The sequence below is a fragment of the Oreochromis aureus genome, linkage group 4, assembly GCF_013358895.1.
Source record: "Oreochromis aureus strain Israel breed Guangdong linkage group 4, ZZ_aureus, whole genome shotgun sequence".
NCBI classification, from domain to species: domain Eukaryota; kingdom Metazoa; phylum Chordata; class Actinopteri; order Cichliformes; family Cichlidae; genus Oreochromis; species Oreochromis aureus.
In genome coordinates, this window is record NC_052945.1 from 28,792,816 (window position 1) to 28,932,742 (window position 139,927).

General features: G+C 42.5%; 9 protein-coding genes, 1 long non-coding RNA gene and 1 other non-coding gene across 17 annotated transcripts; 4 read left to right on the plus strand and 7 right to left on the minus strand.

Moving 5' to 3' along the window:
* Nucleotides 1-14,258: 14,258 nt before the first annotated feature.
* LOC116326869 (protein Hook homolog 2) lies at nt 14,259-33,101 on the plus strand. Of its 2 annotated transcripts, XM_031748304.2 has the most exons (23): nt 14,259-14,463; nt 16,604-16,686; nt 17,165-17,237; nt 17,373-17,423; nt 17,511-17,643; nt 20,090-20,157; nt 20,481-20,546; nt 20,678-20,758; nt 24,642-24,808; nt 25,042-25,182; nt 26,074-26,275; nt 26,426-26,536; nt 27,001-27,088; nt 28,438-28,504; nt 28,860-28,997; nt 29,705-29,792; nt 30,231-30,236; nt 30,420-30,454; nt 30,553-30,635; nt 30,720-30,823; nt 31,009-31,110; nt 31,198-31,269; nt 31,377-33,101. In XM_031748304.2, exons 1-23 carry the CDS (start codon nt 14,419-14,421, stop codon nt 31,503-31,505), a joined length of 2,133 nt encoding a protein of 710 aa, XP_031604164.2. In that variant the 5' UTR covers nt 14,259-14,418; the 3' UTR covers nt 31,506-33,101. The 2 variants fall into 2 exon arrangements, with proteins under 2 accessions (XP_031604164.2, XP_039467106.1); XM_039611172.1 differs by lacking the exon at nt 30,231-30,236.
* A 1,194-nt stretch (nt 33,102-34,295) lies between these two features.
* On the plus strand, nt 34,296-36,275 carry trir (telomerase RNA component interacting RNase). The gene is made up of 3 exons (XM_031748336.2): nt 34,296-35,158; nt 35,529-35,600; nt 35,675-36,275. The coding sequence occupies exons 1-3, from the start codon at nt 34,865-34,867 to the stop codon at nt 35,780-35,782; spliced, it is 474 nt and encodes a 157-aa protein (XP_031604196.1). The 5' UTR covers nt 34,296-34,864; the 3' UTR covers nt 35,783-36,275.
* A 1,117-nt stretch (nt 36,276-37,392) lies between these two features.
* On the minus strand, nt 37,393-51,551 carry ubn2b (ubinuclein 2b). Of its 2 annotated transcripts, XM_031748306.2 has the most exons (17): nt 50,098-51,551; nt 49,375-49,503; nt 47,425-47,526; nt 46,847-46,978; nt 46,623-46,729; nt 45,625-46,114; nt 45,405-45,475; nt 45,185-45,314; nt 44,081-44,187; nt 43,889-43,999; nt 43,057-43,200; nt 42,840-42,890; nt 42,713-42,755; nt 40,405-41,691; nt 38,818-39,025; nt 38,258-38,326; nt 37,393-37,999 (listed from the first exon to the last, which is right to left on the minus strand). In XM_031748306.2, exons 1-17 carry the CDS (start codon nt 50,407-50,409, stop codon nt 37,953-37,955), a joined length of 3,540 nt encoding a protein of 1,179 aa, XP_031604166.2. In that variant the 5' UTR covers nt 50,410-51,551; the 3' UTR covers nt 37,393-37,952. The 2 variants fall into 2 exon arrangements, with proteins under 2 accessions (XP_031604166.2, XP_031604168.2); XM_031748308.2 differs by lacking the exon at nt 38,258-38,326 and having other exon boundaries at nt 50,098-51,549.
* Nucleotides 51,552-54,669: 3,118 nt separating this feature from the next.
* On the minus strand, nt 54,670-57,447 carry rpsa (ribosomal protein SA). Its single transcript, XM_031748316.2, has 8 exons — nt 57,356-57,447; nt 56,407-56,577; nt 56,177-56,295; nt 55,692-55,937; nt 55,299-55,427; nt 55,027-55,189; nt 54,902-54,937; nt 54,670-54,810 (listed from the first exon to the last, which is right to left on the minus strand). The coding sequence occupies exons 2-8, from the start codon at nt 56,537-56,539 to the stop codon at nt 54,713-54,715; spliced, it is 924 nt and encodes a 307-aa protein (XP_031604176.2). The 5' UTR covers nt 56,540-56,577; nt 57,356-57,447; the 3' UTR covers nt 54,670-54,712.
* LOC116326934 lies at nt 56,004-56,142 on the minus strand. Its single transcript, XR_004199962.1, has one exon. It is a non-coding gene; the product is annotated as a small nucleolar RNA SNORA62/SNORA6 family (small nucleolar RNA).
* A 1,694-nt stretch (nt 57,448-59,141) lies between the features above and the next one.
* On the minus strand, nt 59,142-64,488 carry LOC116326888 (mitochondrial glycine transporter A-like). 2 transcript variants are annotated; one of them, XM_031748325.2, is made up of 8 exons: nt 64,261-64,488; nt 62,751-62,860; nt 62,148-62,272; nt 61,867-61,951; nt 61,570-61,749; nt 60,640-60,808; nt 60,368-60,528; nt 59,142-60,250 (listed from the first exon to the last, which is right to left on the minus strand). In XM_031748325.2, the coding sequence occupies exons 2-8, from the start codon at nt 62,763-62,765 to the stop codon at nt 60,128-60,130; spliced, it is 858 nt and encodes a 285-aa protein (XP_031604185.1). In that variant the 5' UTR covers nt 62,766-62,860; nt 64,261-64,488; the 3' UTR covers nt 59,142-60,127. The 2 variants fall into 2 exon arrangements, with proteins under 2 accessions (XP_031604185.1, XP_031604184.1); XM_031748324.2 differs by having other exon boundaries at nt 62,751-62,944.
* A 758-nt stretch (nt 64,489-65,246) lies between these two features.
* On the minus strand, nt 65,247-94,484 carry LOC116326863 (myosin-9-like). Of its 2 annotated transcripts, XM_039610966.1 has the most exons (41): nt 94,255-94,484; nt 83,453-83,784; nt 81,465-81,621; nt 80,423-80,450; nt 80,236-80,329; nt 79,615-79,635; nt 78,357-78,449; nt 78,201-78,264; nt 77,981-78,079; nt 77,675-77,818; nt 77,475-77,570; nt 77,118-77,389; nt 76,738-76,911; nt 76,482-76,655; nt 76,271-76,385; nt 74,977-75,164; nt 74,506-74,627; nt 74,341-74,410; nt 74,088-74,248; nt 73,843-73,951; nt 73,603-73,734; nt 73,045-73,251; nt 72,814-72,951; nt 72,576-72,699; nt 72,292-72,463; nt 71,964-72,176; nt 71,718-71,862; nt 71,432-71,638; nt 71,166-71,270; nt 70,539-70,691; nt 70,141-70,389; nt 69,831-70,043; nt 69,523-69,735; nt 68,979-69,140; nt 68,766-68,894; nt 68,583-68,671; nt 68,361-68,484; nt 68,036-68,244; nt 67,735-67,843; nt 67,325-67,497; nt 65,247-66,872 (listed from the first exon to the last, which is right to left on the minus strand). In XM_039610966.1, exons 2-41 carry the CDS (start codon nt 83,777-83,779, stop codon nt 66,755-66,757), a joined length of 5,892 nt encoding a protein of 1,963 aa, XP_039466900.1. In that variant the 5' UTR covers nt 83,780-83,784; nt 94,255-94,484; the 3' UTR covers nt 65,247-66,754. The 2 variants fall into 2 exon arrangements, with proteins under 2 accessions (XP_039466900.1, XP_039466901.1); XM_039610967.1 differs by lacking the exon at nt 79,615-79,635.
* An 8,347-nt stretch (nt 94,485-102,831) lies between these two features.
* Nucleotides 102,832-108,920, minus strand: txn2 (thioredoxin 2). Its single transcript, XM_031748305.2, has 4 exons — nt 108,799-108,920; nt 105,947-106,224; nt 103,817-103,940; nt 102,832-103,687 (listed from the first exon to the last, which is right to left on the minus strand). Exons 2-4 carry the CDS (start codon nt 106,222-106,224, stop codon nt 103,571-103,573), a joined length of 519 nt encoding a protein of 172 aa, XP_031604165.1. The 5' UTR covers nt 108,799-108,920; the 3' UTR covers nt 102,832-103,570.
* Nucleotides 108,921-110,501: 1,581 nt separating this feature from the next.
* On the plus strand, nt 110,502-112,005 carry LOC120439959. Of its 3 annotated transcripts, none has more exons than XR_005612875.1 (4): nt 110,502-110,785; nt 111,310-111,369; nt 111,463-111,553; nt 111,720-112,005. It is a non-coding gene; the product is annotated as an uncharacterized LOC120439959 (long non-coding RNA). The 3 variants fall into 3 exon arrangements; XR_005612876.1 differs by having other exon boundaries at nt 110,502-110,780; XR_005612877.1 differs by lacking the exon at nt 110,502-110,785 and adding an exon at nt 111,121-111,143.
* Nucleotides 112,006-123,388: 11,383 nt separating this feature from the next.
* Nucleotides 123,389-132,055, plus strand: si:ch211-106h11.3 (CCN family member 1). Its single transcript, XM_031748354.2, has 5 exons — nt 123,389-123,681; nt 124,977-125,190; nt 125,861-126,304; nt 126,771-126,949; nt 129,619-132,055. The coding sequence occupies exons 1-5, from the start codon at nt 123,631-123,633 to the stop codon at nt 129,922-129,924; spliced, it is 1,194 nt and encodes a 397-aa protein (XP_031604214.1). The 5' UTR covers nt 123,389-123,630; the 3' UTR covers nt 129,925-132,055.
* A 552-nt stretch (nt 132,056-132,607) lies between these two features.
* Nucleotides 132,608-139,103, minus strand: ddx39ab (DEAD (Asp-Glu-Ala-Asp) box polypeptide 39Ab). Its single transcript, XM_031748319.2, has 10 exons — nt 138,960-139,103; nt 137,880-138,096; nt 137,410-137,537; nt 134,855-135,131; nt 134,612-134,730; nt 134,345-134,476; nt 134,079-134,188; nt 133,735-133,879; nt 133,451-133,598; nt 132,608-133,117 (listed from the first exon to the last, which is right to left on the minus strand). Exons 2-10 carry the CDS (start codon nt 138,085-138,087, stop codon nt 133,101-133,103), a joined length of 1,284 nt encoding a protein of 427 aa, XP_031604179.1. The 5' UTR covers nt 138,088-138,096; nt 138,960-139,103; the 3' UTR covers nt 132,608-133,100.
* Nucleotides 139,104-139,927: the final 824 nt, after the last annotated feature.

Consider the following 139,927-nt stretch of genomic DNA (forward strand, 5'->3'; position numbering starts at 1 on the left):
ACGAACCCCAGGTAGAAACATTAAGCTTTGGGCTGTTTTTCTGTAAAGACAGGATGACATCACCACATTGAGAAGCCAAGGACAGGGGCATTTACACAGAATCTCTGGAATCTTCACCCATAATACTGAACAACACTGTAGATGGATCTTCCACCATGACAATGACGCAAAACATATCGCCAAGGCAACAATGGAGTGGCTAAATAGGAAGCACATTAAGGCTACTGAGTGGCCTATCCAGCCTCCAGACCTTAATCCCAATAGAAAATCTATGGAAGGAACTGAAACTTTTAGTTCTCATGCAACAGTCAACAAACCTCTAAATCTCTAGAGGATTAGAGAGTTTCTGTAAAGAGAAGTGGGCCAAAATCACTCCTGTGTGCAATTCTGTCGACCAATTACAAGAAAAAAATGTATGGATGGGGGATGATATTCTGTCTCCCTCCATTAAAATGAAACTACCATAAAAACAAGAGACTGTTCATCTCTTTGTAAGTGAGCCAATTTACAAATTCAACAGGGGATTAAATGATTATTTCCTCCACTGTATAGCAAGTATATCCATACTATAAAGTACAGAAATATGTATGAATGTCATCAGCTCTACTGTGTACTTTCATTGTACCCATCACTAGAGCACACGTCAACAACTGGACATGGAGCAGTTTAACACACAAGTCAACAAATGCAGCAAGTATGTCAACCAGCTTGAGAAGGGCCTGCCACGTAACAATATAGTTCCCTGTCTGAAGAACAAGGTGGATGTGATGATGCACAGAGTGGGTAGAAAAAAGTGTTATGAAATATCTGATCTGTTTTGTGGCACAGATAATGTTGTCAGCAGTCTCTTTAAAATTATACCACATTAAAATATGGGCTGAAAGTAATTCATTATTTTTGTGGTATTTATGTGTTCTTTCTTTAGCTGCCTGTGATCGCTGATCTTCGTAACCCATGTCTGAAAGCAAAACATTGGAAGATCTTGGAGTCTTTGGTGGGGACTTCCCTCAATGTGGATAAACTTACCATAGCTGGTTTAGAGGAGCTCAGTATGTTTTCATATGGCAAAGAGATGCACGAGGTAAAATGTATATACTTTGAGATCTGCTTGTTCTGCTTAGGAGACTCTGGGTACTACTGACTGAGTACACAACACATCCTAATACATAATAAAAGTTACAGATTGATTAGAGGTCCAAAATCATATTTATCAGGTCATCATTAAATTGCAACTAGAGTTATTAAAATGCAAACTCCTTAGGAAAAAAAAAACACAATAACACAATAAATAACTTTTAGGTTTCAGGACAAGCTTCAGGAGAGGCTTCAGTGGAGACCACATCTCAAAGGTATGTGAATTATATATAAATATTTATACAGATATTAGATCTCAGTAAAAGTACTACAATAAAAATTACATTTACATTTCTCTCTATTTAATATTCTATCCCCCCATTTTATACCCAAATGTGAGTCAAAGTCACTCCAATGTTACTTGATTTCAGAGAAAAAAAGAAGATAATCTATTCGTGTAAAAGGAAAGACACAGTTAGCTACATGTGATTAATCATCGGTGTGACATCAGATCAGATTTGCTGGATGTAGGTGTTGGGCGTGGCTCGACACGCCAGGGTGCGAGGGCCCTCTCAACACTGCTTGCAGCTTTAATTGTGTTTGTAATTCAGCTGTAATGCTGTAACTTCTAATATCTTGCCCATATGTTTCCATGAGCTGGGCTAAAGATCCAGCTGAATTTTCACCTCGTTAACACCTCTTAAGCCTTTGCACTAAAATCTTTGCAAAGACAGATTTTATGGCCAACCACTGAGACTTCAATACTAAACAAACAGGTAGTATAAGACAGTATTACCAAGAAAGCAATTTTGCCTTCGTCTGTAATTGGAATATTGAATTTTAATTTGATTCGCTGTACATCAGGTGCAGGCACCAAGTACTGAAAATTAAGGTGCTTTCAATTTAACATTTTCATCTGGGTAATTTATGTGGATGCTTGTGCCATGCATGTCTGTGCATGTGTGCGTGCAGCCTAATTTGTTGCTTTGCTTGTATGACTGAATCCGCTCAGCTGTGGAGGAGGAAGGACAAAGCTTGGGGGATAAGCTTTCCTTCTTCTCTGCTCCCCCCTCCCCCAGTTCTCCTTCTCTCTTAGCAGTGATGAGGTTTACAGTGGAGTTACAGTCAGCCCATACGCAGCAGTGTTGATTGCGGTGGACAGGTCCAGTAAACATCGCCTGCGTGATGCTGAGTCAAGTGAATTGTCACTGTGGGTGAAGAGCCAGGGCTTCACTCAAGCCGCACTTGTTGACAACCTCTAACTCTCTGCCCTCGAAGGCCGGCTGTGTAATTTAGGCTGGCAGGGCAGGGCATCAATTAAGTTAGGCTGGCTGCAGAACACAGAGTGAGGGACAGAAGGGTGAGGATCGTTTGGGCGTGTTTGCTGGGAGTGTGCGCAGCAGAAGAATAGGGAAGTTGTGCAAGGTCGAAGGTGTGGTTGACATTTTTGGCGTGCGTTCACAACCCATTAGGATCTGGTCTCACACCCAGCAAACGGTCAAGAATCGTGGTTTTTGAGATCAGTGCTAATAAAGTTCTTATTTATTGTGGTCAATACTAAAACGGTGCTAACATGCAATTTAAAATATTTGTTGTTCCTGCTGTCTGTACTGCAAGTGGAGTGCATAACTTGATCTGCAACTAAGCAGTCTGCAAATTGAAGGATCACCACTTGATTTGAGCATTAAATTCAGTCAATTATGCTGTCACTTAAACTAAAATTGCATTCATTCTGTTTTATTTTTTTCAGGAAATGATGGAGAGGAGAAACAACTTTTGGTGCACGAGAGGGTGTCTGAGCGTTTGTTGTTTTTGTTTTATTTAAAGAAATTAAAAAATGTAAGCCTGGTCTTACAAAGCATTCGATCCAAACACAAATAAACCTGACTACCTTGGCAATAACTTCTCTAATTCTCTGGATTATTGACACTGATCGTCAACTTTACTGGCAAAACAGGACTTATAGCAGGCGCAGTCTTGTTAACCACACACCCTTCCAATGTCAGTCCACCCAGCCTCCACCTGCATGACCGCTCCACCGAGTGCACATGCAGCATCCCTGTAGGACACATTATTTTGCTTAAGGGTGTGTGAATTATGTTTGTAAAAAGCAAACAGGGTGTAGGAAAGGCTTGGCTGGTGTCAAAGAGGTGAAGAGTACTGCACGTTCTGCTATTGTTACAGTTCATCGTGGGTACATGAGGTGTGTTGGCAGGTTTGTGATCATGTGATGGGAGGAGCAGGCTTAAGAAGTGTTCCTCTAACCTGTTATTAGTCCAGGATGGTTATTATTGCACTTACGACCGCAAAATAACACCGTATTCAAACTCCTTTTAGCCACACTCCAAGATGGAATAATAGCTGTTTTTATATAGAACACATCTGATGACAGCAATATGATGTTGGTCCTTGTAAGCAGTGAAATAGACGTGCAAATTTGCTGGCCTAAAAATCTGTGTATAAGAACAGCTGATGTTTAAAAGTGAGCAAAGCAGCTGTCGTCTGTAATTGAAACAGTAACGCAACACAGACTTTGACAAATACAACAACAGGGACTCATCACAGCTACAAGTGTATATTTCCAACAGAGCTCAAAACCAAACTCAGACTATACGGTCATTTATTTTTATCCATGCTAGTACTATGAATGAATGAAATCCCATGAAATGGTGTATTGCCATTTGTGTTCCCCAGAGGATGAACCATAATGACTTTGGTACCTTCCTAGCTTTAACACTTCTGCCTGGACAGACTGACTTTTTGCCTTTCTAACCTTCCATTTTATACATTTTGGCTATTCTAAAGTGTCAAAACACTTGCAGGACTTATGACTTGTCAGTCATAAGTCCTGCAGTTTTGCAGTCAGATCCCACTTTTATACTGTCTATGGTTCTAACTAGCAAATATTAGCATGCTAATGCTACAATTTATAGATAGCAAACGCACTGCATGTTGATTCACAACAGTGTTAGCATTTTGGCCAATGCAATGTTGGTTTTATGGTGTAAGAACAGATCATATGCAGAAGAGCTGAAGCCTTTGTTTGCAAGCTGTATTCATAAATGTATTTATGTGTCTTCAGAGACTCAGATGGCTGCAAATTAGTGCTAAGTAAGTAAAAACTACATTTTTAAACCAAATCTAGACAAGCACATCTTATTTACTGTATACCAGGCCATATTATCTATTATTTATTAAATCATTTCATTAAAAAACACAAAATGCAACAAATAGTGTAATACAAATAATGTAGCAAGGTAAGGCTTAATAGACAGCAGCTAGCTACAGCTGCTGGTGTTTATCACTCGGGCTGTCATCTTTTAGTAAAAACCAAACAAGTGCTTAAAAAAATCCCCTTATATTTTTATTATAGGGGAAATTATCTACAGAGGCTAAATCAACTTTTGGTTTTTAAAAACACATAAGTTACAAAGTTGAAGTTGGGTATTTTAATGTGGTGGTTTATGGGGACTTTAAAGGAGAAGGAGGAAGAGGAGGGAAGGTGTTAGGCACTTTTGCAATGGCTTCATTTTTCAGGTTGCCACTGGGGTAAAGATCACACCTGCTAAAGCCACGGAACATTTTCATTGTAATAGTGAGAATATCAACATCTGTCTATGTCTGTGAGCTCACAGAGCTGGAGGTCCACAACTGCACCCAGTATGTTTTAGTGTGTGCTAATATTAGTGCTAGTATTAGCATTTAGACAGATTTTAGGAACCCACTATCGGTTTCTGCTGGTTTCGATGGAGTGCAAGTTGCTGTCTCATCCTTCAAGTGCATTGTGAACTTGCAAACAATGGAACCAGGTCTCACGTTGCCCAGGAGGAGCTGCGCACCTGATCCCCTCCAGGGGATTGGCCCTAATCACAAGGACACATGGAGGGACTCTCCCTGTGAGGAGGCACTTGTTGCCAGTCCACTATGACTCACTCGCGCTGGCCATGTGCTGCCTGTTTGTGTGTGTGTGCGTATGTGTGTGCGAGGGAGAGGATGAGGCTTGGAAACAGAAAGCGAGACTGAGAGAGGGACTTTTCAGAAACACAAGCAGGGAGTAAATCAAAAATTAATAGCACAGGCAGAGCAAAAGCAAGCAGAGCACACCTGTTTTACAGATACAGTGCAGGACTGTGAAGGGTCTGTGCTACCACACCACAGCTAATGCCTCCTCCTCCTCCTCCTCGGACTCTAGCTTGACGGTTACAGCGGGGCAAACTTGAAAAGAGCAGAGTGGGGTTGCAGTCCCTGCAGTTGTAATGAGTCATGTTAACATTCAAGTGTGGAGGTCATTTTAGAGGCTGTTGCATAACATGAGTGAAAATTAGCTGCTTTTAAGTGGCACCAGCATAACAATCACTCAATCACCTGAGAGCTTAGCTGACAAGCTGTGTATTTTGGAGAAATGTGTTATTTCAAAAGTGGCTTATCAAAGCAGACACATTTTAATGGTTCAACAGCCAGGGTTTATTCCCATGCAAGTGTTTCGAAATCTACACTCCCTACCGTGCTCCTGAGGCGAGTCTATTATTGACTAGCTGCCTTTACCTAAGACATAAATCTGTGGTTAAAGAGCGAGGGAGGAGACAGCTGATAAAGCAGGGAGGGATATAAATCTCTCTTTTTTCCTTCTCTCTCTCTCCTCCAATTTTACATGTCCTGGCAGCACGTACCTATATGGGTGACCTCATGTCTAGAGAGGGGCTTTTCTAATCAAACTCTGCACACCCTCTGTTATATCCGAGGCCTGTCCATCTGTGTTCCGCGGTTTTGTTGTTTTCCTCTCCATGTAGCACCTGGAAAAGCTGCAGGGGAAATCAAGTGCTGCCAACACATTCCAACACATTCCTGCTCTAAATGCCTGGGCACAGCCGCAAATTGCTGGCATTCTCTGATTTAAAGGTGCAGCAGTTTTCTTTGTCTTCCCTTACACCATACAACGTGTTCCCATGTAGGCGTGAGCGTTCACAATTTATCGGTAACTTAATGGCTAATGTATGACATGGAAGTGTATCCCAAATGTCAGGTCCTTATAATCACCTTCACTTTATTATTTACAACACATGTGACACTTCCAGTTGTAATTTTACATTTTTTCCTTATGTACAAGGTCTTGAATAATCAGACCCTATATTATCTTAGATACCGCATATCACATCAGTAAAGCAGAAAACTAGAATGGGAGATAGAGCCTTCTGCTTTCAGGCCACAATTCTGTACAACCAGCTTCCAGTTTGAATTTGGGAGACAGACATCCTCTCTGCTTTTAAGTTTAGGCTTAAAACTTTCCTTTTGGATGAAGCTTGTAGTTGGAGCGTGACCATGAACCCTCACTTGGTTGCAATGCAATAGACCGAGGCTGCTGGGGGGTTTCCCATGATGCACGGAGTTTTTCTTCTTCACTCACCTTTTTCACTCTCTGTGTTTATACACCACTCTGCAATTAATCGTTAGTTATTAACAATCTCTGGCTTTCTTCAACAGTCTGTCTTTTGTCCTGCCTCCCTCCAGTTACCCCAAACTGGTCACAGCAGATGGCTGCCCCCTCCCTGAGCCTGGTTCTGTCTGAGGTTTCTTCCTGTTAAAAGGGAGTTTTTCCTTCCCATTGTTGCCAAGCGCTTGCTCATAGGGGGTCATCTGATTTTTGGGGTTTTCTCCCTAATGTACAGTGGCTTGCAAAAGTATTCGGCCCCCTTGAACTTTTCCACATTTTGTCACATTACAGCCACAAACATGAATCAATTTTATTGGAATTCCAGGTGAAAGACCAATACAAAGTGGTGTACACGTGAGAAGTGGAACCAAAATCATACATGATTCCAAACATTTTTTACAAATAAATAACTGAAAAGTGGGGTGTGCGTAATTATTCAGCCCCCTTTGGTCTGAGTGCAGTCAGCTGCCCATAGACACAGCCTGATGAGTGCTAATGACTAAATAGAGTGCAACTGTGTGTAATCTAATGTCAGTACAAATACAGCTGGTCTGTGACGGCCTCAGAGGTTGTCTAAGAGAATATTGGGAGCAACAACACCATGAAGTCCAAAGAACACACCAGACAGGTCAGAGATTGAATTATTGAGAAATTTAAAGCAGGCTTAGGCTACAAAAAGATTTCCCAAGCCTTGAACATCCCACGGAGCACTGTTCAAGCCATCATTCAGAAATGGAAGGAGTATGGCACAACTGTAAACCTACCAAGACAAGGCCGTCCACGTAAACTCACAGGCCGAACAAGGAGAGCGCTGATCAGAAATGCAGCCAAGAGGCCCATGGTGACTCTGGACGAGCTGCAGAGATCTACAGCTCAGGTGGGGGAATCTGTCCATAGGACAACTATTAGTCGTGCACTGCACAAAGCTGGCCTTTATGGAAGAGTGGCAAGAAGAAAGCCATTGTTAACAGAAAACCATAAGAAGTCCCGTTTGCAGTTTGCCACAAGCCATGTGGGGGACACAGCAAACATGTGGAAGAAGGTGCTCTGGTCAGATGAGACCAAATGGAACTTTTGGCCAAAATGCAAAACGCTATGTGTGGCGGAAAACTAACACTGCACATCACTCTGAACACACCATCCCCACTGTCAAATATGGTGGTGGCAGACTGGGGCGGAGGTTCACCTTCCAGCAGGACAACGACCCTAAACATAAAGCCACGGCAACAATGGAATGGTTTAAAACAAAACATATCCATGTGTTAGAATGGCCCAGTCAAAGTCCAGATCTAAATCCAATCAAGAATCTGTGGCAAGATCTGAAAACTGCTGTTCACAAACGCTGTCCATCTAATCTGACTGAGCTGGAGCTGTTTTGCAAAGAAGAATGGGCAAGGATTTGAGTCTCTAGATGTGCAAAGCTGGTAGAGACATACCCTAAAAGACTGGCAGCTGTAATAGCAGCAAAAGGTGGTTCTACAAAGTATTGACTCAGGGGGCTGAATAATTAAGCACACCCCACTATGCAGTTATTTATTTGTAAAAAATGTTTGGAATCATGTATGATTTTCGTTCCACTTCTCACGTGTACATCACTTTGTATTGGTCTTTCACCTGGAATTCCAATAAAATTGATTCATGTTTGTGGCTGTAATGTGACAAAATGTGGAAAAGTTCAAGGGGGCCGAATACTTTTGCAAGCCACTGTATAATGAATTCTCTTTACATTTTAAGCACCTTGATACAAGTAAAATCGAATGTAAGTGAATTAAATGGAATGCAGCTTTTCCACAAATATTTGAATCTCAGTATAGTACACCCTTTTGTTTATTTTATATGATGAGTTTTTTAATCTCAGCTGTCAAAAAACTGTCAAAAATTGTTTTGTCTTTGTTATTCCTTAGCATTTCTGAACATAAGAAAACCATCAGAAAGAGCCCAAGCTTTATTTCAGCTGGACATGGGGTTTACCGTCAATGAGTCATCGGCACTAAGCCTGTAAGGTTGTTATTAACTGGGGAAGAGAGGAAGGAGAATTTCTTGGAAAAAAAGGCCTATTTGATATAAGGAGAGTATTGGGACTACTCTGGGGGATTAATTAAAGGAATGTTGCTGTTTTTTTATGGATACAGAAGGGTATCTGATGATAGAAAGGTATTTGTACTCCTTATGGATGTGCATATACACTCAGAGGCCACTTTGTTCAACTGCTCATTAGCATAAATGTGTAATCATTCAATCGCTTTGCAGCAACACAATGTGGCATCCTCTAAACAATCTGCTGAAGTTCAAAGTGAGCATCTGAATGGGAAAGAAAGGTCATTTAAGTGACTTTGAATATGGTGTGGCTGTTTCTCTAGGTGGGCTGATCTGAGTATTTCAAAATAACTGCTGATCTGCTGGGATTTTCCCACACAACCATCTCCAGGGTTTATAGAGAATGGTTTGAAAAAGAGAAAATATCCTCTGAGCAACAGTTCTCTGGGTGAAAATGCGTTATTGGTGCCAGAGATCAGAGGAGAATGGCCAGATAGGAAGGCAACAGTAACTTAAACAACCCTCATTACAACCAGTCCATGCAGAAGCATCTCTAAAACCACAATACCTCAAGCCTTCAAACACATGGGCTACAGCAGCAGAAGACCACATCTGATGCCACTCTTGTCAGCTAAGAAAAGGAAACTGAGACTATGATTTGCACAGTCGCAGTAAAATTGAACAATAGAAGGTTGCAAAAATGTTGTCTGGTCTGATGAGTCTCGATTATCTCAAACTGGTTTCTTGAGCAATCGCCAGATCTCAATCCAGTAGAGCGTCTTTGAGATTTGATGAAACAGGAGATTCACATCATGTATGTGCAGCCAAAAATCAGCACCAGCTTTGTTATGCCACGTGTTAATATGGACTAAAATCTCTGAGGAATATTTGCATTAATGAGACAAAACAGTATTTCTTCATATGTCAAAAATATATTTTTACTACTACAGTGATTCCTGTTCTAAGACTTAACTGTAAGAACTTATTATTTGCAGGTGGTAAACTATTTAACCATGTTTTTGGTTATGACAGAGATGTGCCATATATTTCATTATGATGTATATTTTTTGTTCCTGTTTTTTCATTATTGATTGTCAATTGGCTGATTAGACTCCTCATCTGGTTGTTTACCACTAGCAGGGTCCTGGTTTTGATTTGTTGGGGGTCACACCCACAAATGTCTGTTTCTGCTGCTATGCAACAATAAATTTCCTATACACGGTTTAATTATGTTCTGCTGCTGATTTGGTGATAAATGTGCTATTGTAGAGAACTGCTGAACAGAGTAGGTTTAGGGGCTTTAGAAATGCGTATTTTGTTAACCTGAATATGAAAATATTTTTTTCACATATTTGCATTTTAACTATTTAGATTCAAGATAAACTTTTCCACACACATTGTGCACTCTGAGTTTTAAGCACTGGCGCTTTATTTGCAGTGCTAAATTAAGTTGGACATGTTGTCAGTTGAATTTGGAAAATAACCTTCTCGTGCAAAGTCTCCCCACACACACACACACACACACACACGTACACGTATACATCATTCTGAACGAAACAGGCCAAAGATCAAACCATCAAACAATAAGCAATAACTGACAGCGGAAATATGAAACAACTGTTGTTTCGATCTGCAATTCATAAGAAATTGAGATAACTGTCTTAGCAACGTCGTAAATTGTTTAATCATGCACTTTAAGACCTTTTTTTTTCTTTTTCTTTTTTTTAAAAGAGGAACTATCCTCATTTTTTTTTCCAAACAACAAAACCACAAACTTCAAAAAAAGAAATAATTACTCAATCTTAGCTGCTGGTCCTCCCACCTCCACCCTCCCAGTTCCCCCCAGAGGGAAGCAAGTGCGTCAGTGGAGGGTTGGAAAAGAAGAGAAGTAAAGCCTTTTGACTTTCAGGAAGGAAACACATCTGGGGAATAAGGAAAGAGAGAACGGGTGAAAAGAGGAATTAGCATGGAGGAAGAGCAGCTGGCCAAAAATAGTCAGCCTCTGTTTGAGCCTTGCTTTGCCAGAGCCCCTACCACACCTCCTGCCACTTAAGCATTAGTCAGCCCTGACCGATCCTTCAGTGGGTGACTAACTTCTCCACTGAACCCCCCTCAAGTCATGGACTGCACTTCCTCCCAGGTGTCTTAATCCAGCCCAGGGTTGCTCAACTTGAGACCCCCAGTCCTGTCTTTTTTGTCCTCTCCTCTTCTTCCTTTGAAGTAAAAACACAAGTGCGCTTACAGGACTCTACTGAAGGGTGTGTGGGACTGGAGATACAGATCACTGTGGGCGGCCGGGGAATAAGGTAAACAGTGATGAAAACCAGTGACATGATGCTTTACAAAATACATAAACAAAACCAAACCATGAAAAACTGAGATAACAGGAGTTAATATGATTGAGATATAAGTTATTTTAAGAGAAGCCAAGGGAAGGGAATGAGTAAACATGTGCATTCCTCTGGACAGAAACCCATCTATAAAAACAGGAACTCTGGTCAAGCAAATATGGTAAAGCCAGATGTAAGGCGGTGTTGTGACCAGACTGGTTTTGGATGGGAAGGACCGGATGTTTGACAGACATTTCATCTCGTCGCAGGTGTTCAAGTAGCACGGTGGAATTATTACACAGTAACTCGCTAGGTTTGCCAAAGCAAACAGGAAGCAGTGGCAGAGTTTCGCTGTGATTGGTCACTTAAGTTTGATTTGTGACTATGACAAACAATGCAGGAAGGAGACGGAAAGGGACTGGGTGAATTTCAGAGTACCAAGGAAAGGGTGTACGTGAGTGACAGCATGGTAATGATACCAGAAGGAGACTTCAGACAGAAAGTGCTTATGAACCATTAGAAACAATCATGACATTCCCACTCTCTAGCAAACAAAAACAGAGGAATATCTGTACACATTCCCAAAGGCTGGATGAAAAGTCAACAGTCTATATATAAAGAATTGAGCTACCATTATCCTGCTATTTTAAAATATGAGCGTTCATTACTTAGAAAGCATGTATCATTGGATACATTTTGTTTTAGAGCAGTCATGCAGCGTGAATTGTAGGCTGTGGTGTTGCCAGTTGGGCAACAAGCTGTTCTCTATGGCTATTTGTCAACTAGAGCCATCCAGTGGTGCTTTGAGGTAATCTGAATAGTGCAAAAAGAAATCATCAGGGCTTTCAGCAGAGACCAGAGATGGGCAGTAACGCGTTACTTGTAACGCGTTACTGTAATCTGATTACTTTTTTCAAGTAACGAGTAATGTAAGGGATTACTATTGCAAAAACGGTAATTAGATTACCGTTACTTTCACGTAGGAACGCTGCGTTACTGCGTTACTAAAACCGTGATTTTTTGCGAGAATGTCTCATGACAGTGACGTAAGCGAGTGCGACGTTCGTGACAACAGCTGTCTGCAGATCATAATATATCGAGTGCGGGACAGAGTGTAGCATGCAGCGTTTAAAGCGTGGAAGTACTGACCTTATTTTGAGTTTGATTCCATAAAAGTGACAAAAACATTAGTGTCCGTTGTGCGTGGAAGAAAACTTCTTTTACAGCAAAAACCCCTAAACTTCCAAGCAAGCACCGAGTGCGCTACGACGTAATGTGAAATTCACAGAGAAACTCGCGGATTCTTCCACTGACCGCTGCAGCACCTGCACCAGAGTAAACCTCCTCCGCCTACCCCAGTCCTGCTTTACAGGTGAAAATAGAGCAACAGGACCGCTAGTCTTTGATTTTATTTATTTTCTGCTGTGTTTTACTTGCATCTATTTGAAAGAGTGAGTGTAAACACAAAAAAATATTTTATTTTATGTGCTGGAATGTGCAGAAAATAGGTTTAAATGTTAAACAAATTTCTTCCAGTCAGAGAATGTTGCATATAATTTAATTTTTGCTTGATGCATAAAGTTAAAAGATTAAAACTAATAAAACAAGTTTTAAAAAGAGACTTTTCCATTTGATTACATTTTGTATGATGAATTATGCAGAAAAAGTAGAATTGGGCTGAAAGATCTATCGCTTTATCACCTATTCAGGTTGTAAATCGTGTTTTTAAAAAGTAACTAAGTAACTAAGTAACTAAGTAATTGATTACTTTTGAAAATAAGTAATCAGTAAAGTAACGGGATTACTTTTTGGGGGAAGTAATCAGTAATTAGTAACTGATTACTTTTTTCAAGTAACTTGACCAACACTGGCAGAGACGCTGGACAGCCACTGCTGGAATTGTTTTTTAATGAAATGCAGCAGTTAACAATGAATAAACTAGCTGTTGCTAGTAAAATATGCCAATGAATTGCTAATTAGTACACCAGATAACTTCACATTACAGGTAAACTTGTTTACGAGTGGATACAAGTACTAAAGTTTCAGCATTACATCCTAAGACAAAGTCAACAAGACTTGGCCTCGTCTGACCATGTAAAAGTTGACTTTAGAAGTCTGAAGTTAACCAGGAGCTTCTTTGTACCATAACAGTAATAGTACATTTCTGTGGTTGTCAATGTGGATGGACCCACATATTTGATTTGGCACATAGGATGCCCTTCCTCATAGAACCCTCCCATTTATCTGGTCTCAGGGCCAGCACTAGGAGTATATTAGCTTTTCTTGAATTGGGGATCTTTCACATGTAAGACCAATGTGTTAACTTACAGAAGTAGTAGGAGATGTAGTGCTTTTGTATCAGCTTCAGTCCTTGGATGGACTCCTGCCACCCATCCTCACTTCTAAACAAACTCTTTGCCTTGGCTTTTAAAAGCTGCTTGCCAACAGCAGTAGCCATAGCTGGGATGCACTGGTTGGATCACAAGTTAAACTAGTTGAGAGTAAAGCACTAAGACTCTGGGGTCTATGTATTAGACGAAAGAACATAGTTATGTTGATTATATGGGACAACTAATTTATTTATATAGTTAAATAGCAGTGCCTGAAATTACAAGGCGTGCTAGCATGTGAGTGCCAAGCAAAGGATAAAGAGGCGTCATGGAAAGGATCTGAAGACATTGTGGCCATCTACGGCCCTAAATTTTAAATTTGAGATCCCTTCTATAGCAGTTTGATGGCATCCAACACAGTTTTCCATGTGCTGGAAGTGGAAAGCAATTGAAAATGGAAGTGGTTAATGGAATTTCTGAAATTAAAAGCTCAAGAAGGACAAACACATTTTGGTGCTTGTAAATAAAATAATTCAAATAATATGCATAAATAGTTATTTCTAAAAATGCATTCTTGCCCTTAAATGCTTGTGAATCTCAGTCCAAGTAGTAAAGGGGTGATCTCTTTCTATCTTTAAAATGTTTCAGAGATAGCTTTCATGTTAAGATACACACTATTATCAGAAAGAAAGGAGAAAACGCTCAAAAAGGTAAACATTTAGAAAAATAGAAGTTTGGTAATATAGAAAACAGAAAACAGTGTAAAAAAAATCAACGAAGTAAATCTAAATGGAAAGCATAATAAGTAAATTCTAACAAATTAAGTAAGTTTGAAGGTACTCGTATGCATCCCCCGGCAGAATAAAGGGTAAATAAATTACACTCGGAGATGGTCAGCATTTAAGCAACATCATTATGGCAGATTAAAAGAAAAACAGCGTATTATCGCGATAATTACTATTTTTGACTGCGACCAGACAAGATGACCCAAAGCATAATCCATCGCCTTGGAAACGCTCTAATACGGAAGCTCGCGAGGCCCATAGGAGCCGAAACGCGAAGGTTGTCAGGAGCAGCAGGAGGAGGCCACGGCTGGACAGTGTCTGACGTGGAAAGTGTCAGCACTGAGTAAGAAACTTCGGGCCAAAACAAGCCTCGAGAACAAAATCCCCACAGTTCTCTGTAAGCTCCTGCGAGTTTCACAGAGGACAGCACAATGAGTCTGGATAAGGCGAAGCTGTGTGATTCACTGTTAACCTGGGTAAGTTTGACAGAGGCGACATTTTCGAGCAAGGCTAACCGCCGGCTAAGAGGTGTCAGCAGGTGTTAGCAAATGTGGAGAATTACGGCTTTACCTTTGGAAGTTGTGTGTTCACATAAACGATAAGTGGCATCTTTACCGACTTGGTCAATTAAACGCTTGGTGTTTTAAGTTGTAAGCTAACTGTCGCTAGCCAGCCGAGCTAATTGGCTTGGTGAACACATTGGAAGTTTGCTCCCGGTGGTCTGCTTTATCTGTTATCCATGTTAGCAAACTGACTGCGTTGTCAGCAAATTAACTGCCAGAAAAACAAACCCAAATAGCTTAGTGTAAGCTGAGAGGCCTAAGGAGTAATGTTAGGCTATCCAACACAGCCACGTTATTTTCAAAGCTCAGAGCAAATCCACCTGTTTGGCTCCTTTCTACAAAGAGGTGTGAAGACTTGGACTGAACTAAGACACCAACTAATAATAGCATGCTAAGTAGGGCTGTAATCCCCCATTGCTGCTTAGTATTTTTTTTTTTTTTTTTAATTTAAGTTATGTTTAGAAAGATTGAGCGGCTTTACACAAAATCCCCATATACATAAATCCCCCTTCTTTCTTTAAATTTTGGTTCCAAGGAGCCAGGCTTTCTTGGAAGTTTTTAAAAATGATCTTGAGCAATTGTTCTTTAGACTTTCTGAAGGTCTTTCAAAGTGTCTTTTAACATCAGCTACTCTTTTACTCATTGTCCAGTCCAGTCCTCATATCTGACCATTCTCAAAGGAATGTTTTTGTGTTTTTAAGCCACTCAACACTGACCTATGAATTATTCAAGCATAAAAAGACACCCAATCCAACAGATGAGCTAGTGTTGTCTACACAGACATCATAGAGAACCAGTTTTAAATTGTATCTTTAGGCTTTACTAGCAGCAATATAACTTGTTCCTCTTCCCAATGATAACACAGGTTGACAGGCATAAAATGGTATTTATATAAATAAGGTGATTCACAAAGAGCTGTTGGCTGAAAACTTGTCACATCTCAGCATGGCGTGCAGTGTGTCCTTAAAAAAAAAATGTAAGGAAACTGAACAGGTCACGGATGAAAGACGTACCAAGGCTCAAAGACTATATAAAGCAGAGGAGCAGAATATAAAATTGTGGCCTTAAGCAATAGGAAAAATTAGATGCATCAAGCTCCTCAGTTGACCCATCTACTGTTTACTGATCAGAAATGGTCTCAGTGGAAATGTGAAGGTCAAGAAGCCAGTCTTAAGGGAAGAAGGCAAGGACAGAAGGCTGAGCTATGCCAAAGTGCATAAGAACTGAATTTAAAATGGGTGGTAACAGATCTGGTGGAGTGATGAATCCAAATTTGAAAATTTTGTTCAGATTTAGGCTGCTCTATAGAGGAGGTCAGGAGAGAGTACAACAGTGAGACTCTACAGCCATCTGTAAAACACAGGGAAGGCTCTGTATGGTATGGTGCTAGCTTTCAATCAATATTTTTGGGATCTTTTCAAAATTGATGGAACTATGAATGCAGAAAAGTGTAATACCATCTGGGAACCATCTAATTGGCAATCATTTTATTTATCAGTATGACAGTGATCTCAAACACCCTGGCAATGCAATGAAAGCATACCCAAATGGAAAAACACACAATACAACACCATCAGTCATGGATTGGCTTCCCCAGAGTCCAATCACCAAGCATTATTAAAGCACTGTGAAATCATCTTGAACAGAACAAAAGGCAGAATGTCCTTCAGGAGGAATGGAGAAGTGTTCCTGAAGACTACTTAAAGAAATTAGAAAAAAGTTGTCTAATAAAGTTCAGGCTATGTTGAAGAATAAATGTGGTCATACCAAATATGTATTTTCAAGTTTGTTAGAATTGTACAAATCACGTTTTCCCTTTTTTACATTTATGTTTGTCGATGTTTCAATAAATCACTGCACCTATTTCCCATTTTCCTAATGATTCAAGATTTTTGCGCAGTGCTGTTTATAATGGGGATATTGCATTCATTTATTTAACATAGTAATGTTTTCACCCTAGTTTAGTTCAATGTAATGTTGCTGTACATTAAATGTCAAAACATTGAAAGGTTTCTTTCTTTAATGACCAACTCTTTAATGTCTTCACTCTCAGTTACAGACATTTCAGGTGCCATCATGCAACAGCAAGCATGACCTGACAAGCGGAGTGGCCATTGCACACGTACTGCACAGAATGTAAGCACAAGCAGTATGTCCCCAGTGTTGTTTCGACTAACTGCACAATTGTCTTCATTCAGAACTTACTCACTGAAATTTGCTTATCTGTATAATTTTTGATTGCCATTTAGTCCATTATCTATGCAAAATGTAGCCAGTTAAACAGTAAATGTTACCCAGACACAACCCTGAATACCTCAGGCATCGGTGTGATTTTGTTTTTAAATGAATAAGGTGACCTGTGCAGGCTTAATCACATCAGCCAATTATTGGAAAATACACATTTGGAAAACTGATTTTTAATCAACCTATTTTAGCTGTAGCTGCTTCTTTATCATTATTCCCATGCTGTGTAGCTTTTAATGAATAGTTTTACTCTGTCATTGTCCCTGAAGGGACAGAAGCACAGGGTCTCACTGCCCTGTGGTCTTGTGTTATTAATCTCAGTGTCCAGAGATGTGTCGTCGTTACAATTCTCTTGTGCTCTCATTAACAGAGACCCTTCTTGGTTTAATGAGACATGGCTAGGCAGGATCAAGGAGGAGAGCGGGGCCAACTGGCGCCTCAAGGTAATTTGTGAAACAGCATGATATGACAGAACACCCTGTAGTTATCTAGAATGACTAAAATCAAAGATCTTTTTTTAAATTCTTCTGCTTGATTAATGAAAGTGTTACGATTGCAACCCTGTTTCACTCTTTCAGGTCAGCAACTTGAAAAAGATTCTGAAAAGCATGATGGAATATTATCACGATGTAAGAAACTTTTGCTGATTTGCACCTTCATTTTTCATGCGCTGCTTGACTCGAGCCTAACGTCTCACTTTTCTGTTCCGTGAACAGGTGCTCGGTCACCAGGTGTCTGATGAGCATATGCCAGACGTGAACCTGATAGGAGAGATGGGAGATGTCACAGAACTGGGAAAGCTGGTACAGCTCGTGTTGGGTTGTGCAGTCAGCTGCGAGAAGAAACAAGGTAGGCCTGTACACAAGTACATTTCTCCTGCTTTCATTTAGAAATAAATGCCTCATATTCACTGCTGAGAAGATATTTGTCAGCATGAAAACACAAAAACGCAATTCAGTGATCTCAAGTCATTTACAAATGCTCACATGGAGGGCATACAAGGTTTTCTTGTTTCATTTTCCAACTTTATTTGGACAAGAGCTCTATTTAGCAGCTGGCCACTCACTTTATACCCAACTGCTAGCAAAGCATAATATGACATGACATATTATCATGGTGGCCAGATGGCCTTGTTTTCCTCCTCCATCCTTGAATAGACACTTTTGCTGGATTTTTTTTTAAAAATATTTTTTTGCAAATGTTTAAAAAAATGGACTGACCTCTTGCCAACATAAACATTCATTAGGGGATTAGGAGCAACATTAGGAGACGTGGCTTCTGGTTGACTGCTATATATGGCAAATGTGCTGAAGCACAAGATTAAAAGGTGCTAGAATCAGCATTCTTGTTATTATAGTAAATATATTTTATTCTGCTGAGTGGTAGAAGCAAAGATGATGTCTCACACTTGTGGGTTTGCTTTTTAATAGCTGGGGAAGGCAATGACTAAACTGCTATGAGATCTAGAAGAAGGGAGGGGGAAATAAATTTTTCAAATGTGGAAATGAATTGCTGCGCAACTATAATTGGCACAGAGTGTGCAAGTGTGAGCACCTCCTGAAAGTTTTCTGGTCTGGATTCAGATGTGTGTTAACAAAATACCACAGTCTTTCCAGTGTGAACATCCTATCAAATTCATCCCAAGGACAGACCGTTCAGCACTCAGAGAAACAGTAAATAACCCAAGAGCTACATCTCAGACTCTACAGAACTCAGTCAACATGTTAAATGTTGATGTTCAAGACAGCGCAATGAGAGAAAGACTGAAGGAGTATGGCTTGTTTGCAAGGGTTGCAGCAGAGAGCCTCCTCCATCTAAAAAGAACATAGCAACACAGCTCCAGGTTTCCAAAGCTGCATCTGAACAAGCCATAACAATGTCCTTTGGACAGATGAGACCAAAGTGGAAATGTTTGGCTATAATGCACAACACCACATTTGGCGAATAGCAACAACAGCCTCTCACAACCGCCTCATACCAGCTGTTAGCACGTGTTTTACAGCCACAAGACGTGGTTAACTCAGTCATTGAGCTGACCATGAACTCCTCTGTATACCAAAATATTCTAGAGTCAAATGTGAAGCTGTTTGACAGCTAAAGCTTAGCTGAAATTAGGTCATGCAACAGGACTCTGATCCCAGACAATCTACAACAGAACGACTGAAAAAGGCAAAAAAAAAAAAAAAAAAAATCAAGGTGCTGCAATGATCCAAAGTCCAGAGTTCAACCTGATTGAAATTCTGTGGCAGGACCTTAAGAGCTGTGCATAAACTCAATGAACTGAAGCAACACTGTAAAGTAGGACAAAATTCCTCCACAGTGATGTGAGAGAGTGAGAAAGTCATACCAGAACTGATTGCTTCAAATTATTGATGTTAAAGGCTATTCAAGCTACTGCAGGATGGATTGTATTAAGTGTTTGGCATAGACTGCTGCATAGAGTACTAACATAAGAAGACTCATTTAATCATACATGCATATACTGCAGGGCAAATTCTAGATCTGTCCTTGATCCAACACAGCTGATTTAAATGGCTAAATGACCTCCTCATCATGTCTTAAAGTTCTCCAGAGGCCTGGTAATGAACTAATCATTTGATTCAGGTGTGTTGACCCAGGGTGACATCTAAAACCTGCAGGACACCGGCCCTCGAGGCCTGGAGTTCCCAACCCCTGGTATACTGGATAGTTGGCTTAAGGTGGTTCATTAGTTATCAACTTTCCTTTGAAAATAATAATTTTTTGTTACTCATTTCACAAATGGCAGAATGATCGACCCATCCAGATATGCACTCTTTTTACTTCCTTCCTGAGTTCTTCCTGTGAAATAAGCAGTGTTGGACAATTTGCATCTTGCATACAGAAATACACATTTATTAAATTGGTGATAACGAGGGAGACATGTTGGCATTCTCAAAAAAAACCCTCAAAATCTAATCTGGATTCATTCATGCTTAGTGGTGGGAATTTTCACCACTGGGCGAGGTATGCGGTGCTCTTTTTCTTCTTTGGAGAGGTAAATGTTGGTGGCTTGACACAGAAAAAGTTGGAACAGTTGTTTTGCTCTCAGTTATGGCCTGATCATTACAAATTGATAATTTGTGGACAAGCTGTTTTCCCGTTACTGATAACAGCTCATGAGACAAAAAATGATCAGGTCAGTTTCATAGAAAATTGACTGTAAAGCTGAGTCGATTTTTACAGCAGCGGTTTGACTTTCATGGGTGCGTGCGTGTGTGTTAATCTGTATTTGGCTGAGACTTCACTGGTCTTTGTTGTCTTCTCCTAAACGCAGAGCAAATCCAGCAGATAATGACACTCGAGGAATCTGTCCAGCATGTTGTGATGACTGCCATTCAGGAAGTGAGTGAGCCTCTTTTCCTTTCCTCTTGGTTTACCCTGATTTGCATTAATCCAATTCTTAGTCACGGTTAATTCAAAATCAAAGAAGTCTGGATAAACATAAGACTAAAGAGCATCCCACAGACCCCTACTCTGTGCTATTTACAAAGATGCGTTTAGTGTTTATCAGCACCAAAGGGACTGTTAAAAACCTGGATCATCTTCCGGGGTTTTTACCAAACAAGGCTATTCAAAGAACCAGATAAATCTGCCTTTGGCAAAAGACTGTTATTTTATTTTCCCTGTGGTTGCATTCATTGACTCACTTTCCTGTTTTGTTTTAGCTCTTATCAAAGGAGCCGTCATCTGAACCGGGAAGCCCAGAGACCTACGGGGATTTTGACTATCAGGTAAAAACCCACAACATATTCATTCCTCTACTTGTTTTTTACTTAGATTTGCTACATCCTCTGTTTGTGTTTACTCCCCACTGCTTTGATCAGTGTCAAATATCCTCTGTCTGCACATCTTTTATTTGCAGTCCAGGAAGTATTATTTTCTGAGTGAGGAGGCAGACGAGAAGGACGACCTGAGCCAGCGCTGTCGAGACCTTGAACATCAGGTTGGTTTACTAAACATGGTTTTGATCATACTTGGCAAACATTTCCTAAGACTTTAAAGATATAATCCTAAGATTTCACTTCAGGTCAATTTGGCAATCAAGTCGGTGGAAACTGAAGAGAAACTCTTTGAGCACACATTGGTTCAACAAATGGTTTTGTTGCACAAGCGTCATCTGATTAAGGCCAGTGTTTTTCACACAAGACACAGTAGAATTACAGCAGTATGTCAGCAGTGCTGGCAAGTTTAAGGTGGATGTTCTGTGCCACCCTGCTAAAAGTGCTTTAAATCTATCATTTTGGTCCTTCACGTCTTTTTCCTGTGAGTACTTGAGTATAAATTCCACTTTTGTTTAGTGGAACTCGTTTAACAGGATTTGGAACAATAAGCATGATTGAGTACAGATGTCCGCTATAAAAACACTGAGACAAAAACCATACAGTTAAGCCCATAATTATTCATACCCCTGGCAAATTTTGACTTAAAGTTACTTTTATTCAACTAGCAAGTTATTTTTTGACTGGAAATGACACAGGCGTCTCACAAAAGATAATAAGATGATGTACAAGACGCATCATTGTGGAAAAAAATATTTCTCAGCTTTTATTTACATTTGAGCAGAAGGTATCATGTCCAGAATTATTCATACCCTTTACAAACTGTCACAGTCTCTGGGAAAATCCAAAGTTCCATACCATTCCAAATAGTCAAAGCTGTTCTAAAGCATCCTAATTACCCTGATTAATTGGAAATAGCTGTTTTGATCAACTCAACAGGTGAAAAACAGCAGCTCTCTGCAGGTGGTCTGTGGACAGTCATGGCTAAGACAAAGGAACTCAGTGAGGACCTGCAGCTGTGCATTGTGGCTGCTCACAAGTGAGGAATTGGCTACAAGGCCATATCCAAATGTTTTCAAGTTCCAGTGGCTACAGTGCAAAGTATTATTAAAAATACAAGATGTTCCGCACTGTGGAAAATCTCAGAGGACGTTGTCGGAAGCCAAAAGTGAAACCTGTGCTGGCCAGGAGGATAGTGAGAGAGGTGAAAAAGAATCCAAGGATCACCACCAAGGCCATTCTGGTGAATCTGGGCTCTGCTGGTGGCAATGTCTCAAGGCAGACAGTCCAACGGACACTGTTGGGTTCCACGGATGCAGACCAAGGAAAACGCCACTTCTCCAGGCACTTCTAAGGCATGCAAAAGCTCATTTGGCCTTTGCAAATGCTCATCTGGACAAAGAAGAAGGTTTCTGGTCTTCAGTGTTATGGTCAGATGAAACAAAAATTGAATTATTTGGTCACAATGATGTTGCCTTCATTTGGCATAAAAATGGAGAAGCCTTCAACCCAAAGAACACCATCCCCACTGTCAAACATGGTGGTGGGAACCTAATGCTTTTGGGGTGTTTTTTAGCCAATGGACCATGGAACCTAATCACAGTAAACAGCACCATGAAAAAAGAGCAATACATGAAGATTCTCAACAACAACATCAGGCAGTCTGCAGAAAAACTTGGCCTTGGGAACCAGTGGACATTTTAGCACGACAATGACCCAAAACATACAGCAAACGTGGTGAAGAAATGGTTAGCAGACAACAACATTAACGTTTTGCAGTGGCCTAGCCAGAGTCCTGACTTGAATCCAATTGAGAATCTGTGGAGGGAGCTAAAGATCAGGGTGATGGCAAGAAGACCCTCCAACCTGAAAGATTTGGAGCTCATTGCTAAAGATGAATGGGCAAAAATGCCTGTGGAGACATGCAAAAAGCTGGTCTGCAATTATAGGAAGCGTTTGATTGCTGTAATAGCCAATAAAGGCTTTTTTCTATTGATTATTGAGAAGGGTATGAATAATTCTGGACATGATAGTTTTTGCTAAAATATAAATAAAACCTGAGAAATATTTTTTTCCACAATGATGCCTCTTGTACATCGTGTTATTATCTTTGGGGAGACACCTGTGTCATTTCTGCTCAAAAAAGAACTTGCTTGTTGAACAAAAGTAACTTTAAGTCAAAATTCGGCAGGGGTATGAATAATTATGGGCTTAACTGTATAACACTAATGTTGCAGTCCACCTATACATGTTGGCCTATATTTATTGGTTAAATTTGATGGGTGTACCAAGTTTGTATGGTTCCCACCTTGGCCGGAGGGGTGTACTATAAAGCAAGATTATTGGATTATTCAGGTTAAAATCAGCGTTTTTAGTGTCATGAAAGTGGCTCCCTTTTCACCCTACTTCATGATGATATATTTACTACGTTGCATGCTTGTGATGATATAGAGTTTGTAATATGAACAGTAATGTGTTTAATCGTAGTAGTAGAAGTAGTATAACATGGCATGTCAGACAAGAGAAAGTGTGGCTTAACAAAGAAAGCTGATTGTCACTTTCTGGGGTTTTAGGTTTAGGCTTGAACAGAAAGCCGGGCTATATTTGACTTGCCTCATAGGACACCCCTCAGTTCTCACTTGTAAATAAGATTTTGATCTCAGTGTGTAAAAATATAAAGAGTGGATAGCAGAATAGGTATTGCTGGGGAGAAATGGTTTGATTGCATGGAAATCTTGAGGATTATAACTTTAAGATGCGTCTCGGGTTTGTTTTATCAATCTTTGAGCTGTTGACTTAGAAATATGAAAAAAATAACGCCATTTCATCTCTGCCTACCAGATTTACAGACTCTCAGAGGTCTAGTTTTGCTGGGTTTTTTTGTTTTTTTTGTTTTTAGAGAAGCATGTTGTGTGTCTGTGCCTGCAACTTTTGTGCTCTGGCCTTTTATTGATTAGCCAGCCAAAGGCTTTGTTTGTGTTCCCTTGACTTGTTTTTGCACCACTGAATGTGAGCGGACTAATTCAGACTTTTTTTTTCTTTTTTTTTAAAAAAGAGGATCCCAGTCGATAGTTGCATAACATCAAGATAAAACTGACACGTTGCCTTGGGATGGAGCAGTAGCCAACTATAATTTGTACTGCTCCCAGCCCACCTGTTTGTTTACTTACTCAGCCCACGCGTTAGGGATTAGTCATTTGTGTTGTTTTGAAAGCTATTTACTGTTACTGGTTTGGTGCTAAAGCATGCAATCTGTCCTTAAAGTTCAGTGTAGGGTTTTGCTGTATTCAGACTGGAAAGATATCCTGCAGGTAAGTATGCGCTCCCCTCTCTTAATATTGGAATGCAAGCTTGTTTAACTATGAGCGCCGTTCAGTCTGACACAAACATTTAAAAGTAATGCAGCTCTAAACTACAGCTGGCCCTTTCCTCAAACCAACCACCGTCATTGCCCTGGATTTAGATCTTTTCTCCTGCCTACTATTAATGTTACACATGTATTACTTACGGTCCTCAATGAGCTCTGCATACTCATCTGCTCATATCATGAGGATCTGCTTTGAACCCTGGGGGTAAAGCTAACAACTGCACTACTGAGAATGTTCCATCTGCTTGAGATCATTGCACACCAGCTGACTAACACACATTTTACAAAAGAGCTTGCGATATTACAGCAAAGCATGTGTTTAAGGTCCTCTTTGCACTGAAAGTGGTGAGTTATCGCTATTTATCTTGTTTTCCTTCCTGAATCTGTCGTGTCCTTGCACTGTGTTTTGTTTTTTTTTGGGTTTTTTTGTTTGTTTGTTTGTTTGGTTTTTTTGTATATATTTGTGGAAAGAGTCTGTTTTTTTTTTTTTGCTTCTTTTTGTTATGCTTCAATCAGGACCTTTCCTCTATTTTGTCTCCTTGTCCTGTTTTTCCACCCCTTTTTAAAGCTGTAGCTCACCTTCCATCTCTTCTCTCTCAGCAGTCCACTGCACACTCAGTCTTTACACCTCTTTTTGCAATGTTTGTGCTCTGTTTCTCTCTCCCACCCCCCTCCGACAGCTGTCAGTGGCTCTGGAGGAGAAGATGTCCCTGCAGGCAGAGACACGCTCCCTGAAAGAGAAGCTCAGCCTCAGCGAATCTCTGGATGCCTCCACCACTGCCATCACTGGCAAGAAGCTGCTGCTGCTGCAGAGTCAGATGGAGCAGCTTCAGGAGGAAAACTACAGGTACAAGTGGTACATAAGTACTTAGGAAAACAACACTGGGTTTATAATGAGTGTCTAAGTCATTAACTCTTTAAAAAGATGTAGTAGTAGTGGTAGTGTAAAATTTCAGCCCTTGTTCATAACATATGAGTCAAATTTATAAAGACATGCAAATCAGATGCCGTTGAGTCAGCTGTTCCTTCGAGTGTCTTTCAAAGAGCCCATCCAGTTATATAAACCACTGTATATCTCAGACTGGAGAACGGCAGAGACGACATGCGTGTGCGGGCAGAGATACTGGAGCGCGAGGTGGCCGAGCTGCAGCTACGGAACGAAGAGCTGACCAGCCTGGCGCAGGAGGCCCAGGCCCTCAAAGATGAGATGGACATCCTCAGGTGAGAGCAGCTCAAACAGATCGAGTTCAGTTCATCATGAAAATGTAAACAAGCCAGTTATACAATGGTTATTATGTAAGGAGTGGTGCAGGCCTTTTTGCAAGCTCACAAGTTTGTAGTGAAAGAAACTGCAGAAAGTTGCGCTTTGTGGGCGTTTGGTCACATGGACACTTAAGTGTTTGTGTTCATGCTTTGCAGGTTTTTTGGAATGCATTACATTCACAGTTTACAAGTGTTTTACATATAAAGGTTTTCCATGTGTCAAAACGGGAAATTGTAAACATTGGCTAACAACGTCTGCTGAGCTACTACTTCAGGAACTGTGAATAAAACAACTGCTAAAGCCAACAATCAAATAAAAGCAAATATTGTATGTGTAGTACAGGATGCAATGCTCCTTTTATTATACAAGGATTGTTCTAAATATATTTGCTTCTGTCCAACAAATTCAGTGTTTCCTACTGTTTGAGTAGTAGTTGCAAAAAACAGTGGATGAGTTGAGGTTTCTTGGCATATTTGAAGATTGATCTCTGTTGAAGACGCAAAAACTTCAAACAGGTTTGATCCTGTGTCCAAAAGTATCGAGACACAAACTAATACATTGTTGATAAACTTTCAATATCAAGAATGTTGATAATGGCGAGGCTTTTCCTTTAAGTAGTAGTGCAAACTGATAATAGATGAACTCACAGAAGCAACCCCCATGCTGCCCACACACAGATGTCCATTCAGCTCCTCTCTCTGACATCTGTGTTGATAATACAAATTTTCATGCATTGACACCGGCTTGCGTCAGAGTACACATCTACATGGACGCATTGTGTTAAGTATAACTCATATTCCTCTGCCGGTACTCAATACCTCCCACGCTCTCCTTTCCTTCCCCCTCAGGCACTCGTCTGACCGGGTGAACCAGCTCGAGGCGATGGTGGAGACGTACAAGAGGAAGCTGGAGGACCTGGGAGACCTGCGCAGGCAGGTGCGCCTCCTGGAAGAGCGCAACACCGTGTACATGCAGCGCACGTGCGAGCTGGAGGAGGAGCTTCGCAGGGCCAACGCTGTCCGCAGTCAGCTGGACACCTACAAGAGACAGGCAAGCTGTGTTTGTGCCTGTCCCTGTGTTGGGAAATCCAAGTGATGTGAAACACATTCTGGCTCATACATGTGTTTGGAAACCCTTTTCATTTATTTATTTATTTTAAAATAGAGCACTCTGGCTGACTGTATGCTCTCTGACGTGCAGGCTCATGAGCTTCACACCAAGCACTCAGCAGAGGCCATGAAAGCTGAGAAGTGGCAGTTTGAGTACAAGAACCTTCACGACAAGTACGACGCACTGCTGAAGGAGAAAGAAGTGAGTCAGAGAGCATTTTCGAGAAATAAAAAACAGTTTTTATATGGGGGGAAATGTGCACATCGTCTACAGAGTGTATTTGTACACTGAGGCCCTCTCATTTCCCTCTCGGTCTAGTAATAGTTTTGATTTCAGTGATGACAAATGATGTATAGACTGGCGTTTGTTGTGATCATTACAGAACCCACTTCCCTACATGGAGAATTGTTGCCTGGCACATACTGTACTATTCTTCAGCGGACTCCCACATCCTGTGTCAATTCTAGTAGCTTCTGCAGTCAAGGAGTGATTAATTTTCTCGCTTACTTGTGGGTGTAATTAGGAAACGTGCTAATATGACGTGGATACTTGCATTTGCTCCGTCTCTGTCTGGACTGCATCGCATCCAAGTCCAGATATAGAAAACCTGACGCTACATGGATCTTAAGGCCACTTAAGATGTTTTGCTGTGCTTTGTTTTTCAGCGTCTGATCGCAGAAAGAGACACACTGCGGGAGACAAACGATGAGCTCAGGTGTGCACAAGTCCAGCAGAGGTATCTCAGTGGAGCAGGTGAGTTGAAAGCATAGGTATGGCTAGAAAGCACCTAAAAGAATGGGCTTTACTGAGAAATATGTCGCACACTGTGGAAAAAAAAAATAAATAAATAAAACGTAAGGAAACATGGAAGTTGGACCCCCTTCTTCCTTCAGAACAGCCTTTAATCTCCATGGCGCAGATTCAAGAAAGTGTTGGAAACATTCCTCAGAGATTTGATCTGATAGCATCACACAGCTACTGCAGATTTGTCAGCTGCACATCCATGATGTTAATCTCCCGTTCCACCAAATCCTGAAGGTGCTCTAGATCTGGTGACTGTGGACACTACTTAAGTACAGTAAACTCGGTGTTTAAGAATGGTGTGTCATCCTGCTGTAAGCAGCCGTCAGAAGATGGTCACACTGTGGTCATAAAGGGGTGGACATGGTCAGTGAGACACGAGGAGACTACACAGATCACGCCTAATTAAACTAAAATCACTTTTCTTTCCCATTCAGATGTTCAGTCTTGACCACATCTACATACATAGATGCTTTTCGTTGCTGTCATGTTATTGGCTGATTAGATATTTTTGTAAATGAGCAGTTGAACAGGTGTACCTAATAAAGTGGCTGGTGAGTGTAATTGTAATACTAAAGAGTGTAACTTTTTTGTGTGTGTTGTTTGTTTTTTTGTTTGGGGAATTGTAAACATTTACAGTGAAAAAAGTTCTCAGGCTGAAATTTTTAGTAAACTTAGACAAGTGTCCAGCTGACAGTGTGCGAGTCCCCCATCCAGATGCAGTCAGAGGTTGAGAGGTCGTCATCCTCTGCACTGCTTACTAGAAAAGAAGCCAAGAACCTTCTCTAAAGAGTGATTCAGCTCCACGGCCATAATTCAATTTAATACAGTTTTATTTCTCTGTCACAGCAACAGTCGCCTCGAAGTGCTTTATATCCTAAGATCAAGACCCTACGATAATACATAGAAGACGTCAAACAAACCCCCAGGAAACGTTCCTTCCTCATACCCGTATTAATTTTTAGATTTTTTTGAGCTCCTCATTTTATTCTATTAATCGATTTAAATGTAGTTCAGTTCTATTTAATTTGGGATCTTCAGTGTGATTTTTTTTTTTTTTTTTTTTTTTTTTTTTATGCAACTATTTTATTTTAAGGGGGGGGTTTGTTTGTTTGTTTTTCCCATTGTTGTTTTTGCTGTTTCACTTTATCAAACTGATTTGTTTTAGGTTGTTTGGGGTTGGGGTATTTTGTTTGTTTGTTTGTTTTTAATTTTTTTGGGGGGGGGGGGGGGTAACAGGAATTACTCGACCTTTTTCAATGATTTGTTTATCTTACCTCAGACTGTCTTTCTCTCTGCAGGAGGCTTGTGTGGCAGCGGTGACACGGTTGAAAACCTGGCTGCAGAGATCATGCCAACTGAGATCAAGTATGTCTGTTTGCACATTTCAATGTTTTCTTTTGTTTTGTTTGGTGTTTTTTAACCATAAAAAGAAGCGCGTTTTGTTTTAAGTCTACACAAACATGCCTCGGTGTAACTTTCACTCACGTACTCACTCGTGCCATGTGTACATTCTTGCTAACACAACCACAAAAGTTTATTTTTAGAAACTGGACGTTGTGTGCCAAATGGCGACACATGGCGCGTTTGGCCTGGGCGTTGGTGGATAGAAGTTTCGTTCATGCTTCCATTTGCAGCCGCCATTCTCTAACCCATTTTATCCCCACCCCTCTTTTTCGCTTCACCTCCTGTTGCCCCACTCTTATCATTGCGGCTTTGACAGGGAGACAGTTGTTCGCCTCCAAAGTGAAAACAAGATGCTGTGCGTCCAGGAGGAGACCTACCGACAGAAACTTGTGGAAGTTCAGGCTGAGCTGGAGGAGGCTCAACGCAGCAAGAATGGGCTAGAAACTCAGAACAGGTAGGGGGGGGTGTGTGTGTGTGTGTGTGTGTGTGTGTGCGTGTGTGTGTACTCTTCTTTCAGCAGTGTTAAGTAACCAGTCTGCTTCTAGGCCACCATACTGTGCGTTCCTGGACATTAAGCTGGTTGTTTGGCTGATAGGAGGAGTGATATCTGCCTAAATGTCAACTCACCCTCTGGACTGTGTGTTCAACTGAGCTGTGTGGGCTGGACTGGAGGACAGACAAGCAGAAAGCCAGATTGTCCCTCGACTCAGTGTTTGTGTGTGTGTGTGTTTACATGCCTATGGGCATGTGGACATGTGGGTGGACTGTGTGTGTGTACGTTTGTGTGTGTGTCCATTGCAACACCAGGCCCAGGGTGTGGGAAGCATCCTCAGCAACAGTACCAGGAGGAGAGGAGTGGAGTGAGCATGCTCAGTAGAGCAGAGCAGTGAATGGCCAGGCGGCACAGTCGGTGCCTGCAGCAGATGTACAAGGACCCACATGATACTTTGCAAACATCTTCCACCCACAGTAGCAGCAGCTTAATAACTTTGTGTTGCATCTTTCACGTCTTTTACCATCTGCCTCTCTATAAACCCTTTTCCTTCTCTAGTCATGCCCCCTCCCCCACACACCTCCCTCCTTTTGTTTTTTTTCCTCCTTCTCTTCCCAACCTTTCCTCTTATCCTTACCCCGTGTTTCCCTTGTTTTCCTCTTTCCAAGGCTGAACCAGCAGCAGATCTCAGAGCTGCGTTCTCAGGTCGAGGAGCTCCAGAAAGCACTCCAGGAGCAGGACAGCAAGAACGAGGACGTGAGTGGAAAGACCGGTTTGCTTCTCATCTGCCCACTTCTGCTATTACATAACTCAACACAGTCAAGCTGACAGAATATTGGCAGCATATACACAGTGTGCAACTGACTTTTTTTTTCCCTTATCAGTTTTACCTGGAAGGAGTGAAATATAAGACACGTGATTAAATTCTAACCAATAAAGCCATTTATTATGTATATGCTCAAGTCATTAAAGGGTTTTAGCTGGCATGGTATTTAAATGGCACACTGAGTATATTGAAAAAATTAGTTCTGAAATCACTCTGCCTTTGAGGACCGCATTGTTTGTTCTCCTACTTTTGATACATGTTGTGTGGGAATTTAACCCGTGTTTGCTGTGGTGATTCACCGGTAACGCCTGCCCCTCTGTGTCTGTCTCTCTCCGCCTGCCCCCACCGATCAACTCTGCCAAAATCAGGCCATCGTAAGTACGGCCCGCCCTCTCTCCAACTGGCCTATGATTTGACTCTGTGACAGCTTGACTTTCACAGCTTATAGTGTGTGTGTGTGTGTGTGTGTGTGTGTGTGTGTGTGTGTGTGTGTTTAAATGTGCCATTTTAAAAGTACAATGGGTTTTAAGTTTCTTTCTTTTTCTTCTTCTTTCAAGTCGTCCTTATTGAAGAAAAAGCTTGAGGAGCACCTGTGAGTATTATTTTTCTCCTGCTTACTGATGTCTGTCTGCCTTCTGTGCTGCAAACAAAAGTGAACTCACACAAGTGTCGATGTGTGGACTGTTCCAGGGAGAAGCTCCACGAGGCCCAGTCAGACCTGCAAAAGAAAAAAGAGGTCATTGATGACCTAGAGCCCAAAGTGGACAGCAACAGTAAGAAATGTCATGTAGATGGTATTCAAAAGAAATTCAGGCTTGTTCCTTTGCTAAACGCGAATTTGTTTTTCTTTCTACTAGTGGCCAAGAAGATTGATGAACTCCAGGAGATCCTGCGGAAGAAGGACGAGGACATGAAGCAGATGGAGCAGCGATACAAACGCTACGTGGAGAAGGCGAGAACGGTCAGTGGTTATAGGAGTACCCCACCTTTTATTTCACACTGCTTAAAGACTTCTGCATTTTAAATATCAGAAAAATTAAAGGGAAACGCGTGCAGTTTTTTGTTTTTCAAAGTCATACATTTTAAGCATCTCTCATGACAAAATGATGTTCTCAGCTCTTTAAACGAATATCTTTTTGTGTGCAGGTGATCAAAACCCTGGATCCTAAGCAGCAGCCAGTGACTCCTGACGTTCAGGCCCTGAAAAACCAGCTGACAGAGAAGGAGAGAAGAATCCAGCATCTGGAGGTATGAACCTCTAACTCTGAGACAAATGTGCTTCCACCAGCGCTGTAAATCCCACCAATGCATGATGATGGTGTTCCTTTTATACAGCATGATTATGAGAAGAGCAGGGCCAGACACGACCAGGAGGAGAAACTCATCATCAGTGCCTGGTACAAGATGGTGAGCGAGCGTGCAAATACACAAAAGCTCAAACAGGAACTACATCCACACCACCCAATCCCTCACTCCTTCATCTTTCTCTTTCCTCCGCCCTCTTCACCTGTCAGGGAATGGCACTGCATCAGAAAGTGTCTGGTGAGCGGCTGGGTTCCTCCAACCAGGCCATGTCCTTCCTCGCCCAGCAGAGACAACTAATCAACGCAAGGAGGGGCCTGACACGACACCACCCGAGATGAGACACTGAGGCGTGACAGTTACCCTCAAATGAAAAGCAAAGTGCACACAAGGTGATCCATGTGAACTCTGAGTGTCTTTTGCCTTTTTATGCCTTCACTGGGATCACTGCGCCTCAGTGTTTGTCACGCTGCTGCTGCCCCCTGCTGGCTCTTACTGATATGAGAAGATTTCTTTTCTCCGTTGGGCTCCAGAGCAGAAGCTCTCTGCTCTGTTAAAAAGTAGGAGTTATAGGCCTTAAGAAGAGGCAACCTCACCTTTTAAGGTGACTTTTATTTCCCCTGTAGCCTCTTGGACTCACTACTTTTTTTTTTTTTCTTTTTTTTTCTTGAACATTTATTTAAAATCCTTTTTTAATTTTTTTATGTTACACAGTGAAACAGAACTGGAACAAGTTTTGTCAGGTGCCAGTTTAAATGTGATAGATGATGAAGAAGTTTCACTACTCCGAGTGCTACAGAACAAAAGCTGCACAAGCTGTCCTCATACCTCCACTACAGATCGTCACGTTCACTACATCTTGGGTTTTATGTGTTTGCTGATGATTTTTCTTCTTGTAGCGTTTTATTTTTAGTTTAAGTTTGAAGTACCTTTGGAAAAAAATGTAAAAATCAAGCGGGTGTGTAACAGCTTTAGTCTAGATTTCTTCTGTATTCACTTTGAATGCTTTCTTTTTTTTTCCTTCTCAGCCTTAAATCTGAAACATGTCTTCTGTAAATATTTTCACAATGTACACCAAAGCACTTTCTCTCTAGAAGGGTGGGTTTGTTCAGTGCCTCGCAAAAGTCTCCCATGCTAGCCCTTTATTAGATGAGACTGAACACTGACATGTTTGCAGCGCCAACACTGTTTCTGTCACACTACAGGTACGTGCCCGTGTCTGGTGATATGACTTTTGTGTATTTTATTTTATTTTTTTTTTTTCTCTGTTGCCTCTAAAAAAAATTTTTTTTTTAATTCCTATCCATAAGACCTCCCCCATCAGGGGGTCTGATTGTGGGTCGGACCTAACTGCACTCTCCACTTTAAACACAAAAACTGGAAAACACTATGCGAGAGTCTCTAATCATAAAAACACTAAAAAATATATAAAACTGAGTCAGCTGATGTCCTGTTTGCTGCTGCTAGGTGTTGTTCACGGTTGAGCTGGAAGGAAACATGTTCTTCAATGCGCTGGAATTTTTCCTGTGACAGGAAATCGACAGCAGATTAAAAAGCCTGAGGCACATTTATCAGACACTACGTCTGCCTTTCTTTACAACCGCTGATCAAGTTGTTTTTGTGCGTCCCATATCAGAGCTGCTGTCCTGTGACTTGTACTTGCCTCTAACAGTTTGTGCTATGATCTACGAAGACCAGAGTCCTGCGGTTGTGTAAACACTTTTTATTTTTTTGTTCTACTGATGTTTTTTTTTTTTTTTTTTTTTTAAAGTTGGTTTTTATGGCGTAAAATTATTGCTCCACATATGCATGGTATGAAAGGTTGCATCATGAAATGGTCTACTAGATTATACCATATGTACTTGACACAGGGTTATATTATTTGTAGTCCTCTGTTCTACTTTTTGCACTACAAATAAATGGGATCTTAAGTTAAAGATGGCATTTTGTGTTCTTTTCAGTGCATTCAAAGGCACACTTTCACAGTCCCTTCTGATTTAGACTCACCCGGAGAGGTCTGAGAAAGCACGCCAACCCAGGTTTTATCACTGTGGGCCCTTGTTGTGGGTAGACTTTCATTCCGTCACAGTCCTAAAGGCCAAACCGATTAGTCAAACTTCTCACATCCTTTGTGCAACTGTCAAAACGATGAAGGCATTGTTTATCCGTCACACCACTTTTCCACAAGCACATCTCAACGGATTAAAGAGAGGTGGCACATTCAAACATGATGAACAACAGCACAATGCAATAGAATGGCATGTTGGGGGGGGCGCTGTAGGATTCACCTGAGATTTGTTAAGTCTGTTTGTTACATAGTACTATAAGTCACTATCATGAACCACTCCTGATTTCTTTATATTTTTCTGGGAAAATGGGAGCAGCTTAAACATTAGGGATTAAAAACAGTTTCTACAATTAAACTTGAAAGTCAGTTTGTATGACTGTTTTTATTCTTTAACACACCCTCAAGTCTAAGGTAAGATAGCCACCCACTGAGACCATTTCTCATGAGGCTTCAGTGAACTCAGATCCTGTGTTAGGTCTTCACTATTTTATTTTATTTATTTATTGGTTAAAGCCTGCCACGTTGTCTTTTGTCCACCACATGTCCAGCTTCCACCCTCCATCCATTTTCTTCCACTTATCCTTATTAGGGTTGCGGCTGGGTAGTGCTGGAGCCTATCCCAGCTACCATAGGAAGAGAGTTCACCCTGCACAGGCCCCAATTTCCTCCTTGGAATCAACACAAAAACAAATAAGGGGTGGCTCAAGACTTTTGCACAGGACTGAAGCTTGAAATAAGCTTGCATAATGTGAAATGATCAGCTTGACCTTTTAATACAAGTGTAAGTTAAATCGATTAATGACAGTGCTCCCAACAGTCCTAATCAATATCTAAAAATAATAAATACAGTGATGTTTTATTTTAAGGGGTAGAGCATAGAGTATCCTTTACGCCACTGTCATAGTGAAGGACAGAGTTCATGTTCGGCTGTTTGAACGGGGTGTATTAAATTGTACCGTGACAACTGAAGCAGACCGGAGAGCCAGCCGTTTCCAGCCAACAACCGTCTGTTATGTAATTTTTAGTATCAGTTTCACTTCCGGCACAGCAGGAGGCGCTACACAGCTGCCACGTGATGTCACCAGAGAAAATGAAACATGGCGGAAAGAAGGTGACGGTTTGTGAGAGTTGGCGATAACTGTTAGTAAAAATTTTGACCCTTCTTGTCTTTGTCGCAGGTGTTTGAACCTTTAGGTGAGCCGCAGCTGTATTCTTATACCTTAATACGTTCCGCACATGAAGTGGGAGGTCGTAGTTGAGTTTGTTCGTCTGCAGAGGCCTTACCGAACCGGGCATTAGCTGTTAGCCACGTTAGCAGCTAAACCAGCGCCTGCTTTTGTTTTTGTCGGGGCCCGGGGATTGTGTGCTAGAGGGCTGACATTTTTAAAGCCTTTTGGCTTTTGTTTTTTTTTTTACACTTCACCTTATTTTTCAAAGACCATATCCCCACACTGGACTGTGCAGCTGATCTATTTCTAAACAGAGTTTAGGTTTTCGTATTGCACTGCGGGTGGGGTCCAGCTCGTCTTGGGGCGTGCTGGCAGTGCTCTCCGCAAAGGCCAACCACACAACAAAGCCATACGTGTTACGCAGCTAACACACAGCGGGACTGTGTCTGCTTGCCCAGGAACTATGGATCCAAAACGCGCACACGACAAACCTCAAACGAGCGGTGGCGGCAGCAGCGAGGACTCCAGCTGCGGGAGCCCCGCGTCCCCCTCGAGCAGCCCCGCACAGCCATCGAGCAAACCCATGATGCCTGGGGGCAACGTGTTCGCTAACGACGGCAGCTTCATGGAGCTGTTCAAGAAGAAGATGGAAGAGGAGAGGAGGAAAAAGGAGATGCAGCAAACAGGTGGAGATGCCAGAGCCACCGAGCAAGGACAGACACCAGTGGAAAAGAAGGCCCCTCCCGTGACGAGCTTTGTAAGGGGTTTAGCAGTTGTAAGATGAGATAGCAGTAGTTCCACTCACAGCCAAAGTGAAGCCCTATGCACTGATACAACAGGCTTACTGGCACCATAGTTATTACTCTAATGGCTGACATGTCATTTTTATGAGTGTTTCATACATATGCCGGTGATTGTATTATCCCTAAGATATTTCAGTAAAATCACCCACAGTGATGGTGTAAAACAAACGGTAGCTTAGTAAAGTGTAGGGATGATCCTCACTGATGGTTTCGCTGGTGGCGCGAGACTAAGTGTAGACCTTCTGCTCTGGTGTAGTCTCCTTCATTGGCAGTCCACGTGCAAGAGCTCGTATAACGGTTTCAGTCTTCTATCCCCTAACCCAGGTGGGGAAGCGCCGAGGCGGTGTGTTCCTAAAGACCGGCATTGTTGCGAAGAAGCAGAAACAAGACACAGAAGTAAGTGGGATGGAAGGTGGCAATATTGATTGTGTTGTTCCCACAGGTGATAACCTCTGCCTCCTCCCCTGCAGGCTGAGCCAGGCAAGAGCGATGCTTGGTCTAAGTACATGGCTGAGGTGAAAAAGTACAAAGCCCACCAGTGTGGCGACGACGACAAAACCAGGCCTCTGGTCAAGTAGGCTCCAGGAGGTGGAAATGAAGTGCTTTGCTGGTGGGGGGGGGGACTACCTGGGACAACCTCAACGAGGGCCTGCCAATCCTCGCCTCCTGTACTATCAGTTCGAGTTGCACTTCATTTTTACATCGTTCACAAACTGCTTAGATTTACCCACCCCCTTTTTTTAAATTGTTTTTGTCATGCTTGTTACTTGTTGGACTCTGTTCATTTGAGTTGATGTCAAAAAATGTTTCAGACACTTGAACATTTATTATTGTTGAGGACCTTTTGCATTTTTCATGTCTGGTTTATTTGGGGTTTCATTAAGGACTAAGTTGATTTAATAGCTAGATCAAGGGTTCAATTAAATCTACACTGCCTATAATTGTGTCATGTTGTGTTTTGACATTCTCATAAATACCACTGTATAGGCATCTGAGGAGCAGAGACTGTATGTAAAAGATGGCGGCTGTTTGCAGGTCTGAAAAGAGAAGGCAATGTTGAAATATTTTAAACCTGCATTCTTTCTTGACTCTGCTTACAAAATCAGGTCTGATTGTATTTGCTTGTTAAGGATCCAGGGACACAGTTTCTGGGCTTTTGCCGTTTCTACCATATAGCAGTATTTTGCCATATTATTAGCCCTAATCAGGTAGCAAGTGTTTAAACAGAGTTTGAGAAAAGTCCTGTGTTCCAGACACCACATACAGTCACTCCTGTGCTGAGTAAGATTGCAGTGTGAACACGAGGCTTAAGGTCAGGCCTTTTTTAAAATTTTCTTTTATTACAGGTAATCCAAATTGTGTGGCAATATACAAATAGCTAGCCTTGTAATTTCAATTAGGTGGGGTTATCTCAGGCATTGTTTTGACTGAAGTTTGTTTTTGGTATCATCTTTTCGCTAAATGGCTTTTGCCACAATATGTACTTTCATCTGACATGTTCTCTCTACTAATGCATTTACATTACCACACCTGTAGCGATCCATCATTCATCTATCGATCATTGTATCTCAATTGGACCAATTTCCCTAACCCTTCCAGACACTTTGCTATTTACTTTTTTCTTTATGCCCAAAATTACAGCTGTGTTGTATTTTTTTATTTTTAAGATAACTCCATTCACTGCACAGTATATAATTTGTGTTTCCTAGCTAGCTCACATTCAGACTCCACCAAACCTAATCTGTGGATGTCTGGACATTAAACCTGGGAGAGACGCCACATTAATCATTCTATTGGAGGCAATAAAAATAGCTAATGATGCTAACAGAGAGTTAGAGATCTGGGAAAACGAAATCAATTCTAATGATGTCCGCAAACACTTTGATTAGTTTATGGGCTCACTCTCTACTTCAGTCATACAGGATAAAACATGTTTATTTCACAAAGGATGGTCCCCATTAAAGCCAGAGCAGTGGATAAAGTAGGTACACTGACACTGCACAAGTCTGCATTGTTTTCAGCTTCCAGTCAGATCCACCCCTCATTTGTCACACCTGAACACCAAGATGGTAATGGCCAAAAATGCTGTTTTATGTCCAGCTTTTATATACAGTCTATGGTCCAGGGGTAAACATGTTCTAGAAGCTTCAGCTTCATTTGACTTTCATGATGCAGCTTGAATGAGTCATTTGAAGAGAAAGATTTTAATTAAAAGTCCGTTTGAGTTCTATACAGGAACAAATTTATCCAGGAATTCAAGTACAATTAAAACATGTACAGCTCTCTCTTAAAAAAAAGAAAAAAAAAAGCTCAAATTCAACAATTTGTTTACATTTCTTACAGGTATCAGTGATAATTACATTATGATAAAAACAGCACCAAGTAGACACACTGACCATGCATCAGAAAGGGAGCCATACAAAAGGCACACAGTCCCAGCAAGCGCGCGCGCACACACACACACCTCAATCAACTATAAATCCCATTCATTCATTCCTCCCTGTCCACAGTGATATAGGTCTATTGTGTAAACATTGGCAAACTGCATTTGCCATTTTTTTAACAGCTCAAAGATTTAAAAGTTGTCATTGTTTTAAAAAGGTCATTTTTAACTGGTAGTTGTGGATAGTTGAGCTGATCTTAAAAGCAAAAGTCTGTCATTCAGACCCCTGTTATGTGCGGTCTGTGCGTCCCGGCTGTCCCAACGTTTCCTCGTTTGATTGGACTGCATCAGCTGGGTCCGCTGGATCATAGAGTCTTCCTCTTAACATCACCTCCCTGGCTTTGACTGACATCTAGACAGGAACAGCACAGTGTTTGAAATGTCAACAAAAACATTACAAAGGGGGGAGGAAAAAAATGGCTTCTTTTTTTTTTAAAGTAAGGCATGCTGCCACCAACAGATGAGAACAGGACCAGACAGAAAATAAATAAATAAAAAGAGGAGGAGGGGGGGGACAACCTGAGACAGAGAACATCAGACACTTGAAAGGAAAGGCAGAAGAGCAAAGGAGCAGGCTTTTGAGGTGGAGGGAGCGAGGGTCAGATTTTACCTGAGAAAGCGAGCTGCAAGTGAGGAGGCAGAGCAACCTGAGACCCTGACTGGAGGCTCTTATACAGATCTGAGGAGACAGGACAGGGCGACAAGAAACGAAGAGGGAGAAGATGGGAGGAACAAGTACCAACGGAACGGGGAGGTCAGAGAGACGTGTGAGAAGAAGGAGCAGGAGGAGAAAGGAGGGGATAAAGGCAGAAGTGTGAGGCCAAATGTGAGACAGGAGAGGAAGCATGATGTAATACAGAATTGATGGGGGGGAGCAAACAAAAATGCAATGTCTTACATTAATTACAAAGCTTACATTTAGACACAAAACATGGTGATAAATGAGAACGCAGTACAACACAAAACAAGGCCTACACAGGAAACACCCACACAAAAGCAGACACACACCCCAACAGCCTCACACACACAGTGCTTGCATGATGTCATATTGTAAAGAAAGCAATGCTATTAGTTAAATCTGCAGCTGCCATCAATGTCAGAGTTGCACCTGGTGCGTAATCTAAGCCCCCCCAGTACAATGAGCGCTTGTGACCTGTGTGCATCACTCACTCTGCGTCAGGGTGGAGAACGGCGGGTTGCTACTGGCTGCAGAGCTGCTGGGTGCCGTGTTGGAGCCTGCTGCACCCAGCGAAGGCAGGTTTAACAGTGAAGGGAACTGGAAGGGCAGGGACACAGGCACCAGCCCCCCCAGCATCCCAAAACCGAGCGGAAGAGACGAGGCTGAGCTGAGCAGATTGCTGCTTCCTGCCGCGGAGACCTGAGCAGAAAAACAGGTTAGGAGTGTTTAACAACAGGAAGAAAGTGGTTTCATTCAACAGATTCAGGGTTGAAAAATCCACCTGCTGAGCTCTGTACATGTGCTGCAGACAGTGTATCCACTCACTATTCACAGAGCTTCACTTGGTCCACATTGTGTCATGTTACAGCCTTATTCCAAAATGATTAAATCATTTTTTCACCTTAAAATTCTTCACATAATGACAAGTGAAAAAATGCTGGTAGTAGCCAGTGGAACCCCTCAGCCTGCTGGTAGATACATATGGTATCAATTTCAAAATCCTACCTCGCCTTGTTCTCAAGTTATTGCGTTCACAAGCTTATCAGGAAAACTTGACATCTGACCTTTAGGTCGAGGTCACTGAGACTTTTTAGTAGAAACATCTGTCGTATCAATTTGAAAATCCTAAGTGACTTCCTTGGCAAGTGATCACATTCACAAGATTTTCAGAAAACTTGACCTTTAGGTCGAGGCCACTGAGATTCTTTTAGTAGATACACCTATGGTATCGATTTGAAATTCTTGCATCGCTTCGTTCTCGTGAATTCCAAGGAATCGCCTCTAGAGCTCTGATTACATCGAGGCACAGATCTGGGGAAGGGTACAGAAAAAATGTTTGCAGCATTTAAGGTCTCAGTGAGCACAGTGGCCTCCATCATCTGTAAATGGAATCTGGGGAATCAGGGTAGAAGGACCTTAGTAATGTGACAAAGAACCCAAAGGTCACTATGACTGAGCTCTGTGGAGGAAGAAGAAACTTCCAGAAGGACAACCATTTCTGCATCATTACAACAATCAGGCCTGATTGTTGTAATGCGAACACCAACCCTCAGTTAAAGGCATGACAGGCCACATGATGTTTGCCAAAATCCACCTAAAGAGTCTCAGACCATGAGGAACAAAATTCTCTGGTCTCGTGAAACAAAGATTTAACACTTTGGTCTGAATGCCAAGCATCATGTCTGGAGGAAACCACGACCTCAGCCAAGATAACAAAGAGGGGTTTCAAGATCACTGTGTGTCCTTGAGTGGGCCAGCCAGAGACCAAACTTGAACATGACTGAACATCTCTGGATCTGAAGATGAGCGTTGCTGCACAGCCATTTAATCTGAAGACACTTGAGAGGTTCTGCAAAGAAGGATAATAAGAAATTGCCCCAAAATAGGTGTGCCAAGCTTGTAGCGTCATTCTCAAAAAGACTTGAGGCTGTAATTGCTGCTTGTTATTATGCTATACTGTATGCAGAGGTAAAATATGAAACTAATTCATTTTCGAATAAGGCATGTGAAGCACTGTGAATACTTTCCAAATGTTCATCCTACATGTTTCCTTATGTGGCCATACTGGTACTACAAACCTGTGGCAGCTGAGAAGAGACGGATGACATTGGGACAGATGTGACTGGCTTGGCGCCCTGAGGTGTCCCGCCCCCGGACCTCTGGCGCTGACCTTGATTGGCAGAGGCCGTCGTGGGGGAGGCACTGGATCCTGAATGCTTGCTTATGGATGAGGTGTTAATAAGGCTGGTGTTGGTGCTGCTGCTGTTGCTGTTGGGGGTCTTCTGGCTGCCTGAAGGAGTGTAACTGCCTTGCCCCGGCTTGTTCACTCCTCCTTGGGCACCTGAGAACTGCGGGCGGAAACCTGCTGGGCTTTTGTTAGGGTACTGGTGTAGGGACGGGGTTGCCTGAGACCTGGGACTTTGAGAAATGGAAGCTGAGGATGAGGTGGCAACGGTGACGATGGGGTTGGGTGTGCGGGGAGTGAGTTTGACGATGGGTGGGATGCTGCTGTGGGTGGACTTGGTGAGAGTGGCGTGCATAGGGGTGATGAAGTTAGACTGTGGTTGTGGCTGTGCCTGTACGCTGGGGAGTGTTTGTGAGAGGGAGGTGGAGGATTTACTCTGGGGGGTCTGGGGCAGGTGAGGTGTCTGAAATGTTTTCTGGACTGTGACTGAGGGCGATGAGAGGGTGTGTAGCCGAGGTGATGTGATGATCAGAGTGTCAACACTGTTGGCTTTGTTATTATTGCTGCCTTTGAGGAGCCCAGAAGGGGCAGTGGAGACCCCGGTCTTTGATCCTGGTGCCACTAGTGGAGACGCAGTGGGCGGTGGACGTGGTTTAGGTGGAGACACTGAGGCAGGCATGTTGGCTTTAGTCACACCCACACTCAAAGGTCTCTGCGTGTTCAAAAGTAAATGTCTGTGCGCCTGCGCAGTGCCCTTAACAACCCCCATGCCATCCACCCTGACCGAGGGCAGAGGAGAGGACATGACAGAGGGAGACCGAGACAAAGAGGTGGAGGAGGACGAAGAGGTAGAGATGTAGTGAGGTGCTTTGGAGCTGTTGGGAGTGCTGACAGAGTTCTTTTTCTGCTGCTGGATGACCGGTGAGGCGTGGAGGCTGGAGGGGGTGGTGACCGTCTTGGGTTTATCTGGGGACGGGGGGCTGTCCCCCTGGGCCAGGCCCTTAGCTGCATTGCCAAGGATGGCCAAGGCCTGAGAGATGGAGTCCAGAGAGGGAGTTTCATCGAGGGAATCGAGACATATGGGCTCAGACGGCGACTGAGGCGGACGCGTGGCGACCTGGGCAGCAGGGGAGGGAGCGGCACCTGCTGAGGGTGTGGTGTGACGAACCCACACAGCCTCCTGGAAAAAACAGAGGACACAAATAAACTTTCAGCGACATTTAAGAGCACCGCCATGTTTCTTCAAGTTAATCTGAAATCATCATTCAAATACTAGGAATAGCAGGTGAAAAACAGCAACAGTATCACAATATTCTGCATGCCGATACTGCATCAATACACAAACCCAAATATTTATATTTTATCAAACACATTAAAATATTAAATACATTAAAATACAAGAGGGCTCATTTCACGCATCATGAGATAACGTTAGCCGAGCACCATGAGAGAACTTTAACCTTATTGACAAAGTTTCACTTTGACGACATAATTTGCATAACTTGTGTTTTTCACAATTTACTGTGCAGAGTTTCTGCTCCTAAACTGCAGCACATAAAACAACTTCCAGCTGCCTAACAGTTTCTAATGAGAACAAATTTGGAAACCTTACAAAGAATAGAGGTGTCAAACATAAGGCCCGGGGGCCAGAGTTGACCCAGCAAAGATTCAAATCTGGTGCACCGGGCAGAGCAGGGCATGTCGACTTTTAACTTTATTTTAATAAGTTTTACAGTTTTTCCTGTTGATCAATCCTCCTCCGTGGCTATTCATGCTATACCAAAGTAACATCCCTCAAAGTAATTAGATAATAGCAGGACAGTCTGGGTAGTTCACTACCAGAACCCTTTTTGCAATTTTACATTTATTTCTTGTAAATTAGGTCCAAAGAGTCGTGCTGACAGATTTCTTTGGTTTCCCATAGCTGCATTTCTTTATCATGTAGAAAAACTAAGAAGTATGGTTGAAACTATGCTTCTTTTTCTCATTTCAAGTTATCTCAGAGAGTTATATTAGTCACTAAACTTCTTTACACTGACAAAAAGGAGTGTTTCACTGGTCCAGCCCACTTTAGATCAAAGTGGGATAGTGTAAAATATGTAAAATGTGTGCAGTCACCCCTTCTATAATCAAGAGCCCTTCCATTACAAAGTCACCCCACTGACAGATGGATTGCAGATTGACTTGAAAGTTCAACTAACCTTTGGCTTGGCTTTGGGAGCAGGGAGCATCTTCTTCTTTGCTCTGGAACAAAATAAAATTAATAAGTGAGTTATTAGAACAAATCAGTGATGAGAAAACAGGTGAATAATAAGGTCAAAAACGTACGTGTAGCCAGTGAGATGACCGTGAGCCATGATGCTTTCTTTGAACAGCATCCTGCAGATGGGGAAATACAGAAATATGAATACAACAAGCACTAATATTAGGGAATTACTTCTTCATTAATTTTCTATTTAAGCCATGATTGAAAACATACGAGAAAGCTAGCCGCTATTATAATCACTGGACAACCACAGAAATCGCATTAGCTGCAGTCACACACCTGGCCTGCATCCACCCCTTAGGCCAGAGGGGTTTGACTTCAGTCTCCATGAAGGCTTTGAGGTATTCTTCCAGAGACAGCGTGTTCTTGCCTTCACGCTCGTAGCAGGTTAGCTTCACCCGCACCAAGTTACACAGCAGTGACCTGGAAGGCAAACAGCATTAAGTTAACCTCTGATCTTGAGGTTGTCTGAGATTTTTAGTAATTACATCTATATTATCAATTTGAAATTCCTAGGTTGCTTAGTTCTCAAGTTATCGTATTCACAAACCTTGATCTCCACGTCACCCACCCACCTGGCAAGGTGACGACAATACAATATACCATAAAGGGCTGATGGGTAAAAACTGGGGAGGATCTTTTAAAATGAAAAGCCACATCACGTTCATTTTACAGTAATTTTTGTTAAAATTAAATAAAAGATTTTTTGCATGTACTGCAATGTATTCACACACCACTGGGTGTGTGAAACACTACACAGTGTCACACTTGATGACTGCCTGCAGCTTTCCCTCTCCAGTAGCTTCTGGAAACACTGGGCTGGACCTGGCTGAACAAACACCTCGCATGATCGACGAACATGGCTTTTCATATGCAAACTGTGCAGATCCAACTACCAGATGTGTCTTGATATATGATCAATGATGGCTGGTTTTTGTGTCCTGGAGTTTCCAGAGGTGTGGGATCACAGCAGATGCTCTCGATATGGATAAAGCGCCCTAGATCTCAGCTTTATATAACTCAGAGGTACCAGAATGCACTGCACTGCTGATTAAAGCAAACAAGTAAGAGTGGAAAGGATGGATCCTGTGAACACAGAGAGGAAACTGACCTGAGTCTGTCATCCCACACAAACTTCTTCCGAGGCCCTATCACCCTCTTCCCTGGCTTCTCCTCATCGTCATCCTCCGAGCCATTTTTCTCTCCCTCCTCAGACTGCTGCCTGTGAGCAGAGAAACAAACATTTCAGATCAAGGGAAAAAGGTATGTGAGCTCAGAGTAAGAGCCGAGGGCGAGTCCTTACTTTGCCACTTTGGCGATGCAGTCCATGTTGTATCGAGCGATCTGCTCTGGCATCACACTGCACACCGCCAACTTCAGCTTCAGCAGGGGCGTCCGTAGTCGGTCATCCTGGACAGCGAGAGAAATCAACACTCATAAAGGACAATACAGAAATGAATAATGGACACAGACACAAAAACAACAGCTTTTGCACAAATGCAGCAGTTGCCTCATAACAGGTTTAGCCCAGTTTTTTTGACTGTTGTCAGTCCTGTGTGGGCACACCCAATCGGGGGATAAGTGTGGGTTTGCACTGCCTACACAGCCCCGCAGTTCACCCACAGCTATCCATTGTGGGTGCATATGGGCATGTTTGCTGAGTGTGCTGAGGAGAGCATCATAGCAACACAGATGCTAAATGTACTGCTGTGGAGGTCAACAGCAAAACATATTCTGGCCAACAAAAAACAAGTCAGGGCCTTAAGCTGCTGTCGGTCTGCTCTTTGTGAATGAACTGAAGCGGCTCTCTTAAAAAGTTTTAGATGGGACCACCATGTTAGCATCTAGCAGGGTTAATGTCACTAACGTAAGGTAATGTAATGCTTTGATCGCATGCACATAGGTCAGAGCTCTGGGGAGAATGTTATTCTGAACTGAAGAAAGTCTAAGAGCTGATTTAGAACAAAATGAGTAGTACTGGGTGTGTGTTACTCTGCGTTTGGGCTTCAGTAGAGTTAAACTCAGTTAGCTTTTTGCTCGATTTGCTGCTGTCCTACTCTCTGCACTCACTTATATCGCATTTTGATACAGCCAAATTCACACTAAATCTGTCTTTGTGAATGAATGATTAAGCAGTTGTCAACATTGGGGAGGAAAAACTCCCTTTTAACAGGAAGATACCTCAGGCAGAACCAGTCACTCATATAACTCTTTTCCTGAAAGAGTCAGCTGTTCCAGTCTGACTTAAAGCCACAGACACTGAGACTGGTAGAAATGGTGCTCATATATCTGCACTAAGTGGAAGGACATGGGACCTTTAAGTGATGTCAAATGCAAATCGTAGACCTCTTGGGATCCCTTTTTACCAAAACTAATTCTAACAGTAAGAACACTTGCTTCCACACACCTGTATGTTGAGACTGAGCTTCTTAAGTCGTTTGAGCAGAGCGTCTTTATTGCAGGGCACAAAGGCCTCCAGGTGAGAGTAGACAGCTGAACGCACCTCTGTGGGCTGCTCCTGAACCTGCAGCTCGATGCTGACACACACAGAGACAAACACAAATTTACATTTAATTGATTTTACACAAATTAATCCGCACCAATTCAAAATTAGGAAATGTACTCACTCCAGCAGGATGTTATTCATGTCCAGTGTGAAGAATTTCTTTCTGCCCTCTTCATCAAACAGACGGGACGCCTGTGACAAACAGACATCGCAGCAGTGAATAGGATTGGTTATGTAGGCAGTCTACTTCACATATAATTTACACTCTTACTAACAATTATTTAATTAAAAATAAATAAATAAATAAATAATATGAGCTGGTAGAAGGCTCAAGTTCATACCGCCCTCAGGTCTTCGATGCGTTTCGCGAGTGGGTCTGGAAGTCCGCAGGGCAGAGGAGGAGGGGTAATCACGCTGCTCTGCACCGCCCGGCTACCTCCCATTTTGTGTCCCATCCCAAAGGAGCCGTTCTCTCCCTGAGCCGGGCTGGAAGGCTGAGGCGAGTCCAGCATCCCAAAGTCCAGGTCACCCATCATGTCCTGCAGCAAGTCGTTGTTGGCCGAGCCGAGCAGCGACATCACAGCAGGGTCTGCGGAAAGGTCAGCCATGTTGCAGTCGTTGCTGCCGGCGGCCTTGGGATGGGTGTTCAGGAGCGCACTGTTGGTGTTCGGCACTTTGGGGCTGGGTCGCGGCAGACCGGCGGCGGCCATGTTCTTCTTGCGCATCTCCTCCTTCTCCCTGGTAAAGCGTCGCAGCATGTTGGCCAGGTGCAGGGAATCCTTCATCAGCTTCTTCCTCTTCTTCTTTTCTGGCCGGTTTAAAGCTGAAACGCTGCCGTGACCAAAGAAGCACAGAGAATAAAGAAATTTAAGGCACAGCGTAGGGATAAGGTCTGTGGTTACAGCTGTGTTTTTCTGACATCACTGGTCAACAAATTCTTACTAACTGTTTAGTATATTCCAATTAAAGTGGCATAAAAGGAAACTAGCCTCCTACCCTCCTTTTAGCCAATAACAGACCAGAACACACAAGTACTACAAAGTAGTTCAGGCCAAGTACTACTTATGCCTTCTGGGGAAAAACTGGTGGTAAAATAAATTATATGGAGGACTTTCACCTCAGAAATTAAAGTTCAAGTCCCACGTAAAAGCCAAAAAGTAGTGGTGAACTATTTTTAAATAAATGAATAATGTAGATACTCCTTTATTTGTCTGGTGGGATGGGCTCAACGAGGAGCAATGCCTATTCTTAAACAATCACCTCATGTTAATTTATCTAAGGGACGACTTAGCTACTTATGGAAATAACTAGAATACAGGATTACAGGTCAAAACCTCACCCGGACTTTGGTACTTTGTTTTTTCGGGGTTTCTTTTCCTCCAAAATTCCACCATCTTGCTTTTTCCGTCGCTTTTTAATCACTCGCTCTTCACCGTCTTTCATCTTCTGCAGATAAGATGCAAAAGGGGAAAAAAGGCACAGTATAATACAAGGAGCAAAGCAACAGCTTTTCTTTTTAACTATTTGTTCATATACAGAGTGCACAGGGAGCCAAGCACCTACCTTAAAATGATTATCGTCTGCAGCCGCGTTTTCTCCCTCAGAGTCAGACGCAGCTCTGAACTGCAGAGTGCCCGTGTTGATGTAAAAGCCTCCATGTTTAGTGGTGAGAGAGGCCGGTACCAGCTCATCATACTGAGGACAGGATAGAATCACAATTAACTGCTTGTTTGCTTACGACACAACAGTCTTCTTCCACGGTCAGTCTCCCAAAGGACTACACATAATAAACTTCACTGATATTATTCTCAGTATTAAAGCATATTTATTATTTGTTTAATGTTTTCCCTCTCATCCAGTTTTCTTTTATTCTTCTGTTTCTACTGCAGATCAAAAGCATCCACTGACAAAAGTAAATCAAGCAAAACAAAGAACCATGACTTTATATTAAAGTTACTGCAATTTCTCATTATTATTTTAATACAACATGAATGTTTATCATCTTTATTATTACACTTATTTATTTTTTACTTTCGTTAATAATAAGGTCGTTACTTATTTTAATCTTTGGCAAAGAGACCTGAAAAGTTCTGATTGAACGCCAATAAAGAACATTAATTCTTTTAAAAGAATAAACTCACAGCTTCTGAATTGTCAATGAAAGGATCGGTTTCATCGTAGCCGTAGCCGATATCAATGAGATCCTGCATTCTGTCCTTTTTCTTCTTCTTTGAGCTGCCGCCCTGCAAATGGACGGTAAATGCAAAGATTACAAAATGTTTAAAAATACAACAGAAACACACAACAATCATCACCCACACAGATTCAGCTGTAACCACAACATGGACAGTAGAACCAGTGCTTCAGTACAGGGAGACTGCTTGTCCAGCTGTGGTACTGGAGGTACAGGAGGCACCAAACGGGGAGCCACAATAAACATAAACATGAGACTTTTACTTTTGAAAAGGACACTTCATCATCCAGAGGACCCTGTGAAGGTCTTTATGGTTGACAGAAAAGATTTGCAGCTCTTGAATATAAATAAAAACGGCAAAGGTTAAATCATGTGTAGGCTGAAAGAATTGTCATGTCAAGCAAAACTAGAAAAACATTAACTGGCAAAAAAAATATTTACTTCATTTAAAAATGATATGTATGCTCTTCTTTCCAAACACAAAAACCAACACGTGTGTAACCTCCTATTGACTGCAGAAATCACATGGGGCAAGTAATTACATTAATTATGTTATTTTTAACTCTAAGATTATAAGATTATTTATTAGATTTCTAAAATGCCCGTTAGTTTTAAAGGATAACTGTATACAGAACAAAATCCTACCAGTCACAAAATTTAGAAATTATTTTAAACAGAAAAGATACAATCGAACACAACAACACACATCCTATCAGTGACTCTTTAACAGCAAGACGTCAAAATGTTTCCATTCTACATTGTTACCATTTTGTAGAACTGCCACTGAACCATCGACCTGTGTGAGTTTTAGTCACCTTTTGATTGGCCAGTTGGTCAGTGGAAGAAAAATGGCGCCACTGTAACTAACTAAAACTGAACTTAGAACTAAAACTAGGTATTGTAAAATAATAATAACAATAACAACAACAATAATAATAATAAAAATAATAATAATAGATTACTAAAATAAAAACAAAAATGAGGCCAATCAAAAATAATATTGTGCAATTAAAATTGTTTCTACGTTTAGGAAGTTCAGTCACACTTGTCAACACAACCAACATTAAAAGGTCTGATTGTTTATTGAGACTTAGGATTTCTATGACAGTAAATCGACCGCTGACATAAAGCACTCTCACTGTGCCCTCTATTAAATAATGATGTAAAAAAAAAAAAAAAAAACCATGTTCTCATGTGTCTCATGCAAATAAAAACTAAAACTGAAAGTAAAATTTTCAAACAATAAAAACTAAAAGTAAACGAGCAAATTCTCTCTGGACTCCAACTAAAGCTGAATTTGAACCAATTCAGAAATGCTAAACTATGATAACTCAAACTCCAGAGAAAGTCTCTCAGTCACATTATCATTCAACTCCACTGACCCCTGCGGTTATTAGATAGCAGGCAGCCAAACAGAAGGAAAGGAAATCCAGAACAAACATTTGCCTACCATTCAACAACTTCAAATATGGCTTCATAACTTGAAACATAGCATTCAAATAGCTAGAATTTCCCTAACATGGCTATAGTTTCATTTCTGGCTGTTGTGAAATATTCAGAATTGTCACCACTTTGCATGTTATTACCGAGCCTGCTTCATTCGCGTGCTTATAAAAGCCAATATTAGAAAAGACTTGTTATCAGTGATAACATAGCTTTAACACTGTTTCTCAACCCTGGAACTAAGCCTACATTTTTTAAGCTTCCAAAAATTAGATTTTTAAACCATGAAGGGTTGAATAATTCCTCAAATGACTGACTAGCAGTCAGGCAGGAAACTCTAACATTCCTCATGTTTTACTCTATGGTCTTTACCTTACAATATAAAGCGACTTTGAACGACTGTTGTCCTCAACTGGTGTTATGCAAACAGGCCCGAGTTTACTTTGCTACTTACATATTTGCTTTCAAATTTTCTGGCAAGCTCCTCTACCTCCCGCCTCTCCTTCTCATCATCTGCAAAAGGGTCACTGGGGTCCAGCGGAGGAGTGAGTCCTTTGGGTACAGCAGAACCCACGGGCTTTACCTGAGGAACACCAGGATAGCAACTTGAATTGTAAATAAGCAAGGTTGACAACAACATCATAGTCATAATTGCACCTGGCAATACATGCAACCTGCATAAAAAATAAAAATAAATGAAAAAGTATGGAGGTTCTCACTATAGCAACTCTTTGAATTGTCCTGTGTGAAGTAAGTAGGACACCTCTCTATCGGTCATAACATAAGATGTAGACATAGAAGTAACAAGATAGGATGGTAATAACAGGAGGGCCCAGTTTACCTGACACTCTAAATACTTCAGCCTGCATTCAGACGGCGTTTTTAAAGTGCCCCCCCTCAAAAAGAAATTTCTTTAATCCTGCACTGCTTCAAACTCTCCAAAATCTATCTAAAGGTCATAATAAATAAATACATATGGAGCATGAACATCAAGTATTTACGGGCTCAGTGTGCGCTACTTTATTTGCAAATCCTGTCGGCCAAAAGCTCAGCAGCAACAACAACAACAACAACAACAAAACAACAAGTGCGACATGCACGCGGGTTCAGCACCGCCGGAGTTGTGCCCGGTTAGGCCCCCCGCTAACACCACCGTGTCTGCCTCTGCTCTCCTAACCTGAGAAAGAGATGAGTGGACCAGCTCGCCGTAGTTGAACTCGGACGACCCTCGCTCATTCGGCTCGCTCAGCGTGAGGTTGAGGCGGACGGTGGGCTTCTTCTCCTCCCTCTGCGCGTCGCTACCTTTCTCGTTGCCAAACAGACCTCCGCCACCCCCTGACCCGACCGCACTCCCACCTCCATCTTTCCCAAAAGTGACGTCGACGGCCTCATCTTCGCGGCGGCGTTTCTTGCTGGTCTCCGGGGTCGGCGGCGGGGTGGTGTTGAGGGTAGAAATGGTGACGAACGGCACTTTCCTCGGCTCTGCCATTTGACGCTCTCCGTCCGACGTCCGGGCACACAAAACCTGGAGCGCCACGCTCCTCTCAGCCGCCAGTGGCAGGGGAGCTAAACTGGAGATGGTCGACAAGTAAGAGCTAGCTAGTTGCTCAGCTAGTTAGCTTCCTCGGAATGAGTGCTGCGGGTAACACAATGACTTTTGTCGCTCCTCGGCCCGTTTTAATCCATACAGTATTATCCCTGGAACAGCCCCCGTCGCCTACGAGTGACTTAAACTGCAGGAAATCGCAGTTTTGATAGCTTCCATGAAATTGGTGGTTAGCTACCGCAAGGAGGATTCTGAAGTAGCCATCTTGATCATTATTATCATTATTCAGAGGCTGGGCGTGCGTATGAAAAGAAAGCGGAAGGCAGAGAGGAAGGGGAACCGCGTTTGTCCAATGGCAGCGCAGAAACACGCCCACCTGACAGACTAGCGCGAACGTGGAGGAGGTGATTGTTCTGAACAGCCGGGATGTCTCACTGTTTACTACAAGGAGAAAATATAATAACACTTTTAAGTTATATCTTTAGGCACTTTGTTGTATTTCATCTTAATGATTCTTTCTAGATGCTGCACACTAGACAGCTTCTTCCTTTGTCCGACTTTATGTGTCCAGGGTTTTTTTTCTCTTAACTCTTTCCTTAACGCTTTATTATCCAAGTCCCTTTCAAAAGTACGTGTTTAGCTTTCTGCTCCCGTGTTTTTCTCTCAATCGCATTTTTTTTTCAAAATCTTTGCATTTCCTCTCCATAGCCAGATTTTTTTCCTCATATTTGTTGGTCTCAAACGTCTTCTCCGATTCATATTTGGTCCGGAGGAAAAGAATTTGTAGTTTTTCCGCTTTTGACTGTTGGATCTCTATTTCATTTTTAAACTTGGCCGCCCCATCCGTTTCTCCACCACGTTTCTCCACCAGTTTTAAAATCTTAGTTTTAAGGCGTTTAACTTCATCCATGAGACGCCTTTCATTTTCTTTTGTTTTTTCAGGCTCATTTTGGAGTTGCAAGAAATCAGGTTTGCTGATATGAGACATTTTTTAATTGATGTATGTCGTTTGTATTAATTATTAATTTACTAATACTGTGCTTCACAGATTATCTGCGATGTCATTTTATAGAATGGAATGTCACAGTGTAATGAGCACAGAGCATGTATGTGTTTAATTAAAAGACATCATGTTCTAGTTGTTTTGAGGCCGTGTTGTGTTTTAGATGCAATTGTGCCTTTTTATTTTTTATTTTATCCTTTAGATTGTTTGTCTTTATCTTTCTCAGTAAAACTGTGGCAGTTCTCACTGACAGTACATAATATGGTACTTTAATTTTTGTACTTTTTTCACAAGTAAATCTGGAGTTACTACAAATTTACTCCAATATTAAATCATCTGTATTCAGCATTAAGAGTGAACATACAGGAAAATTTGTTTGTCACTGGGTGGTGCTGCCTCAGCACTGGACAACATATATTAACGCTTTATATTATTTCTCTCAAATCAAGTAAGATGTACAGAGGACTGCATCAACACACTAGGATTAATTATGCCATTTCTTTACACGTTTGCAAGATTCTCTAATATGGACTGTATATCATTAAAATACTTCAATTTCAGTAAGTATACAGATTTCATATAATCATAGTCTGTAACTTTATTATTGGCATTAGCCCAAGTAATTAAACATTTTAGTTAGTTAAAAAATAATGGGCATTTTGATTGTATGTGCACCATAGTCTATGTAACAAATAACCATATAGCCCAGTAACTATATAATAAGGTGGATCCAACTTCAGTTTCACACTCTTCGTCTATCAGAAATACACTGCTCAAAAAAATAAAAGGGAACACAAAAATAAGACATTCCAGATCTGAATGAATTAAATATTATTATTAAATACTTTGTTCTTTACATAGTTGAATGTGCTTACAACAAAATCACATCAAAGTTATCAATGGAAATCAAATTTAACAACAAAGGGTGGTCTGGATTTGGAGCCCCATTCAAAATTAAAGTGGAAAAACACATTACAGGCTGATTCAACTTTCATGTAATGTCCTTAAAACAAGTCAAAATGAGGCTCAGTAGTGTGTGTGGCCTCGGAGTGCCTCTATGACCTCCCTACAACGCCTGGGCATGCTCCTGATGAGGTGGTGGATGGTTTCCTGAGGGATCTCTTCCCAGACCAGGACTAAAGCATCCGCCAACTCCTGGACAGTCTGGTGCAACGTGGCGTTGGTGGATGGAGCGAGACGTGATGTCCCAGATGTGCTCACCTGGATTCAGGTCTGGGGAACGGGCAGGCCGCTCCATAGCATTAATGCCTTTGTCTTGCAGGAACTGCTGACACACTCCAGCCACATGAGGTCTAGCATTGTCCTGCATTAGGAGGAACCCAGGCCCAACTGCACCAGCATATGGTCTCACAAGGTGTCTGAGGATCTCATCGCAGTACCTAATGGCAGTCAGGCTACCTGTGGCGAGCACATGGAGGGCTGTTCAGCCCCCCAAAGAAATGCCACCCCAAACCGTTACTGACCCACTGCCAAACCGGTCATGCTGGAGGATGTTGCAGGCAGCAGAATGTTCTCCATCGCGTCTCCAGACACTGTCACGTCTGTCACAGTATGCTCAGTGTGTCCTGCTTTCATCTGTGAAGAGCACAGGGCACCAGTGGCAAAGTTCCCAATCTTGGTGTTCTCTGGCAAATGCCAAACGTCCTGCACGGTGTTGGGCTGTAAGTACAACCCCCACATGTGGACATCGGGCCCTCATGCCACCCTTATTGAGTCTGTTTCTGACCGTTTGAGCAGACACATGCACATTTGCGGCCTGCTGGAGGTCATTTTGCAGGGCTCTGGCAGTTCTCCTCCTGTTGTTCCTTGCAGCAGGAGGTAGCAGTCCTGCTGCTGGGTTGTTGCTCTCCTATGGCCTCCTGTAGCTTGACTTCACAGAAGTGTGATTGACTTGGAGTTACATTGTGTCTTTAAGTTTTCCTTTTCTTTTTTTTTTCCAGCAGTGTATAATCAAAAGTATGTTACATGCTTAAATTTACACAGAAAAGTCAGAAATCCTCACTGCCATAAACAAAATTATATAATTTTCAAAAAATATAAACCTATTTTTTCATGATTGATTTGGTTCATAACAATTACTCTTATGCCATTTACAGAGGGTAACAATCAGCTGTCTGTGCTGAAATCTGAAATGCCCCTGGTGGTCTTTCAATGTGTCCTCTGGCACCAATCAAAGGGATCCATTGCTATGATAGCAAGAAATAAAGCCGTTTAGAGGGAACGCTAAGGGCCATTTTTTCAAAGGAGGGAGGGCTATCATTATGCAATATATTCTGTTTTAATTGTAGCTGCAGGTCTGAACATCCTTCAGTTCAGTTGGAGTCAGAGAAGCAGAGTTAATGCCTGAACTATAGAACACGTAGAACATAACACCCACTGAACAGTATCAAGTTCTTTTTAATCAAAATTAAACTTATGAGAAAGTAGACCCCTTAAACACAAATCAGGGTGATGACTACTAATAATGGCTGAAAGCATCTTTGGGAAAAACTAACATTTCCATATATAGTTGGCTACGTCAGCAAACTGCTGTTCCCATTTCCCCAGCAAAATATAAAGAAAGTGGTGTGACTTTTAATGATGCCACAAAAACAGACTCCCCATTGGATTTTTCTGGGTGCATTTCATCCTACTACAATTTACAGTCAGGGACAAATAACTGCAGGGCCTTTTTACTTGATCCTCTAAGGTTAGGTTCCAGCTGGCTAGTGAAGGACTATGACCCATTGCTAGAGGTGGCACTGCAGAAAACCTGGGTGTAGTCTCAAACAGGAAATGTTTACATCACACATGAAGGTGCTGTAAAATTGGTACAACCCATTCCACATTTGCAAACCACTCCAAAGTTTAAGTTTCTAACATGCAATAGATTTGGTATGATTAATGCCAATGCATAATCTGATTAGCGATTTTTGGAAATTAAGCCTAGTCTTTAATTTTAAATCACAGCCAATATAAAAAGCAGTGAGGTGCAGTTAGACAAAGAACCCAAATAATTTCCCGTGTACCTGTATTGCGATGTTATGATTCAATGAAGTCACATTTCCCACAGCTGTATTAATTTTGTGGAAATCCCATCAAAACACTGACATTAGAGTCTTAATTGCTTATTCAGAGCCATTTTTGATTACTTAATTGGGCTTTTCATTGTAAATATCTGATGAAACAACAAATCAAAGTCAAAGTGTAAAAAACACTTTATTGTTGCCACGAGCATCAATTTTAAGACCAGTCAGAAGCAGTGCCACCCCACTCAGAAGCCTGAGCAGTGGGTGCTGTGGACCAATCCTCTGTGGCAGGCTGAGTACTCCAGTCCTCACCTAGAGTGGAAGAGGAAAAAAGTGTTAAGTTCAGGGACTACTACAGCACACATAATACACAAAGGTAATGAAGATCCATATAAAAACTCACCAGTATAGACCTCACCAGGCTTGACAGCGGCAGGTGCTGTAATAAAAATCCCAATTAAGTTTAAACCACTGGAAAAATCTTACACTGCATTTACAAGTTGAACACAAAGCAGCAAATCATCTCACCTGCAGGGAACTGCTGAATGGGCACAGATGGCACTGCAACGCCCTCAGACCAGTCAGCCACCTCAGGCTGGGCAAACTCGGGTGCAGGGGTGGTCCATTCGCCCTGGAACTCCTCCTTTCCAACACCAGCCTTCTCAGCAGCAGCCTGCTCCTCCTTCTCAATCTACAAGAACATAATAAGCATTAGTGAGTGTATCAGCAGGATGTATGCCTCATCCACTTGGTCCTAGCCACTTCAGCACTTTTAGATAAGTCGAGTGTGCCAGTCATACCTCTTCAGGGTCCCTGTAGAAGTACAAATCTGGCATGACCTCCCATGGGTGCTCCCTGGAGATGGTTCCCCTCATCCTGAGGACCTCCCGAGCCAACATCCACCACATCAGACCCACAGAGTGGTGACCCTGAAACAGACAAATGGGGTCAAATCCAAACCTGTCAGGGCTGAACTGTGATTCATTACATTCTAAAAGGCATAAAGCTGTAGAAAAGAGTTTGTGGCAAGACCTCAACTCCCATTCCCTGGTGTGGTACAGAGAAAAGAAGTTGGCGATCAGGCACTTTTATTTAGCACACATTCTACACCACGCACTGCACAGACAAAACAGCAGGGCTCTAGCTGTGTGCAAAGACTCATTCTTCATTGTTTTCAACAAACTGAATTTTACCTTGTTGTTACATGGGATGGCAATATCCACATATCTCAGCGGGGAGTCAGTGTTGCACAGGGCAATGGTGGGGATGTTGACGTATGAAGCCTCAGTCAGTGGCTGATGGTCAGCACGAGGGTCTGTCACAATCAGGAGGCGGGGCTCCCTGAAAGCAGCCTGGATCTGATTGGTGAATGTACCAGGGGTGAAACGACCGTGGAAGGTAGTCGCACCAGTGGCAGAGGCAAACTTCAGCACTGCTCTCTGAAACAGACAGTACAAGTTTTACTTGAGATCGCAACAAAAATATTAACTTACATTTAAACAAAGTAGTGTGGCTCAGGTTACTATCAAACCCCATTCATGGGACAGTTGTCCTTATGGTGTTAGCGAATCCCGGCCTGATTACTCTTGCACACTTCCGACACCTGAACACCAACGCAAGTGCCAGGTTTTAACAGTGTGCACATCACAACAATGAGTGAGTTTTATCAGAACTTTACCTGGCCAGTGTTTCTGGAAGAGATGACACACACGTCAGCTGGGTTCTCAATGGCAACAATGGCCCTGGCTGCCAGCAACAGCTTCTCCCAGGTCTTCTTCAGGTTAATGATGTACACACCTAGTAAGTAAAACACGTCAAGTTTTGTCATTTGCATGTAAAACCGCAGCAGGAGACAAAGTATTCAAAAAGCTTCATCGTCAGAGCACAAATGACTGCTACACCACTCACCGTCGCTTTTTCTCTTGTAAACGTACTGCTCCATCTGGAAGTCCAAGTTGGTGCCTCCCAGGTGGGTTCCTGCTGCCAGGAACTTCAGCACATCCTCCTCCTTCATCTGAAGGACATCCAGACCTCCGGACATCGTGACCGCTTTCCCTGCGTTACGAGTTAGTGGGAGAGCTGGGGGGGGGGGGAATAAATAAAATGTAGACTTAGAAAAACTACAAGCTGCAAAAGAGACAAAACAGTACACCCATGACCAGCCAAGAAGCATCCAAAAAATTAAATTTACATCAGTGCATTTCTAATCAGACACAAAACAGCAGAAACCCATTACTGAGCACAAGAACAGAGTAGCTCTTTTTAGCAAAGAAAAGAAAATGCTCCCTTGGTGTGTGCTCTTGCAGCAGGCAACAACGGAGACATGTTCATCCCACAAATGTGCATGTGTCAAGTAAATTTAGCCTCCTCCTAATTAAATCAACCATTTAGGGACCACAAACGATATGCAGATCTCGTTAGAAAGGTCGGGAAAAACATAACTACAAGCGGTGAAGGCGCAGAGGCTCGTGTATGACTAAGAGGAAGCTAAGCAGCGAAGCGGGGATTAAGTTGAGGTATCTCAGATGCAGAAGGCCGCTTGGAGTGTAAAAAAGTCATGGTAACTCAAGTGTATGGTTACCATCGTGTTCAGATATAAATTACAATCATATGAAATCTCGTCACTACCGCTGTTCATTGGTTGGAGGCAAGGCGCACGAGAAACAGAGGAAGAGCGCGTGTCAGCGGCTAGCATGTTAGCTACAAAGGTTAGCATCATGAATTCGTTGAAAATTAGGGCACGGTAGTTTGCACCTGTCTACCCTACAGTATATTTTCTTTGTCCTCTGTGATAACTTTACGAATTATGACTATTTCTTTCGATATAAAATAACTAAATAGGCCGGTTTAAACTCACCACGAAACAACGCCGTATGGAAATCTGACCACACGGTGAAAAAGAGGGCGCTGGGAGGAAATGACGTTGTTTTTATACCAAATGTCCAAGCGTGTGATTGGCTGGTTAAACCGAAGGCGGGGAGAAGGTGAAAAATGAGAAACTTCCGGATTTTCGCCACTAGGTGGAGTTTTAATTCCACGTGCCTCAAAGGTAGGAGCAGAGGTAACCAGAGGTGGGCTCACGGGTCGGATGGGTATCCCATATTAAGACAATGGAGATGGAAAGACCATATTAAGACAATGCTGAGACGCTGACTTCTCGGTGAAAGACTGACCTGTGTTCCTAACATATTTGCCAGAGATAAAGTGTTCCAGGCAAAGGGATCATAATATGTACACAATTGTGAAATTGTTTTAGTGAAACGTGTCTTATGTGTAGAGAGTTCTGCAGTTGTTCCCTCTTTGAAATGGTCCTATATTTGAAATTAAGTTACAATAGATTACCGAGGCAATATTGTAGCAGTAGACTTAACAGGCACCGAGACAGCTGATTAGTTTTCCGTGGGACTGATGGGCTCACTCAAAAATGGGGTTTGGGTGCATGTCAAGGGCATTAGAGGTGATGGACATGGGCCAAATGCCTGAGATGTTTTGGAGCTGTTTTCTGGGAATGTGACCTAAATGACTGGGTAAAAAAGGTGGGATGTCAACACATTCAGCCTGTTCATATGGTCACAATAAAACCCTCACAATCAATTACATCTGGATTTCCTTTTTTAAATAACTTCATAACCAAAGCAATACAACACACATGCAATAAAAAATTTTCACAACCCCTACCTCAACAAAAGGCTGAAGGAAAAAGGCACAAAACAAAAACAGACTCTGAAAACCGTGCCGTGTAAGTTGAGAGCACCAAAAAATTCCCAACTTTAGCAAACAGTACATCTGGATTCATAATTGTGACACAAACACAAACACTATAAGTCGCCGACTCTCAGCTTGTATGTGACTGAAGTATACAGCTTGTTAGAATGATTTTTAATATGATGAAGCATTTGAAACATGATCGATCACTCCCAAATATAAGGGGAAAAGTCATAAATCAGGTCTGTTAAGTGTGTTCTGTATATCATTTATAGATGCTGATCTACAAACCCAACAGTTTTCTAAATTCATTAATTCAGTTGTCTATTTCAGCCTAAATAGCCTTCTTACTTTAGACTGACGGTGCTACACTCTTTGTACCGTCCTATTTAATGTCGTGCCACCCCTCCCTGTGCACTGGTACAGCGCTTATCTCTAACAGTACTATGATAAGTCTTTGGCCCTCATGTTCCTGCAGTGTGTGACAATATTCTGAGCAGCAGCTTTGTAATCGTTTAAAAACACTCCTATTTCTTTATAGTTTTACACCTGAACTCTCACAGCTAATTATTCTTTTATACACCTCAGTTAATGAAAGAGTAGTGTCATGCATGTCAGGGGCGTGTTCTTGTGTTAATAGTTCTATTTTTGTCAAGCTGGCAATTTTGATCTGAACACTAAATTAAGAAAAATATGTACACTCACCAGTCCTTACATCAGGCACTGCTTGTTAACACAAACATATCTAATCAGCCAATCAAATGGCAGCAACAGAGTACAATTTGTCTGGGCTCACCAAAATGAGTAATAGAAGAGTCTGATTTGTCTGTTTCTTCTGCGCAGTCCGATGGTAGGGTCAGTACTAAACTCGAGCTTAAATTTCAGGCAGTGACGCAGTGACTTTTGGTCATTTTCTCCTGATAAAATTGACACTGAGATGAATTTTTCCAATAACTTTATTTTCTTTGACATGTTTAAAAAGTGAAAACGTCTGCATGAAAAACCACACTTTTAGCAAATATCAAAAAATGGCAAAAGCATTTTAAGGCAAATGAACTTTTGGCAAATGCACATGGCAAGCGAGCACGCACTTAAATAAAGTATCAGAATATAAATAACACTGTTATTCATGGAGACTCACAATCGTGTCTTTAAGAAGCTCTCTATATTTTGAACATATGCTGAGGTTAAAGTGCATAAGTCTGGGCTTAATCTGGCTCACTGCCTGTAGTAGTCATGGGCTGAGTCATTGCACACAGCATGCAAACATCTGAAGCATTGGAAATCCCACTCAGACCAGGGTTTTCCCTGCCATTCAAGGAGTTTTAGTGGAGAGACTAAAACTATTAAGTATTCAGACATTGTTTCTGGATACAGTCCAAATCTTATTTGTAGCCTTACAACAGCCAAGCTAGTGTGTAGTGAACATTTCCCAGTTAATCAGCACTCAAAAGCATTTGATCTGCCCAGTTTAACCTGCAGATTGTGAAGACTCCTAAATGTGTGGAAGTGAATTTAAGACAAGAAGGAAGAAACCATTTGTCACAAAAAGCCCCCCAGGAGCACACGCAGAACTCAGAATGGATTTCTCAAACACGGTCCAAATAGTTGGAGCAAAATCACCAGTTTGTGTAATTAGTAGTGCAGTAGAAAAATATCAGAGCATTTTTGTATCATCTTAAAAGTCTTTTTAAAGTTATATTGCACATGCTGATCTTCAGACACACCCAGTAAGACACTAAATGTACAGGAGACCTCCCACATGTCTCTTAGACTCCTCTGAGTGAAATCGGTCACTGCGAACTTCTGACATGCTAACAAGCAACTCCACTGCAGTAGTTCCAGTTCCTTCCTGTGCGCACAATCACTGCAACTCCATCTACATCTCTTCTTCCTTTTGCAACCTTTTCAACATCAATCACTTTCAGGACTTCAGCCCGATGCGCGCCATCATCTGTTCATACACGGTCCACGCCATGGCCGCCATCATGGTCCTCCTCAGAGACCGAGGAACGGCCCCTCTGAAGAAGCCCTGGAGTCCATATTCCTTAGAGAGTGAGAGCAAAGTGAGGCATGCAGCTGATTAAAACCAGCTTATTCAACACGATATATGGAACGCAATTTAAAAACACGGCAGAGCAGGAAGGAAGATTGAGACAGCTACCATATAGATGTATCTGATGGCCTCTGCTGTCTTGAGTTGTGGATTCACTTGGACATGTGTTTTGACCACATCAGCAGGCTGAGTGATGAGGGAGGCCAACACACCAGCCAGAACCCCGCAGCTGAAGTTAGCCACAGGAGCCACAGGAGACGTGCTGATCTCTAAAAGGAAGATAAGCCAGCATGTGTATTTAAATGAACACCAAGAAGAATTCCAAACGCGAATATTTCTCGTTCTTAAGCTAGTAAACGTCTCTCTGAGTCCATACTTACCTTTGGGCAGTGAGGCTTTGGTCTGGCTGTAGAACATGACGTAGATCCCGGAGAAAGGAACGTCTCTGAGGAGAGTGGCCATGAGGCCGGAGAACAGAGCCGCAGGACCTTCAGTTTGGCACACGCTGCGCAGAGCCCCTATCACACTCCCGTAACTGTACCTGCCACACTGAAACACAAAGACGTCCTGTTCAGTTCATGCATAAAACAGCACAATATGAATGCACCGTTAAAGTGAAAGCACGCTGCACAGGTCAAACAATAATATCAATGAAGTAAACATTGATCTACATATATTTTTTCTTCACATGCAGGCTGCACAGATGCATTTTTGTTTTGAAGAACTTCTTTCACTTCAGAAGAATTAACACAGTATTATAGAAATATATTCTATTTATTTTAGGCTTTTCAAAAAATCTTATATTCATGAATTACTTCATGTAAGTACACGCAGAAGCTCTGGGGTTTGGCTCATGTGAAAAGAGGGTATGTGACACACCTTTTTCACCGCCTACTTCAGTCAGAGTCATTATCAGAGTTACACGTGACTGAGGTCTATAAAGAACAGGCTATAAAACACATACAACACCAAAAAGGCAACACTGGTGCTGTAAATAAAGCAACTGAGAAATAGCAGAAAATCTGCACTGCTGTGTCTATAGTTCTATAGTTAGTACGCGCTGACTCAGCAGGGAATCCATAAATCACTTTAAGCATGGGAAAAGAATCAGTGAATACACGGAGCCACAAGACAATTTTAAACTTAAACTGAATATAACCTGCTCCAGACAGAGTATATGTTCAGCACCAAGTTTCCATGGTGACCTAGAGAGCCACCAGGTGACACTGAAATCGCCGACTTGAAGTTCGACATACCTCACTAACCAATTAACCTCGCTTCGTAGTACACCCCCTCTGGACACTGCTTACTTCAAAACGTGTCTTGACGACAGTAACCGGCAGCATCACTACCCCCGCCACCGTCCGGGCTCCGCCCCCCAGCAGCACGGCCTCCGCGGCCCCTGGGCGTCTGTCCTGTAAGAAGTGCTGCTTCAGAGAGTAGTAGGTGCTGAAGTAGATCCCAACTCCTGGGATGGTCCGGACGAAGGACTAAAGGAGCAGATGGAGGAGAGAGACTGTCAGATGCATTGTGGCTCACACAGCAGCAGGAGGAATTTGTGACTAAATCTGTACACGAGGTAGACTTGAATATACAGAAGCTCTAACCGGTGAAACTCCTTTCCAGAGTCCCAGCAGCCTCTCTGTCCGCACCACGCTGAGGAGCACCGACACCATCCCCACTCTGCCCGAACTGAAGAAACAATACAGGCATCAGATAAGATGACCGAAAGCCAAAAACAGTCAACGCTGCTGCTATGTGTGTGGCCTATAAAGGTCAATCACTGTCATGCTTTTTGAGTCCACCCAGCCAATAAATAAATAAAGTCAGCTTTTGGATCATGTGAGATAGGAAAGCATGCAACACTGACAACTGCATGCAGACTCACCCAGGCTGCACGCCAGTCTGCAGAGTCTGCAGACGGGTCTTGACCAGGTCGAGAGGCTGGAACAGCAGCGTGGAGCAGGTTCCACTGAGGGAGCCACACATGAAGGCTTTGATGGCCGGGTGCACCTGAGGGTTGGGGTAGATTTTTGAGGGGAGGGGGGCAAATTTCATTTGCATTTCTAGTTAAAGTCCTGTCATGACTATACCTACAGAGCATATTTCTGTCTCTTTAATGCACACTTACAGCAACAAACTAAGATGTAACCGCCACTGTAACACTGTGACTCTATTAAACCATGTTTATATTGTTGTAAATAGATAATTTAATATCACTTCAATATTCTAACCGTCTTTTCCCCCTACAACGTCCAACCTCACAGTACCATTCACATGTGATGCAACAACAGAGTTTGCTCTCTCAGCTTAATGACTCAGCAGCTCTTCTTCACCTTAACCACCGTCGGACTCTCAGAGCGTCGATTAGTTAATCAGTATTTCAAAAAGTTATCAGTCAGAACGCCCTGACCTCAAGTTACCTACTAAGGATGTATGGACTGATAAGGATGGAACTCCTGATGTAACAAAACAGAGATCTAATACTCACCACTAAAAGTTCCATGTTTCTTCTCGAGGGTCACTTCTCAAGACGTTTTTGCAATACACCAAACCTTCTGTGCTTCCCCCTCTCGTTGCTGTCCACTGAAATGTCTCCCTCTGATTAGAGGGAGAAAGAGGAGTTACTCACACTGGCCTTCCAGGAGCAGGGATGGAGAGATGGTGAGAGCGCAGCTCTGCTGTCTGAATGAGGGGACAGCGCGCACACAGAAGAGATAAAGCTTGCCTGACCAACACCGTGTTTCCTATTTGCCCCCACCCGATACACAAGGCCACTCATTAACTGACCAAAGATCAGCGTGCTACAAATTAGGATAGACCCGGTGCATGACACACTGCTGCGTGTCCTTCACGAGACTGTGAAGAGCGTGAGCGAGTACGTCAAAAGTAAAGACTGTTCGCACTTGTTCTGAACACAGTGTCCAAAAACAGTTTCACGGTGTACATGACAGACACAGCTCTTATGTACAGCCCTGTGAGCTGGCATTCTGCACTTTTCTGCACAAGCAAAGAAAAGACTGGCTGTCCTTAGAATTAAAACCCTTACATCACTGTTTTCATTTTTTCAACATAAGATGATGAGATGATGAAATACAGCACACGGTGATAAAGAGAATGAAGCACCATCAGGTAGGAGGGAGAAGCGTGCATAAAATTAATAGGAAACAAACAAACTGTAGACTGTGCCGTGATCTCATTCTCAGGAATATTTCTGCACACACAATTAATTTAAATCTCCAATTTCTATGATGTGTTCCACATGTGTGTTAAGATTTCATTTACTGTCCATCCAGGCAGGCTGCTTTGATGATCGGAAAATAATAAGCACTTATTTAAGATGAAAGCAGGCTCCAAATGTGCAATGTCCGATTTAAGACAAGAGCCAGAGACATATAAAATAAGAGTTAATCTGTGTAAAGACAGAGATAACACTGTTTGATATGGTAAATAAATTTTTTTTAAAAGAAGTAAAGAGGACCAAGGAGGGATCCCTGTGGAACATCTGTACTACTGGGCTTTCAGACTAAAATCTAAGGTCTGCAATGAAGATAATAAATAACCTAATAAGTAATGTAATTTCATCTACATGGAACTAGCACAGCCTTTCCAGTCGAATTTACTGATTTTGAATCATTTAAGTCCCGTTCTCGTGCAAAGTTGTGGATTTTATGCATAATAAAAGTGCCAAAAACAAGATGCTGTAACACAACAACCTAATTACACCAACAGCCCCGTTAAGGTTTTTTTTTAATCCTGCCAAAGACCAAATGTGCTGATTTTTGTGTTCAAAATACGTTTAGTCTTCCTACTATGACTTTTATATTGAATAAAGGGCCTACTTCAGGTGTCTCCTTCGACTTTCCGCAGGACTGACAGATTAGCAGCCAACACGTTTTCAAAAACATTTTAAAAAGAACATAAAGAGCGCATTGATGAAAATCGTGTATTGTGTGCAATGTTGTGTATTGAGGCTCTGCTGAGCTCTCCCTCTAACGCACCTTTAACTATCCTCCACCAATTGTTTTTCTCTCCCCGCCGAAGTCACGCTTGAGCGCAAATTCTTCTTACTGACTACTCTAATCAGAGCGAAGACAAACCTCACCACCACTCCCCACTGAAGTGCTGCAATGTACCACCAAACCCGACAACCGCCTCTCTATCTTTCTGTGATAAGCTAAAACCGGCCGGTTCCCGTTCTGAGACGCAGCGTGTCGAAACTACGCGGAAGCACCGCCCACCTGCGATACAGCCTTCTGATTGGTTAAACAGCTTCTGGCTGTGACGTGCGCAAGAAAAGGGCGCCTCTCCGGGAAGCAAGGGTGAGTAAAAAGAAAAAAGAAAAAAATATTAATTAAATTATTTTTAAAATGTATTTTAAATTTAATTATTAATTAAATAAAAAAAATATTACCATGTGTTTATTTAAACTGAAAGAAACATGTTTTGAGTTTTAAAATAAGCTTTTTATTGGAATGAAATAATACCAAATGAATAAATAAATTAAAAAAAAATGAGAACCAAGTCAATTGTAGGATAGATAGTATAATTAAAAAGTGAAATACACAAAAGTACAACTAGCAGTCATTTAGCCAAGAGCAGTACTTTTGTATCATTTTCACAGTCAACTGTTTAGGACTGATTTACACATACAGGAGGGGGGGCGGTCTCTCCTTTTAAGTTACCGTCTATTAATGTCTAAACTAGGAATAAAATAAAGTCTTTCACCCACGTTTACTCTTACTCAGTTAAACCGGTTCTGACCTGCTTTTGCTCCTCCTCACGACCAAGATGGAAAACCCTGGCTGCCCTCTGCTGGTGGGGACAACACTTTATAAATAACAAATGTGATCCACCACTGAGATGTCTGGTTCTGACCTTCAAACTTAACCCTGTTCTTTCAGTGTGAACTCTGATGTAAACAAAGGAGTAAGCCTTAGAAAACAAAAAAAACAAAAACAAAAAAACCCCTCAGACAGACAACATGTGGCAGTTTAGAAAGCATCTTTAATTGTAATAATTTCACAACATGATTTCCATTCCAGAGGTGCAGACAGAAAAACATGACAATAATCAAGATTCAGTTGTTTTTTTTTTTCCCCCCCTCTTTTGGATTTCCTTTAAGTGCGAAAGATGTGATTGTTTAAATTGTGAGCTGTAAGTCTTAAGTAACGACACATTCCTCTCACTTTCCAGCAGTGTGAGCCAAAAGCTACCTCGGGCACAGCTTGTTGGGGTTTCTCCATCATCTAGACACAGACTGCTCGTTTATCTGATACATCTACTCAGAACCTGGCGTATATGACATCTTAAAGGCCAGTCAGACTTTAGCATACAAGTGATAAATTACAATCCGTATCACATGAATGTGCCTTTGGTTTGTGATAAAAATCAGCAACTTCTGTCAACAAGCTGTACCCTGAGAATACAGTGTGTGCTGTGAGTAAAGAGACTACCCCACCACCCCATTTAAACTTTACCCTGAACATTAGCAAATAAACAAAACACTGATGGGGATAAACAGAAAAATCAATGACCCTGCCCAGAAGATTTCTGCTGCATTTAAGGCCTTTAGTGTGTGTTGGCTGTGTGCGCACACATACTAAATTGGGATGTGCACCGTGTATTCAAAACTTTCAAGCTTTTCGTGTCAATGAAACACACAAATGCAGTGGTTTATGATAATATCTAGACTAAAATGCCCCTCCCCAACCCAACCCAAATGCAGTGCTAAAAAAAACAAATATCAGGAAATTTCAGCACAGTTGCAATCAAATACCTTCAATAGATTCACAAGTTGCCAATTTGTTGCTTGAAATCTGCCTTCAAATTTAATGTTTCCACATGAAATGTGTGTAACAAAATGATCAAGCCCAAAAAGCATAGTCACGAGTGCTAACTGCAGCTAAATTGCTAGAATACATTTCAGCATATAAACCTTCTTTATAGGCCAAGGCGAGAGCATAACAAACATGAAGCACTTCCTTTCTTAACCGTTATAAAAATGTCTGCATACAAAAAACCCCAAACTATTCTATAGAGTGAGATATTACTTTGGTCCCCCTTCCAGTAATCTGTCTTCATTTATCTATACTTCTTTTTCTTCAGTTAGAAAAATAGATCCTAAAGGGATTATTACACGTGGAATGTTTCCTTATAAAAATATTTTCATTTTTCCAAGAGAATGAAAAATTAAGCAACAGAGAAATTTGGCCCCCCCCAAAAAACAAAAGTGTGTGTTTGTCAGTATGGTGATTGTCCCAGTTTAATGGCGTCTGGTGTGTGTGTGTGTGTGTGTGTGTGTATGTTGAGAATGCATAGATCATCACTGCGAGAGAGAAAGAGCGAGATCAGATGTTAGTCTGCATCCCTGTGGCTAATCTGGACAACAATTGTATGTTTGCGTCTCCGTTTTGGGAGTTACAGTAATGTGTGCTCATGTGTGTTTTTGGGTCTATTTATGGTGTCATTTTTAAACGAGTCGAGAGGCGCCGTTCATTCAGGCTTGGGCTCGGGGGTCTCGCTCTTCACCTCGCTTTCCTCCTCACTATCACCGCCGCCGCCACTGCTGCGAGGAATGGTGCGGCGTGTGGTGAAGGGGAGGTCACCACGCCTGAAAGAGAGAAAGGAATTTATAAATGAAAAAAAAAGAATACATAAGTAATGTGTTTTTCAAACTAAAGTGTGATGTCTACAAAGGAATATTAGGAAAACATTAGGAACAAATATATATATTGTTGCTTATTTTGCAAATGGTCTGTAATTGAGGTCCAAGCCAAAACACTATGATGCAAAGCAAGTTGAAATGTGGAGATTATAGTTGTTTAACTGCCACAGCTGCTAAAACGCCTTGTGTAGAGTTAGCAGATCAGTTTGTTTTACCATCTCATCGTGTCTTGTGATATATCCTCATCTTTATTGCACGAGGGTATAACCGTCAATATCCTCCTGTCTATTGTGTCCAAACCAAATGGCTGGCACAAGCCTGCTTCCTCCACTTGCAGCTAGCTCAAGATGAGTGTATAATAATGAAAGCCTCTGCTGTGTTACAGGTGCTTTTCTCACCTGAGCTTGCTCTTGAGGCTGTTGACTTCACGGTTCATGGCATCAGCAGACTCTGTGGCGTCCTCCAGCTCCCTCTGAAGTTTTCTTCGGCTGGCGTTGGCTCTCTGAGCCTCCTCCTCAGCCTCCTCCAGCTGACGCTTGAGCTGCTTCATACGAGAGTTCAGCTTGTCGACCTGAAGGAGAAGAGAAAATACAAGTAAATACATAAATAAAACAAAACTTTTGTTTGAGCCCAGATAAAGTTAGAAGTCCAAAAACGTCTCCCTTTGATGAAGGATACATAACATTAAAATATTTGACTTATGTTCCATAATGCATAGATATTCATAGTCATCATATAAATACTCAGAAAGGCCACAACAGGGAGACAGATGACCCTCTGAGTTTACTGTAAAGATGGAAACTCTCACCTGGTCCTTGTACTGCTCCGTGTTGCGCCTCTCGTCGTCCACCTGCAGGATTACTTCCTTTAGTTTCTTCTCGCTGCGTCTCACAAGTTTGGTGGCAGTCTGCCTCTCCCTGAGCCACAAACATAACAGTCAGACAAAAGACACACTGTTTTTCTTCCTAATATAGTCATCACAGGCCCCACTAATCTGTGGGTTTAACCTATTTACAAGAGATAGCCAATCAGAAGAAAGTTGGCTTAAATGGCAGGAAGTCTGAAATAACAATTTTGTGTCCATGTGGTCCCGCTTCAGTGGCTTTTACCTGGTCTCTATATCCAGCTGTTCCTCCAGCTGAGCAATCTTTGCCTCGAGGGCAGCCATGTTGGCCTTGTACTTGGACTTGACTGTTCCCTCGAGCTCCTGCAGCTTCAGTTTCAGCTCCTTGTTCTGACGGTCGAGCTGGGCACGAGCCCCCTCGACACGCTGAGAGGTGCTGCGCTCTGCAGTCAGCTCCACGTTCATCTGGTCAGTCTGAATGTAAAAATGAATCAATCAGCCATTTCCATTCCACATATGAAATGTTGAAGCATCTTTAGTCATCTGAAGTTCAAATCAGATTCTAAAAATGTTTGCATGTGCATACAAACCTGCAGCATTGCCTTCTTCAGCCTGTCGTTGACCAACTCAGTGTTGCACTGCTCCTCCTCCAGCTCTTCCTCCAGCTGAGCAATACGAGCCTCCAGTCGCCTCCTCTCCTCTGCAACCTGAGCGCTAAGAAGAGGAAGGAGGGAGAGCAGAGATTAAAACGGCACAAGTAGAGATACTGAACACTTCTGGTCTGCTCATTTTACTGATGACTGAAGTCTTACTTCTTGGCGGCCTGGTTATTGATCTCATCCTGCAGCTCGTCTCTCTCCTGCTGGGCTTGCCTCTTTACTCGCTCTGCAGCCGCCAGCTCCTGCATAACAATAAATAAGAAAATGCAGTGAGTTAAAGTAGACCACAGAGCAGGGGCACAGAACACAGAGGTGAATGAATGAGTGTATGCTGACCTCCTGCATCTGGAGCATGTCGGCCTCCATGCCCTTTAGCTTCTTCTCAGTCTCCTTGCTCTGGGTGAGGATCTCATCTCTGGACAAGCGAGTGTCCTCCAGCTCCCGGATGACATCTTTCATCTGGGCCTGAACACAAAAACACGAGAAGAGTCAGAAAACCAAACCCCATGCTTCCCATTCAAAAATCAGATATAAAAAGGTAACACTCACCTGAAGTTTCTTCAACTGTTTCAGGGCCTCGTCGCGGTTCTTGTTCGCCATGTCGATGGCTGCCTCAAGCTCCTTCAGGTCCAGCTCCAGCTTCTTGCGTCCAGCCACGGCAGCAGAACGCTGCTTCCTTTCATCCTCCAGCTCCATCTCCATCTCCCTCACCTGAAAGGCACGTCTATTTGATCAAAGCCACATCCACTCCACTGATCACCTTTAAGCACAGCTTCAACTCATTTCTGACTTTATGCTACCGGGTGCTCATTCTGGTTCTTCCTGAAGTTTAACCAGCTTGCATCGAGACCTAATCAGGACATTTTCAAGGTTGTAGGTACTTTTTCCTCCTGGAGCAACTAAAACATGCATTTTGTTATGAATTAGCAACAGCAGCCACCTACTGTAATTTTTACTCCCTTCTATTTCACAAACTGCCAGATTGTTGGTCATAAACGCACTCGCTTTAGTCATGAGAATCAGAACACCTCTGCTTTTAACAATGCCGTATCTATATGTAGCAGCTAAATGTTGGACGGGTGAATATTTGTACCTGTTTAACCAGTGCCCTCTTCTTCTCCTCTCCCATCTCATCGCGTCCTGCCAGGTCTCTCTCATACTGGGCTTTCATGGCCTGCATGTTGACCTCCAGGCGCAGCTTGGCGTCCTCTGTGGCCTGCAGCTCATCCTCCAGCTCCTCCAGCTGAGTCTTCATCTCCTCCAGCTGCTGCTCCATTGCACGTTTGGCCTTCTCCAACTCGTGGACCTGCATATAAGAACATTTATGATGAAAACCGAAGGATAGACAGCACTGGAGCGGAACATACCTCTACAGAGAAAAAGAAACGTTTCTTGACTTACGTTCTTGCCAACATCATCCTTGGAGGATACGAGGTCCTCCATTTCAGCCCGCAGCAGCTTGTTGTTGCGGTCCAGCTCTTCTTTCAACTCTGTCAGAGCTTCCAGCTCCCGGGTTAAAGCCAGTGTCCGGGTCTCCTTTTCTCTGGCTTCAGCTTCAGCTCTGTCACGCTCCTCTGCATAGCGAGCAGAGATATTCTTCTCCTCTGCCAGCATCTACAGAAAAATTAGCATGCAGCAGTGTTTTTATTTTTGTTTTTCCTCCCACAACACCATTTTAATGGCTCTCTTATCTTGTGTACACTTGGCCTACCTGGTCAAACTTCTTCTGCTTCTTCTCGAGGTTGGACACGATCTGCCGGAGGTGGTCCTGGTCTACCTGCAGGTCATCCAACTCTTGCTGGAGACGCGTCTTTGTTTTATCCAACTTCTCGTAAGCGGCGCATTTCTCCTCCAGGCGCTGGTTCACTGCCTCCAGGTCCCGCTGAAACTTCTTCTTTCCCTCCTCAGCACTTTCCAGAGAGCCAGCATCCTGCTCCGCCTTCTTCTTCAAATCAGCAAGCTGAGGGGGGTAGGGATAAAGTCATGTCAGCTGTGTAATGGATTTGCGATTCAAACGATTGGTCTACTGTGAGTTTCCACAGAAAACTAAATGCACGTATTCTTTGCAGCATGTTTGTGTCTTGCAACGTGAAGAAGTCGATGTTTTACCTGAGCCTGCACCGTTTGGAGCTGCCTCTCTACGTTCCTCTTGGCTTCTTCCTCCTCCTCCAGCTGTTCTTTCAGGTTGTTCTGGTCATCCTCGAGCTGGCGCAGCCGTGTGTTGAGCGATAATTTCTGGCGCGTCTCTTCCTGCAGTAATTCCTGTTGAAATGATGGACAAGCAGAGTTATAGCAATGTTGTCACAGAGTCAGACGTTTATAACAGCCAATACTTTCATTTTTAAATATTTCTGCTAAAGGTTGCATTAAAAAGCTCTTCATACACTCTTCTTTTGTTAAGACTTTTAAACAACATGGTTTAATGTGAAGCCACTGCCTTCAGTTAAGTCTCTCTACTACAGTTCAACTTAAAAACTTCAAAGACAAATACTTCATCCTTATAGTCTGGGGCTTTTTATCCATTTAAAATAAAGACTTGTATTCATTGTACTTTCCCTACATGTCTTAAGAGTGTACATATTAAGCAGAAACTAACAAACTTTAACTTTACAGAAGATGTCTTCAGGTTTAGTCTACGCCAGTTTGCTCAAGAGTGATTATTATAAAAGAAACTAACAACAAAAGTTTTAAACATTTTAATTGTTATGCATGCTGAACGTCTGTGTGGCAGCGTACCTGAACGTCCTGCAGCTGGGATTCTACAGCAGAGCAGTCTTTGGCTGCCTTAATGGACTTGCCCTCCACCTCACTCAGCACGCTGTTAACATTCTCCAGTTCAGCCTGTGGACAAAAAACAAAAACATGAACCACTCACAAGGACACACCATCACTCAACACTGAATAGTTAATCCCTGGCCTTCTATAAAAATGGATGGGGATCATTCTGACAGCTCTCAGAAGGAATCACTATATCTGTTCTTAGCGCCTTCTAAGATTTTTACCTGCACTTTTGAGAATTTCTCAGCCAGCTCCAGCCTCTGGCGCTCGCTCTCTGAGTGTTTGAGCTGCAGCTCCTGGACCTGGGCTTCGGCCTTCTTCCTGCGATGTTCTGACTCTCCTTTACCCTGCATCAGAGTCTGCAGCTCGATGGACAGCTCATTCCTCTCAGACTCCAGGGCCTGTTTGGCCTTCTCCACAGATGCTTTGTTCTGTAGACAGACAGTCAAACTGTAAAGGAAACTGACAAATGAGAAAAATTAAATCTGAATACCAGCTCTGACAAATTACCCTCTTAGCCTGCTCCAGCTGCTCATTGAGCTCGTCAAAGGCCTGACTGTGTTTCTGTCTCAGGTCAGCAAGCTGCTGTTCGTGAACTTTGCCTTCGTCTTCAAGAGTCTTTTTAAGCTGGGCCACCTCGGTCTCACGTTTGCTCCTACGGAGGAAGAGGAGAGATTAGTCGACTTGTCTAAACACCACCCAACCAGATGTGTTGAGGTTTATCTGTTATACTTGCTCCTATACTAATGTCTCTACCTGAGCTCTTGCTGAGCGGCAGTTGAGTCCAGAGTATCCTCTAGCTCAGTCTTGAGGGCCTCCAGCTCTTCTCCCAGATCCCTGCGGTGTTTCTCTGCCTTGGCACGGGCCTGCTTCTCCAGCTCCAAGTCCTCTTGGAGCTCGGAGAGCTGAGCTTCCAACTCACGGATCTTTTTCTGGGCCAGGTTCTTCTGTGCAGCCTCTTCCTCAATCCTTAAAGGGAGAAAGAAGTCAGGAAAAAAAATAATTAGTGAAGAATTCCTAAATACACTCTTCAAATTAATATTTTTTAATCTCCACGTCAAACATCTGAAGTGTTTACACAGACCTGGCCAGAGCTGCTTGGAGCTCTTCTTCCTTCTTAGCCAACTGGGCACGGAGCTCAGCAATCTGGGCCTGCAGCTCAGAAATCTGATCACTTGTCTCAGTAAAGTCACTCTCCATCTTGCGTCGGTTCTTCTCCAGCTCCTGACGCTGCTTCTCCTCCCTGCGCAGACGGTCTGGCAAAAAAGAAATTAAACATTTAATTACAGGGATGGGGAAAAAAAAAAAGATGCCGTGTTACACACAAGTTGCACGATGCTCTCTGCTACTTTTGGGTTTTCTTCTCACCCTCCAAGTCTGTGATCATAGCCTCATGTTTGGTCTTGAGTTTCTGCAAGCTCTTGGATTTCTCCTCCTCCTCTGCCAGGTTGGTGGTGAACTCAGAGATCCTCTCCTCCAGAAGCTTCTTCTCCTGTGCGCACAATAGTGAACAATATGAAACTATTAGTTTAGTATATTATCTTCAGAACAAATTCCCACTGTGCTTGAATTGCACAGCCATCGTTTCCAATTCATTCATCCTGACCTTCATTAGTTTGTTGTTGTGATCATCTAACACCATAACATCCTCTTCTATCTTCTTCATCTTTGCTTCCATGGTGACCTTCTCTAGCTGGAGCTTCTGTCTGGCTGCTTCCTCCTCATCCAGCTGCTGCTCCAAGTCCTGTGTGCAGATAAATGACAAGTTGGAGGTTTAACATGGCAATACGCCCTCCATATTAAGATTTAAATTGCCATGTTTTGTTTTCCTGCTTACAGAAATATTTTGCTGCATCTTTTTCTTCTCCGTTGACAGCTGAGAGGCACGCTCCTCCTCCTCCTCCACTCGGGCCTCCAGGTCGTGGAGGATCTCTTCCAGCTCCTGCTTCTTGGCAGCGAGACGGGCTCTCATTTCCTCAGCTTCGGCACAGAGTTCTGTTTCTGCCTGAAGCTGCTCCTGCAGGGCCATCTTCTCAGCATTCAGCTACAAGCAACGGGAAATAGGTGTTTCAGAGACAAGTTCAGAAAAAAAATGTCACCTAAAAAATTCAGAGCGACGTTATCCCTCATCACTGAATTCACCGCCTATATTTAAATCCTCTAATAGACCAAAACTCTCCGTCTCTTTCTGTGGGTTCATCTGATCCAGTTTATTGCTGTCCACCTAAATAAGTTGAGTTTCAAGTCGACTAGCTGAGCAATTATTTTCTGGCATGATTTTCCCCACATGAGATTCTTTGACGACATGTGTAAATTATAGCTAAAGAAATAAACCAGGGTCATTGATAGAAGCCCTGCAACAGTGCCAGAAAGGGGACGAATGTTCAAGGTTTACCTGCTGGTGTTTGTCCTCCATTTCCCGGAGCTGCTGCTCAGCATGAAAATGCTTCTCTTTCACCTTATTCAGCTCTTCATCCTTGGCCTGCATCTCCTCTTCCTGCCTGCTGACTTGGAGCAGAGGCTTCACCTGAGGACAAACAAATGGTAGAAATGTGAAGAGTAAGAAAAGCCAAAACAAAGGAGGAAAATAACAAAAAGAGTGCTATGAAGTTGCAGAGAGGACACCGAGGCTCACCTTGGTGAAGAGCCTCCACCACTGCCAGTTCCTGAGTTTAAGATAAGCAGCGCAGTTCCTCTGGATCACCCTCATTGCAGTCAGCTGCTGCTGCCTCTTGGCAAAAGCCCTACAAGCAAACAGCAGAGTCACAACTCATATTCTCTAGAAGTGTAAAGTAACACACTTAAAGAGAAGAACTACACTTTATATGTGAGTAAAGCTTCTACAGGGTCAGTTACCCATAATGACAAAAGGTTTCTTACTTGCGGGCCACATAGCCTCTGCACCAGGCCTGGAAACTGATTATGATGTCCGTGATCTTCATGTCCCTTTCCTCCTCCAGGTGAGCCAGGACTCCTGCTCTGAAGAAAACTTTGCTCTGGCCAATGCGGTAGAGGTTGGGATCCAGCTCCAGACTTTTGATCTGAGAGGAAAGGGAAAGCACTAATGATCAGTCACTCCGGCAGAGGAAGTGGGCATTATAAGGGTGTGATTAGAAGTTTAAAGCCTACTTACCATGAGCACACAGGCCTGCTTTCCATCCATGAAGCCCTTGGGAATAGCATTGGGGGTGAGGATTTCATACCTGAGGGAAAAGCAGGTGAAGAGCATATTGGTTTGTTTTTAAATAAATTAAAATTTGAAACAAAAAACCCCCAGTGGGAACATTTATAGTCTTACCTCTGTCTGAACTCCTGGAAGACGATGCGGTTGGGGAAGCCCTGTCTGCAGATACGGATCCCCTCAAGCACACCATTGCACCTCAGCTGATCCAGAACCAGGTGGGGGTCCAGTTTACCAGCCTGAGAAGAGGAACATTTGCTGATCAAGAGTATGCTCTATTCTGCATATTAACATCTCTCCCTTTCCCAAGAGGAAACACATTTGAGCCCCTGCTGGTGTTTCAGCTGCAAATGAAGATGTGAGAACTGGGCCGAGTAGATCAGTGACAGGTTTACTAAAAAATGATGTCAGGTTGACCTGGTCAGAGTGCAACAACTCCTGGGTTCCTGACTAAAAATAAAATGTGCTCAGTGGTGTATTCTAGCGCAGATGTAATTAACAAACTCCACAATCGAATATCCCTTCCTGCTAAGCATTTTCAAAGTTTCAGTTGCAACACCCAATCAGATGCCCACGTTTCTGTAGTACCTTCTTCTCGTGGTTAGGGATGATGCAGCGAACAAAGTTGGGGTTTGTGTTCCTCAGTGTGGCCATCAGTTTGGACAGCTGCTCCTTGTACAGCTGGCCCACCGTGCGGAACATCCCTTTACGAGTCTTGAAAGCGCCGTGCATCTCAGACATGCCAGTCACCTTATCTAGACCCACAATGCTGTCCACTGAACGAGGGGGAAACAGAAAGGAGAAGACATGATGTACAAAGTCGGAATGATTTGAATATTTAACCAGGCAAACTCAAATCAAATGCACATCAAAAAGGAGAATGAATATGAGCATTGTCTCTCCACTTCCTCTTGGTAAACACACCAGGAGAGAGCAGAGGTAGTTCACAAAACCAGCACCAGTGAAACGCCACACAATCACACACAAAAGTGCATATGGAGAGGGGAACAAATCAGGAAGGAGGCTGACAGAGGGAGTCGCACAAGGCCAGTGAAGTGTGGAAAGAACACGCCAAAAATTTAAAGAACAAAACATGTATGAAGTGCAGTGAGTGGAGAGAGTTCATTACTGAAACTGACAGCTTGTTGCTTTTTAAAATGTGTGTGATGACTGATTTAAATATGTATGTGCCTGAAAAGGTGACAAACATTGGCGGTTGCAGTGGGCATGTATTTTTGTGGTGACATTAAAAAACACCAAACCCATGCAGGATATACCCATTGCTGCAGTACCCATGACCAACACCAGGAGTCCCCAAACAACACTATCACACAGAGGGAGAAAAGGAGAGTTCAATGACAGAGCAACAAGTGGCAAGACCACCAGAAGATTTTGCTACTGCACACACAGCTGATTTTAGAGCAACACAAAATACACTTTTGGTTGATAAAGCTGGGAGAACAAGGGGATGAAAACACAGTGGATGATGGATTAATGGTGGAAAACAGTTTTGAGAGAGAGAGCAGGACCAAAAGAAGGAAGAAATACTAAAGAAATGAAAGAAACCTTTTTTCACCTGGATCTGAGTGCAGAATAGGAAAACGCTGATAAAAATAGGCTCTCTGACAATTATGTACCTCTGAGATGCAGTAAAAGACAAAAATAAGAGAAAGTGGGGCCACACAGGGGAAGGAATGGAAGGAAAACCACCAACAGGATTTGAGGAAAAAATAAATTTAAAAAAGGTAAAAAACAAAGGTCCACACACCAGACAGTAAGAGAGAAAAAAAGCACTATGAAGCAACATGATTATATTCCCATATCTTAGAGGGGCAGCGATTCCTGGGTTAAAGGCAAAAACAAGGCATCTGCCTCAACTCACCATCCTTCCAGAGCTCAGACACAAACTTGTCTGTGGACTGGTTGAGCAGTGTAGCCACATTGTCATTCAAGGGATCCATGTTCTTCAGCAGCCATTCGTCTGCCTTGTAGTCCACCTGTAGAGTGACATCAGACAGGAAGCGTCAAGTTTGTTTTGTTTGTTTTTTTAAATGATAGAAGAAACACAGCATAATGAACTATGTGATGTTTACCTTGCCAGCATAATGGATAATGCAGAAATCTGCTTCATCCTTCAGTTTCTTGGGCTTGAAGAATTTGGGATGTGTTCCCTGCTCCTGGAGCACCTTCTCCACAAAGCTCTTGTCTGTGGCCTTAGGGAACCAGCACTCCTCATCCAGCAAAGCCAGGATACCCGGGGGGCTGGCCTGGGACAGACGAGAGCACATGAGTCAAACCAACAAAGACGCTCCAAGGACCAACATAGTTACAGCAGATCAGAAAACTCACTGGCTTCTCAATGAGTTCGATGCAGGGCTGCAGGTCGAGGCCGAAGTCAATGAAACTCCACTCGATGCCCTCCCTCTGGTACTCCTCTTGCTCCAGGATGAACATGGTGTGGTTGAAGAGCTGCTGCAGCTTCTCGTTGGTGTAGTTGATGCACAGCTGCTCAAATGAGTTCAGCTGGAGACATGGAGGGAAAGAAAATGCTTAAGAAATCTGGTGGGGCTGCATGTTGTTAAAACAGACGGCCATGAACGTGAGTGCTCAGCTATCACATAGCTGATATACAATTAATATACATTAATTATACAATTATCTGTTTATTACAGCGAGTGCGGTGCTTGATGGAGAGGTAATTATATTTAAAAATTGCCTTGTGCGTTTACCTCGAAGATCTCAAAGCCAGCAATATCCAAGATGCCAATGAAAGAGGCTCCCTGTCTCTTGGTCTTGTCAAGTGCTTTGTTGATCCTCATGACGAGCCAGCGGAACATCCTCTCATACGTGGCCTTGGCGAGGGCTTCCACAGCAAACTCTGCTTGTTCCTGAGTCTGAGCCTTCTGGACATAGTCTCGACCCACCTTGATTCTGGGTGACAGGATGGCCCTGGTGAAGTCTGTGACATTCATGCCCATGAGGTGGGATACCTTCTGGGCAGCTGTTGAGAAAACGAGGGAAAGAGAATGAGTAGTGCAGGATGGAAGAGTGACATTTTAAGATTAAGGTGCAGAGTGCTCGCTTACCTGTGTTATCAGGCATAGAGGCTTGGTCTGTGTGGCGCTCCTTCTTAAAGCTCATGTTTCCAAGCTGCAGAACAGATGCCACCACCTTCAACAGTCCTGCACACGGAAAACAGCAAAATTAATTAACATGACAAGAGTTACATTAAGCTGGGAATACATAGAGAGAGACACATGCAGAGAAACAGAAGCTGTTGTCTTACCAATTTGCTCATCCTCTGGAATACCCATGATCCTGAAGGCGTCCATGGTCTCTGTGAACAGATCCTTGTCCTGCTGGCCCGGAATTGTGACGTTCCCATTGGAAAGAAAACGGTAGTTGTTGTAATTTTCCAGGAGGAGATCACCTGAAATCAAACAGCAAAGGAAAAGTTAAAAAAACAAAAACAAACAAACTTTGTAGCAAAAGCCTTGATAAAGTATAAAAAAAAAACCCCCATCAAGTCACCAAATGCTTGAGGAAACTCCACGATCTTTAAACAGAGATTTTTGTTTAATGTGCTGCTTACTGCGCAATTTGTCTCCAGCCCCTGTGAGCAAGTAGTAGAAGATGTGAAAGGTCCTCTCTTCTTTGGCCTGGCGAATGGCACGGGATTTCTCCAACAAGTCTAGAGGTCGGTGTGTCAAGGACAACTTTTGATACTACCACAGCAAAGCTCTTGAACTGGTTTAAGACTTATTTAGTAATAATAACCTAAAAAGGCAACAACCGGACAGCATTAAGGATACAAGTTTCAATATTGGCACCAACGATGTAACCATTGACGTCGAAATTGATTCTGATGAATTTTCCCTGGAGGTGTGGAGGGAAAAAAATGTTTAAGTGAAAGTGAAACTGGCATTTAGAAGAAATCCTAAACAAAGGATGTAGCAGTTAATTCTTACGAATCTGGAGGAATTGTCATTTTTGACAGTCTTGGCATTTCCAAAGGCTTCTAGAATGGGGTTAGCCTGCAGCAGCTGCTTCTCCAGCTCCCCCTAGTGGAAAGGAACAGAATGGCAATGCAAAACATAAGATGCCGGTACATCCATACAGGTAATTTCTCAGCCATGGATTCATATCTAAGACCACCATAAATCATTAAAATTAACCTCTTAAGCCCCAACGCCTAACCAATCTCCTGCCTTTTGCCCCTGTATCTGAGGGCGTTGGGGCTTAAGAGGTTAATCTGTGTATTGTGAGAGCATCACATGCTAATCTGACATTTACTAGAACGTTACTTATGATTACAAAAAAAGCAGAGGCGGGCGTTTTGCATATACCCATAACATACTTACATCTGAGGCGGCAACATGGAGAACAAGACATTTAAAAAAAGCGATAAGATTGATACCACATACATACGTACACATACACCAGCAGCACACATCACACCCAAGCATTTTATCCCAACACGCAACGTCATGTTAGCGTTTAAACTGACAAAGACCCCAAAACCCTGAGACTGTCAATAACCCGTCACCTGTTATTCAAAGCAGAGGAGTCCAGTGAACCGCAAGCACAAAACAAGTTGTAGTTTCTATTTCAGTACTTTAATAACTCTTTCCTTCAAAGAAAACCCAAAACCCACACATACACCATGCTTAATGCTGAATTTAACCTTTGAATTTTGAGTCAATCTTAACCAGTTCTCATATTATATCACTATCAATTAGCTTTTTATGAAAGCAAATGGTGTCCCCCAGCCAAATGACTACAACTTCCTCAAGTGCATGTGAGGTCATTACACAACATGTATGCAGCTTAGGATATCTGTCCAAGCAAAAAAGAAAAGCGACTTTGGAATCATGGGCACGTACAAAGTAGCAACAAAACCTGTGAAAAGTTCAACCAGACAAATGTAAATACATCCATCATAGCAAAAGTAGCTCAAGCAAAGACCCGGCCCTCTTTATCCTGCCATTGTCTGGCTGAATTTTTCACAGGAACACATACGGCTGCCGCTGAGCTGCAAACAAACTTCCTCCATACTTCCTATTGGCTGGCAAGACATGTAACCCCTGCCCTTGATACAAAGTGACTCCCATAATAGTGCGGTCCAGCGAGGGGGGAGAGAGAAGAGGATGGGCGGGGTAGAAGGAGGACGGTGATGACAGAAGCAGGTGGGGAGGAAGAGTGAATGAAGGGGGAGGGTTAACTCACATGTGACAGGACCAAGTTGTTCTGTTGATGGGAGAGAGAAATACAACAACCTCAAAAAGGGACGATAGATGCGGTTTTCATTAAACCCCAGTGGGTGGGTTTCAGCAGCATCTATCACAGCGCTGACAGGCCAGATAACAGTAGTGTGATGTAATGGTTGACTGCTTGGCAGAGTTTTATTTCTACTGACAAGTTGCAGTAAAAAGTGAAGTAAAGCCAAACACATAGTAGATTAAGTTAGGTCTCTGGTCTATATGAAGTGTGACAGGAGGGCCTGAATGTACACTACTGTTTTCTGTGCCTGCAGGGTCGTTATTTTCATTGCCACACATTTTCCCTTGATGGTCTTTCTGTGCAGCTTTACCACACAGAAATTTTGCTCTGTTTCCTGTAGAAAATGAGCAGCTTGAAGGCAACAATGTAATGATTGATTCACAATCAGATAATGTGTGCATACTAATTACAGTTAAAATGAAAATAAGTAGATCCAGGGTGCTTGGAGGAAAAGGATGATTACTTGAATTTACAGGAGTAAAACAGCTGGGAGTGAAGTGAGATGAAGGAATGTGATAAACAATGAGGTCTGAAGGTTCGAATGCAAGTATCAGCTGCAAGACTGACCTGATCTTTTTTGGTCTTGTGAGAGGAGGCGATGTGAGCGAGATACTGGATGACCTTCTTCGTGTTCTCTGTCTTACCAGCACCAGACTCGCCTCTACAGAGACAAACAGGAAAAATATAAAATAGTCAGTGGACTGATTTAACACTAATGTGATCTCTGTTGATGTGTTCATCATCTATAACTTACGTGCAAAGGATGGACTGGTCTTCACGATCTGCACAAAAAAAATAAAATGTGCAAAATGTTGAATATGTATCCACTGAACAACAATTCTGCATATATAAAATGAACATACGTTATCATTACAGTGCATGCAGTTTTTTTGTCTATACGACAGGAAGTTCATTGACCACAGAGAGGAAATGAATATCCGGCTTCCTGCGACAGTGAAGACGTGCTTGGGTCTAAGTAACCTTTTTAATTACTGCATTGCCTCCTCAAATGAAAAGCATTGAAGGGACAGAGTGTAGCTCGGGTGGAGTGAGCAACAATATCCACAACAGTGGCCTTAATGTCCAGCTGCTGTGGTGCATGCAGGAGGTGGACTAATTAAAAGATACAATACAATTGCCATGCAGGAAACACCGAGAACTGTCTCGATGGCAATTCGCAGTCGCAAAAACACTGCATAATTATGTGACACGGCATGAGTTGGGGGGGGGGGGGGGGCACAGGAAATCTGCATTAGCAGAGCTTTGTCAGGAAATTTGCTCAACATAATGGCTGTAAGCTACTGTACAGGCTCAAACATGGTGTCAATTCATAAATGTTGAACATTTATTTTATATCCCATGTGTATCTTTCCAATGAGTGAGCAACAAATGTTATTAGCTTGAGCTGAGAGATTCTGATGGGACAAGCTGGAAAACTGCAATTCTCAGAGGGTCTCAACAACATTCTGCAACCAGCGGTCCCCTGGGTCTTCCATGCAGAGCCAAAATACAGAGTACTCTTATACCCTGCGTTCATTTTTAAAAGAAGTAATGATACAAACAATCAGCCAGTGTTGATCAAAGCTGTGCCACCCAGAACACCAGTTTCACAGACAATGTTCTGTCTGGGAATGTTAGACAGGAACTGTATTTTTTGGTGTGGAAATGTTCAAGAGTTTCAAACATTTAACAGCAAACTAAATATATTTTCATGATAGCACATCGCCGCCACATCCTTTTCTTTAAATGCCGTCATACAATTCTCATCTCGACAGGCAGCTGGGACCGTGTCTTACCCTGCATCATGCTTCTGTAAGCCGTGTCAGTGATGGCGTAGATGTGGGGTGGCATTTCGTGCCTCTTTTTGCCCTTGTACATGTCAACGATCTCCTCTGAGTAGATGGGCAGGTTCTTGTAGGGGTTTATGACGACACAGAAGAGGCCAGAGTATGTCTGCAAAGTGGATGAGAATTAAACAATTAAAGAAGTGCTCTTCGCCTGAAATGGAGAAAGAAATCTGTACTTAAAATCATTCTCTGTCTGCTTCTACAACGTCCAAGTCAAACAGAGAGGACGTGTATATGTGATCAGAGATTTGCATCCCTCTGCATTACTGAATTAATATAAATGACCAGTTCGCATTAAAGTAAAAGGGCTTCTGCAGCTTCTCGATAACAAGGACTTCCCATCTTCAGTTTAAAAATTCTCATGAACTCTTATTTGTAATCCTCCTGTGTTATGTAATATTAAACCCACCCTACTGCAAGTTTAAACTGATGACTGACCTTGGCATTATAAAAAGTACAGCTATTTGACAAGCCAGCCAAGTCATATACACAATAAAACAATGTTTTCTCAGAGTCAGACATTAAAATTCCCTGTTTATTCATTTCTATAAAACTAATAAGTCATGTATCTTGTATATCTGGAGTCATCTCTCCTCATATCATAACAAATGAAGGGGGTTTTTTTGTTTTGTTTTTTTAATATTTCGCATTCCTGAGCTGCCCTCCCAATTTCTTTGTACCAGGCATCTTTCCCTCTGTTGTACACCCGCATTCCCCCGAGAGATGGTCAATTTCATGACTACAGACCCTGGAGCCACTCAAACCGACCGTAGCCTGGGTCTCTGGAGGGAGGGGTACAACGGGCTGTGTTGATATGACCGGGTCACACATCGCAGAGTCAAAGAGGCCAAAATCACTCCCAGCCCAGATGGAGTAAATAACATTCATTATGGGGGCAGCAAGAGCAGTTACAACATAATTTACATTCCATGTTCATCTCTGCCAAAACTGTTTTTCATCTCTCTCACACTCCCGACTGTATTGTTCCCTACATCTTCCTGTTTACAAGACTCTGAAACACACATACACACACAGATCAAACAAGAGAGACAAAGTGGGACAACACTGAGGGAGAAGACTGCTGAAATACCACTAGTATGTTAAAAGACTGTTCACATTCTTTATAAGAAAAGCCAGTGTATGATTTGTCATTGCACTGGAGCTTAACAAGATAATTAGGAGGTTGGACAGGGTTCAAGAGTAGATTGTTTTCTATAAGCCAGTGGGGAACGGCTATGCTCTTCCTTTTTCCTGTCATTTGTTTTCTATAACAATAGTAACCTGGTTAACGTTTGACATTATGAGGCAAGTCTATGAGGAAGTAATCCCCACGAGCTAAAAGCAAAGTTTTCAGAGGGTTTTGTTTGTGGTTTTTCTCCTGCTCTTGGGTCTGAATGATGTCAGCGATAGCAGCCATCCCTAATATGGTGATCTCATGCACACAGCTCTGGCTGTGGGCGCAAAAGCCACACCCAACTGCTGATCAGACCTTTTGTTTATGAGGGGAAGCCAATCAAAACAAAGCTTGTTTTTTTCTTCAAAGGAAGAAGAGCTGAAACAGCTTGCTTCATGCAGGATGAGGTCAGGCGCTGCACCAAAGCCCAGTGTAATAATCTATTCTGAACTGTGATTCATAAGAAGTCCTAGAATTAAAACACAGTTTGATGTGAGCATAATGGGTCCGCAGTCAAATAGTGAACATGAAGAAAATGTATTTTCTTTATTAGAAAATCAACATATTAGTGCATCATTTAATTGAATGTCATTTTCAGTTGCAGCTTAAGCCTTGAATCTTGCAAAGCTACTATACTAGAATCCAAAATTAATAATATATGTGGGTGAATATAATTAGAAATCACATCTAGTAGATTATTGTGATGTTAGATTTCAGCAGACAGAATGAACAGAGCAAGAGAAGGTCAGTGCTCCATACTTACATATATAAGACCAGAGTAATATCTCTCTTTCAGGTTATGCAGCACGGATGCCTCATTCAGACACGTGAGCTCAGCCATGTCCTCGACCTTGCTGAACTTCGGGGGGTTCATCTTCTGGATGTCATCCTTGTTCACTCGGATCTTCTTTCCAGAGTCTGCCAGCTCCACAACGCACTCGTCGCCGTGCTCCTCCTTGATGGAGCCGGCCTCGAACCCCAGGCGCTCCGAGGGCACCCATACCAGCTTCTTGGAAGCCCAGTCAGCTTGTGCCAGTGGGTTGTTGACCACATTACGGTCCACATACAGAAACTTGTCTGCATCCGACATGGTTGCTGTTTTACAGAGAGAAAAAGAAACATTGTTTGTCGTTAGTGGTGCAGGGAGATTAGTGTCACACTAAAGTTTAATGAGCAGTTTCACATCTTCAAAGGTAATTTCCTGTTTAACTCCTTCTCTATTTGGTATCCATCTGTCTACACGTGTAATCTCTGAGGAATGCACAGGTCACCACTAATGTACAAGAGCAATACGGATCTGCGTTGACATAAAGGAAACGGGTCAAACAAGGATCTGTTACTCCGAGGCTAAATGCTGTGAATACCTAATCAAATTTCGAGCGGCAGGGAAGAAACGTGTCCGGATCACAGACACAGCCGTACCAACAGGGGTGCCTCCAGTTTGGCTAACTGCTCCAGTACACAGTCTTTTACTGGCTGGTCATGGTGCTCGTTTGATTTTAGAGAGATAAACTGGTTGATGAATTATAGCGCTTATCAAGGGGTTGCAGGAACTAAAGGAAAAGTCCCTTTTCACATTCCTGCTTGATTGTTTTGGTTTATTATTTAGAGGAAGTTTAAATGTTTGTGTGGTGCCACCCACATACATGTCATTCGTACTTTCCCCTTTCCAATAGATACTGAGTAGGCACCTTGAGGCCCATCCAAAAATTCCTCCTCTCTCACTAATGCGTTGCAAAACTATCAAGTAGGAGGAGAACTACCAAGCTTGATAAAACTCATGAATTATAAATGAATACAAAACAAATGAGATTCACACTGAATGTTGCAGTTCACATTACACACAAGCGCATAAAGATAAACATCAGGTCTAATCATATAGATTGAAATCTCTGCTCAGCCTAGTCTAAACACGCTTATAAATAACAGCTTGCTAACAGGGAGTGCTGTGGTTTAACCCATATGGAAAGTGACTAGACTAGTACAACCAGTAAGGCAAGCAAAAAAAAAGAAAAAGAAAAGAAAAGAAAAAAGGCGCGAGCAGGCTACAGCCAAACCGCCCAAACAGTGAGTGCAGAGACACTGTGAGCAATTAACCGAACGTAGTTTGCTTTCACCGACACCGGTACCCCAGCCTTTACTATCTCAATTATCATTCCAGCACAGCGGGAGACCCACACCAATTTTCCCAGCATCACCAGGGTTCTTGGTCTTTTCTAGTGTTCCCTCACCTCTGAGGGGAGCAGAGCACACAGACAGTTTGCATATGCTTCGTCACTCATATGCAAACGTCAAGAAAAACACAGCAGAGGTCGGGCTCAGCAGGTAGTCATGCCTGTGTCTAAATGAATATATAGAGGCAGTCAAGTGTTTGATGAGAGCAATTTCACACTGCAGGTCCAGTGGGACAAGGTTCAAATTACTCATGCTCAGCATAATAAAATGCTGCTTGTACACACCACTGATTTACAAGTCTTGCATTTCCAGAGCCTTACAAAAAGCCATGCACATTTTCCTTCAGCTGTCAGCAGTTCAACAGCAGACTTCACAGCTCACACATTTCCCCCTAAAGCCCCAAATTTAGAGGTACAGTGAATTTGTGTATAGTTGCTCTTGCTTTACAACAGTGAAGATTCTCAGCCAGAGGGACACAACCTTTAAACTCTGAAGCATTCATAAATTGTTCTCAATGTGACAGACTCTGGAGGACCTAAACCAAAAAAAGTACTAAGATACAAAAGTGCTGCTTGTTCCAGCACATTAACCCTGAGCTCTGAGAAAGAAAGCAGAGGCAGAGCCATTCTTCTCATGACCCCTGCTGCTCCATGTCCTCCATCAGCACTCTGTCAGGCTGAACCACAGCTGACGTCCATCACTGCGCACCACGCCCACTAGCTCATCTGTGGTCTACAGACCCCATCCTCTAACAGAACGTGGGGCAAATTTGTCCTGCTTTCTCTCTCAGCTGGCCACAAGCTTCCTCGTCTGCCTTCAGACTCCCTGTGCACAATCCTAACACCAGCACCCACCCTCCCCTTTTGTTTATCCAGTCTTTTCAGGGTCACATTCCTCCCATACTCACTCTTTATCAGAGAGAGACAGCATGCAAAGGCATTCCACAAATTTCTGTCCTATATACCTCTCCCCTTACATCTTTCTCAAACCCATTTTCTAGGGCTTCTTCCTGTCACATTAGCATGTCAAGTGTGCCCTTAGGGGTTTCACAAACATTGCTCCATACTTTTGAGAGCTCTTCATTCCTTGTAGTGCGTCTCTGACAGTGCTCCCATACTCCTTTAAACTTCTTTTGGCCATTACTTGTCCCTCTAAATTCAGATCAGTTGGCCCCGTGCAGAGTTTGTATGCGAGCCATAACTGATTATAATCCCTGTAGCTTTGTTGTCTGGCAAAAACAAGAAGTGAAACAGAACACACCCAGCGCTCTGGTTTGTTTTAGCTTGCTATGATTCAAAGGTACAGGGCGACATGTTTGCCAGGCCACTATAAAAAGTATCAAATAATCTTAACAAATACACACACCATCTGTTGCTGCAGTCAAGTTGCTTAAGGATCAAATACTTGCTAGTTTATTCATTTTAAATTAATGTTAACCAGAAGTCTTTCATACGAAACTGCAGTTTAGACATTTAATGTTTGGAAACTGCTGCAAGCAGTTGTTTTTCTTACCAATTAATCCACAGATTTTTTTCCTATTTGTCCATTCCCAGTTACATTATGTCTGACTTACTCAAAATGTTTTTGTCCTAACCACATAAAGTCAGTTTATCGTCACCTATAAAAAAAAGAATCAGCCAAGCAGTAGAAGAGGAGGACTAAAGTCCAATCTAACAATGACGTCTGCCATAGTCCGACTCACATGCCTGACACAGATAACCGTGACATACTTCAAACTAGCTCTCCAGAGAGCAATGAGGTCTAAAATTACTCCCAGCAGCTATTCTAGCTTGGCAAGGGCTGTTCTATATAGAAGGTAGAAGACGAGGGATAAAGAACAGCCAATTTTAGAGCCTAGCTTTTCCCCATAGAGCTTAACAGTTACAGTAAGTCTTGGATGTTGACTTGACATTGAGATAAAACACTGTGCATTAAAGCTCATGAACCTCCCCGGTTCCTATTCTTGAAGCCCTGCTGCCAATGCATCCATAATCCTGTAAGAATCAAGCGTTCTCTGAATCCCTGTCTGTGGAGCGACACTTGGCTGCGAAAACACCATCTATTCTGCTTAGCCCCACTTCAACTCATCTAGATTTTCATAACACAGATTACTTATTAAGTGATTACGTGGTGGCAGATACTTGGACAGTCATCCTGAAACCAGCACGGCAAAGTTTTATGAGCAATGACTGAAAACCCATTCAAAAATTATATAAAAAAAAAAAAAAAAAAAAAAAAAAAAAAAAAAAAAAAAAATCACAGAGTTAGTTAGCTCTACCCCATTAGACAATCTGGCTGAAAGAGGAAGAGGAACCACAAGACAACACGAGGACGAGAACAAAGGCCGGTGTGCAAAACTACTTCACAAAGACCAGTGTGGTTCCAAACAGAGGAAGTAATGCAGGAGCCAGGACATTTAGAAAGAAGTGCAGGAGGAACAAGGAAAGGAAAAGGGAAACGTAACGTTTAGAAAGCAGGTGAACCCAAGACCTTTTAAAACTGAGACCCTCGATTCATCAGTTAAAAACTCCCCGTCTTTCTTTTCTACCTCACCAAGTTAAAGATTTTTTTTTTTTAAAACCAAAAACTGGAGTCGAGACAACCTCCACCACAGCTTGACCATGTACAGTCAAACCCTCCTGCTCCAGCTGAAAGGAACCCATAAAGCCAGCTGTGCTGAGCTGACATTGGCAGGATTATTAATAGAAAGGGAGCAAAGTCAATAACACTGTACTCCCACCAACAGCATCTCATCACAGCATCCCACTAGCATAACCTGAGCCAAGCCTGCTCGTCCTCAGTTGCCTTTCTCATGCTGTGGACATTGTTTTGCCCCATTGACACCCTTCATCCGTTTATGCTACTCATTCCAACAAATACTACTTTGTCTATTTTTACTGCATCAATGGCTCTTCTGTCGTGGCTTTACTGCATTCGACCCCCTCGCACTTTGAGCTGATCACTGCAAGTCTGCCCTCTCATGACATGAGTGTGTGCCAGACAGGAGCCGCTAAGGTACCGAGTCAGTCAAAATTCATTATGGGCTTACACGTCAACTCTCTCTACCTCCTTCACCCTCCTCCTCTGAAAGTGGCACAAGGGTGGGGCAAGGAGAAGGGAGGGGAGGAGAAAAGAGGAAATGACAAGCTGAGAAAACTATTTTGCCATTTGAGGAACTTGTTGTGTGCGAGTCTTTCGACGAGAAGAAAGGTGGCGCTTTTCTTGAGCCCATGCTGTGCAGATCTGAGGACTGAGGAGTAAATTAAGCCCTGGCTGGAAAAATAACCACACTGCATGACAGACCTACATCACTTTCCACATTACTTTTCACATTCCTGCCCCAACCAGGATCAAATTTCACTGCACTGTAAGCTAGCCACTGCCATCTACCACTTGCAGCTAGGGGCCCCTACAACATCATATGACCTCAGACTTTAGTCTGACCCCCCACAACCTTTTCAGATGAGCTAGTGAACTTCTTCGCCGACACCACAGTCATGTTTAAGTGTGTTCATCTGAATTAGATTTGACTGACAGCGAAATAGTGGATATAACAATTGAACTATGAGTGTTTGGTTAGGCCTCTCGTCGTTAAATTAGTGCCAAGCAGGCCCTTTTCAACCATACACTGTATGCAGAGGCAGACACAGCCACCATAATGTCACCTACTGGTTATGAGGTTTTGTTGTAAAGATTTTGCTTGTGCATTTTGGCCATCAATTTTTTAATATCATTATTTTTAAACTAGAAATGAAGAACGAGAGGTGAATTTGTGTGGAATCCCCATGCAATAGTGATTTCTCAATATTTACTGAAAATTAAACCATTGTTTGAAAATGAACATTATCCTAGATCAAATAATGCTGAAAACCAGCTTCTAAGACCATAAAGTCTGATGTTGTCAGTCAAATGAGAACCAGGTTGCCTTCTCAGACTTCTAAACTAATGCACTTCTTTTCACAGATCGAAGTCAGGCCCTTTTGAGCATTAGCACAAGAGTACAGATTTAATGCACTTGCACAGTGACTTCATGTTTCAGCATATAGACTGTATACCAAAGATGGACATACTTTTCTACTGGTCAGCAAAGGGGCAACTCCTTTGGTTACCGTAGTAAGTAGTTTACGTTTTCTTTTTAGTTTATGAATGGACGACCACAATAGAGCATAAAAATATAAAGAAGTGTATGCTATTGGCGTGGCCTACATGTGTAGGTAGACAGATAAGCTACTATTGTCTCTCAGTTTCTTAGTCAGATCCACTCAATCTTGCAAATTTTAAAACACCAAGACGGTAAAGTCGCAACACTACTAGGCTTACTAACCAAAAGGTGCCATCACACTGCCAAGTTCATCGTTAATATACAGTCTATGAGCTCAACAACTACACATCATTCTAGTTGACCTTTTCAAGCACTTCTTTTACTTTAAGTTAACTTTCTTGCACTTGATCACAACACAAGTTTTTACGGTGGAGACAGTGCAAAAAAAAGAATTGGAGAGGGAACATGATCTTTCGACATACTGCCTCAAGTCAAGCATTTCAATGATACTTTTAAGTCATCAGTTTCCAATATATCCATTTCACCTCCACCCAATCCAAGCAATAGTTAAGATTCGATGTTGATTTAAATGACAAATAGGGCAGATCGTTTGAAATAGGTCATCTGCCTGACAACTGCAACAGTTTCAGGGTCACAGAACAAATTTCACAGCTATCTTTGAAACAACCACCCTGTTACACCACAGCCCAAACGACTGGTTACTTCGCCTGGCCTTTTAGAAAAACACTCCAACAGTATTGACTATGTGATAGCTCACAGATCGTTACGTAAGCCTTTTAATAGACAGTGAAAGAATGCAGAAGGGAGTTAAGATACACATTTCTGTTTGTCAGCAGCAATCTTTCTTAGGAGGAAAGCTGCACTGGAACAGCTACGCATTTGATTTCTGACAGACACAATGAAGGAAATCTACTTTTATTGCTTCACTTTTCATATGTTCTTAAACATTCAAGTATACCAGCAGAAAGCCTCCATCTGCTGCTTCTACTTTGTGGATTGCCATGCGGTTTGTCTCAGCCTTATCACTTGTTATCGCTACTTGGGTCACTCCCTTTGAGAGATTCAGACAATACAAAGCTGTCTTCTTTACAAAAAAACCCCATCTCATAAAACAACACATTAACAGTCTTTAGAGAACCACATGACAGTCTGACAACCTGGACAGCTGGCATGTAGTCAAATTTCTGATTAACATGTGAATAAACTGTCCAACGGGAGTCAAATATTAGACCTATTACTCAGCAAGTTTCAAAGTTCATAGTGCAAAACTGTCTTTCACTTCGTCCCAAGTATCAATTGCTTTTACGCACAGTTACAAAAAAAAAAAAAAAACAACCAGGTGTGTAGGTCACACACGCCCACCCAACCATGGACAAAGTACATTTAGGTCATATGCAGAAAGGCAACTGAGCTTTACTACAGTCACGGCAGATTAGCCACCTTCCCTGTTTCAGGCCTTTTAACCTCCACCCAGCTTTTGTCTTGATTCACACTAAAGAAAAAAAACGTACATTTACATGAATAAGTAAAGCATGCTAACTAGAACTTTGAAAAAGTTTTTACAAGACAAGATTTTGGAGAAGGCTCAACTGTATGACTGTAATCTCTAATCAAACAATACTTCATAATTAGTGTAACCGAACAGAAAGAAGCACCATCTGCTGAGCCATTGCCACAAGGAGGCATAAGTCAAGGTCTGTCCTTCAAGACCTGAAATATCAACAAGTCTTTTGTTTATGTAGACTAAGTCAGAGCACAGTCATTTCCTGGCATTGTTGGGTTCTACTGAAACCTCACAGGTGTGTGCTGTGAGGGAGGAAGGTGGGGGGGGGGGGTAATAAGCAGAGGAAAAGAGACAGGGGAGGTAAAACGAAGAACATGCACTGTGAACAGAGGTCACAGAGAAAGGTCTGATAAGAAGACTGAGACAACAAGGAAATACAGAGCAGTTTAAAAAAAAAAAAAGAAAGAAAGAAAGAAAGAGAAAAAAACCCCACGGTCTGCATATCCTTGAGAGCAGTCGGGTCAACCACTAACTGAGGCAGAGCTAAATTAGAAGAGACATTCAGGAGAAAGCAGCAGTTTGAATGACTTGAATTAAAGGCCAGCATTAATGATATACTGCATTCAGACTCCACAGGCTCAAATGTGTTAATGTTTGATACTGCCTTAAATACACAAAAATGAGTTTAAGCCAGTGTCGCTCACAGCTGACACTGCTACATAGGATATGATTGGCTCTGCTATGGATAATGGAAAAAAACAAACAAACAAAAAAACTTGGCAATCTCCTCTGACAGGAATGTTTTGTTTATATTTGTGAATCTTGTGTGAAAGACGCACCCAAATTTCAACATTACCATTTTCCTGAACATTAAGAAACTATTTCAAGAAAAGGTAGAAGCTAAACCAAAGGAAAGTCACATTTTCAAAAGTCAGAACCTTTTTTTGTTCTCATCATTTTCAACAGACAGGTATCATAATTAATTCAACTATGCCCCATTACTCTCAGTCCTAAAAAAAGCCCAGCACATATTCCAATCTGTTTTTCTTGGCAATCTAAATTGCAGGAATTACTGCACATGCGAATGTAGTTCATAAAGGCAGAGTAGGGATACCTGACATTTCTTCAAAGAACACTGTGACTGGGTAAAAGATTGCGATGTGCCAAATAATGTCACACTGCCCTCTCCACAGAGCAACAGAAGCAAGGGGCCTGCAAGTAATCTTCCCCAGCTGAGACATCCACTCTTCAATGAAATCTAAACATCCACAGGCAAGTTCCCTCAGACCGTATCACTCTGAAAAGACTGAACAGCCTCGCAAACCAGCACCCTGTTCACATTTTAAAAGAGGCCTGCATTCAATTTTGTCAGGACTACAGTACATAACTGCCGCCCCCCCAGGAGGGCCTCGAGTATGGACATTGCTGACACATGAATGATGGAATGTAACGATCTCTGCAGGGGGGCTCCATAACAGCACCGAAACTGGCAAAGGGAGAGGGGAACTGGCCTCCAGAAGATGTTGCACAATGTATTAATTTGCCAAAATGACTCTTGTGAATAACAGGATATGACATACAACATGTCACCCCATGTGACCCTTCAAGCATCAGACTTTATTTCTCAAGCATCGCAGCACATGACTGCTGCTCTCAGGGAGACTCATCCGGAGAAACGTCACCCTGAGATGCCATTTATAGAAGAATTCTGCACAAGCTGTGGCTATTCTTCTGCTACTACAATGACTAATACTGATCACTGCTCAGCCTGCAAGCATAGTTACTGTAGTAACCTTGCACTGTGGTTTAAGACTTTCTTGGCAGAAACCAACTGATATGAAATAAGCGTTTCTGTTCAAAAGCAAAAAGGTGCCACGCTGCCTCCCTCTGAGACCACTAACACCTTCTACAATGAGAAGCAGGTTTGGGTGGAGGAGTGCCAAAGCTGCTGGGATGCCCAATTCTGATTTGATGCAGACTTTGTGCATTCCTTCCCCCAAAATGCTGAACTTTGGTGGTTGTCATAGCCTAAATGACTAGAGAGGGTGCGTTCCACAGTCCCTGAGTGCAAACAACTATGCGTCATCTAACGGATGCAAACAAATGATACTGACAAAGCACATCACTCAGGAGGATGCACACTGGTATGACATGATTGGTCCTGATTTGAATGGGACACTGAAAATCTGTGATTGGCCCAAATGTTGCCGTAACATGCATGTTCTCTTTGAGCCTGAACTAACTAGAGATGCTTTTTTGTAATCTCTGTCCTGCGAAGTTATCAGAAGACTGTTATGAAGCCCTTGCAGATCAGCATTTCCACTGCAGACGCATGCACACTTTGCCCGAGCTTGAACTCAAAGTTTCCTGTGATGACTTTCGAGGCTCTAAAATTACATGGCGTCTCATGTTTTACAGATCGTAAAGCCTTTTGAGGTAAATTTTGGTTACTGGGTTGCACAAATAAAAATGCACTCAGACTGAGCTGATACCGAGCCCTTCCAGCTCTTATAAGTGGAAGAAGTCACGCTGCCCGGCTAATGTTCATCAGAGTGGACCGCATTGTAATTACAAGACAAGCCTGGTCATTTTAAGCTGGCACTGCAGGAACCACTCTGACTTAACATCTGGCTCATCTACATAACAACCACATCTTTTATCATAATGCCCATCTCCCTCTGCGAAATACTTCCTTCTGCTTCACCCCTTAATGACTTTAGATCCTCTGTGTGGATAACATTCACTGCATTTTTTACACGCATCTCTATTTTCGTTCTTCACTATCTTGGCCTGGAATAATGCTGACTGGAAACACTGCTTTCATATCAGGCAATCAATGAGTGTATGAAGAATGAAACCTTAGCCTTACTGGAAAGCCAGTGGACTTTTATCTTAAGAGATAATAAATGTTAAGTGCCTCCCAGGTGAACTAGAATATTTTTATTAATAAATCTATCTAGAAATATGTACTTCACATAGTACAGACAATCACATAGAACAAGTTAAGCTTCTGAAACATCCATATTAGCCCAGCTCCTATGAGTTTTCCCACTAAATTACTTCTCTATGCCTCTCCCAAAAATCACAGTCAAATGTGTTCCTCGTGTTGTCAGCGTTGTTTAAGCCTTCCTGGTGCTACCATGTTGGCAGTAGCAGTGCACAGACATGCAGGTGATATGGTTTAGTATGGGTAAAGCTGGTCAGTGGCGGAAACGCTCAGCTCGGCGATCCACTGACGTCATCCTGCCAGCCAGACATATTACCGGCCACACTCTGTGTCTGTCTCCCACCGCTACACACCGATAAGTTCAACCACCACAAACTAAGCATTCATATCTTACACCGAGCCGGTGTTCGGATAGCCTGAACTTCCACCTCTTCTCTTGAGCTCAAACTCTCCCCCGGCTTTTTTTTCTCTCTTTTTTTCCTTCCACGGTGCCATTCATTCAAGCGAATCACTTCCTGCCTCTACCGTTAAGACTTAGCTTCTCGCGAGCTGCCACAACGCTGAAGCTGTACTCTGAGACCTACGCTTCACATACTGCACACTCACTCGTGTATTAAAAGTTTATGGTCGGTATATTATTTGAATATTAAAGTGCTGTGAAGTTAAATAAAGCTCGGGTTAAAACTCTGACGGAGGTCCCACTCCACCCAGAGCAGCTTGCTCTAGTTGCAGCACTGAACTAGCCAAAAAAAGAAAAAAAAAGCCCTGCTTCCTGGTTCACTGCACTTGCTGCGGCGACAAGCGAATTGCACGAGTTAGAAACGAGTACATGGAGAAAGCATGGCAGACAAAAGTGTTCAAGTTGAAAGAAATTACCTGCTTTTGGGGTGCAGGATGCCTTTTTTAAGAGGGTGGCTAACAACAACCTTGTGGCTCAGTCAGCGTCGCAGTGAGACAAACTTATCTTCCTGTCGGCAGCAGCTTCGAAGAGTTCAGGCTAAACTACAGAGCTCGCTTCCTCCACTTCAGTCAGTCGCTCTTTCTATCTTTTTTTCTCTCTCTCTCCCCCTCTTCCTTTTTCCCTCCCTCTTCCACTGGCTGGTCTCTGGTTTGCGTAATTTTAGTCAGCGAACGGCCCGCCGGAGCCTGGGGTGGGGTTCAGGATGAGGCGGGACCCAGCTGTCACATATCCGCCCCCTGGCCAATGGCCGCCGTCCTTTGTTAATCCTCGACACTTTTGTCCAATCAGCTTCTTCTGAAGGCGGCACAGTGCAGAGGGGTGACAGCGAATAGGCGGGACAAAGAAAAAAAAAACTGAACTTGAAAGCGTTGAGAGGAGGGAGGAGAGACTAGAGAGGTTACCGATAAAGCTGTGTTTAATGAGAGAGGTATGTGCATGCTAAGGATTTTTATGACCATATAAGTACCAGTCACTCTCAGGATGAACTGCATCACTCAGGATCTCCCCTCGTGTGTCAGCGAGGTCTAGTCTGCCCTGAACGCTGTGCTAAACAACTAGCACAGATGGCTCCAGATGTGATTGATTTTGTTTCTGCTGTCAGATAGCAGACAAATCATGCACATGCAGGCTTGCCTGCTACTCATATTACTAATCTGTCTGTCTCTTTCTTTTTTAAGGTGTAACGAAAGCTCAGGCAGTGGTTTGTTGAAACTCTACACCCACCTCTGTCTGCTTAAACACATAAGATGTATTAATAGTGGAGCACTCCTCTCTGTAAACAGGCTGTCTCCACTCTAAAAGGAGGTCAGGAAGGCCAGTGTGCAGCTGAGTGGCTGACCCACACTTTGGCAGCATGGTTGCAGAGGGCCTTGAATTTTTCACTGTTAAACAATTTTCAAAAACTCAGTCATCCTGTCACCATTACATACAAGTAATTTCAGCTTATTGGCTCCTGCTTCCACCAGAGGGATTTTTTAAATATAAAAACTTTATCCACACTTTCCCAAGCTCTTAGATGCGAGAAACCAGGTGATGTGGATTTATTTTTGTGATGCAAAACGCAATTACCCTTTTAAAAAATTCCACCTGCACCTTTGGGCCAGTCCCAACAGATCTCCAGTTTTTGTTTTTTGTTTTTTCCCAGTGAGTTTATTGAAATGCAGCCATACACCTGTCAGATATGAGATTAGATCTGAAGAACAAACACGGTGTAAGATAAAGTTCAAAAACAGTTATGTGACTTTTCACTTGCCCGACAAGTAAGCCGAGCTTCGTGATCAGACGTGTTAACACTGCATGGGAACCGCCGCAGGTGATGATCTAATTAGTGTGAAAGGAGAGAAATACATGTTGACATTTGTTTTCATTTCGCTGTTTAAAAAAAAGGCTCTAACATTGCTTTGTGGAAAGAAATGAAGGATAAAGAGAGAATGGGGGAATGGAGAACAGGAAAGCAGGAATGTGGTAGGAAAGGGTGAATGATGTGGAGATGAAAGTCCTGTGGTACCAGTGCCAAAGTCTACGCCGGAGAATGGAAAGTACAATATGAACCTGTTTACTTCAAGCAGCCCTCCTGGATTCAAATTGGGTGATTTGAGCCCGGTTTGCTGAGCGGGCCCTGAAGGCACAGGACCAACGCACATGCCACAACCAGCAGGGAGACGTTAGCGGTGGAAAATAAATGTTTTTTCACTTTCTCTGTGTTCCCATAAAAATGCCATTGGATGTCTTCACTGTCTGCTTTAAGGGTTTGTGTTTTCACTTCAGTTTATCACCAATCTGTTTGTGGACCCTGACTATTAGGCTTTGGCTGTCAGTATATGCTGCTGCATTGGTGGATGCGCAAAATGACCAAAGCTTCGAGTAATGCGAGTCAAAAGTTCAGGAGTTGGACTTTTCTAAGGACTCGGTTTCAGGCCCTTTTTTTTCTATTATTGACTCTGTGTGATGTCAGTGAGAGCCAGAGTTATTATAGTTTCCTGTTTTTGAATGACTTTCAGATTTTTATTTCATTTTGACTTTTATTTAATTTCAGTTTAGTTTCTTCTCTCAGTTTAGTTTTTATTGTTTGAAAATGTTCAATATATATATATATATATTTGTTAGTTTTCCAAAATTTCATAAAATTGTTTAATTTAGGTTTAATGGGCAACACAGTGGTGCAGTGGTTAGCACTGTTGCCTCACTGCAAGGTCCTGGGTTTGAAACCAACATCAGGCCGGGGCCTTTCTGTATGCTATGTTCTTCCCACCTCTGCGTCGGTACTCTGGCTTCCTCCCACAGTCCAAAGACATGCAGTTAGTGAGGTTAGGTTAACTGGTGCCTAACATGCCAATAGGTGTGAATGGTTGCCTGTGTCTCTGTGTTAATCTTGCGACAGACTGGCGATCTGCCCAGGATGGACCCTGCCTCTCACCCTAATTACAGCTGGGATAGACTCCAGCTCCTCATGACCCTGAATAAGTAGAATATAGATGCATGGATAGTTTTAATATTTTTCAGAAGATTATTTTTTTAGTTTAGTTTCACTTAACTATAATAAGATTGATAAGAGCGGATAACCCTGATATGGTCATTTCAGCGGTAGTGACCGGGGATTGCCCGTCTGCCTGCAGCGAGCTCCATTGTCAGATGGAGGCAGTGTACAAAGTATGTGGTACAACCGGTCTGTGGGCCACTCTATGTGCTGTTGTTGCTCCGTCAGCTAACCGCGAAGAGCGAAGTTATTACATACAAAGAGCTGAAGTGAAACTGAGTGTCAAAAACACTGAAAAGTGTCACTGCAGCTCTGCACTGCATGAGCCACACCCCTCGTGCTCAGACCTTCTGTTCATATGTGGCAACCAATCACACGAAAGCTATATAAAAAGGAGAAGAGCTAAAACAGCTTGAATTAAAGGGTCTGCACAAACACCCAGTATAAAGTAGATAAGGATTATTTGAACCGTGATTCATGCAAAGCCACTAAATCAGCACAACAGATCCTTATTTATGATTAAGTGCTTGAGGTTAAAGTGGCAGAGCTGTGGATTATAACCCAATCTGCACACTTTTCATTTAAAGCAAGTTTTTCTACTAAGACAAGTCTTTCTGTTTTTCCTGTTTGGAAGTAATCCCTGATAAGAGATGGCAAAACAAAACAGATGATGGCGTTGTGAAGAGAGATAACACATATCTGATAGAAATATTTCAGTGCAGGTATACTTGAACTACACATTCGCTGCACAAGGCAAACTATTATGCTCATTTATGCCTAGAAGTTGCCTTATATTGCAGCAGGGCCTAAGGCATGACGGGAATCCGCTGACAAACACAGGAAAATGACATTTTCAGTACAATGTGTGACTTATGTTCACCGCGTGTCACTATGAGTGGAATGTGTCTGTTTGTTTTCCCATATGTTTTGGCAGCTGGGTATCGCATGTATGGAGAGCGAAATGCTGACGATTCAGCGTGTCTGCATGGAAAAATCAATAAGCCCCCACATCCCTACTTTACTAGGATGGACGGGAAATATCTGAATTTTCAGCTAAGAGGTCAAAGGTCACGTGTTACTTGAGAGGGACCAGATGCCAAAAGAGGACAGGGGCAGAGGTGAAGACAACAGGGGAATAAACAAGAGAGTCAGGCTTCTGACACGCAAACAGATCTGAGCTCAAAGCACATTTTGTAGTATGACAACAGCTTCTCATATGATAAGAATCTTGGATCCAAAGGGGAAAAAAAGAGAAGCAAACAGAAGTGGGAAGCTAAATAAATGTGGGATTAAAACATAGGCAGAATTACCAAATATGGACAACTCTGACCTCACCATCTCCCTCCCTCCCTCTTCCCTTTCTCTCGCTCATTCTCTCTCTCTTTTTCCCCCCCTTCAGTTGGTTGTAATAGCAGCAGCAGGGTGTGTCTGTAATTCAGGGTGTGTAAGGCCATTATATCATCCAGTCAGAAAGAAAGGAACTCATTCAGTGGCGGCATGTTAAAAAGGGTGCCATGTTAACTCACTGACCACTCTTGGTTTGTAACCGCTTGCGTGAATTTGTGTGTGTGAGCGTCAGTGTGTGTGTGTGTGTGTGTGTGTGTGTGTCTGTGCCCTCAAGCAAGACACAGGCCTACATGTCTGTACACGCAAAAGCTCAGATGTAGGTCAAATAATAGAGCAAACAAATTTACCTCTTATACTCATTTCCTACTCAACTCTTTCACTTCTGAAGTATACTAGAATCACAGTTCGAAATAATCCTTATCAACTTATCCTGGCTGTTGACGCAGGCCCTTAGTTTTATTTATATAGCACCACATCACAATAACCCCCGCCTCTGTATTATTGTAATGTAAAAACCCTAAAATAAAACAGAGAAAACCCCAACAATCAAACAACCCCCAGTGAGCAAGTATTTGGTGACAGTGGGAAGGAAAAACTCCCTTTTAACAGGAAGAAGCCTCCGGCAACAGCCAGGCTCAGGGAATGGCAGCCATCTGCCACAACCGGTTGGGTGTGCGGCGAGGTAAAGGATGCCTTTTTTTGTATGTCTTCAAACAAGCTGTTTGCGTCTCTTTCACCCTCCCTTTAAGGCCGACTTTCTCCCTATTTGCTGCGGCTTGCAAACAAAAGGTCTGAACAACAGGTGGGAGGGGCTTCAGCGCTCATGCAGTCACTGGGATTACTTGCACGTACATTGAACTCATTGGCTATTTTTATGAGGAGCATCTGCCATTTTAACAGCACATATATGACAGAAAATTGGGAAACCTCTAATAGGGTCACTTTATTGCTACTGTCTGAGCCACATCCTCTAGCTCTAACCGGTCAACAACACTTATTACAACCCATGTGGTTTGTTAGTCACCATCTACCTGTCTGCCGAGACTATGTACCCAGCATGCTTCAGTTCACACAGCCTCTTGACATGGTTAAACAAAGTGTTTGTTTGTGTGTATTTGAATAGCACGAACCGCAAAGAATAATTAAGAGCTTCCTCAGCTTTTATGATAATGCAATAATAAGCACCGGTGTGTCCAGTGGCTATTTATTCTGTCTTTAGTCTCACCCTGGGTTCCAGCTCCTCCATCCTCCTCCTTTTTCCCTAGCAATCAGTACACAGGAAGGAGTGATAAGACACATGTTGACTCACAAAACTAGGGAATGTGGAGTAAAAGGGAAAACAGGCACAGCTCGTCTTCCTTTGTCCGTCTCTCTCCCCCCTCTTTTTTTGCGTCTCTGATAAGACAGCATCCCTAATACATGCTAAGTCCATAAGGTATTGCATGAGCGAAAATGAAAACTGATGGGAGTGAGAGAAACAGCAACAGTGGCTGCTTTGTCTGGAACAGAACGCAGATCTAACAAGGTGGAGAGGGTGTGTGTTTAACATATAAATACAGATATGTATTTACTATAAACACAGAATGCTCTCAGGCCTGTGCCAGATCAGCTCTTTCTCTTATAAGCACCTCACCCAAATGCACACACAGGGCAAAAGCGTTTGGCTCAGAGACAAGCGATGCCATTTCGAACAAACAGAGAGTGAACATTAGCAGTTTGGGGCTCTAAAGTGGGACAGACTCACTGCAAGAATTCTGGCAACTCTGCCTCTTGCCGTCTACTCAGCAGCAGCCGCCGCTGGCTTCCCCTGACTTTTTTTGCCTTTTATGGTCACAAGAGGTGGTTGAGCGAGAGAGAGAGTGAGAGAGAGCACAAAAAAGAGAGAGAGAGGATGGAGGTGTGGTCTATTGTTTATGGCGGAAGACGTGTAGGGTTACATGTTGGTCTTGAACCTCTGGTGGTTGTCGTCATCTCTTCAGTCACCTCTTTCCCTCAGCCTGACAGTATAGGAACTGCATAGGAAGTCATGTGGCCCGGTTGCTGATTATCAGAGGCAGAAGGGGAAAAAGCGGCAGAAATTGTAGCTCTTTCACAGACAACTCAAAAACTATGCAGGAATGTCTTTCATCCAGCTTACAACAATTGTGTTTGTACATCTGGGCCTTTAGCTTTACTCACACCTGCTTACGTAAAGCCAGTGGAATTCCACCCCCTCCTCCTCCCCCTCCTTCTTTTCAAATAATACAAAGAAAATCACTTGATCTCTGATCTGGCTGCTACTGAGTAACTATCGGTGAGCACATCCTTGGGCTTCATTTGCAATGACCTAATCCAAACCAGGACCCGCTGAAAGTGCAGATGATAAATGATGTGACTTTAATGAGCAGTTATGAAGGCCCTCGCCATGATTCTGTCAGCTGTGGGCTCTCTGTAATGACACGCCAGGATGGGAAAGCAAGCAGGCAGGGCTGGGCATGTTTTCTGCTGAGCAAACAACGAGAGATAGAGACGATGATGAGAGAAGGGTCTTTCTAGGCAGGCCAGGTAATCTCCTGTCTGCTTTTCCACGAAGCACTCAATTCTTTGAATGTTTCATTAGTGATACAGACTTGCCTCACTCCTGCACTCCAGTCTTTATCGGGCAGACCCCTCACAATAAAAGTGTTTATGTGAGTACAGAAACTGACATTTTACTTTCTATCCCTCGTCACTGTGAGGTGCAATGCTACATAAATAAATAAATAAATAAAAGCAAGCCTAATTTTACTACTCTGCTGTTAATCATTAACCACATCCAGTGATAAAACAGCTATTTATTACTTTCTTTCCTGGCACCATAGCAACTTACAAGCAAGCAAAGGCTGAACTCACACTTATTCGGACTGGAGAGAGGTAGATCGTTTATGCACAGCACGAATGTGACAGGCTCGAGGGTCAGAGTCCGTCTCCCAAGTCGCAGCACATGTCGAGAACATCTCGACCGCGACAGAGGAGGGAAAGGTGGCTGGGCACGGTACGGTACTCTGGCCCAGGTGCAAGAATGAAAACATGCAAAGGTGAGAATTAGAGACGCAGACGAGGAGGCAGACACTGTTGATTTGAGGGGGTGACAGAAGGGAGGTAATTTAAGTAGAGGGTGGTGTGTAGGCATTTCGGTAAAGACTGGATTGTAACAACATGAGTAACACCTGCATGTTCAGACAGAAGGCACAGAGAGATTTGGGGGGATGACGCTGGCATAATACAACTGGAAATCCTCCAGTTCACAACAACAGTCCTTTATATAGTAAGTTAAGACCCTGTAACATTAGAGAAAACCCCCAAAATCCAACATCCTCCTAACTTCCTGAGGGCACAGGTTAGTGGGATCCGTATCCACAGATCAGGAACATGGATGTCTGGAGATACAGAAAGGAAGGGAGAGAAACAGAGGACAGACATTGGAAGGATTATGGATTTTAATTATGTCATATAAATGCAAAGGGAATGAAAGAGAGGAGAGGTACTCAGTATCTGATACCAGGTCCCCCAGCAGAATCTCCTGATCCAGCCCAAAACACATGTTTATCCAAAAAAGCTAACTTTTAAGACTAATCCTGAAATAAGAGAGGGGGTCCATCTCTTGATCCCAACCTTTAAGCTAAGCCATCCCTCCCATTCTATTCTAGAACTACGGGACTAACAGAGCCACACCCTATTGGTACATGATGGAGTGTAGAGACTCCGAGTCCAGTATAGAAGTGTGGTCTCTCGTGCTAATATCAATTAGCACCTCTTGCTGCATTGTTTTGGATCAACTGTAGGTTTTTCGAGAAGCTTTTGGAGCAACCTGGCAATGAGGAAATACAATGTTCCAGTCGGGAATATATTCCAGCATTTTGTAATTGTTTTCAAACAAGAAACATAAATTGAAAACAGGCACTGGGTCAAAAACAACACAAATGTTAAAAATCAGCTCCCACACAGCGAGGCTCCACTTCTGCCTACACCATGGAAACTGCTGTTTCCAGCACTCCGGCCCTTCGTCACTTTAGCGTCACCTTCTTTAAAGAAGAAGGTACATTTGGCTGGTCCCTTATTTCCGCAGCAGACGGACATGTCCACTTTTCTGATTTGGCACAGATTTTCATACCAATACCCCTCCTGAAGCAACCTTCCCATTTATCTGGGGTTGAGACTGGTGCTAGGTTAACTGTAGCTTGCGACTCCCCGTGGCTCGGGTTGTGTCACCTCCTGGAGATGAATCCAGGATGTTTCATGTTTTTGATTCATGTCAGAATTAATAGTTTTTGGTCCCTTAACTGTCAAGTCTATGGAGACTTGTGGGGGAGAAGATTCTGAGACAGACACTGATGATGACTTGGACTTCAGAGTTTAAAGGATGTGTCTTTTTGAAAACTGCCCCAAGGTTCCCAGATAGGCAAGGTAAGGAGATCCAGAGCTACTTTAACTTCATCCATTAGCCTGGTAAGGAAAACTTAATCCCCTTTAAGTAAAAACAACACAAATATCCATCTGGAGCTTATAACTGCATCCCCTGGGTGCTGTAAAACCAGCTGAGGGAGGGAAACTATGATATTGCATCAGTGTCATTAGGGACAGCACAGCTCCAAGCCTTCGTCTCTATCTCAACCCCACACACAACCACAAACAATCCGTATACACAACATCTTTTTACTCCTTTATTACTTCACTTGGTCATGTTTCTGGTACACAGAGTTCATTTTAGTAATAAACTAAAAATCTTCATCGCAATTCCCGCTCGACTTCAGTTTCACAGTCAGGACCAGGAGAGAAACACAGAAGCACATGCGCCTTCCTTTCTCACAGTATTAGGCATAACCCTGTAAAATGACTGTGTGCGACTCTGTGATGTTAGAGAAACGTTGCCCTCGTGTGGACATGAGCAGGAACTACACATAACCTTGTCACCAACCTCAGTATTGTCAGGTTAAGTTAAATTCCCTGCACCGCTAAAACTATAAATGTTCATCCAACATTGTACACAATGAGTGCAGTAGAGCACATTTATTTTCCATCCAAACTTAAGAGTTTTTACAGAAAACTGTTACACACCAGCTTAGCGAGAGTAGTCACATTATGAAAACATGGAACTGCTGCAAAATGGAGCACACACCCATCGCTTGACTAGTAACAAAAAAAACACAAGAGGGAGACAGAGAGAGAGCTCGAAGAGACAATGCACAGCTAAAGCAACATGTCAAGGGATGGGTGTGAGCATTTGAGAGTCTGCCAGCTGTAACTGTGGTTAGGTTTTGTTTACTTAATAGTGATTGCTAAACAGGCTCAAAATGGCAGCCCAGGGCTCGCCGGCCGTGCCAGAATCAGAGAGAACAGCATGAGAACGACGATGGTGGGGGGTATGGCTGGGTGAGGACAGGTGGATTTCATTGTCCAATGACTTTGCTGACAAATGAGTCCAGCTCATCGTCATCTTTGATCCCCACAAAGTGATCGACGACGTCACCTCCCCGCATGGCGATGACCGTGGGAACAGCAGAGACCTGAGGGCAGACAAGGCCACGCGTTGTAAGACAGAACTAGTGACACTTTGAATTAATAAAACAAAATAAAGCACAGCAGAAATTAACCAAACAGGAGCGCCATGAAGATATACTTTAACTAGGTCTCACCCCATATTCAATGGCCAAGTCTGTGTGGTCATCTATGTCAACTTTTGCCATGGCAACGCGGCCTTTCTGTTTTGCAACAGCTTTCTCCAACCTTGGTCCGAGTATCTTACAGGGGCCACACCACCTAAAAAAAACAAAAGGAGACAAACAGTAAATTATTTTCAACAAAACAATAGAGCTCTCTCTCACAGCACACATTAAACTAGTCAGAGAATGAAAAGCACAGATGTCGTTAACACCAATAAACATATTTCAGTGCAAGGGCGTAGTTAGACTTTGAATACTAGGAGAAGCACAGGGCAAGAAATGCACATAAAAGCTTGTAGGAGGAGCAGGTTTCAAGGACTTGGTATATTGCATGCTGGCTCACTGTAATGGCATGCTGGGAAACCTGATGGAAATGGGCCAGTGCTTACACACAGTTACACTTTGCCAGCATTAATAAATAAAACTCTGAATTTCTGAGGTAGAGAACAAAACTGTGCCATCCTCACATCCACCATCTGATGACCTAGAAACTAAATGAGGTCTGCAGTTTGTTTTAACAGACCTTTCTACTGAAGGACTAGCCCTAGACTGTGTTAATCCTTCTTGTTACAGCAGCACAAGGGTCAGAAAGAAAAAAAAAAGTGAATCAAACATATTAGAAAGTATTAAAAATAAAACATAAGGCAAAAAAAAGCTAAAATGCTGAAAATACAGAAATTAAAAAAGTACAAGATTAATTTATACCATGTAGAAGTGCTGTGTACTACATACACCAAAAAACATGTCACAGAGATTTTTCTGATATGCCAATAAGGTGCAGTGGGTATGATAATATACATACACATGCATTTTTCAGCAGTGTGGGTACGGTACAGTGTGACTGCTGCCAGGATGAAGGATCTGTCATTTCAGTGACTTTAACAGAAACCTGATGCTATACGATGCATTCTCACTGCAGCAATTTCTGTAACTTGGTTGTTCTAGTTCTGGCTGCGGACTTCTCCGTTTGTGCACGTCTAAGTGTTTTGTTCCATTTTAAGGCTAAAGATAAGAGTCTGATTACAAAGATAATGTTGTATCAATGTTTACGTACATACACTTACATCTGGACCAGTCACCGTACATTTACGTCACTCTGAGGTCCTCTTATGCTCACAACTACTATCTGCACAGTAGTTGGAGCCAATAAACAAAAACAAAGGAAGGACGATACTACCTCCAAGAGTTATTAGAACCGTGAAAACCCTCATGCAATCGAAAAGTGCCAATAACACAGCAGAGCCCGAGCTAACAGCCTTTTAAAGATAAAATATGAGTAATAATGCATCGTGTACTTCCCTGACACCATTATAACTGGACAAGGCCCCCCCCGCCAAAGAAAAGCTTTGAGATGACTGTGTTGAAGTATAAAAGGTGGCCATACCAAATACTGACTCCATTTTTGTTTCACGTAGTGTATTTTCATATATATTTGCATGTTTCAATAAAGCACTGCATCCATTTTGCACTTTCCTAACAACATGCAAAGAAATGAAGGGAGACTCAAAACCTTTGCACAGCATCGTATTACAAGGGAAAGGAAAAGTAGGGCAGAAAAAAAAAAGTCCCCAGTGTTATTTCAGTAGCTACTGTGAAAGAGAGCTAGTATTTAGTAAAAATGTCTTGTGTGAAGAAGGCCTGTGGGCTGCACTGTATTAATGACAAACAACCTAACAGCTGTGAAAATGCACTCCTATCTGTGAGACATGCTGTGTCCACTGTGGACTTTTGAGCAGCTGTCGTGTAATCTTACAGGACTTGAGAGTTTAAGTCACCACTGTACATGTATATATTTTTAACAGCACATGCTGTATGTAACACCTGCAGTGTTTTAAAGAGGCAGGGCAGTGTTGGAATAAGATCTTTTCCAAGGAAAGCGTGTACAAACGGCAGCCACACGTCAGCACTGATACAGATATTTTGACTGAACTGAATATTATCTACATTTGCAAAGCAAATCTGTATCTGCATAACTGCACGGAGCTTTAGCACCAAGGTGGCCAGGGTGGGACTGTTTTTCATCCATTTATATTATCCCTAGTTTTATTTAATTATTTAATACATCCATACAGTCACTCTCCTTGGGCTCCCTGAGGTACTCACTGTGCATGAAAGTCCACTAGCACGGGCAGTTCGCTGTTGATGACCCTCTCTGTAAAGTCCTCGCTGTCCTGCACATTGAAGGAGACTTCTCGGCGGGAGGTGTGAGGCAGGGCGCGAGGCAGACTTCGTGACGGGGAGAGGAAGGACACCCGGGTTGTAGTGGACTGAAGGGATGTGGAATAACAAGAGGAAGCAACGGAGGCAGTGGACCTGGGGAGGCAGCGGATATCGTTCACAGACAGTGTCCAGAGTCTTCGTAGCAGCAGCCTGTGAGCCATCTTTGCACAACAGGCAAAGATACAGAAGATAAGTGTTACTTATAATATTAATATTGCATTTCAGACACTTCAGATTATAAGATTTAAAAAAATACTAAGAAATCTATCCAAAAACGCTATAGGTCCCATATGTTTAAAAATAAACATATCCCGTATCCACTCTTAAACCCTGCCTGAGCTTTACAAACTGGCACCAGTTTCCAGGACTATAGTTAGTGATAAATTAATTACATGGTGACACCCACAATATTTATTTCCAGCTCCATATTTTCATTCTTGACCTGTACAAAAGTAGTTTTGCATAATTTACTATTCTAAATAATCCATTTTATAGGCTTAAGATCCCTTTTTTTCTTATGCTGCACTTGGTATAAACTGTCGATAAAGTGTTTAACTGTCGATAAAGTCCCAGTTTATCCGGTAAACAAATATAAAGTGTAATTAAAAAAATAAATAAATCATATTTATGCGTGAATGGTTGTCTGTGTCTATTTGTTAGGCCTGCGACAGACTGGCGACATGTCCAGGGTGTACCCTGCTGGCTGACAAAGACTCATTCAGACTGATTGCAACATGTTGGCAGTCCATCTGTATTTATATATTAGACAACAGTTATCTCCAAACCTTCAACAATCTCTCTCAAAGTGACTGCACTCAGTCCAAATCAGACTGCAACTGTTTGCAGAAAGGTTACTTCCTATCAGGTGACCTGCGCAATCACCTTGTGATCAAAAGTGGTTGTGTGGTAACCATTTAATCACGACCAGGTTGCAGAACATGAAAAAATTCAATACAATCACCAGAAAGCCACCGGTGTAGATGTAAGGAGGTCGCTGTCCTAGTTTTGCTTGTGTGACTGAGTCATTAGCTTGCTCTGAATTAGGAGGCATCTTTGTAAAGCTAAGTGTAACCAGCGTTTGACAGTTTATCAGTTGGGCTGATTTAATGTGAGTTTGCTCGGCTCGTCATCTCATGACGTGAGCCTTCTTGTTCATAGTATTTTAATTTATTAATTCATTTATCAATATTTTCTGTTCCTGTATCAATGCAATAATGCCACGCAAAATATCACAATACAATGTTGTATTAACCCCCCCACCACCACACACACACCTCTACATGAGAATGTGATATGATCTGCTTTGTTTGACATCATATTGTCATCAGTGCTGTTTGAACTCAGGTTTTGGCTCCCAGGGGATTACCTGTATATGCACTGACCTTTTTATTTGAAACTTTGGCCATGTTGAATATAAGCATTCACCAACAAATTCAGAAAAAGCACAATAGGTTTGCTTTTAACACATAAGTAAAAAAAAAAAAAAAAAAAATATCAGGCTAAACCAGGTAATCTTTTCTTATGTCAGCAAATTGCCCATTTCCAAAACTGGAACTACTGGAAATGGTCTGTGTGGTTTAAGCAAATAAGCTGTCTGGATAGATGGGATAGGAGGCAACAAATGCTGGACTGATTTGTATTCGTACACAACTGACACATCTGTCAGGCAAGTTGGAGAAAAAAGTTCAAGGGATAATCATTTGGACTGCTTTTAAGGAAAATTATATTTTAAAAAAGTCAGTAGTTAGAGCTTCTGTAATGCTACTTTCTGGAGGATTTTAGATTCAGTATTATTTAATTAAATATCATTAGGATCTCAGCTGTTGGCCCAAGAACAAGGGCTGAGGTCCACTTGGGTTTAGATCAGGGGTAGGGAACTCCAGGCCTCGAGAGCCGGTGTCCTGCAGATTTTAGATCTCACCCTGGGTCAACACAAATGAATCAAACGATTAATTCATTACCAGGCCTGTGGAGAACTTCAAGGCATGTTGAGGAGGTAATTTAGCCATTTAAATCAGCTGTGATGGATCAAGGACATTTAAAACCTGCAGGACAGCGGCCCTTGAAGCCTGGGGTTCCCTACCCCTGGTTTAGATGATTATGACATCTTTTCTCCTTTTTTGCAGAAAAAACCTGCAACCGTCACGTGCTGTGTGCGGGAGAAATAATCACTTAGAGTATCCTCTATAATACACTCACAGCTAACATTGTTTTGAGTCACTCAGTGAAAAACTTCTAGTCTCACACGGTTTAAGCTCTCGAGCACGAGCTGTTTAATGAAGAATCAGCGCTAATTAACGTGATTAGGGCTCGTGAGCGTCATATAACGAGTGACGTGAACAAACGAGTTTATTGGCAGAACACACTCAGCCATGTTGCCTTGTTGAGAAACACTTTCTTAATCCCACGATGGATAAAGCGCTTTAAGTATTCAGAATTTCCCCACTGAGAACGGCCCACTCCCCTCCAGCTCTCTGAGCCGTTTTCTCGGCCTAACATCTTGTGTTTGCCGCTTATCTACCGGCAGCTCGCGTGCTCCATTAATCTACGTTACGTATGAGTTTGCCCTCTTCGTCCTCCTCCTCCTACTTCTCCTCCTCTTCCTCCTAAACCTTCCCCCGCCGCTGCCTCCTCGCGTTAAGCAGCACGCGAACACCGAAACCGGACACTTTGAGAACAACACGTTCTCAAATGTCACACACATTAAAACACGCGCCCGCATTTTCACAGCTTACCTCGCTTCTTCTGTAGGCGCTGGTCTTGATCTTGGCCTCGCGGACCAATGAAGTGCTTCCGTTTTGGTGCCGCAGAAAAAAAAGGGAACGTGCGGCTTTTCAGCCGACAGAGATCAGTGAGTGGCGCCACCGGCTGGCCAGGTTTGGAAGCACAGGGTTGGATTATCAGCGTATCTACTCTATATTAACCTGACAGCTAGTTTTAGTTGTAGTTTATAGTAGGTTATATATGTTAAAATATAATTAGAAGCATCATTAATATTAAATATGAATAATAATATGAAGAAAATTCATTAGTAAAGATTAGCAAGTATAACTTGTAACTTCCAGTAACAAAGTTAGTATGATGTTTGTGTAAGATGTTTAATTAACCATCCATTTACTAAACAGAGGAACAGCCTGTCTATGAAAAAATAAAATACATTGTCGGCAATAAATCTGCTATTTATTTTTTTTAAGTATTGTATGTATTTATATATTCATACAGGTACAATGAAAACAAAAGGCTATTCTATTACTGACCTTAAAAATAAATGCTGCTGCTGGAACTCAAAGACAGATAGTGCATAACCCCCATCTAACCCTACTGTGTGTTGTCCAGCCATCTTCTTCCACTATTGTACTATTGCAGAGCTAACACAGAGAGGCAGATAACCATTCACCCCCTGCCACCATTCAAGAGTTGCCAACCAGCCTCATCCATGCATGTCTTTGGACTGTGGGAGGAAGCTAGAGTACCCAGTGAGAACCCATGTAAGCCGGGGGCGAATATGCAGACTCCATATAAAAAAGACCATCTTGCTGTGAGACATCAGTACAAATCACTGCACCATGCACTGTAAAAAAAGTCAGTAAAATATACAGCAAAACACCGTCAAATTCCAACGGTAATGGAGTGTAAAACCAAAAACTTCCTTTTACTGTATTAAATAGATTGACTAACCGTTAATTGTGAGACTGGATAAAACTTTGTTTTTTACTGTGATAAAATGTTGAAATTATAAATACTGTCTGTGAAAACAAATAAATATGCATACATTTTACAATTAAATATTGTAATGTTGAAAATGTCTGAAAAACTTAGATTTTACGGTATTATTTGAGTAAAACTACATCTTTTCGGGTTGTGCACATTGGAATTCACAGTTTAAAGCTGTAGATTTTTAAGCAAACAAAACATTCATTTTACAGAAGCAAGATGTTAAACAATAGGGTCCACCGTAATAATACAACCAGTAAATACCATTTAAAAAAAAAAAAAAAAAAAGCAAATATCAGCAGTGAAAGACAATAAAATTGATAGTATTTTTTTTTATTTTAAAATTCAGATACTGATATACAGATTAAAAGTTAGGCCTGCAGTATATCATTGTTAACCTTCTGATAAAAAAATCAACAGCAAAAGAAGATGTTAAAAATAAAGTTTATGGTTGTGAATAAAATTGATTTCAATAATCTTTTTAATTATTATTTTAAAACAACTTTATGTTGTTGTGTTTCACGCCATATTATCAGACCACCTTAAGTGGGTCCGCCTTAAATTTTGAGTTTGTGTGATCGCTGTTGATTGGTAGCTAAACTGCTGGTAAACTGTGTACAGACGTTTTACGTTCGAATTGCAGAGAAAAAAATTCTGGTAGCAACATTGTGCAGTATGAGCGAACCATTTCACCAAAAAAGGGGAAGCAAGGCAAGATGTGGCTGCAGCGGTCTGCAGACGTGACTTCTGATCAAATTCGAACCACCTCCTAAAGAAACAAAGAGCGACATTACATTGCGGGATGACGTCACCTGAAAATGACCAATAGCGCGGGGCGCTGCTGAGCTGTGTGCCAACCGCTCTTTTTTTTCATGCAGGAGACTCAAGTTGGCTTCGCTAACGGACACAGTTTTGAACTCGTATATTAGCGCCATTTATTGCTGCTTGGACCACAGCATCTTCGGAATTTGTAGACATCCTGGCAGCTTACAATTAGTTCGAGGTGAGGTGAGTACATGCAACTTCAAGTTATCTCTGTTATAAAAATCCACCAGCCCAGCGTTTATAGATAATTTTAGCAGTTCGTTTTTTTTATGAGTGAGGTTGTGAATTTAGTTAGCATTTGTGAGTTGAGTTAGCATTACTGTTGCGAGGGAAGCATTGCTCTGGATTAGTTTCTGTGTTTGGCGTGCTTAATTTGCTAGGGAGGAATTACCAAAGTACATGGAGTTATGTTAACCTGTAATTTCTGTGGTAAGGTAGTTCAGTCATCAAGGGGCTACGTGCTTCATTGTAAACTGCATTGGAATGAGCCACGTTGTTTCTTTCGGTGTATTGAAGCAGGCTGCAAGCAGACATACACCAGGTATGGCGCGTTTAAGGCTCATTTTACCGAAGACACTCTGCCCCCACCCATGTCACTGGTGTGGCGGTGGTTTCTTCGTTTACATGTGCAATGGCGATGTGTGAACGTCAGTGTCAGAACTCTCTCTTTATGATTAAAAGGTTTGTTTTGTTCCTGCCCTTTTCAGACACTGAATTTGAGCAGAAACCATAAGGATACTCAAAGGACCTGTGACTCTCAGGAAATGGTGAGATTTCAGGTCATAATCTTTTTTTTTTTTTTCCATTAAATTCATTTCCTTTTTCCCTTTACAATATTGCTGTTTTTGTTTTGTAAACAGCATCAAATGAGAGGGACAGATGAAACAGTTTCAAGACAATGGCAGGAAAAACATGCTGAAGATTGAAACAAACCTTGGCTGGAAATATTTGGTATGTGTTTTACTGTAAATCAAATTGTTGAAAAACATTCAGCTACACTGCAACACAGGGAAACTTCATTTGCACTTATTTTGTTACTTTAATTTCTTGTCTCATTATTTTTGTCAGTTATTATTGTTTATGGTGTATGCCCTTCTTGTTTTCTTTCTGAATGCAGAAGGTATCTAGCCAGTCCACAATGAAAGCTTCGTTGCACCCCATGAGTCTTCTGGCAGAAATGATGGCGCCTGTATTCTTTGGTTTCCCTAAACATCACACCCTGCCTGTTTATACGAGGCTCTTCAATTAAGTCTGCACCCAAAGATTCAATAAGAGGTAAGCAGTGGTATTATTCAAGTTTTGCTAAAGAAAGATGGACAGGAGACACTAATCTTAATCAGCCGAGCTCAGGTTCATGTCCAGGTGAGCAGTTTCATACGCTATAAAATGTAGATTGAATGATAGGTCTCATCACCATGCATTCAGCCATTAACTTCAAGTTCTATGATAAATCAATAGGAAACTTAAATCGTTTTCCAACAAATTATGATTGTGATTAGGGCTGCGTTGTCTACAGGGAGTGCAGAATTATTAGGCAAGTTGTATTTTTGAGGAATAATTTTATTATTGAACAACAACCATGTTCTCAATGAACCCAAAAAACTCATTAATATCAAAGCTGAATGTTTTTGGAAGTAGTTTTTAGATTGTTTTAGTTTTAGCTATTTTAGGGGGATATCTGTGTGTGCAGGTGACTATTACTGTGCATAATTATTAGGCAACTTAACAAAAAACAAATATATACCCATTTCAATTACTTATTTTTACCAGTGAAACCAATATAACATCTCCACATTCACAAATATACATTTCTGACATTCAAAAACAAAACAAAAACAAATCAGCGACCAATATAGCCACCTTTCTTTGCAAGGACACTCAAAAGCCTGCCATCCATGGATTCTGTCAGTGTTTTGATCTGTTCACCATCAACATTGCGTGCAGCAGCAACCACAGCCTCCCAGACACTGTTCAGAGAGGTGTACTGTTTTCCCTCCTTGTAAATCTCACATTTGATGATGGACCACAGGTTCTCAATGGGGTTCAGATCAGGTGAACAAGGAGGCCATGTCATTAGTTTTTCTTCTTTTATACCCTTTCTTGCCAGCCACGCTGTGGAGTACTTGGACGCGTGTGATGGAGCATTGTCCTGCATGAAAATCATGTTTTTCTTGAAGGATGCAGACTTCTTCCTGTACCACTGCTTGAAGAAGGTGTCTTCCAGAAACTGGCAGTAGGACTGGGAGTTGAGCTTGACTCCATCCTCAACCCGAAAAGGCCCCACAAGCTCATCTTTGATGATACCAGCCCAAACCAGTACTCCACCTCCACCTTGCTGGCGTCTGAGTCAGACTGGAGCTCTCTGCCCTTTACCAATCCAGCCACGGGCCCATCCATCTGGCCCATCAAGACTCACTCTCATTTCATCAGTCCATAAAACCTTAGAAAAATCAGTCTTGAGATATTTCTTGGCCCAGTCTTGACGTTTCAGCTTGTGTGTCTTGTTCAGTGGTGGTCGTCTTTCAGCCTTTCTTACCTTGGCCATGTCTCTGAGTATTGCACACCTTGTGCTTTTGGGCACTCCAGTGATGTTGCAGCTCTGAAATATGGCCAAACTGGTGGCAAGTGGCATCTTGGCAGCTGCACGCTTGACTTTTCTCAGTTCATGGGCAGTTATTTTGCGCCTTGGTTTTCCACACGCTTCTTGCGACCCTGTTGACTATTTTGAATGAAACGCTTGATTTTTCGATGATCACGCTTCAGAAGCTTTGCAATTTTAAGACTGCTGCATCCCTCTGCAAGATATCTCACTATTTTTGACTTTTCTGAGCCTGTCAAGTCCTTCTTTTGATCCATTTTGCCAAAGGAAAAGAAGTTGCCTAATAATTATGCACACCTGATATAGGGTGTTGATGTCATTAGACCACACCCCTTCTCATTACAGAGATGCACATCACCTAATATGCTTAATTGGTAGTAGGCTTTCGAGCCTATACAGCTTGGAGTAAGACAACATGCATGAAGAGGATGATGTGGACAAAATACTCATTTGCCTAATAATTCTGCACTCCCTGTATGTATCACTTTTACATAAGTAGATTTAAAGGATAACTATTGCCAAAACGCAACCTGGGCATTTTTTTTTTTTTTTACTGTATCGATTTTGATGCGCTCAAATTTATGCCCCGCCCCTAGTATTCCCATTCACTGGCTATTGACCACAAAACAAAATCACGGTCAATCTCAAAAGCGGCTCGTTTGTCGTAATTATGCTTTTAGATATATGTTTGTCTCGTTTACAGTTAAAAAAAAAAAAAAAACCCAGCCCAGGTTGCATTTTGACAATAGCTATCCTTTAAGAACTGTATATTTTACACTTAAGAAATCATTTATCATTAGATCTGTTTTTGGCAGCACGTTTTGTTCATTTCTGTGCATTTTGCTCAAGCACTGATCAAACTTTGTCCATTTTTGCTGCAGAGGGATCCTGCCAGTCCAAAGTGAACTCCTGATGGACATTGAAGTACTCCTGCAGAGCTTGTATCTTCGACACCATGCGCATTAGAAACTCCACTGAGTCCTTTCCTTCACCAAGGCAGGACCCAGTGACTCATTACTGTTGATAGGTCAGGGGCAGGTAATATTTTGTTTCATGTTTATTCATTCCTCCATGGATTACCAGCCATATATATGGACACATGCTGTATTCTCAAGATCTATGCTGTTTTGTAGGAATAGAGAAAATGATATGTTTAGTCTGTTTTCAAATGGTATGTCAAATTTTCTCATTGTTTATCAGTAATATTCACTACCTTGGTTATATATGAGCATCTTTAGATTTTTCTATATTTAGCGGTTGCAAATGTAAAATGTCACGGTAAACCATTTATGTTCCTCATATTGTACTGTATTTTTAGCGGTAAAATACCGGCAGCTGTGGTTGCCAGGAATTTACCGTAAAATGTATCTGGTCAAAATAAAATGCTGTAATTTGTTATACAATTTCACTGTGTTTTTACTGTCAAAGGTTTTAATAAGGTTTAACATATTTCTGTTATTTTTACAGTTATTTACAATAATAGGGTCTATCCTATTACTGTTAAATTAACAACAAATTACTGTAAATATTATTATATTATAACTTTTTTTTACTGCAAATATCCGTAAAAAGCTATGGAAAGTTGCATTTTTACATTAAATTGCTGTATAATTGACAAATATATTTGTTTTTTTCTATCATGATTTTGGTAAAATAATACGTTGTCTACCTTAAAATTTAGGGTTACAAAACCAGTATACCGTATTGTCTTTTACAGATCCCACATTTTTTTCACGGTATATTCCTGGCTACCACAGCTGCCGGTATTTTACCGTAAATTTGACAGTTTTTTTTTTACAGTGTGGTGGTGTTGTTGGATGAAGTCTGTCAGACATGGGCAAATGGTTTCCCTTGTTTCTAATCACTCTGCTAAGCTAAGTACACAGTCAGATTCCAGTGGCTTATTTACACAGACCTGACTCTAAGTCTCTCCAAGGCTTCCCAAAATATCCACACAATGAGACAATGAGCAGGAAAATATAGTTTTAGATTAAAACCTTTGTGGAGAAGCTTTGCTCCTGTGAGCCATTTCTGCTGAGAAGCATCATCATTCCTTTAGTTTTATATAGCGGACACGTCCATGCTTCACCTTCCTTTATTTTTCACATTTTATCACATCAAAAGCCACACTTCCTCCAGGTGGACACCTTTTTTTCTTTCAGTGGAGGGTTTTCCTGATCTGATCAAGGATGTAGACAGATCAAGGATGTAGACAGATCAAGGATGTAGACTGATCTGTCTACGGGCCTGTTTGAACAAAAGCACTGACAGGAAAGCCGGGCTGTCTTCAGCTCTCGGATCTCCAGCGCTGTTTTGCAACATCAACCGCCTGGGCTCTTAGCCAGCCTAGCCCTGCACAAACTGCTCCACTCTTTATTCTGCAGCTCTGGAGCCGTGCTGCCTGCAAATGCACACATCCCTGAAGCTTCAGGTAGCCAGTTGCAGGTGTCAAACATATGCCAGGAAACCATGTGCAAACAGCGATGTGCTCAGAGGTTCAGTCCAGCACCACACAACTGGATGCCATTGAGCCTGAAGTGCACTCAGATCTCCACAGATCAGGGGTTTAAACATAAATGTTTTCTCTAGTTTTAGAATGCCCTCAAAGACAAACTGCACATCAGGACAGTCCATCTGCAACAACAACAACCAGTGGGGTCACCAGTCTGGTGGGCCAGACTGGTGACCCCACTTCAGACATCAGAGGAGCCTGCGGTCAAAGGAAAGACGCAGCAAAAGAGGAGAAAGAGGAGAGGAGAGAAGCAGAAATATATCATGCAATGTCAGATGTTTCTGACATGATGTCTCAGTGAGTCAACAGAACATCTGGAACAGGACAGATGTGATGAAAGGGAGAAGTTTTCTACAAACTACTGCACCCAGGAATCTAGACCCAGCTTGGCCCTGATGGTCTCCCACACACACATTTTTCCCCAGGGTGAATGTATCTGCTGATAATAAATGTTCCTGTTACCAGCCTGCAGAGCTTTCTGAGTGTATAACTGAATGTAAATCTGTTTAAATTTTAAGTTTGTTGAGATCATCCTCGGTCTCATGTTAAAACCTCAAAGGGTAAAATTTAATATACGGGTCATTCTGATATTTATAGTAACTGTAGGCCTCTGTGGAGTGTGTATGGATGACGTCATCACTGCGTAGCACTCACCAACAAGAAGCCACTTTGATCTTAAGTGGGCTGAAAATGTGAAACTGCCCTCTCTGTCACAGTAAAGATGTTGAAGTACACATTTAGAAAAACATAAAGTGCAGTTTCAAAAGTACTGTCTCAGTTTTTCTATATGATAACGAAATAGTGCTGTAGTAAACAAAAGAAATCTATCATCATAGATAAATAAATGTATAAAACTGCAGAGGAAGTTATGGTGTGTTTTTTATTTCCTCTATGGACTTATTGTAAAAAGTAGACATTTATAGTGATAAAAAACAGGAACTTTTCTGTGTTTTAACTGCTTATCATTTACTTCATTACTTTGGTTTCTAATAAATGGGCACGGAGGAAGTCTTTATCAGTAGGAAAAACTGTAAAAGCAATGAATATACAGTAAAAAAGTTAAAAATTGATGCCTTCCTATTTATTTTTCAAAGCTGTCAGTTAGAGTGTTTGCTGGGCCGATTCTGGCCCCAGGGCCTTATGCTTGACACCCCTGGACTAGAGGCCCTGCTCATGTATGGATCTGGATTTTTTTTTCCCTATATATCTTATTCAGAGAAAGACATTTTAGGCTCTTAGTTTGTTTGATCTCAAGTTTTCTTTTAACGTCATGTGTCCATTTCTCCAGCAGAGGGTGCTGTTCGTAGTAGCCGGGGTGGGATGTTGATCAGGTTGAGGCGGTTGGGGCATGAAACAGAGCGTTGCTCTGTGTGTCAGGACCAGAACACATGAGCCTCAGTCCTGCTTACCGCTCGTTTCACACACACCCCGCCTGCACATGTTTACTCTCAACCAACCCAGACTGTTTGTGAGTGAGGCTCTTTTTTCACCCCCCCAACCCACCCCACAAGCCCTCTCTTCCTGCCAAATAAACATTGCACCGGAAATTGCAGGGATTGCTGGGATTTTTGAGGGGGTCCTGGTAGAAAGGAGGAGACGACCAGAACAAGGCTGCTTTCTGTGACACCTTGGAGGTGAGGGGTAGGATGCACGTGCGAGGATCCAGAGTGGAGGGCGTGACCCCTGCTTTAGGTAGTTGATGGGTGCTATCATTACGATACAAACAGGTAAAAGAGACCCAGTTTCCTGTGATACCCTCCTCCACTTCAGAAAAACCAGGAGTGTGTGCTAAGTTTGACCTCGGTGGGCTAAAGGTCAGGAGGGAAGTGATATTCCTGTGACCTTCAGTGGACTGCGCCGTGGACCCAGTGACGGTGCACCTGACCATTCTCCTCCTCTCGTGGCTGTTTATTCCCTCTCCTATCTGCACAAGCCAGCAGTCGAGGGAATACAACAGCCGCCGATGGAGCCGGGCTTTCATAACAGCCCCCTGACAAAGCACACATGAATGGCAGGGTGTGTGCCCTTTGCGTACACAGAACGCTCCCCTCCCGCCTTTGTGTGTGAGTTTTGTCCCAGCTCGCTTCCCATAAATCCCAATGTCTTTACTTGATAATAACAGCCTGGAAAAGCACACAGTATAAAGCCTGTTATTGAGCAGATTGCACCACAAAGATTATTCCACTTGATGACCTTCTGTTTATCTCAGTTAGTGTGAGACCGTATCCTCTGTGAACAGTCACATATTCTACAGCTGACGAGCCATCAAACTTTAAACGCTCTCGCCGCCGGCCTGTAATTGGGATTCTCTGCCTATACACCATTTCTTAATTATGGTCAGTTAGATCAGATGCATGGTACATGTGCTGTATACACATATGCAGCAATGACATGGCACCAAAAGAAGTTCAAACGAACGCTTTCTCATTTGTCACCAAAAGTTTGAGCGTGCAACTATCTTTAAACCGAGCTGTGCGCCGTGTTTACGGGACGACGCGTACACATCCTGGTGTGAGTGTGGCTGCGAGACCATAAAGTATGCCAAACGGTGGCAGGCCTGTGCTTAGAGGATGCATGTGCCTGGATGTACACGCACATATGGGATGACGCACTTGACAGATGCATAAAGCGTGTGTGTATGTGTGTGTGTCTATGTGTTTGTGTATATAAGCTCCCTGTCTTCTTTTCCCAGCTCTGCTCCTATACCGATCTATGATTCTGTGTTTGGGGAGTCAACAGTAGAGTTCCTGTCCTTAGTTTAAAAATAACTTTGGGACTTAAATTCCTTGCCCCCTTCTCATCCTTGCTAACTGGCACTCTCCTAACCTCGCTCTATGCTTGTTTTTCTTTCCCTTTTCTCCTGTTTTGGAACAGTCTGTACCCTTGGTCCCTTTTTTTTTCTTTCCTTTTTTTTGTCAGTTATCCTAAATCCGTCTGTGGCAACAGAGAAATGCCTCAAATTACCAAGGGACGGCAAATAAAAATTCAAATTTCTTTGACTTTTCCCAAAGAGAACCCTATTTCTGTTACAGTTTTTAAAAAAGAAACAGGGTTCTCAAGATTAATAAAACTAATATACAGTATATGAGCAAGATCCAGAAGCACTGCTGCCTACTCTGGACTCAGTTCAGCCAAATGGACTGGCTTAGTTCTGAGAGCGGTCCATCAGTCACAGGCTAAAGAGGAGAGGGCGCGTTCAGTTGGCATGGGTAACTTGCTGTTGTGTGAAGACAATGTGAACACTGAAGAGTATATAGAAGGTTTTGGAGCTGCTATCCAGCCTCAGTAGATAGGTCGTCTGCTAGCTGGTTGGTAGTTTGATCCCCTGGCAGTGTGTCCTCACAAGTGTGTGCAAGTGTTTTGAATGCACCTTATACATCACTCATGCTCAATAAAGTGTTTGATACTTTGCTAAATAAAATCATAACTTTAATGTGTTATGCTGAAAAATAAACCGATTGCCCCCATATGATAAGAAGCCATGGTGACACAGGTGTCATCGCCCCTTTGCACATTGAGGAAAGTTTCTGTTAAAGTTTCAAAATTGACTCTCCCATAGTTTTCCGGGCAGTAAAAATGGGTCTGGGCTCATATGGGTTAAACTTATCAGTCCCAAGTGATCCCAAATAACATCCCGAATAAGAACTCGGGTCTCAGGGGGTTAGAGTAGGAAAGCTCCGCTCTAACTTCTGAAAGGGTGCCCAATTTTAAAATATGCCAAATAAAATATGTGGAGCTGTGCGCTTTGGTGACTCCTCGTGGATAAGGTGATAGAATCAGTCCATTTGCCATTCAGCGTGTCTCTTTTCAGAGAAGGCTTTGCTTATTTCAGCAAGACTATGCCAAATCATTATTTTGCATGTGTAATAACAACATGTTCTGCAGTAAAAGAGTCGGGGTATCAAACTGACATGCTGGCAAGGAGCTCCACCCACCTGTGGTTTAAACCTTCTGTTTGAAACAGACAGCCAATCAGAAGGAAGTTGGCAAAGGGAGGGTAGCCTAAAAGGTAGAGGCACTAAAAAAAGGCTTGTTTCAGACTGAGGATGAAAAGAAGGCATCAAGGCCCAGTTTGAGATATATATGAAAATAAAAAATATTCCGCAGGAAAAGAGCATAAAAGAGCCCCTGTAATACTCAGTTTACCGTGTTATTGAGATCAGACACCTTTGGCTACACCCTGAGCACCAGCTGTATCTCGAATTTCTCTGTGTGTATGTCCACAATTCTGTGAGTTGGCTGCGCCACTGAAAGAGTAAGAGGAGTGTCGTGGCAGGTGTGGCAGGAGCTCTCCTAAACAAACACTCCACACCTGTCTTCCTCCCTCCTCGTCCTCCTCCTCCACTTCCATTCCCCTCTGTGTATAAACACACGCTTTCTCACAGACACAGAAAGTCCCCCCCTCTCCCCCGCCACTAAAACCACCGCTTTTCTTCCCGGCTCATGGCGTTTCGTTCTCTGCAGCAAAGAATCACGTGTGAAAAGCGAGCTGCTTTTGTTCCACTGACCTCACACTATTATCCTGTTCTATCTTTTATTTCTCACTGTTTAATATTTCCTTGGCCCCTTCCATGTGCCTTACACCTCTCTCTCTGTCTCACATACACACACCCTGTCTGTCATTTATTTCCACTGAGTTGTTTTTGAAGGTTTGATGTGTTTCTCACCTGCCATGGCTTGCCTTTTTTTCTCTTTTCCTTATTACCCTCCTGTCCTTTTGCACCTTCCCTTTTTTAATAGCAGCGACAGGGAGCTTTTTCAGCCAACTCTTGTAGCAGTTTGGGTGGGTTTATGGGCTGACGTTCACCGTTGAGCTCAGAATACAAAGGTCACCACTTGCTTTGGTGACTATACCTTCCATCTCCAAGAGACCCAGCAATTTTGTTTATTACATCTGCTGCAGATGAGACAAAGTGGAAAGTACAGATTCTCTGATGAGTCAATGGAACCTAAAAATTAAGGACAACAACTCTGTTTCTCAGACTGCAGCGCATATGTGCGTGTGTGCGTGTTTGTGAGGGTCGGTGCACACACAGAAGCTTCAGCAAAATCCCGTGTTTTTTTTCCTCTCTTCATTTTCTCTCACCATGCTGGGCTTGTTTACACGGGCCTGTTACATCACCTCCGTGCCCTGACAGAGAGAGATGGATTGTGTGGGAAGAGGATGGAGGTTTGGTGAATACATAATTTTCGTTTTCTGTGTAGGCCTCTGTGCGAGTGAGGACACACTGTGCATATGTTTAATGTATGACGGTGTGCGCTCCTGCTTTGTGGAACGAGCTGCTGACATGCAAATGTAAGCACACTTGCACAAGGGGGTGCATGCAATATTTAAAATCTACCTTAATTGATGCTTGAGTACTGAAATGTTGTTTTTTAGATGAGAGTTTTATGCGTTTATAATCATATAGAGTGTGTATAACAGTGTCTAAAAGGATAAGCTAAGAGCAAGCGTGTGCTTTGAAGCTGCATTATTTCTACTGGCCAGCAGGGGGCAACCCATCTGGCTGCAAAAAAGTCCAAAATTGTGGGAGTCTATAGAAAACATGACCTTACTTCGCACTTGATCTAAAAGTGCAGTAAACACTTTCCTGATGAGTAAGTGTTCTAACTTGGTACTTTCAAATATTTTTGAATACATCATGATGTGAACTTTTTGAACTATGGTCCTTTTTAGACTAAAATAAAGACATAATAATAAAGTAGGGTATACTTTAGGGCGAGCCTAGTTTCTGCAGTATAAGTAAATGGGCTGGTACTTAAACAGTACTTTTCTACTCAACCTGAGGACTCAGAGTGATTTTTACTACAAGCCTTGTTCATCTGATCACACACAAACAGACACATATATAAATACCTTGCCTTTTTCATGCCTTTTTGATACTTAAACACCTCGTCTACTAGTTTATTCCTGAATAAGTTCCCAATTGAAATTTGAATCTGGAACATTCCCTCAACTCGATTTCCCACTTGGAAAGTCGGATCAGCCCCAGCAACACAGAGTTAACAATCCAAGATGGCGGCACTGAGTACAAACAATAGTAACACTGGAAATTTTTACTGTTCTACTACTGTACTGTCACTGTTGTGTATGTGTGACAGACTAAATGAGCTGTACGCACAGCACTGACCAGGATCTATCTATGACTGTGCTGCACGAGGGTTTTTTAGGTGGAAAAAAAGAGTAAGTATTATGCTGTATTGCTAGTGACACCTAAATGGCTTCACCTTCCTAAGAACCAAAACAAATCCTGTTTTTCCTCAGTTGACGTCATTCCTGTCTTCCGATGTATTTGGAACGTGGCATAACATTTGTAAACACAGATGCATCCAGGCAACTCAAGGTTCATCATCTTGCCCGAGAAAACTTGAAAATGCAAAAAAGTATATTTGGGAATCAAACCAACCTCCTTCAAATTAGTAGATATCTGCTCCACATCCTGAGCTACAGCATGTCCAGAGGAAAGGCATGCAGTGGTTCTATTGCTCCACCTATTTCTTGTGATGTCCTGTTTCAAAACAACAAAATAGCAACATCGAAATCTTGAGGCATCACAATCGGACTTTGATAACCACGGTGATGTCGTACATCGTTTATTTACAGTTCACAATAATAACGTTTGGCTTTCATCTATTTGGCTTTTGACTCCTTGGAAAGGTGTTTCAGATATCAATCGATAATTGAGTATCATATTTATACTATTAGCACAAAGAGGTAAGGGGACAATTTCTTCTCCCGCTGGCGCAAATGACCACAGGTTTGCTTAACAATCATTGTAGAGAACAACAAACCCCTCTCACACCTTTCATCTAGCAACCTACTCCATGCAGTTGTGTATCCAGTGCACAGTTTCATGTCTGAGAATGCACTAATGTGGAAAATGTCTGCAGTGCTTCTAAAGACAACAGCAGTGCAAATCCCTGAGTGGGTTACCCAGATGTTCAGGTGCTGAGAATGGCTGGTTTTCCTGTGTGTATGTCTGTCGAGATGACACGGAGATTATCCAGGCACATATCACCTCCTAACTAACACTCTTTGATGAAAACTGGTTTTCATGGGTACAGAACTGGTTTTTATGGGTACTTGCTGGTGCATGTGGTTGTGTGTGAGAGACACGAGGTCTAAATGGGAACTGATGAATTACACAGATTATTTCAATGATTTTCGGGCATCCCTCACACTCTGTTATACACGTATACCCAGCTCCTAGGAACACTCTGTTCTCCATGTGTTTGCATTTGATCTGCCCAACTCTTGTCTAATAGTATTTTTATAAAGTGGCAGAAGGAAATTCCTAGCTGTTTTCCATGGCTGCTCCCAGTATTAATGTAGCGCAGACGAGCAGCTGCGTATATTTATTTTACTCCTCACAAAGCGGCAGCCGGACAGAGGCTTGCGTGTGAAAAGGACTTTAAAGCATCGAAAATATTATTTTCGCTCGAACATAAATAAATAAACACCACAGAGCCAGCTCCTCTTTGGAATGTAGTAATTCTGAATTTTTATGAATGAGTGCATTCATGGCTGGCCACGCCCCCTCCCGCCGCCAAACCCAGTTCTGTGTTGGCGCTCTAAGCCCCGCCTCCTTCCAACGCCCTCCCACCCCGTTTTTCTTTTTTTTCCAACCTTGGCCGCGCGCCTGCGTCCTAATTGGTTAAAGGAGGGCTGGGGGTGGGCGTGGTTGCCATAAAAAGAACGGGACCGATATAAAAACAAGGCTCAAACTTTTGGTCTGTGAGAACTTGAGAGATTGATGGAAGACGTGTGAGGATATATAAATATATATATTTTTTGCGAGTCGGATTTTACTGCTGTGGACCAAAGCTATTGTTCCCTTGAAGGATTTGGGCTTTTCCTGTCACACAGAGCGCTGTTTTTAAACACTCTCCCGTCTTCCATGTGAGCACGCTGACAGCATGGGGACGCTGTTATTATTTGCTGCCTTACAAGTGGCCACAGTCGCTTCGGTGAGTACGTGAAGTGTTCTCCCTTCATGCAAACGCACGAGCTCTAAGGTCTCACGTGCCCGTATTGTAACGGCAGATCTGAGCTGCTCTCGTGCTGTCAGGGTCTGCCCTCCATACTGCTGTTAGCGCTGCGTGCCAAAATAATAATGGCCCAGTGGCTCCCAGCACTGTTAAGATCATCATCGCTTATTAATACGGCGGCTACTGTGCTTTCTGGTTGGCTGGTTTCCGAAGTGAGGCTTGAGGAGCAATAAGAGGTTTTGAGCGGCGTTTCAAGAGGTCCCATGTAAAGTCAATTGAGTTATTTTACGATTTGTTTGGCAGTTTATTTCCATTACCGTGCCTCGTATCTTATGATATATTTTATAATGTGAAAATCATCATTTGTTCTATAACTAATGTCCGAAGCATATTCAAGTAAAGGACAAATATAAGCAAACTATATAAATGTAATTGGTTACACTCTCTTCACAGTTTAGTTAAATTATCTGACAAGTAAAGGTAATAAACCCTACTATGTGTACACCGGCTTCCATCCAACTGTAGGTCTAAAATTATGCCACAGTAATTTTATCCAATGGGTATAAAAATACACTTCGATATGAAGTCGTTCAACTCTATAAATATCTCCAGGAATATTATGTGACTTTTGGCTGGGAGATGCTTTAACTTACCATGTTATGTACGGCGATTCACGAGTTGTTGTTCAGTCTTTGTGTAATGTAATTTTAAACCCTCCCAGGAACCTCAGTATTGAGTGAAAGCAGTGCCAGTGCTGGTTCTGGCACACCAGAATTTGGCCCGGGTTAAGAGAGTGGCGGCGGAGTCAGGAAGGGATCACTGTAGGTGATCTGACTGCGGACAGTCAGACTGACAGCTCCCTGTGATCCACAGGCTGTGTGATCCCAATAAATGCTGGGAGTGGTGAGAGTGGCTTGTGTGTGTGTGGACACAGAAGGGGGTCAGAAACAAAAGATGTAGAAGCTGGGAGGTGGGGGTCAGTGAACGTACCTTTCATCCCCTCTTGCCAGGCGAATGCCAAGCGGAAGGCGACAGAGGGCTACAGATACCCCTGTGGGGCTCAGGACAGTGCCGAGTATTCAGGCAGTGTTTTAAGCCACACACACACACACACACACACACACACACACACACACACACTCATACATACACGTTGAGGAGTTTCTGTGATCTGGGTAACTTGAGTCAATCTGTTGTCCTGCCTGGTTCCAGTGTGATTTTTCTCTTTATTCCTTTTGGTGCAAAAGGTTAAATTACTCTGTCCCTTCCTGCAGGTGACTGCTGAGTGTCCAGTAGTGTGCGAGTGCCCAGCAGTGCCCCCATCTTGCCCCCCAGGGGTAAGTTCAGTCCCAGACGGATGCGGCTGCTGCAAGGTGTGCGCTGCCCAGCTAAACCAAGACTGCCATGAGGGGCGCCCTTGCGACCACCATAAAGGACTGGAGTGCAATTATGGCAATGATGTGGGCCGAACCCATGGCATCTGCAGGGGTATGCATCACAGAGGTGGCAGAACAGGGGTGGTGGGGGTGGAAAGGGTTGAGAAGTGGTGATTTTTTTTTTATTTTTTTTTTACCCCTGCTTTAGATCAGACACAGCTTTGGGGGTTGAAGTAAGGCAATGTGTAACTTCAGGGTGGGGAATCTGGCTTCTGAGCCAGGGCGGCTGGGGTTTCTCTTTGATAGGGGCTTGAGGTTTGAAGCCTGTGCCACGTTTCAAAAAACAGAGCACCTTCATGAGCCTGTGACTGAAACCCGGCCAGCCCCGGTATTTATATAAGCGCTGCAGTGTGTACACAAACAGGCCCATGAAACACACAAACACACATGCACAGACAGTGGCATTTTTATATGTGTGTTTATTTGGGGGTGTTGCTATATAAAGGGGGACGGGGGTATCCGGGGTGTTGTGTGGGGAGTCCCACTCAGAGTATTAAGGGAAAGGACGTTGTAAACAAGTCAACGTTCCCTTTCTGGTCTAAGAATAGTGTTTGCTTCTTAAATGTGGAGATGGTGCGTCTGTCCCCTCTCTCCTTTTATCTGTCCACCACACACATTAAATACACAGTCACATAAAAGTCTTGCTATTTGATGTCTAAAGACTAAGTGTGTGCTCCTAAAAGCGTTCTGACCAGCTCACCTGTCTTCTCTCTTCCTCTCAGCAAAGGCCGAGGGCCGCTCCTGTGAATACAGTGGTCGGATTTATCAAAACGGCGAGAACTTCCGAGCTGGTTGCAAGCACCAATGCACTTGCATCGATGGAGCGGTAGGGTGCGTGCCTCTTTGCCCCAGCCACGTGCCCCTGGCGTCGCCTTCCTGCCCTGCCCCGCAGCTGGTCAAGGTGCCCGGCCAGTGCTGCCTCAGCATCGACTGCCACAAGGGAACCACAGTCATGCCCCCGGTATATCGCCGACCCCAGCCTCCCGCTTACCCTCCGTACCCTCCGTTCATTCCCTACCCAATGTATCCCTACCCGAAGGCTTTTCCAAAGCCTTACCGGAAGTTTTACACTTACAAACACAAAAAGGAGAAGGATACCCTTGGCAACGAACTGGTGGAAGCCGGACGCAAGTGGGGCAAGCCACGTGGAAACAAGCACCTGGCAGGTGAGGAGCTGGCGACCTGCTGTGGAGTGCGCCTGTTTCTGCTACACAGTAAAGTGTCCTGTTTACGCTTTATTCACTTCAGTCCTCTGATGCACAAACGGCCTCGCTGTGAGCCGTCTCCCCGGCGTCCATGCATGTGTTTTGGCATTTATGTGAAGCTTGTTTTCCACTGGCTCCTTGCACACCAGAGGTGCTCTCTCGCACACACACTGCTCTCTCACAGCACATGCCTCCGTCACCCAGCTTTCCCCGCTCTGTAATCACCCTCTCTGTGCGTCAGTGTTGCCTGTGCAGTGAATAAGGCCAGTGTGCTGTGCATCTGTGTACCTCTGCTTTTCCCTCAAACTTCCCAGTAGCCACTTCACTCCCCCTGCTTAACTCCTGCTGACCTGGCTTCTCTCTGGCTCTCTCTCAATATTTCCCATCATCGCTCTCCCTCACGTGTCCTTTCTTTCATCTCTCGTAGCCTGGAAGCAGACAAGTGATGAGTGCGTGGTTCAGACCACTTCCTGGTCCGAGTGTTCCCGGAGCTGTGGGATGGGCGTTTCTTCTCGCATTACAAATGACAATGCTCACTGTAAGATGATCAAGGAGACGCGCCTGTGCAACATTCGGCCCTGCAGCTCCATGTCCATCCCGGTCAAGGTGAGGAATGCATGAGTGTGTTTGGATGCTTTAAAGATCCTTATAAAGGCAGACCTTCTTCTCATGACCCCCAGCCACAGACTTCCAGCCACCACACTAAATAAGATTCAGGAAAGAAGCATCTCTCGAGGGGCAGTTTGGTATTAATATCATGGCATGTATAAAGCCCCCTCCCCTCAAATCCCTCTGTTGCTGGAGCCCCTTTCTGATCCATTCTGTCTATTCAAAGTCCTGTTGCTGTGTGGGATGAAAACAAAGTGGAACGAGACCTGTGGCTTCAGCTCTGTTGTAGATCAGAGTATGTCAAAGTGTAGCTAATTAGTTTGAACGTTTTGAAAATACCATTTCACATATCCTGCCAGACGGCTGGTTGTGATGATTGACAACACAACACTCTCAATACAGTAAATGTCTTCATACAGTAAATATGAAAACTAGAATGAAACTAGAGAGAACAGCCTGGCTCAGTTTAAAGATCATAAAACGCTCTAATGAAATCCTGCTTTACTGGAACCGAATTGTAAAACTAAAATTTCAACAGGGCTGAGATCAGCAAGCCTCACCTGGTTAAATGGCAAGTGCTCAACGCCAAGAAGTAGTCTACAACACATCCTGTAGCTTCATCACAACCTCTGAAGATGCAGAGCACCAGCCAACATACTTAATTACCAACACTTTGGAGTCATTAGAGGACATTAGGAACGTATAACTTATAATAAAAAAGTAATTGGTAACGGCCCCATCCTGTACATGGTACAGCTCATGTCGTCATCACTTTGATCTATCCAAATATAATAAGCCTATTTTGCTTAATTACTACTAAATTACTACTAAATATGACTACTAAAAGGTAAAAGGCACAACTTTAAACATTTTGCTACAGGTCAGACACTTTAACTCTCGTATTAATATGAAAAACAGGGGCTTTTAATTGTAAACACAGAATTTAAGATGGAAATGACTGGAAAGGTGAGCGAACTGTGTAAAAACCCCATAGAGCAGGTTTTTTATACAAATACAAAGTAAAAGAAACCAAAAATGCTGCACTTTTTACTGGCTTCATGTTCAAGTTTGAACTTTGACTACATAAGTGTGAATTGGAGAACTTTTTGCTGCTGCGACAGAGGAATAACTCTGTCTCCTTCACTGACGTGACACCGCGGCCGACAGCTGCACTATGCTGTGTGATTTAAAGAGCACTTCGCCCACTCTGTTGCTCTCTCACATTTCAAACAAAACACTCTCAGAAACATTTTGCCCCCTGCCTCGAGCCACTCATGAAGCTGATTGGCTTGTTGTGCACCTGTTTCTCTGAGCTCTCCCAGTGTTTGCAGAGCTGCTGTGGGTGTTAATGGGAACAAGTGTCAATCCTTAACTATCTCTGGCACGCTATTCTCTCCGGCGCTCATCTGCTGTTCTGACCTTTTATTTCGCTTCAGCCCGTCTCCGCACTTAACAGCATTAACTTTGTTTTTCACGTCATGAGCGATGAATAACAAGTTGCTTGATGCTGCTCTGTGGTACACCAAGCAAATGCGAAGCCATAAAGCACAGTTTTAAACTGGCTACACACCACACCCATGCCTCCTGTGCCAAAGAAACACTTAGCAGATTTTATGGCTCACCCAGAGAGTCAGATTCTCTAAATATCCCGACAACCTTTAGACCTAGTAAAGGTAGTGTGTAAGGTGAATTTATGCGGTTATTCATGTTCCCCAGAGGTTCCCCTGACTATTCCTGACATGCGAAATATGAGGTTTTTCTTTTAGTTCTGGATAAAACATTGGATTGGATTGCTGTAAGGTTTGGTACACATTCAGGGTAAATTAGAATCATAGACTGTATATAAAAGGTGAACATCACTCTATTAGTCATTAATTAGTGATTGGAGGGTCTGACTAAAAACACTGCATGCTCACACAATAACCACTTGACAATCACAAGGTAGGCCCACAATGAAGCATACCATTCTTTATTAGCTATTTTGATCATAATTTATAAAACGATAAGACCTCAAGTTGGTAATTAAGACCAAAAATTCAGCAAGAAAGTGTTTAGGGAGCTCAGAGATCAAGTGTACAGTTGCCCTGAGAGGTCAAATGCAGTGCAACTTAAGAAAACACCAAGAACATAGAAAAATGCTGCAAAAGTACAAAACAAAACAAAGGAAGTGTTTTTGGGGGAGATGTGATTGAACAGCTGTGGAAAATGTTAGGATTGCACTGAGACGTGCTTAAAAAAAGCTTATGTTCTATCTACTTTATCTTCCTCACATCTGTGGCCAATTTTTGGAGCAATTGCACCTGGACGGTGAAGATGCACAGAGACAACATGCAGACTGGGGTTTGAACCAGGAACCCTCTTGCTCTGTTTGCTAACTGCTATCGTTTATATACATGTCCACCTTTTATATACAGTCTGTGATTATAATCTTTTTGGTGACATTATAGCAGGATCAACATCAAGTTTAAAATTTGGGCACTACTTTATTTCAGTGCCATCAACATCAGTTTATTTACTTTTCACTGGAAAACATTCCCCTTGTGACAGGCTAAAGCAGGATGGTGAACAGTACAGCCTCACAGCCCTGCGTGCACGGCTGTAGACACCCGGTGAAGCCTTTTCACTGGAAAAACTGAATTGCTTCTTTCTTCTTTCTCCGTCCACAGAAAGGAAGGAAGTGCTCTCGCACCCATAAGGCCCCAGAGCCACATCGTCTGTCGTATGCCGGCTGTAGGAGCACTCGCCTGTATCGGCCCAACTACTGTGGAGTATGCAGGGACGGCCGCTGCTGCTCGCCACGTCGCACCCGCACAGCTAACGTGACCTTTGCTTGCTCTGACGGCGAACGCTTCAGCAGGTCCGTGATGTTCATCCAGTCGTGCAAGTGCAGCGACGAGTGCAACCATCTCAACGAGGCCTTAATGCCCCCACAGCTGTGGCTCTATGGGGACACGCACAAATTCAAGGACTAGCGGCGTTACCCTGCCAAACCTACATTCCTTCATAAAAACAGACATTAACTCCCCCATCTCACCCCCGCCCCAGCAGTACCTATTATAGAGTAGCTGTCCTTAGTGGATCCATGAGCGGAGCACACACCGAAACATTTGAGGATGAATGCGGAAAAGAGGAATGTGGCTCGGACTGGGCGTACCTCACAATGTGGAAACCGCAAAAGTGACCAGGCCCTGCTTTAGTGTAGATAAAAAGCTGTTTCTGGACTTTCCAGACTTTAAACTGTGAATAAATCTTTGTGTAAAACATGGGTGTAAGCACCACCATGTTGGTGCCCAGCTTCAAAAGTTCCCTAGAACTGTGTTTGGGAACAGCTGAGAAACACAGACATGCATGATCTCTTTCTGTGTGTGCGTGTTACTCATTTTCCTTTGCCGATGGATTCACGGTGTGGATTTGACAAACCAGCTGGAATCACGTCTGCGCACTCCAGTATATGACAACTGGTAGACTAAATGAGGATAGAATGGCGTTGGTAGAAGATGGAAGTTCGTTTCGGATGTTTTGACGGGAATGTGGTTTGGGTCATTTTATGGTATTTATTCTCTGGTATTTATTGTTGAGACAGACATGACACAGCGGCCTGCCACCGGGAAAGGTGGCGCTGCTATTCTTGGAGCATCTATGTGGCAGAACAACAATATCAGATGGACAAAACTGCTGAGACCCAAGAGAGGGTAAGGAACTGCCAGGACTTGACCCCGGGGTCAGAGGTGGTCAGAAAGCCATATCTAATGACAAGCAACGAATGATAAAGGAGGAGATTAGGTATATACAATGGTTCAAGTTGGAGTTGAACTTGGTGGTTGGAGGCATTAGTGGGAAAACATGTCAAAAGTTGTTTACGCAGCTGGACTGATCCCCTCACCTTGCCTTCACAAGAAACTGAGACATTTTGCGAGCACCAGAAGAACACACCTGGGATTCTGTCGCCAACAAGTCGACCGCCTAATTTTGCGCCAGGTACAATCCTGGCTCACGATGGCAGTAGGAGACAATCGTCCACTCTCTGGTTTGTTTTATAAATGAAATTTGGAAAGCTGCGTGTGCCACGGTAAATGTGTTATTTGTGATTTGAAGGTGGAACTGCTCTGTCGTCTAATCTGTCTCGTAACTGAGCAGCCTCTTCGTGTTAAAGTGCGTCCTGTTTCTGAGAAATGCTGTTGAAAAGCTGTTCAGTCGTTTCACACGACTGTGAGAAGAGCTTTATGTATTTTTTTTTCTTTTTTCGGGGGGTTGAGGTCTACAGCTGCATGTCAGCAGGAGCCTACCTCTAAGGACACTAATACTGTCAAGTCTATCTTCAGGTTGTACGTTATGGATGGCTTAGCCCTTTATTATGATTATCCACCCGACTTGGTGTTTGGGTTGACGTTTGAGCACCTTACAGCAACCTTGATCATACAGATGAGTTAAAATCACAAACTGCCTTTTTTTAAAATTACTGTATGCAGTGGTAACTTCATCTCAGTGGAAGCACCAATGTACTTTAGTCGTTTGTGCCATAAATTACACATTTTTGCCCTGAGGTGAATCGTTTTCCCCCCTACCATCTCAACTACAAAACATCTGCTGCCCCAAAACCTTATCAGGGGTTCTTTTTAAACTTTAAATTTGCTAAGAAGTGTCTTTTGTGTTTTCCATTGCTATTTTGCCCATGAAGATGCTGTGGTTTTGATATTGTATCTTTAGTTTTATTGAGGGAAACTATAGTGCAGCTATGTACAGACACATTGTTACCTTTGTAGTTCTATCTGCTGTATAAGGGCCAATCATTATACTGAAGTAGTCCATGTATAGTTTAGCACTGGACGAGGCAGGGTTCAGATCTTTTATGAGCATTAAGTGCCAATTTTGAAAGCATGATGACTGTATAACTAGTAGTGTACATTAATAAGTCTGTAATTTTCTGTAATGGGTCATGCTTAAGATCTTATGCTTTAAAAAAAAAAAAGTGTTCCTCATGATTAACTCTTCTTGGAATCTGGTTAGTTTACAGACAGTTGACTTTAAGAGCTGGAATGAGTTCATCATCGTTTTGCTTTTTTTTTTTTTTTCCTTGAATAAATTTCTCTGACAATCACTGTTGAACATTTAAACTAGAGGGTTTCTTTTTAATCATGTAGGGCAAATTATACAGCAACTCTATGGTGTAGCGCTCAACACATCCACCTAACATGCAGATAAATGCACAAGGTTTAAATTGAGCCAGATCAAACATACATATCCAGCTGCTGTGGCGCCCCCTTGGGGAATAAGGGAGCAGCCAAGAATATCTGCAATTTCACAGCTATGCTAGCAGCCCTGCAACAATCCATACTATGTTAACATTTAGCAGGCATTTCATGCAGTCACACATGTACACCAGTCACTAATTAGCACTAAAGAAAAGTTACCTTAATGGGAAAATAAATTGGGGTCTGCCCAACTGCACTTAAGAGATCAACTGTGCAGCAATAAAAATTGCATGACTCCGCACAGTGATGTTTATCCAATATTGAATTGTTGCTAAATCATCTAAGCAGATTTCCACTTGTTTAACACTTTTTGATTTTTAATATTTAAAACAAAATACCAAGAAATACAGTTAAACAGTGACATGTTTTGCCTTGTCAAAATCTGCAAATTCATCACTACCAGTTCATGTGGTGACTTCATTTATTGGAGAATATTCAGTTAAAAATTCATAGAAAGAGCTGCCTTTTGAGCCTAATTTGTGTCTTCACAACTTTTTGATTACCATCCAAACAGCCACTTTTTTTGTACTGGGAAGGAAAACAACATCTATACAAATCTTGCTTGGACATAAAGAAAAAGCACAGACTCCTATCACATGTTCCTCTGAAGGTTTCCCTGAAGCTCTGTCTCTGCTGAAAATGAAACCAATGAAAACTGAGCAGAGACCGCATCCTCATAAGTGACCACAACAGTAAAATGACATTTTATAAAAAGTTTTAATTCCATTAAGCAAAACAAAGACAAATTAAAACCAAACCCCCCTAAAAACTGACAATAAAAATAAATGTTTGGTGAACATAGGAAATGCAGAGCATCCAAATCAACAGTGAAGTACGTCTACTTCCAAATACAAGACGAGATCCACGAAGAGCAGACTGCCGTTTGGCCGGAGGACTCATCTGGACTGCTCGACTACAGAGGGAGAGAGGAAGAGGAGAGACGAGTTGAGCATGTAAAATATCAGAACGATGAGCAACAGCTGAGCATACCGACGTTTCAGCAACAGGTTAAATATGTGAAGGATTTGAGGAGCGCTTCAGTTAAACTGACGGCACCAACTGTTGCGTCTTGTTGCTGAGTAAAGGTTTACCACAATTTTCTGTGGGGAACGCTTCAGCATTAACGCTATGATTTAATAATAAAGTGCTGAAAAACTCTTTAATCCACAGATCACAGTGGTTCTAATGTTATTAAAGACACCCGTATGCTTTTAATGAGGCATTCAGAAATAAGAAAAACACTTACTGTAAGATGAGATGTCAATCTCATCTGGCAGCTCGGCCACATTGACTTCAAAGCGGTCCTGCACATCGTTCAGAGTCTTGGCATCAGTCTCGTCTGACACAAAGGTTATAGCCAGGCCTTTGGTCCCAAACCTACCAGCACGGGCAACCTGAGGGGCGCAGAGAAGGTAAGAGTAAGTCCAAACTGCAACATGGACTACCACGAGCATTCACATGGTGAGCAAATAAGACAGCCAACTTTCCAGCATATGAAAAAGGAGAGGGGCTCAGAAATGCATTTCTCACCCTGTGCAAATAGGTGTCAGAATCTTCTGGCATGTCGTAGTTGAAGACGATATTCACTCGCTCAATGTCCATCCCTCGGCCAAAAAGGTTGGTGGCCACCAGGATCCGCCGCTGGAAGTCTTTGAATTGCTGATAGCGAGACAGCCTGAGAGAGGGTAAGAAGGGGAAGGACAGAACCAGCAAGAGGATTATCAACACAGCTGCTGCAGACATTCGCTGATCTGAAGCACTCTTTGAAGACAGTAATGCGTTGAGTTGAAGGATGAGGCCTCCTGCTCTCGCAAATACATGACACATTTGAAGCTCAGCAGAGCATGTTTACGAGTTGAGAGTTTATAAGTCACCTTTCCTCCTGAACCATTCCCCTGTGGATGGCAATGGCAGGGAAATTTTGCTCCACCAGCAGCTGGGACAGAGCGACGCAGCGCTGAACTGACTTGACGAAGATCACCACCTAGAGGCAACACACAGGCATTAACACGCAGGTCACCAACAGGAAACACCAAGTTAGACCTCTGATGCCATTTCTATTAGAACTTTCAATGAGTATTTGGGACATTTTGAATACAAATATTTGCTTGCAACAATGTAAAGATGCATGTTCACTCACCTGATTGAACTCCAACACATCAAGCAGGTCAAATAGCTTGCGGTTTTTCTCGCTGTCCTTCAGCTTGCAGTAGTACTGTTGCAGGCCGTGGAGTGTAAGTTTGGTCTCGTCATCCACAAACACCTCCATGGGCTGTACATGACATAGCAGGTAAGTAAAACTTCAGTGCAGCAGTTTTCAGTACAGACCGAAAGTGGTGGAGATTCGCTGTCTCATAAAAAAAGAACAGACATTCAGAAGTGAAGCAGCCCTCCGCTGCTTACTTACATCTTGCATGAACTTGCGGCACACTGGTCGGATTTCCTTACTCAGTGTTGCACTGAACATCATGACCTGCTTCTCATGCGGTGTGATCCGGAAGATGTCCTGAACGTCACGCCTCATGTCTGCCACGTGAAGAAAGAAAAAGGTAAAGAGTGAAAAAGTGACTAAGGTAAGATTCTGACTGAATACTGCAGTTTTACTGCTGACTTGGTGAAAACTGGGAAGACAAAAACAAAGAAAAGTCACCTAGCTGCTCCAGCATTTTGTCACACTCATCCAGGACAAAATGCTTGACATTCTTCAGACTGAGCGTCTTGTTCCGGATCAGGGCGAGGATACGGCCGGGAGTTCCGACAACGATGTGAGGGCAGTTCTTCTTCAGGACGTCCTCGTCTTTCTTGATAGGCAGGCCACCAAAGAATACTGCTGCTTTTATGGTGGGCATGTACTTGGAGAAACGCTCGTACTCTTTGCTGATCTGGAAGGCCAGCTCTCGTGTGTGACACATGACTAATACAGACACCTGGAGACAAGGAAACGCAGATTAAATCCAAAAATCTATCAAAAAGTCAAAGGTAGGCAGAATAATTTGTTTAAAATTAACAGTTTTACATTACAAACGACAAGATGCATTTAATGTTCATGTTACATTTTTAGTATTTTATGATCATTGAAGCATCTGTCCTTGGAAGAAAATTACATCCCACACTGCCACTGTGGAAGTCCACTGTAGCTACAACCCCTTAGACTTGAAGTTCTACAACTCTATAAGCCAGAACTCAGCCATCTATCAACTCTTTGGTGTAGAATTTCTACATAACAACAAGCACAACATGAAAATATCGCTTATAATCGAATAAACTGATGATATGTTACATAACTAACTTCAGTGCATCTATCCTCTCAAATCCCCGAATTCCACCAGGATCGGCTGCGCTGCGTTCCAGCACCGACATGAACACCGAAGCTAATCGACCCGTATGCCTGAATTATGCTTTAACAGAAAATTTACATATTAACTGGAAACCCCTCTTAACCCTACACGTAACGAAGACAACCCAACATGTAGTAACATTTCTCTTATGAGGTTATGTGGAAGGTTTTGGTGCAGCGTTGCTTCTTACGCCGTAGATTTCCCGCTAAAGCATAATTCAGGCATCACACTTCAGATGATGTTGCACTACCACGTGGCAGAAGTGTCGCAGAAGCAACTCTCTGCTCTGCAGCACTAAAAATACAAGCTGAATCTATTTTTAATAAAAGCAGGGTCGAGGTGCACTGTGCAGATGAGATGGGCGGGAAGTGTGACACTGAAAGTGAATACGTAATCTACTTAAATCTGAAATGAAAAACCCAGTGAACACCAAGCACTCTAGGCCTGTCAAATTTAATAACACAACTGAATAAAAAGTAACAAAATTTAAACAAACAAAAAAACAAAACTAAATTTTATTCACTTCCCATAACTGAATGCGACTCCCTGCTTCCTTAAGTGGCAAAGCTGGATTTCCAACGATTTACCCGTCGCTGCTGATACTAAAACATATTCCAGTAGTTTTGAAAGTTATTATGAATCAATTTGTGACAGCACTACACAGAATGCTTTTTACAATAGTGCGTTCCTTGTTGTGCACTTACAATATGGTACACAGTTTAAACATTTTATTGTTGTCCTCAAAACTGCATCTCCCAACAAAGAAACCTGCTGGTTACAAGTCACCTATGAAATCTGTTGTTTGCATTTTAATAAGGAACATCATGATCCCAGAAATTCATTAGTTTGTACCAATACCAGTAGAATCACACAGCACCAGATGCCAGGTACTTAAACTGTTACTAAAACGTTTTAGAATTCTGATCATGTATTTAAATGTTGACATTATTTTACTGACAAGACGCAGACTGAAATGGTAGGATGGCTGCCGAGTAGCCCATTAGTCTTACTAGCAGAGACTGTAACTCGTGTTACAGTTATATTAAGTGAGCACAAACATTTCAAAGTTATTTTACAATGGGGAGTCCCAGACAAAAAAAGCAGTAATCTGTGATTCTGGATAAGTAGGACAAAACTTTGGATGCTGTCATTGTTAACTTAAACTTCCTCAACTTGAACTTTATGAATAGCTCTGGATACCTGTCTTTCAGGTGCCTTGCTACATTGGAAATCCAAACATTGTTTGCATATCGCCTCTTGCTAATCAATTATCTCAGATTTTGCAGCCACCTGAATGCAAAGCAGGTTCACAGCAGACTCTGCCTTTCTTACAAAAGAGACGGAGCAGAGGTTTGTGGCAGTTAGGCACAAGTTTCCATCTTTCACCTGTTCTTTAAGCTGTAGCTTTCAATTTTTCTGGTTCTTATAAGGACAATAGAATACCTGTAACCACATCCTGCCTCCTTCAGTTTTGGAAGAATTTCTGCCTCCTTGCATAAGCTGACTGTGGTAGCAAAGAAAGACGAGCACTACTACATCTCAAAAATCCTGGTATCAAAATGGTACCATGGGTATCGATTCTGTTGGCATTCCCTAGCTTTGACTAAGACTAATTTTGATCAATCTTGTTTGTGCTGTCTCACAGCTGGCTCTGACTTCAGCTAAGTTAAAAAACAAAACAACAAAAACATTTGGACCTCTATCAGCCTTTATTGGCTTGTTCATTAATTACCAGACTAATAACATTCATAGCCAATAAATGAAAAGCTCAACATTGAAGGCACTTCTTTGTTTCTTTTATTGAACCCAACCCATGTAAACAATTAATTTACTACACAGTCAAAGCATGTTAAACACACATACTAACCTGTCCGTCAACGGGTTCGATCTGTTGCAGGGTCGCCAACACAAACACAGCCGTCTTGCCCATACCAGATTTGGCTTGGCACAGAATGTCCATGCCCAGGATAGCTTGTGGGATGCATTCATGCTGCACTGTGTTTTTAAACGACACAACACAAATATTAATGTTAAGTACAGTCTTATTATTACCTGCAAATCAATTACTTTGAGTTGCTATAAAGAGCACAAGAGGAGTGGCAGTCCTGCTGGGAGTGGTGCATTTTTTTTTTAGACACACAAAGCAAGTCAAGCTACTCAAAAACTCTTAATGTAGGTAAGCAAGATAAGGTGAGCACTGTTGAAAAATATGCAGACTTACAACTTCTGACTGGTGCTACCAGTGTAGTGTAAGAGTATGCCATAAACAAACTCCATTGCCAGTTCCCCGCTAGTCCCATTTAACAAAAGGTACCAGAACAGTTGAATGCGTCTCACCTTCAGATGGATGCTCAAAACCACAGTCAATGATGGCCCGGAGAAGCTCCGGCTTCAGAAGAAAATCCCTGAAGCCAGAGCTGTGGATGGAAACATAGGAACCTTTCACCTCCTTCTTGCCTGCTGGGGTTGCACTCTCGGGGGCTCCTTGAGGCTCCTCATCCTCTTCATAATCAAGGAGCTCGTTGTCAACGTCATTCTCAGCCATTGTATTTGTCTGGAACAAAGAAAATACAGCTGAGTATTAATGATCACTATCTTTCATCTGTGTCTGTAAGAGAAGGCGCGCTTTGCTTAGATTATATGAAGCGAGGTTCTTATTCGAGCCCACTTGTTGCACATATTTTAATACATTTAAAAAGTCGTTTTTTATTCTATCATTACAAGGCGTTTTTGACTTTGTGCAACTATGAAAATCGTGGTTGGTGATAAACGTGACTCCAAACATTAGCTTTATTGTGTATAACTCGAACTCCATTTTAAAGAGTAAGCCTGTGATTAAGAAATGCTAAGCAATTAAGAAAACGCAACAAAGCGGGCCTAAATATGAATACGCTGTAGTGTTTTGTAAACAGAAACTATTCTCTACGACCACGTACACTCAATATAACAAACAAGGTCAAAACCGTAACCGACGATGTCAAATAGACCAAACCGGTTAGCTTCTAAGCGCATACAACACTAGAAAGCCATTGTGTTGCATAACCATTGCTAACGTGGCAAGCTAATCCTCTACACGACAACAACTGATCCGCTACGACCAACTAAATATTCCCAACAGCATAGGCAGGCGATCTTTTCGTAACTGTAACGGGAGTGTTATATGAACGACAAAAAGGCGGCATATTTCGTGTAAATACGGAAATCTAAGTGGCGATTGCTTTGCTAGGCTATCAAATGCTAGGCTACAAAACGCTAAGTAACACCGCCCCCTGAAACAAACAACGAAAGGTTATTTTTAGCGATAGCAAACACTACTTCAGCCCAAATTAAATAAATATAATTTACAAACTTCTGTGGGTGAAACGAGACGCGGAAAGCCGCCCAAGCGGGACAATGAAGTAGTTCAAGAATTCCTACCGTTTCGGTGTTAGCTTCGACTGCCCCGATAGATCACAACCGCATGGAGAGGCCTCAGTTGGTTTATACCACCAACCGGAAGTTCCGCCTCGGCTAAAGCGGGTCGATATCATTGGCCCGTTTAGGCGACCTCTGTGAAAAGCAGCCTGTGATTGGACAGAAAGTGTGCCGCAGTCCGTCGCAGTTGAAAAAAGCGGGACACGGTTGTAGCTGCTCTCCGTAGGGGAGCTCGGGAGGGACATGGGAAATAAATCAATACAGTCACGTTTTGCTGCAATATAAGTATAAAATTAACCGTGATGTGTTTGCGTATGATAATGCAGGCCTGTGACCTTAAATATAAAACAGCTTCCTGGAATTGATTCAGATTGGTTCAATTTTGTTTGTTTTTGTTTCACAGAAATCGTTAAAATTGTATGAAATGTAGAAATTTAAGTCGCGCGAGGCAAAACTCCTCTCCAGGATGTGATATTAACAGTGTGAAGAAATTCGGACTCCATCAATAAAAGTATATGTAACTGTGATTTCTACGTTTCCTTGCACAAGTCTAAATCAAGCTTTAATTCTGGAAACATTAAACACTGAGAATTAAAAGGCTTTAGTGCCCTCTAGTGGTCACAATGGACACAGTGTGGTCCAGCATTAACGTCGTTGAAGCATCATTAACGCTTATAACCTTTTATTAAAATCATAATTACGAATAACAAACGGGGAGCCAAGGACTAATAATAACTGTATTAATAACGAGAAGTAGCAGCATTTCCAACTAGACATGGATACACTGGCATCAGGTCTCAGCTTTCATAATGCTTAATAAATACTTTTGTACAGGAAGCAATCAGGAAGTATCTGCAGATCTGCAGAAATCTTTACAAAATAATAAATTTTATTGCTCTGTCGTCTATAAAATCACACATTCTTTAACAGGAAAACTACAGATTCTTTAACAGGAAAACTACAGATACAGA

What these genes read in the sequence shown, in the direction of transcription:
- LOC116326869 (XM_031748304.2), top strand. Translation starts at nt 14,419, where the DNA reads ATGAGTCTGGATAAGGCGAAGCTGTGTGATTCACTGTTAACCTGG. An exon ending in GATGAGATGGACATCCTCAG is followed by an intron (nt 25,183 to 26,073) that starts GTGAGAGCAGCT and finishes CTTCCCCCTCAG; the next exon opens with GCACTCGTCTGACCGGGTGA. An exon ending in GAGGTATCTCAGTGGAGCAG is followed by an intron (nt 27,089 to 28,437) that starts GTGAGTTGAAAG and finishes TTCTCTCTGCAG; the next exon opens with GAGGCTTGTGTGGCAGCGGT.
- trir (XM_031748336.2), top strand. Translation starts at nt 34,865, where the DNA reads ATGGATCCAAAACGCGCACACGACAAACCTCAAACGAGCGGTGGCGGC. An exon ending in CCCCTCCCGTGACGAGCTTT is followed by an intron (nt 35,159 to 35,528) that starts GTAAGGGGTTTA and finishes CCCCTAACCCAG; the next exon opens with GTGGGGAAGCGCCGAGGCGG. An exon ending in AGCAGAAACAAGACACAGAA is followed by an intron (nt 35,601 to 35,674) that starts GTAAGTGGGATG and finishes CCTCCCCTGCAG; the next exon opens with GCTGAGCCAGGCAAGAGCGA.
- ubn2b (XM_031748306.2), bottom strand. Translation starts at nt 50,409, where the DNA reads ATGGCAGAGCCGAGGAAAGTGCCGTTCGTCACCATTTCTACCCTCAAC. An exon ending in ATGAATAACATCCTGCTGGA is followed by an intron (nt 45,315 to 45,404) that starts GTGAGTACATTT and finishes TGTGTGTGTCAG; the next exon opens with CATCGAGCTGCAGGTTCAGG. An exon ending in AGCTCAGTCTCAACATACAG is followed by an intron (nt 44,188 to 45,184) that starts GTGTGTGGAAGC and finishes CTCGCTGTCCAG; the next exon opens with GATGACCGACTACGGACGCC.
- rpsa (XM_031748316.2), bottom strand. Translation starts at nt 56,539, where the DNA reads ATGTCCGGAGGTCTGGATGTCCTTCAGATGAAGGAGGAGGATGTGCTG. An exon ending in TTACAAGAGAAAAAGCGACG is followed by an intron (nt 56,296 to 56,406) that starts GTGAGTGGTGTA and finishes TTTACTTACTAG; the next exon opens with GTGTGTACATCATTAACCTG. An exon ending in GCCTGGTGAGGTCTATACTG is followed by an intron (nt 54,811 to 54,901) that starts GTGAGTTTTTAT and finishes CTTCCACTCTAG; the next exon opens with GTGAGGACTGGAGTACTCAG.
- LOC116326888 (XM_031748325.2), bottom strand. An exon ending in CAGACTGGCGTGCAGCCTGG is followed by an intron (nt 61,952 to 62,147) that starts GTGAGTCTGCAT and finishes TTGTTTCTTCAG; the next exon opens with TTCGGGCAGAGTGGGGATGG. An exon ending in CCATCAGATACATCTATATG is followed by an intron (nt 60,251 to 60,367) that starts GTAGCTGTCTCA and finishes TCACTCTCTAAG; the next exon opens with GAATATGGACTCCAGGGCTT.
- LOC116326863 (XM_039610966.1), bottom strand. Translation starts at nt 83,779, where the DNA reads ATGTCGGATGCAGACAAGTTTCTGTATGTGGACCGTAATGTGGTCAAC. An exon ending in AGAGGCTATGTGGCCCGCAA is followed by an intron (nt 73,952 to 74,087) that starts GTAAGAAACCTT and finishes GTTTGCTTGTAG; the next exon opens with GGCTTTTGCCAAGAGGCAGC. An exon ending in CAGCTGGATATAGAGACCAG is followed by an intron (nt 67,844 to 68,035) that starts GTAAAAGCCACT and finishes TTTGTGGCTCAG; the next exon opens with GGAGAGGCAGACTGCCACCA.
- txn2 (XM_031748305.2), bottom strand. Translation starts at nt 106,224, where the DNA reads ATGGCTCACAGGCTGCTGCTACGAAGACTCTGGACACTGTCTGTGAAC. An exon ending in CTAGTGGACTTTCATGCACA is followed by an intron (nt 103,941 to 105,946) that starts GTGAGTACCTCA and finishes TGTTTTTTTTAG; the next exon opens with GTGGTGTGGCCCCTGTAAGA. An exon ending in ACTTGGCCATTGAATATGGG is followed by an intron (nt 103,688 to 103,816) that starts GTGAGACCTAGT and finishes GTCTGCCCTCAG; the next exon opens with GTCTCTGCTGTTCCCACGGT.
- si:ch211-106h11.3 (XM_031748354.2), top strand. Translation starts at nt 123,631, where the DNA reads ATGGGGACGCTGTTATTATTTGCTGCCTTACAAGTGGCCACAGTCGCT. An exon ending in AAGTGGCCACAGTCGCTTCG is followed by an intron (nt 123,682 to 124,976) that starts GTGAGTACGTGA and finishes CCCTTCCTGCAG; the next exon opens with GTGACTGCTGAGTGTCCAGT. An exon ending in AACCCATGGCATCTGCAGGG is followed by an intron (nt 125,191 to 125,860) that starts GTATGCATCACA and finishes TCTTCCTCTCAG; the next exon opens with CAAAGGCCGAGGGCCGCTCC.
- ddx39ab (XM_031748319.2), bottom strand. Translation starts at nt 138,087, where the DNA reads ATGGCTGAGAATGACGTTGACAACGAGCTCCTTGATTATGAAGAGGAT. An exon ending in TTTTGAGCATCCATCTGAAG is followed by an intron (nt 137,538 to 137,879) that starts GTGAGACGCATT and finishes TTAAAAACACAG; the next exon opens with TGCAGCATGAATGCATCCCA. An exon ending in GCCGCAAGTTCATGCAAGAT is followed by an intron (nt 134,477 to 134,611) that starts GTAAGTAAGCAG and finishes TGTCATGTACAG; the next exon opens with CCCATGGAGGTGTTTGTGGA.